General features: G+C 41.7%; 8 protein-coding genes across 22 annotated transcripts; 2 read left to right on the top strand and 6 right to left on the bottom strand.

Annotated features, from left to right (window-relative positions):
• Positions 1-5012: 5012 nt before the first annotated feature.
• On the bottom strand, positions 5013-11759 carry rcc1 (regulator of chromosome condensation 1). The gene is made up of 10 exons (XM_051406991.1): positions 11643-11759; positions 10543-10644; positions 9782-9969; positions 9444-9623; positions 7541-7637; positions 7321-7443; positions 6991-7131; positions 6691-6810; positions 6241-6393; positions 5013-5783 (listed from the first exon to the last, which is right to left on the bottom strand). Exons 2-10 carry the CDS (start codon positions 10622-10624, stop codon positions 5608-5610), a joined length of 1260 nt encoding a protein of 419 aa, XP_051262951.1. The 5' UTR covers positions 10625-10644; positions 11643-11759; the 3' UTR covers positions 5013-5607.
• Positions 11760-12819: 1060 nt separating this feature from the next.
• On the bottom strand, positions 12820-37603 carry phactr4b (phosphatase and actin regulator 4b). Of its 12 annotated transcripts, none has more exons than XM_051406966.1 (17): positions 37533-37603; positions 37013-37113; positions 30852-30971; positions 30358-30402; positions 24206-24370; positions 23787-23867; positions 22356-22874; positions 20562-20909; positions 19095-19226; positions 17450-17981; positions 16711-17009; positions 16408-16606; positions 16159-16214; positions 15719-15780; positions 15492-15629; positions 15277-15353; positions 12820-14373 (listed from the first exon to the last, which is right to left on the bottom strand). In XM_051406966.1, exons 4-17 carry the CDS (start codon positions 30368-30370, stop codon positions 14358-14360), a joined length of 2637 nt encoding a protein of 878 aa, XP_051262926.1. In that variant the 5' UTR covers positions 30371-30402; positions 30852-30971; positions 37013-37113; positions 37533-37603; the 3' UTR covers positions 12820-14357. The 12 variants fall into 12 exon arrangements, with proteins under 12 accessions (XP_051262926.1, XP_051262924.1, XP_051262927.1 ...); XM_051406964.1 differs by having other exon boundaries at positions 37481-37580; XM_051406967.1 differs by lacking the exon at positions 37533-37603 and adding an exon at positions 37421-37437.
• Positions 37604-45617: 8014 nt separating this feature from the next.
• Positions 45618-48798, bottom strand: LOC127367269 (endothelin-2). Its single transcript, XM_051406995.1, has 5 exons — positions 48652-48798; positions 47516-47666; positions 47128-47241; positions 46375-46440; positions 45618-46279 (listed from the first exon to the last, which is right to left on the bottom strand). Exons 1-5 carry the CDS (start codon positions 48707-48709, stop codon positions 46204-46206), a joined length of 465 nt encoding a protein of 154 aa, XP_051262955.1. The 5' UTR covers positions 48710-48798; the 3' UTR covers positions 45618-46203.
• Positions 48799-52349: 3551 nt separating this feature from the next.
• On the bottom strand, positions 52350-92041 carry LOC127367256 (transcription factor HIVEP3). Of its 3 annotated transcripts, none has more exons than XM_051406961.1 (10): positions 91754-92041; positions 74957-75095; positions 63164-65515; positions 62562-62851; positions 60275-62299; positions 59484-59629; positions 55739-55914; positions 55493-55594; positions 54055-54716; positions 52350-53889 (listed from the first exon to the last, which is right to left on the bottom strand). In XM_051406961.1, the coding sequence occupies exons 3-10, from the start codon at positions 65163-65165 to the stop codon at positions 53230-53232; spliced, it is 6063 nt and encodes a 2020-aa protein (XP_051262921.1). In that variant the 5' UTR covers positions 65166-65515; positions 74957-75095; positions 91754-92041; the 3' UTR covers positions 52350-53229. The 3 variants fall into 3 exon arrangements, with proteins under 3 accessions (XP_051262921.1, XP_051262920.1, XP_051262919.1); XM_051406960.1 differs by lacking the exon at positions 74957-75095 and adding an exon at positions 71233-71278; XM_051406959.1 differs by lacking the exon at positions 74957-75095.
• Positions 92042-96775: 4734 nt separating this feature from the next.
• serinc2l (serine incorporator 2, like) lies at positions 96776-102782 on the bottom strand. Its single transcript, XM_051406990.1, has 10 exons — positions 102649-102782; positions 101683-101844; positions 101242-101429; positions 101014-101093; positions 100694-100831; positions 100393-100562; positions 100036-100126; positions 99161-99311; positions 98864-99073; positions 96776-98490 (listed from the first exon to the last, which is right to left on the bottom strand). The coding sequence occupies exons 1-10, from the start codon at positions 102685-102687 to the stop codon at positions 98352-98354; spliced, it is 1368 nt and encodes a 455-aa protein (XP_051262950.1). The 5' UTR covers positions 102688-102782; the 3' UTR covers positions 96776-98351.
• A 4447-nt stretch (positions 102783-107229) lies between these two features.
• Positions 107230-110175, top strand: stmn1b (stathmin 1b). The gene is made up of 5 exons (XM_051406996.1): positions 107230-107329; positions 108465-108507; positions 109146-109318; positions 109448-109639; positions 109737-110175. Exons 2-5 carry the CDS (start codon positions 108492-108494, stop codon positions 109791-109793), a joined length of 438 nt encoding a protein of 145 aa, XP_051262956.1. The 5' UTR covers positions 107230-107329; positions 108465-108491; the 3' UTR covers positions 109794-110175.
• A 3811-nt stretch (positions 110176-113986) lies between these two features.
• Positions 113987-116717, bottom strand: LOC127367262 (tubulin alpha-1C chain-like). Of its 2 annotated transcripts, XM_051406989.1 has the most exons (4): positions 116664-116717; positions 115391-115613; positions 115143-115291; positions 113987-115035 (listed from the first exon to the last, which is right to left on the bottom strand). In XM_051406989.1, the coding sequence occupies exons 1-4, from the start codon at positions 116664-116666 to the stop codon at positions 114052-114054; spliced, it is 1359 nt and encodes a 452-aa protein (XP_051262949.1). In that variant the 5' UTR covers positions 116667-116717; the 3' UTR covers positions 113987-114051. The 2 variants fall into 2 exon arrangements, with proteins under 2 accessions (XP_051262949.1, XP_051262948.1); XM_051406988.1 differs by lacking the exon at positions 116664-116717 and having other exon boundaries at positions 115391-115634.
• Positions 116718-119187: 2470 nt separating this feature from the next.
• On the top strand, positions 119188-126031 carry paqr7b (progestin and adipoQ receptor family member VII, b). Its single transcript, XM_051406994.1, has 2 exons — positions 119188-119341; positions 122546-126031. Exon 2 carries the CDS (start codon positions 122552-122554, stop codon positions 123608-123610), a length of 1059 nt encoding a protein of 352 aa, XP_051262954.1. The 5' UTR covers positions 119188-119341; positions 122546-122551; the 3' UTR covers positions 123611-126031.
• Positions 126032-129017: the final 2986 nt, after the last annotated feature.

Genomic DNA, 129017 nt, shown 5'->3' with positions numbered 1-129017 from the left:
GATTTGGCAATTTGGCCTGCTGCTCTGTGTGACAGACGCCTGCCGTAACACAGATAATCAGACCTCCTGGTTGCCTGAGGTGTTTATGAAATGTCAGAAGTGCAAAAAGCTCTGAAGCTGTTTTACTAGATTTTTCACAAAGCGGCAAATACTCGGGTATTCCCTGCTGAGGAGCAGAGGCAGCGATTCAAACTGGGTGCCATCTGCCAGCTGAGAGTCATAAGGGACTGTAAATTATTGTTGTGGTGAGAAGGGACTGAACCTTATATTTCACAAAAAGTAATATAATATAGCTTGTGTAAATCAGCTTAAATCATAATATCTTGATGGAACTTATAATGTGCATCAACACATAGCATTTTTTTCTCAGCAGCAGCGTCTTTTCTAAATGTTTCCCAATGACAGGAGAGCATGCGGACGTATTTGCCATCCTTATTCAGAGTGCTTCGTATTTTTTGTGCGGCCACTTTAAGCTCTTCTAGTTAAAAATCTCAGAACTTTTCAGAAAGCTGCTGGTGTCCTCCCTGTTGCTCCTTTTCAGGGAACAAATAAGATGAAATGGGGGATTTGTCACCCTGATAACCAAGAAATGGAGGAAAAGCTTGTTCTGGACATCTATCCTGAGGCTTTATGATATGTCTGAGAGAAACTTATAACAGAGACAGAAATGAAACAAATGAAAAGAAAAAAACCTATGATGAGAGTTCTCAACCACTTTTACTGTCATTTATGTTCGTGTTATCTTCTCTGTCTCTGTCCTCTGCCTGAGTTCAGGGCTGAGCTCCTACACACACACACACACACACGCACACACACACACACACACACACACACACACACACACACACACACACACACACACACACACACACACACACACACACACACACACACACACACACACACACACACACACACACACACACACACAGACAGAGTTGACGGGTGGTGAAGGGAGCTGATGAAGTGAAGGGAGTTGAGGACAACTCGAGTAAAACGTAGAAAAGGGACATTCATTCCTCCAGTGGGAAAGCAGATTTGCATCTCAGTTATGCGTGAAGTTCAACATTGGTGAACTTTGACCTGCAAAGTCGCAGCCTCAACCAACTGCAAACGTGTGTGGTTGACCCCTAAAACAAACTACAAGGCCTCAGCACGTGATGGTCACTCGCCTGCATTCGCGGGTATGTGTGACCATACTACACAATTGAATCTCTGAGGAAACTCTCACTGGTCCAGTTGCATTGTGGGTAATGCAGGTGCCAAGTCTCGGTAAGGAAGAAGAATGTGTGGAATAATAAAAAACAATATCTCTGATGAGTTCGACAATGTTATAGGAGTGCACCTTTATGAAACATGGTACTGGTGAAAATGGTCTTTTTGATTATTATTATATAATATTAACTACAATTTCAATAACAATAAACAAACATTAAAGGGATGAGTCATACGCTATGATGCTTCATTACCAGGGTTTGATGCCCGTTGTCATCTGGTCAATATAACGGATAAACATATGTCAGAACAAGAAATCAAGGGCTTCCTACAAGTCACTGCACAGCTGTTGGTCCTCCACTGCAGGGCAGCCCACTGGATGAGGAGTCCAATCTATCAACGTAATCTCCAGTAATCACAAGTATGGTCCACAGGCCATGGAGTACCAGCAGCTTAACAGCAGGAAATTAGCTAATAATACCCTATTTGGTTTCCTGTGCACATGCTCACAGAAATACACGTTTTCTCAGCATAAACCATTCTCCTATTAGAGCTTCCAAAACATTAGAGTATTAGAGTACAAAAGAGTATTTGATACATGTAGTACTCCATACATCATTTCACGCATTAGTAAAAGCCAGGGGCATTTGTTGTTTGTTGTTTTGCTTCAACCACTGGACAGCAGCAACTGCTTTATGTCAAATTTAACACAGGAAGGGTGACAGCATTGATATGAATAATGTGCTGGTTTGAAGATAATGTTTTTCAAATATTGCCAAAGGGTTTGTAATGTTATCTTAAGGTACAGGTATATAACCTGTATATGTATATAGTGAAAAGAAGTGTGGATTCAATGCTTTCTCACACAAATACACAGACAAGCTGTAATTTGAGGGCAGCAATGATAGAAAATTGCAAATAGATGTTAAGTGTTTTGTGGGTAGCATGTTGTGTTTGAAGCTACTTTTCCTTTCAATCGCTGTCATCTTTTTTGTTCTGCATCTTCACTTCCCACATACACTTGTGTGTAACGTATTTCATCCAAAATGTGTGGTTTCTCTGTGTGTTTGTGTGCTAGAACCAGAGTAGGAAGGGAATGATCTGGACAACAGTTTCCTGCTGCGCCATATTCAACAGGTTCCTACAACGATGGATCACTTGATGAAAGCAACCCAGAGTAAAGCCAATCTAAAGCATTCTAATCATCACAAAACGTTGGATTTCTTGATTAAGATGTACTTGAGAAACAGCACTCAGCACAATTTGAAATGACGAGTTAATTAAGAAAGCAGCAGGGTGACTCAAGGGCTGCCACATCCCAATCAAGGCAGAGCTAAAAGATGCAAAATTTGCTCTATTGTAAGGTTTCAGTTTTAGTAGTACGATGTTTATGAATGCATCACGCAGACTGTAAGGAGCCCGTTACAGATGTGCAGTGTAAAGCACGTGCCAAGACAGTGTCACCGAAACAAAAGCTTATGAAAGCCTGTACAGCTATGATTGGTGCAGCCAATTGCTGTGATTAATTTGGCTGCCTCCATTATTAGAGTGAATGTGTGCCGATGCAGGTGCCTGAGACTCCTCGGTCTCTTCTGTGATTAGTTCTACGAGAGGAAGATTAGAACCCACATACACTATGAAAAATCCAGTTACACTTTTTACGAGTGAAAGGAATTAATCACAGGATGCCATTGCCGAGTCCCTCTATGAACATTCCTCTTTGTGCTGGAAATGTAGGAGAAGGTTTCTGGGTTTTAGAGCATTATCAGCCTTTGAATGCGCCCCCATGTTGAAAGCGGTTAACAGAATGTCAAAGACGGATGGTTTTAACAGCCTACCCAAACCTCACAGCTTAAAGTCTTTAAAAGAACTGAGATTTATTGTTTTGGAGGTCTGAAGTTGAGGAACGAAAGCACAGAGATGCAGCAATTACATTTAGAAAAGTGAAAGAAATTCAATGTGGTCTGGAAGTTTCATAAAAATGTCTCCTAAATGAAATGTTAAATTCAGGCACAGTGGGTGATGACTAAAATAATCAGAGCATGTCCAAAGACCACTTAATCAGCGTCGTAATAATATGACTGAATATGTCTGCTTGGTGCTTGACAGTGTAACAACTCATCAATGAACCAAGGCAACATTTCAGCAGAGAAAATTTTGTATCTGAAAAATAGTAAAGGGTTTGACCCATCAGAGAAAGTGTCTAAAATTGCAGTCCCACTTCAGTGGGAAACAGTAGCTGCCAAAACAGACATAATTTTCATCAAAGTACAAACAGAAAATTCTTACGAAATAATAACAGTGTAGACTAACAATTCTTTACATTACTGTCTCTATGGTACCTGTAACCCTTTATGTTCTTTTTGAATATTTGTGAAAAACATTAATACTAGACATGCATTTCTTTTAATGGCCAGAAGCATTTCAAATTATGTTGTCTACTACAAAAACAATCATCACTCTCACAGCGACTGCTGATGAGCAGTGAACGGGCCCTTTCATTCAAATGTATTCCTGACATTTTCTTCTTTGTCAAAGGACAAACAGTGAGGCAAAACAAACAAGGGAAGAGGCAGACTATGATCAATTAACTGCTTATGAAAGATACTTCAGCATTTCAAAGCTTTTTGAGAAGCTCTTTTTGCCACAAGCGATTTTTAATTTCATCATCGGTCCTTTTGGCCAGATGAAAGCAAGATGAGGCGAGCGAGGACCCTGTGAATTTCCCTCCAGATAAAATACAAAAGCATGTAGCTTTGATGTACGTACTTGTACCATAATTAGCATCCTTAAGGGTTTCTGTTTTACATTTATAGCTCAGTGTGTATGGAATGTGTTGTTTGCATATATAATAGACAAAGCAGCTAGGGTGTAACTGCTTTATGTCAGCAACTTTTTTTTCCTCCACACACTTCTTATTAACTTAACTAAGGTTAATATCCAGCACTACTGTGAACATACAGTAGAGTTAAATTTGTTGTATTGGTACAAAACGGATTGGACTGCAACAATGTTATATACATGAACAATATGGGGTGGGGGGATATGACAGTATGTACGATGAGCCACTATAATTTACCATAGTTTACTTTCAGTATTTCCCCCTTTAATATCTCTGGGTGCATTTTACCATAGTTCATGTTGAAAATCAGTGAACATAACGGCAATATTGGATTCTAGTGTTATTTTTACATCAATTTGATGAAGTTTATTAATTTGTCAGATGTTGAATTCACTTTAGACAAAAACAGAAAGTCCTATCTTAAAGCTGCAGTAAGGTTACACACAAAAATAATTTTATATTTACTGAAATTGTAACTATATCGTGACAGTAGTACATGAGACAGGTAATCTATGAAACAAATCAGGTTCCTCTGGCTCCTCCTAGTGTTCCTAATGACATCTGCAAAAATCCACTGGGCCTGAATGAAAGCAACCAGTCAGAGGCAAGAAAGATAGTTGATTGTTGAGTCTCATTCCCAGCGTCAATATTTGACAACCTAATGAGACTCAACTATCTATCAGCCACCAACCCAAATAGTGTCTCTCTCTCTCTCTCATGATTGCTTGTTTCACTATATCCTGCTAGCACAGTGTTAGATTTAGCACCCTGTTTCTGTATATAGCTGGAAGAGCAAACCATTTCTAAAAGATAAATGATTAAATTTTTTTGTCCGTATAATGTTACAAAATAGCTAAAAGCTCAAAGCAAATGTTAAGTATTATAGAATGGAAAACAACTTAAGTATCAAAATAGTTAAATACCAAATACAGTGGATAAGAAAAAGCTTAAAAACTTAAAATGTAATCTTTATTTTCAGACAGGGAAAGCAACAAAATGCAGGATACAGTATGACGTGTTACCAAATGTCCAAATAGCCACAAGAATGTTGTGTGCCCAAGGTAAAACGAACAGTAGTCTCACATATTAAACTCGCTCAGTATAAATGTCCTGTCTGAACCTAGGTGAATGGAATTATTGCTTTAAAAGGAAAGGAAAAAAAAAAAAAAGCTTAAAAGATTGTTTGGGGGAAGTCATTAAAAGGCTTACACTCTCATTTCCTTTACGTACATGCCAATATCACATTCACAAACATCACATATATCATCTTACAGTCATACTAATGACTTTTAATGAAAAGAATTCAAAGTGAACACCAAAAACTAGATTTAAAAAAATAGTCTCTCATTTGTCATGATCTACTGAACATCCATGAACATTTCCCCCCCTCACCAGAGGAGAAGCGTTCCCATAAAAGGGCTTGAATCTCACCTCTACCTCGGCTCAGCACAGGAAGTCGCACATAGATTAACACCATCCCCAGATTTAGGCAACAAGGCCCCACCTTGAAACAGATCAAAAGATCCCCCATGATTCTGCCTGGATGGACATCAGCTCTCCTGCTTGTCTTTGACCAAAAGGACTGTGTGCTGCCCTCCACTGGAGGCCATCAGTACTACGCGGTTCTCAAGCTGCTTGCCCGTCACCTTCACGGGGCTCCACTCATCATCCTCCTCTCCTGTGCCAAGCTGCAGGTTGGTGCCCATGCCCCAGGCATACACAGACCCTGGAGTTAGCACAGCCAACAGTCAGTGGAGTGAGCAATAATTCATATCAACTAATAGTATATATAACTTGTTATAATAGAGATATTTTCTGTACATCAAGCTATTCTTAAAAAAGGACCTATGTTTGTGTCTTCCTGACTAAGACTAGTAAGCAAGTAGAAAAGACAGAAGAATCAAACTGCCGTTTGTCATTAAACCTGTACAGAAGTAGGTCAAGGTGGAACGCTGTGTGTACAAAGAGTGTGATTTTGATACAGACGAACGTTTAGGTCCAATGTTATAGTTTGTTTTGTTTTAACCATAACAGCACTCATAAGCCATATGGGTTGTTTTGGAAGGCAAACAACTGATTCTGTCATTGAGGTATAAGAACCAACAGTATTTAGTAAGTTATTTGACACTCTTATGAAACAGAATCAGAATCACTCAAATCACTGCATTTGCTTTGTTTCTAACCTTCTCTGGTGACAGCGAAGCTGACAGATGCTCCACATGCAACACTGCTGGCCGGCTCAATCCCCATCACAGGCGTGGGCTCACTCTTCTCTTCAGCCCCCTCGCCCAGTCCAAGGCGCCCATACTCTGCTCTGCCCAGGCTATATACCTGCCCTAAAAGATGGAGAGAAGAGGGAATCATTTATTGTTTGTTTGTCAAAGTACTTAAATAAACCCAACCATTTTAGCTAGTGTCTTTTGTGTTTTAATAGATTTGACATTTTAAACAGTTATTAAATTGTATTCCCTTGCAATGCCCTATCTTGTTTTAAACCAGAGTTATACTGTTGAATTACAAACAAAAACAGCAGTACTAACGTATTACCAATTAAAACCTATTTAGTTTTAAACAGCCACACAATAAGAAACTGCATCAGACATGGCTTGAAAGAGCAATTAGTTGGAGCTTACCTTTAGCATCAAGGCAGAGTGTGTGATGTTGTCCTCCAGAGAAGTCCACCCAGGAGGTGGTAGAGTTCTTGAAGCACGTTAGTCTTACTGGGAAAAAGCACATCTTGGTGCTTTTAGTGCCTGAACAGAAGAATAAAAAAAAAACAGTAAGGGTACATAAAATAACCTTGCAATGTCTGACGCAATTAACTTCAAGCAAAGTATGAGCAATTGACTCATAGCTCACTGTAAGTCAACAAAGATACCACTACAGTGAAAATTCACATTATAAAAAAGACTCACCACTGATGCTATACTAACCCAGCTGGTGATAGTTGGTGAGGCCAAATCCATAAATATGTCCCTCTTTTGACACAGCAAATGTGAAGTACGCCCCACAGAAAGCATCTATGAAGTGAACTTTGCCTTTGACTTTAACTATTTGTGGTTCCAGCAACCGGCCTGAAACACAAAACACACAGTCAGCCAGAACACCACAGTAATACACAGTACACACAATACAACAGGTAATAATACATAAAAACATCCATTATTAATGTAATCAAATAGCTAAGATTAATGTACATGTAAAATCTTGTACAACTGTATTCTAAAATTGATGCTTTGGGCTTGGAAAGGCTCGTTACTCACTGAGGCCTTTCCTTCCTCCTCTGTTTGAAAAAAGCTCAGGCACTCTTCCCAGCTGCCCCTGCTCTCCAGTGCCGGATGAGTACAGATTTCCCTGCACCGTAACCAGTATCAGGTGGTCGTTACCTTTAAAAGGAAGGAAAAATTAAACAAAAACATTGTCAGAAGTTGATATGCAGTGTACCAACAAAAACATATGGCGCTGAAGAGGAAGGTTTCTTACCTGATGCGATTTTTACAACAGGTTCTGTCATGGGGACTTTGACTGGAACGGTAGATGTTTTATTGGACTCCAGCAGACCTATAACACCATTGTTATCCTGTGAGAAAAAGGTCCAGCATATTAGGTTAGTGTATGGAGGTCATTTGTTGGGATGTATAATGCACATACAGAGAACATTTAAAATATAGATCAGATCTGGAATAACAAAAACACTGTGGAATTTTTCAAAACACAGGTTACAGAGTAAAACATAGTTTCAGCACTGTCAGAAATCAAGTGGGAATGCAGAAGCTCAGCAGAGGTTATAGAGATGTAATTGCCACTGTGCCGCGGAGTATTAATAATGAAAAACCATGGAGTAATCTAGCAGGAGTGTTAGTAAGTGCAGTGAGATGAAAACTATTCTTACAGGAAACGAACTTGCTGTTGACCTTACAGTAAGAGGAATGAAATTGAAGTGATAGTCATTGACTGTTCACAATAATGGATATATTTCCTATAGTTGTGCCAGATCTCTTGATCTGGGATTCTGTGGAAGAGGGGAGGGTTGACACATTATCAAGCCTTGAAAATAAATGTACCGATGAAGTGAAAACGTGGAGAATGTTTGGGGATTTAAACTCTCAGTGGAGATAAAAGCTTAATGTTAAAGAGTGAAATTGAGTACATAAGAGTGAACTGGAAGGAATGGGAGACTTTTTTCTTCTCCCATCTCCTTTGTATTTTGTGGGATTGTTTGAAATTCTCAGTTTTTGTTCTGCAGGTTGGTGTGGAAGGGTTACAGAAACAACAAATGGCTAACCATTAAGTTAGGCTGCAATGTTAAAGAGTTACACAAAGTACTAACATGATCCATCAGCCTTGCTGGGAATATGGACAGGCTCAAGGTCTAGAGCTTAAGAGCATATAGTGATTTTAATGAATGAATCAAATATATTGATTGGGTTATAGCTAGCGTGCTAGTTGCAGAAAAACAAAAACAGCGTCAAAGAGGAGCTGCGCCTTGTCACAACACGGACCTCTTCGCTTGTATCACAGCACTGCTGCATGTGCTAACTGTAATAGCTGCTGCCTCTAGCCAGTGAGTGGTTGTATTAGGGAGGGGAGCGAGGCAGAATGAGTAACAGAATAGAAGAAAAATGGATGAGTGGACAATAGGCTCATCAGCCTCCCAGTGACCACGGCCAGGACCGGCCAGTACTAGATACAGCAGGTTCAGGAGAGGCACGAGGGGAGAGGAGCAAGTTTGTAGTGAGTTGATTTGCAAGTAATGTTATACATCATCCAAACAGAAGCATTACAACTTTCCGTTATCATTTAATAGGCGGCTGTTAAAATTAAAATAATTAATATAATAAAACTTTAGACAACCAGTCGACAATTGGCTTTAACTAATAACTACTAGTTGACTAGGAAATAAATATCTAGATGAAATAAAATAAAATAAAGTAGGAGGAAAACAGTAGGGCAAAGGCACGATTCTTTGGACATACGTAGAGATGTTACAAAACAATACATTAAAGATTATAAAAAGGTCTTGACTGCATCCAAAGACAGTACTGTGGGGGGTGTATAATACATGAGGGTATGGTGCTTTGTTTACTGAACACTATTTACTACTTTTGTATGGAATATGGGATGATTTAAATACATTATAACAGAAGATTTGTCAAGTAGAGTGGTGAAAGGCTGCCGGTAAGTGACTTGAATCCATTCTGAAAGCAAATGTCTGTGTATGTTTATGAAGTGTTTGTGCAAGGTGAACATCAGTACAGGCAATTTCTATGGTATTCATAAGTTTTGGGGGTACAGAGAAAAAAACAAAAATCTCTAGTGACTAGATGTAGGGACAATCTCTCTCACACACAAACATGCACACTTCCAAGAACAGCAGGTAACTAACCCTGAATGCGCCCCAGATGTACACTGTTCCATCTTCTGTGAGTGCAGCTGTGTGGCTGTCCCCTGCCGACACCTGGACCACCTTCCCCGCAAGAATCACCTTTCCTGGAACCATCTCAGACCCCTCCTCTGATGTGTCCCGACCAAGGGCCCCTTCGTCGTTACAGCCAAAAGTGTAGACCTACAAAAGAAAGAATAATAATAATAAAAATAAAAAAAATCAGTTTATCTAAAGTAAATAAAGTAAACTCAAGATCCTTAGTTGAAATGTCAGCAGGGAGCTATAGCATGAGCCACTGAAGTTTAATTTTAAAAGAAATAATATAGATTGTCCCTTACATGGCCAGTGTCGCTGAGGCAGACAGTGTGCATTCCTCCAGCAATCGCTTGGATAATTTTCTCTGGCAGGGTCACAAGGGCCGGCTTCTTCCTCTGAATGACATCCTCGCCATGACCCAACTGTCCAACATCACCCTGGCCCAGAACAAGAACCTGGCCTCCTTCCTTGCCATGACTCGTGTGGGAAACTGTTAGACACAGACATACAGTTGTGTCGTTCCATCATGTCAGAGGATATTACATTGGCTTACAAACATTTCCTGGAGACCTACCAAAACCTTAAACTAAACCTGTACCCCAACCATAACCCAAGTCTCAGCCCTTAAATTGATTTATGTGACGGAACAGATTTATATCTCCACAACATGAGTAATACATGTCCACTCCACATAGAACATTTCATATCTTTTTTAATATAATCTTAGATGTTATTAGTCTAATAAGACCAAACTTAGCTGTGGTATAAAAAAAAAGTGCCTGGGACACAAGGCAACTAATTAAAACTATGGTGGCTTATTTATTTTACTTGATTTGGTTTGAAATGCATCTACACTGTATGTTTAAATAAAGTTTTACTGTGATTTTTTTTCACACACACACACACAGACACAGAGAGAGAGAGAGAGAGAGAGAGAGAGAGAGAGAGAGAGAGAGAGAGAGAGAAAACAACTACACTGTTTTGCCATCAGTGACTAAAGACATGGGTCTATCCCATTCTAGTTGCCTTTCTCAACCCTTTTCTGAAAAGGTCACCGATTTACCTTTCACTTTCTTAAGGTCTTTCTCATCCTCCACAATAGCACCAGACTTCCTCTTGGTGGTGGTGGTCTTTTTAGCAGGCATGACAGCAACACGTGTAACAACTATGGGGAAAAACAAAAGGAGAGTGATAAACAACCTACCGTGGGTTAAAGTCAGTGCACCGCACTGTTGGTGAAGGAAACACTACATGAGATGTGTGCTTATTGGAAGTAATTGTATCACAATTGCAAATGCAGATAAAAAGCTCACAACATAGAATAAATAAGTGGTTTATGAACACAGGAATGGCATCAAAACGTCCACCATGGTCTCTCTACTGCACATCTGAACACCACTGGACCATTGGGCTTTGAGTGCGAGGTATTTCCATGGTAAGCAACACAGGCATTTTCAGAAACTCACAAGCCTACTAGCAAACGCAGCTGGACGACAGACATTATCCAGAAGCTGTTGGGGTTTAACAGCTGTCAGAAAGTCATTTCAATGGCTGGCACAGTATCCGGTTCTTTCACCCACAGACAGCTGTGCTTCCTCCCCTTCTGTTCCCATGCTGTTATGAATTTAATATCCGCAAAACAAGGACAAGTTATACTGGAGTCAGGCTCAGCTCTCAGTCACACCATCGACTCCACGATAGACATTAACTATTGGTGAGGACACAAGTGCAGATACTGCTGTCAGAGCTTTAACATTTAACATAAGCAAGACAGATGCATACCGAGGTTTAAAATAGGCAGCGTGATCTAATGTTCACGTTGGCAGTGCCCATGTGTCCTTGCTAACACGCAGATAGCTAGGTCACCAAACGAGCTGCACAGGCTTCAGTCTAATTCGCAAATGAACGTGAAACAGTCGGCTCCGTGCTAACGCAGCAAGAATGTAGAATAAAAGTCGTTTTCTTACCATGTAGCAAATGTTAGCTGGCTAGTTACTCTGTATGCCACTAGCTAACAAGCTAGCGGCGTTAGCATGACATCCGGGAATGAAGAAGCTCCAATAACATAATTTATTGAATGAATTGCACACACGTCGCACAAGTGGCGTTTACTACCGCTTGTCTTTTGCAGTCGGACAGTTTAGTCGCTGTTAATTTACCAACCTGTGAAATGTAGAAAGCTGCAGTCAGTTTGCTCAGAAGTGAACGTGCGCTGTCTGTTCCCGGTCTTGAAGCGCGTACCGACGTGCGTCCGACGTCACGTTCTTTGGAGCCCCGCCTCCTTAAAGAGACAGTAGCACTCTCATCTGCAGTAACAGGTCGTCTACTTAATACAGTCATAGACGTGTAAAAAGTTCCCTCTCATGCAAAAAAAAAAAGAACAGAAAAAATGCTTTATAAGTATAATTAGGTGAGTAAGGATTTACAACAATCAATAGTACAAAAGTAAAAGTACTGATTATGCAGCAGAATGTCTCCCGTGGGTGTTAAATCTTATATTAAAGCCTATTATTTGATCATTGCTGATATTTCACATGTAAGTAGCATGTTATTGTTGCAGTTTATTTGAACTGCTATGTACTGTTAGGTAGTGCAATCTGTAACCTATATCTCTATAATGTAGACCTCTATCATAAAATTATACTTAACCATTAAATATGACTACAAATGGTAACAATATGTATTGTATTAATTCATATTCAAATATGTGATCCAGGTGTAAAGTAAAGGGTCTCTGGATTCAGTGTTATTACTCCCGGATTAACAGGTCTTTTGGATGATTTAACCTTCATCCATTTTCTTTTGCATTTGTGACATTTATGAGTTTTGAGGTTTGAAGTAGAGTTTAAAAATATACACATGAACATGACGTTATAAATTGTGGCCGGCATAAATTTGGATGTACTCCACTTTTAATAGAGTTAAAGTGCAAGATAGTATGGATCTAATTCAGTCTTTGTTATAAGACTGCTTATTGTAGTTTAGTTTATATCAATCACTATAAACATAACAATTCTGTTTCTGGTTGGTTCTGTATAATTCTTAGTTAATGTAATGTTGCTTTAATTAATCAACTTTGTACTGTTTACAAAATATACTGCTTTAAACCTTTGACATTTACATTCACAATACCAGATTTTATTAAAAAACAAGGTCTCATAGAAATTTCAGAATGCATCTAAACCACTTCAATAATAGACCTATCCAGCCACCAGGTGTCGGTGCAGCCTCATATTCTTACTTTAGAGGTTCCAATTTAAACTTTCCCTGCAATTCTCCACCTGAACACAATTATTGGGTAAGAGAGGTCTATTGATTAAAGAGCCAGGTGCGCAGAAGGTTCAAGGAATTGTAAGGTTTTTAATTAGATCCAGATGTGACTATTTACAATTAAAAAGAAAACTGTCAGTCCATACAATTCCACATTCAATTAAAAATGAACTTAGTTTTACAGAAAAGGTACACTTTCATATTCCCATTCTTTGTATCATTTAATCATTAACTAATATTCTGTGCTTAAAAAAATAGCAACCTATAATACTTTTATATTTAAAATTTCTTTTCAAATGAAAGGAAGACAAGATATACACAAGCATCAGTTAAACCTATATCAACCTGTACACAGCATAGAGAACCCTGTAAGCTACTGGCCAGACAACAATACAAGATAAAACAACTTCTGCAGTTTCAAAAGGTTCCAGCCAAAATGACTCCCTGTTGACCGTTTATACATTTTCAGATTTTTTTGATAATTCCCTGATCTACACTCACAGCATCTTACATTTAACTCTTAGTATAGACACTACTAGCATGACCTTATTCAAAATGGCTACAGAATGCATTGCATGTTTTATCTTTAAAGGGAAGTACAAAAACTCATAAAAAAGTATAAATGAAGAGAGATTATCCAGGTCCAATGGCATTGGATTCTGTGTTGGCTCATGCGGTGGATTGCAGAAATTATTGATATGAAAACCTGTGTCCTATAGTGCTTTAGGCATTGGGTATGTTGGCACACATAAAAACACCAACAGCCTCCTGACCTGCACCTTTTTCTATATCTAGATTGACACTTAAATGGCCACCTCACATCACAACCATAAATACAGGCAAGCCAAATAAAAAAAATAATAAAAAGGCTCAAATAAAAGCTGTCACTACTTCTGTGATCAAAATTACAATATAAAATATCTTGTGCATTACAGAATATTTTGTAATTAGATCTTTCCAAGTTTCATTCTAAGATATAACAATAGCAGTCTGTACACAATTTATATAAAACATACACAATATCCCAGAGATGTCCAGTCCTATAACAGAATATCCCAGTCTTCATCCTCCAACCCCGCTCTCGCAGCAGCCGCTTGTCTCTGTTTTCTATTATTACTGTGTGGAGTATTATAAGTCATCATCATTATTATTACCATTATTATTGTATGTTATTACATTAACAAGATGAATTAGCTTTTCCATATACAGTAAAGAAGAAAAAAGGCAACACAGAATGAGGCCGCATTAAAGGTTGTAGCTAGATCCAAGTCCCTGAGGGGTACCACATAACAGCAGACTGAGAGTAAGCCCTGTAGGTCCTCTGTCACTTCTCCACTTCATTGGCACGTGGTTCCCCCTGTCGTCCGGGAGAAATACTGCATCTGGTCCTCACCCACCACCACCTCAGTTCAGTGAAAGCAATGTAGTGGGAGGGCGATGGAGGGCAAGCGAGAAGCATTCTTTTTTTTTTTGAGTCAGTTCCAGGTTTTCCCTGATAATCTGTACATTACATTCGGGAAACGTAAAAGGGCGCTCTGTCTGCATAGGGAGCAGCTTCTTGCCACACAGAGAACTTAAGTGCTTCATTATCCATGAAGAGGGGGAAAGCTAAGGCCGATGAAACCTAAACAAAACAAAGAAATCTCATGAGGCAGACATTCACTTTCAGTTATAATCCTTAAGATTTTCTTTGGGCTGTTTATGCCTTTTATTTTTTAGAGACAGCTGAAGACAGAAAAGAGAGGAGAGAGAAGAGATAACATGCAGCAAAGGATCACAGGCTGGAATCAAACCCGGGCCGCTGCAGTAAGGACTGAGCCTCAGTACATGGGGCGCTAGCTCTACCAGGTGGGCTACCAGGGCACCCCAATAACATTTTATGCTATTTATGGCTGCCATTTTTCAGCAATAGCCATTCAAATGCATTTATATTCTGTAATTATGTCTCTATATAGTAGTTTTCATTGTTAGTGGCGGGGTCTGCCATTCCTATACTGCACAAGCGATTCACAGGAAACGACGCATGTATGTAATCCAACATTACTGTTTTTAATGTTATCCACGATTGGTTTGACTCACAGCATCACTAAAATAATATAGCTGATAGCCATGTGCATTGATAAGAGAACTGAAGCAGACATTTAATGCAAAAGTTACTTTCCTTGAAAACTATATACTTTTAGTAATTCAATTACTTTTGAGAGAATTAACTAGTAACTGTAACTAATTAGTAGTAGTACTAGTTTCAGTAACCAAACATTTCAGCTGCTGCTTCACATTAAAAGTGTGGGTGAAACAAGGAGTTTGCGTTTATTGAGAAGCAGTCACAGGAAACACAATGTATTCGTCACAGACTTCAGCACAGACATGACAAAAGTCATTTTCTTCCGTCGTACTTCTGACAAAGCAACTGCACACAGAGCTGGTACCACTTACTGTTACCATGGTTACCACAGGTGTCGCCAAGTCAACCAGGACTAAAATCTGAAAGATTATAATGTCAGGCTCAAGCTGATAAAAGGTATACCTCGTGTAGATTCTGCTCTCTTCATGAACCTCCATTTCAGTGCTTTTATAATCGTTGAGCTCTTTCCGGATGGCCGCCTGGATGAAACAACAAGAAACAGACTGCCAGTTAAACGTGAACTTAAAAAGGAAACACATGCTAAGATTATGTGATATGTTGGTTGCATTTATTGGGCTTGTTAAGAGCTCACTGGAGATGGCAAACTGAATGAGTACCTTGTCAGCAGGAGTCAGCTTGGTCCACGGCTTTTCTGCCCTCCTATCATAGTCTTGGGCATCTGTGACTTCCACGTACTCGTGGAACCGCAGGATTTTTCTTGCCTGTAGTTCTGCAACTGTGGGTCTTTGACTCAGCTACGATAAACAGAGAGTTTTTATGTCAGTTCAGTAGCCAGCAAATACGTGATTTGACACCAATGTCTGTTGTGGATGTGTTGCCTCACCTTCCTGGTCAGTCGCCGCTTGATCTCTCGAACCTCAGCTTGTCTGTCAGCCAGATTTTTGGCTGAAAAAAGACAAGAAAAATCAACAACAACAACAACAGAGCTTTATTTAGATGCTTCATGAAAGCCAGGTCTGATGTGCACCAAAGGTAGAGTTTCCAAAATTAGACATCTTAACGGCCATCCATTTTTCGAACTGTCTTTTCAAGTCAATTCTTGCTATAACTGCAAGTATGAAATGTTATTCTTTTGTTCATTATGAAGAACTGGCTCGGAAAGACTTTATTTACATTGTCAAGAATAATTCATAGACAAATCATCAGTCCAAACTGAGCTGTGATGTTTGTTTTAAAACAGAATCCCTCTTTTTTTAGCGGAGGCATTATAAGGTTCAGTAATGGATAACAAAGGTGAAAAGGAAAGAAAGACTTGATACTAACGCTGAAGGATGTTTCTTTGCTCAAGCTCCTCAGCAGTGGGTCTCTGGCTAAGTCGCCTGAAGTGGAAAAAAAAGAAAAAAGAAAAGAGTATGACTATTTTTACACTTTGTCATTCGGGCAATAAGTAGGACAAAGATCTAAGAAATGATCTCCTGATTTCTTCAGGAACATGTACAGTCGCTGTTGTCAGTGTAAAGGATACAAAAGAAATGCAATATGTACAAAAGGAATGATGCCGTCTGTCTTTACCTTGTGAGTGCGGTGCCGATCTGTGTGCGGATGGCCTCCCACTGCTCCCTGCTCTGCCAGGTGAGGCCGGTTTGTCCTGGAGGCTGGTCGTCTCTGCTGCTCCTCTCCTGGGTAAACCTGTCTCTGTCTGGGGCACAGGGGCGGCTGCTCAGCTTCAGAGCCAATGTGTCCTTCCTCTTGACCCTGCTGGCCAGGGCGCCTGGATACAAGCCAAACACAGATGTGGTCAGGAGCACAAAAACAATGCAAAACACTAAAAACAGTAAATCATTTTAAAATATTTTCATTAAATACGGTTATTACTAGGTGGGGGCTCATCCTCCTCATCTTCATCTGAGTCTTCATCTTTATACAGCACAGGACCGTCTGAGTCGCTGTCCTCCCCACGCATATCATGCTCTCCTTCCTCATCCTCTTCCTCCTCGTCTTCCTCCTCACTGCTGTTTCCCCCTGGGATGACACAAACACCGGCGTCTCCAACGTAGCATCTGCGACTCCGTGGCTCCAGCTCTGGCTGGGGGATCTCCCCATCGTACTCTTCCTCTTCCTCGTCATCTTCCTCCTCTTCTTCTTCTTCCTCCTCTGAGTAGTCATCTTCAGATCTAATCGAAAGGAAAAATAAATACACATTTAAGAATTATGGATACAGAAAGCCTCTGTTTGTGTGATAAACTAATTTAGAAGTAGCTTTTGCACTTAAGATTAAGACCATTTAAACTTTTGAAAAATGTATGTATTCAACCAAATACTTTAGCCTGACCGGGAGACATATTCCACCATCACTCTAGTTATACCTGACTTTGTAATGATCAGGGGAAGACTGTCAGCTCTAATCTAAGTGTACAATGTTAAAAAAAAATTTGTGTGGAGGCTGCTCCTGGCCACATGCAACGCTAAATTTCACATACTGCAGAAAGCCCATTTCTGCAGCTCCCATCTTCGTCATGTAACCGTGTATTCACGTGTGCTAACTTGTGATTCTGTCTTCACAGAACAGCTTTGTTTTTACAAAAGTTCTTCCATTATGTACTGAGAAACTCACAATTTTAGTGGTTGGATGCTGACAGGAAGGGGGCGACCACGATCTCCTTGGTAATCCGAAGGGGTTTCGAAAAGCAGTGTGTGCGCACGCTGTGACCCGTCTGGGTGCGGCTGAGCCGGGCCGGGACTGGACAGGGCCCGCTGGATCATGATATGCAGTGGGACAGGAGCTGGGCGCTGAGGAGACTCATTGGTTGGGCTTGGTGGATCAAACAGCATGGGTATGGGTTGGGGCAGTGGGTGGGGGTAGGAGTGCTGATGGTGCAGGTGGTGGCTGTGAATGTGTTGGCGGGGAGGAGAAGGTGGTATGTGTGTTGGGAGGGGAGGGGAGGGAGGAGGCGGAGGCAGCTGGAAGCCCACAGAGAGGTTGCTGTGGTCCTCCAGAGAAAGCGGTGAGGGGTTCATGGGATGGCTTGAAGCAGAGGAGTCCTCCGTGTTGCGTTTGGTGACGGGGGTGGTCCTCTTGGGAGGCATCGGTGGAGAGGGCTTGGCTGGCACAAGACTGGCACCGCCTGTTGCTTGAGTGAAGTCCCCTGCAAAAGGAAAAACAGTTAATACATCCAATCATAAAGCAAAACAGAGAAAGCTTAGGTTTGTGAGTGAGCTGCTAGCAAGTGCTTTATTTTTCTATCTAGTTTGCCGCTGTGACATGAGTGCACATGCATCAGCTCTATATACATGATGTACCCAACATGACAGAATACACATGAACAAAGATAAATACTGGGTTACATGTCTGACTGAGCATTATTGCGTACATACAGTGTGCCACATCACATGACTGTGTCAACATGAATGCACACGCTGCCTTAACAAACCAGTGTGCAGCATGTGCCCCAAGTCACAGAGACGAAAGAAGATACACACAGCCTACATGCTCTACACAGCCACATTCTAAACCTGTCGTCAAACCTTGTTTATGAGCGTCTTTACAGGGCAAAAAGCTCCTAAACAAAAGGCTCAAATGTAAACCCTCCAATTATTTGCATGCACATTTGTATAATTGCTGTATAAATCTTAAAACTCTGTAGAACAGCTTTCAAGCCACATCAATGTTAAAAGCCATAGCCGTGCTACTGAGGCATAATAAGAGATCAGTGCTGCCAGTCTTGAAACATGCAGTGGACTATACTGAACTGGATTACATCCGCCTCTCTAAATTAAGTCAATCCCTTATGTTAGAACCCTTTCGCCCCTCCATTCATCCATCCATCCATCCATCCATCCATCCATCCATCCATTCACATCCACCCATCCATCCCAGTTGAGTAGAAGCTGAGTGGATTAGTACTATAAAATTCACTTGATGCATTGCAGGCCCCAGCTGGAACCAGCTAAAGGCTCTCCCCTCATCCACATGCCAAATAAGAGAGAACAGCATTAAAAACATTCAACTGCTCACTCACACAGAAGTTGTCTCCCACATACACAAAGCACCCAGCACGCTCATTATCAGCTCATTATGTGCATGCGGCTCTTATATACCACATCCAAAGAGAAGCAATCAAGGCCAGTAAACAAGTTAAAGGCATTGGGAGGAAAATATGTTGGCAGTCAGAAAGGACGCAACACGATGAAGAACGCAGACTCTGAAGGGGGGCATTCCAGACACGGGCCACAGAGATACCAGGGGGCCATCCTTTTACCTGAGCGCAGGCCTCCGGCCCGCCGGCACAGGTAGACTGGCAGGGACAGGTAGACATCGTAGTCGCACTCTCGCTTCCAGCAGGACCAGTAGAGCGGAAGCTGAGCGTTCTCTCCCCCCTGCAGGGCGGAGACTAACAGGGAGGAGACGGAGGCCTTCAGCTGGAGTGTTCACTGAATGCAGGTACATGGTGCTACTGTATATGTTATTGTATAGAGTGCGCAATAAGGGAGGGGTGTGCCTTAAATGCTCGTCATTCGGTCATTCATCAAAAAATTCAGTCTTAATTATTGTTCTCCCTTCTCAAAGGAATACCATTATTTGTTTTCTTGCCAAGAGTTAGATTCTTACAAAATCGATACCACGCTCACATCCGTCTGTTAAATATGAAGCCACAGCCAGGAGCAGGGGAAACAGCTAGCCTGGCTCTGCCAAAGGTAACAAAACCCAACAACCAGGTCTTATTAACATGATTGTCATTTGTTTAATGCATCAAAAACCTGGAGCTAAGCTAACTGTTTCCAGGCTGTAACTTCACATTTAACAGAGAGAGATTCTCATCTAAACTCTCAGCAAGAATATAAATATGCAAGTTTCCCAAAACGTCAAACAATACCTTTAAAATGTAAAAGTTACTTTGACTTGATGGACAGCTTCGGTATACGGTCAACAACGGCATCAACAGAGAACAAAAAGTTCCCTAAAGTTGCTGTTGACCTACTCTTGGTAGTCCAAAGTTGTGTCGTGGTGAGCTGTATTCTATTTCCATTCCACTAACGATAAGCAATACAGCCTCAAGTGACCACCACCAGGCCATTGTAATACCCCCGTCCCATGACTCTCTGATGACATAACATGACCTCACAATATCATTACAAAACCCCCCCCTGCATAATTCAATCAGACAAACACAACTAAAGGCATGACAAAAAGTGCACACAAGGAACCAGAAATCTTCAGATCTGCTGATAAGATAAAAATGAATCAAAGTAGACGGCCTTGCCCGACTGGGAATTAAGGCAAGATCCCAGATGAGACAAACCCACAGTAAACAACAACAACCACTACACTGCATCTGTGCGAGCAGCCTCCCACAGCCACAAGAGTCCCTGTTATCTTCAGAGTGTAAAATGCTGGGGAAAAGTTGCAGCTAAAATAGTCCAGGCGTACTAAGTAATTAGCTGGGGAAAAGCTGCTCAAGCTGTTCAGATAACATCATTAGCAGGGTAATGTGTGTGCAAGTATGTGTTTGTGTGTGTGTGTGTAGCTAGCTGTGTTTGAGACTTCTCTTTGCCATCAGTTGTGCACTGACTCATAAATGTATGTATTGTATCCGCTGGTGGGAAAACTACATTCTAAGTGAGCGGACATGAGCGTTCATAATGCACATTTGTGACCGTTTGTGTGGGCTGCATGTGATCATGCTCAAACTGTTACCTGTTAACACCCACTATTCAATAAAACTTACCCAGCATGGCGGCGTTGCTCCTGTTCACAGGCTTGGGTGGGGGCAGAGGGGGCTGCTTGGTGCCCTGAGAGGTGGAGGTTGGGGCTACAGATGAGGACTGCTGAGTGGACGCACCCGCAGAGGACACAGACCTGACAGGTTTGGACGTTGCAGCCGAGGGGGCGGAGGGAGAGGAGTACTGGGTCGTGGGGTGGTTGGATGGGGTGCGGGGTTGACCCTTGCTGCTGGGTTCAGGGGTGGGGCTCGTCATAAGCCATTTTGGAGGCATGACAGACTGTTTAGGTGGCAGAGGTTCACGCAGGGTGTCCCGCAGGGCTTCTGGGTCAGGGACAAAATGGCTGTCTGACTCTATAAAAAAACAAAGTATGAGGATATGTTATATAATAAAAGTTATTTCCACCAAAATAATAGTAAATGTGAGCAGAAAGTCATCCAGCTGTGGTGCACACATAATATAGTGTACTTTTATCTTTTCTTAATATTGAATTAGTGATATCTCATTATAAAATACCTCTCTACATAGATATTAATGTTTCAGTTCAGGGACTGAGCACTGAGCCATTTTCTGCTGCTTCACCACTCAAAGCGCTCTCTGTGATAACACTTGTTTGAGAATTGCATTATCTAGGGATCAGCTGTGAAGATAAACAGAGTAGGCGGCTGCAATTACCACCGAAAAACCCACCTCCCTCTGCCCACCCCACATCACACACCCCCCAAGCGGCCCCCACACTGCTGCGGCTGCTCCCACGCCATTCCTCAAAGCTGCAGCTCTGAAGTTCAGGGTTATTTATTTACAGACAAGCTTTTATCACTGTGACATCATACAACCAAAGAGGAAATAATCAAAGGAAAGGAGGAAGTGAGCATGAAGAACACAGAGGGGGGGGAGAGAGAGAGAGAGAGAGAGAGAGAGAGAGAGAGAGAGAGAGAGAGAGAGAGAGAGAGAGAGAGAGAGAGAGAGAAAGGAGGACAGAAAGCAGGAGATGTGATAAAGATAGAAAAGAGAGTGGGAGAGGGAGAGAAAAGCCACATCAGAGAGAGAAAGAAAAAAGTAAAATACAAGGTGAGAGAGAGAAACGCAGGGACATATGAAGGAAAGTGAGAGAATATATCTGTTCACATCTGTCAGTAAAAATTTCTAGTTTTTAGTTTTTCTAGTAGTAGTCCTGCAATGGGGGTTTTCAATATGATCTATTCCATCCATCCCATTTTGAAAGTTTCCCAAGTGGATCATGTAGGTTTCCTCTCATCTGACTGACATCATTTGGAACACAGGTACAGAAGTAGTAAAAAAAAAAAGAAAAAAAAGTGTTGGATAAGTGATAACTGGACACATGAGACCTAAAAACAGGCAAAAAACCTATTATTTCTCAAAGTGTAATATTTCAGTAAAATCAATTAGCTGTGGCTCTTATCACTGAGCTGACAGTGTTAGCATTAAAGGCCAATAATGGGTATAGTGATCGTGCCACATTAATTAGGAGAGGAGAAGAGAGGACGAGCTATTCCCTCATGTTCCTGAATAAGAAGCGGAGCTGGAGCAGGGCCCCTGGGAGCCGACAGGAGCCTGTCTATATCTGGGAGGACAGCACATAAGCAGGAAAGTGACAGCAAGAGGAAGTGGGAAAAAAAAATACCTAAGACTAAAGAATCGACTACTATCTTCAAACATGTATGAAGGAGGTCAAGTACTTGTGAGGAAACATGGGATCTCAACGGGGATGACTACAGCTTTTCAAAATGGTGGACAATCTCAGATGGCAGGGGGAAAAAACACCTGAAATCACTCACCTCTGCGGGCCCTTCCCTCTTCAGCAGATGCATGTCGAGGGAGGGTGGGCTTCCAGTCCACTTCTGCAGGCCGACTCCTCCTGCCGTCTTCAGACGGGGCCTTCTGCAGCCCAGGCCTCTTTTGCCCGTCCTCAGGGTGAAGTCGGCCCCCACGTCTACCCTCCTCCATCTGCCCGTGAATCTGGCCCTGCCAGACCACGTTAGGCTTCCACTCACCCTCAACATGTGCACGTGACACTACCCCTCCCCCTCTCCACCCATCCTCATGCAGTCCCGTACCCCTGGAGCCTGGAGCTCCCCGGCGGTCTCCGTTTGAGGGAGAGCGTCCCCTGCGGTCGTCTGGCTGGGGGAGCCAGGCCGGGTTCATCCTAAAATCCGACTCTAAGGGGAGTTTGCCCTGGTTGCACGGGCTCCTGCCACCACTGACGACTCCCCCACCTCCGACACCAGTGCTCACTGGCAGAGTGTGGCCGTTTTTCACGTAGGGCTGCTTCATGTTCTGCGTATCTGGATCTGTTTCTGAAAAGGTTGTACGGAAGAACATGAGTCCTTGATGAACACACAACTATAATGCATTAAAAAACTCCAACACTATCCAACACTACATCAAACAAGTGCACCAGCAGAACACTGAAAACTAAATATTTATTCAATCTAAACTATTCAATGTTTTATGCTGGTGGGTGCAATGTCTGTTTGATATTGTAGAACATTTTGGTCGTTTATTGTCCCCTCCCTCTTGAACTTACTGTTTTATCACTTTTATGCAACAAAAGTGATAAAACAGTTAGTTGATTATCAATTATCAAGCAAAAATGCCAAATATCTGCTGGTTCTGGCTTCTCTGATGTGAGGATTTGCGTCTTTCTCTGGTTTACATTGTTGTATATTGCATACCTGTTTACAGTCTTTGGGCTCTCTATAGTCTGAGAAATAACAGATTGAACAGATTAATCATTAATGAAAATAATCTGTAGTTGCAGCCCTGTTCCATGGTAAAAAAAAGGAAGGTGCCCTTAACCCAAGCCCCGTAGACAGAGTCTGTGTTTGTTGGTGTGATGAAGGAGCAGCTGTAGGTTTAATAAATGGGCTTCTGCAACAGCGGGGCCTGCATTACGCTTGCTCACACCCCTCTCAAAGCTATTTCGCTGCAGGGCACAATTCGTTCTACTTTTCCTCAGCTCTGGAGAGTGGCATGCCATTTTAAACAGATATTGCATTACTTTGAAAAACAGCAAGGTGAAAGTAAATTTGCCTTTTTAAAATATGTCTCAGACACCTGCTGGTTAGGAGGACAGTGTTCCTGCCATAATGTACTGATGACTTAACTGTACTGTCTGTGTGGGTGTGATAGCCTCTGGGCAGCTGCCGTCAGATACAGACACTCTTGTAAAGAGAGATCAGATGAATCACAGAAGCACTCGTTCTTACCGTTGTCCGGGACCTCCTTCAGCACTCCCTGCTCTATAAGCTCCTGCCGCGTACGCCTCGTCGACATCTTTCTCTCCAGTTCTGCCGTCAATAAACAGAATTTACGTTACACACAGGGTTGTCTTTTTTCAAGATCTCCAGGAGGAAAAAAATACTGCAATAAAAACACATTTACCGTGTGACCTCATGCTCTAAAATACAAAGATTGGAGTTTACAGCTCCTCAGTCAACAGGATATTTTGTTAGCAGCCTATTGTCTTATTGTAGGTGCACTGAAAACATTAGGAGAGCCAAATGGGGCCTGTAACATTCAGGCAGGAACACATTCATTGAGGAATTTTGATGAAAACTGAATGTAACTGATATGACCAGTGAGGAAGGAGGGAGGTTCACGAACACAATGACTTCACATCACAAACCTTCTGAAGTTTCCTTGAACTTCTCGCTGCTTTTCTTCTTCCTCCACTTCCACGGCTTGAAAATCTTGCCAAGGGTAGAGAATTTGCCCTTACGCTTTGGGGTGCTGTCCCCTGTGCTGCCCCCCTCTCCCACCATTGTGCTGTGGTGCTGCTCAGCGTCATCATCTAAAATAAAAGCAGTAGTTTAATATAAATCCAACAGTTTTAAATCCATTTGATCCATTAGCAGTCACAATATCCTGACAAAGGGATCTTTCCATTCTAGCTGAGCTCATCTGCTGCGTTTGTAAAGAGGGCCGTGCTCATTATGGGTGTTATTATCTTTAGCTGATAGTTCTCGGGGACTGAGTGTGCTTTGGCAGGGTGATGCTGAGAGCTCATGGACTCCTCCACATATCCACAGTTAACAGGAGAGGTCTGATGCTGGCGTTCAGCCAGGATTTCTCACTGTCAAGTGCTCACATTCCTTGGCTGGATGAAGACTTGTGCCTTATCAGCCTTTCAGCCCTTGCTGCCTCTATAGAGGAAAGAGGCTCACACATGGATGGCAGTCATACTGTTGCAGAAAAAAAAAACTCAGTCACACACATACAGCTTACAACCAAGCAGCAAGATGTCTTAAAGAACGCTGGTACTTATGAGATGCCATTATGGCTTGAAGTACTCAACTAAATGGCATTCTGCAGTCGTGGTTACATATTCTTGACTACGTGATTGACAGGCCAACTGACAGGGTGCTGAGCTCGGAGAGAGTTTCAAACATTAGCTCTTTCAAGGCTGCAGCTGCTGAGTTCGGCAGACATAATATTTACCAGTGGAGAGAGAATAGGGTCCAATTTAAAACATCCAGTCTCATGCACCCACAGGATGTCTCGGCAACAACAACGCCTAGCAGTCTCATTCCCACAACAATATGCTCTCACACAATACCTACAAAACTAACGTGGTGTACTTAGCAGTCCAATAAAGAACATAGGATCACTATAATAACGATAATATCATTCCTGGGTGGAAATTGACTCTTCATTTGACACACACGACAGGATTGTCAGGGTTAGCTACAGACTGGCACCCCTGGAGCTGGCAGGGTTTCAGTATCTTGCTGAGGGACATTTAGCATGGTGGATGGTTGCTGACACAGGATTCAAACCCATTTTTTTGCGGCTGAAGGACAGAGTCTTTAACCGCTACTCCACACAGCTACTTCAATGCTGCTGGCGGGGTAAAATTTGAACTGAGTGCTTACTTAGTGTTTAAAAGCCTGACTGTCGGTAAAACCTCCAAAACAATTCAAACCAGAACTGTTTAAACTCATGCACTACTGCCAATGCTGTTATGTCCCGAAAGGTGAAAAGTCTTTCAATAAACAGACACCAGTCTACCTGGAAAAGGGGTGTTAAGTGTCCAGCTTCCATGGTGGCGGGACTTGAAACAGCATGCCATGGGGAAGCAGGGAGCATTCGGCAACCCCCAAATCGACTCTCTCGTATATATCCCAACAGAAAATGCCAGAAGGACAAGTTGCAGCGAGCCGTTTGAAAACTACAGCAAAATGGGTCCGGGTTCGAGGGACATGTCCGCACCATGGAAATCCAGCTTATCTTGGAGAGGTAGAAATCTGAGGATTCAGACCAGCTGCCATAACATCCAGATTAAGCATTGCTTAAGGCAGCTTCCCTGTGAACCAGAACGGAGGTTCTCACACAGCAGACTGCTCTGTCAGAGAAGCCTCTGACACAGTGGCTCAGCTGAAGCAAGTGAAGCAGGATAAGAGCTGCCTGTGCCAGGCCTGCACACTCCAAAGCACTGCAGAGATGACGATCGCAGAGAGGACTCAGCCCATGCAGCAAGCATCTATTTGAAAAGACGACTGACCATGTTCTTAGGAGACTTGGACATTAACCAGCGACGCCTGATTACAAAATGTATCAATCCAGAGACACAAAAATCCCCCTCCTCCTAAAAAAAGAAAAAAAAAGTATGGTACATCCAACTCAATTATCACATTGAAGAGAGCTGTGGATCCACTCAAAATCTTTCTTCACAGATACAGAGAAAAACTCTCCAACATGTCATTGTTTCAGCGGTAGTGAGAAGAGGTCTGGTGTGTGGTGCCACTTCAGCTGTGTGTGACTGTGGGTCTGGGAATCGGAGTAAAGGGTAAAAAAAAAGAGCTACAATGACAGAAAGTACAGGAGTTATGGGGGGGGGGGTCAGCCTGGAAACACAGGGAGGAAACGGCACTCCACCCTGATTCTGTGACCGAGAACAAAGACAACCTCTTCCCCTCACATTCAATAACAGTCCACTGTACTGCTCATGGAAACACAGCGCTGCAAGGTACGACACAATGACACCAGTGAAACTAATTAATATCTGGCTGTTAAAAACATCTAGATTTTCATTTTCATTCAGAACAAGGACAGGACAAGAATTCTAGTAGTCACTCTCTGTAATCAGGAGCTGTGCCAAGATAACGCATACCAGTCAGGAAACATGGGGGTGGGTGACACTGTGTAAGTGTGTGTGTGTAAGTGTGTGTGTGTGTGTGTTCCTCTGACGTACCCCTATCCTAAAGCCACACCTACCACTCTCAGACATCTCCCAGAGAGGCCATATTTTCCTGTAACCTCATGATTCAATGAGTCATGGTAGGCCTGGTCAGGTGAGCATATGGTTAAAAGGAGATTGTTGTTTTAAAAGGACCCGGCCTTTAGCCTACCTTCTAGCCAAGCCATCCTGATCACTTACATAAGAAACCCCCTTACACGGGCTGCACTGGTTGGGAAATACCACCAACCTCATTATAACCCCAACCCTAGCCAGGCCAGATTATGAATTTTAATCTACTTAACTGACAGCACAAAGAGGTTATAATCATTGTGATTGCTACTTGTGGAATCTTGTGCACCATGAAATCATTCAACCCAACAGCATTGTTGCAGTAAGTGACATAAAAATCAAGCATGCTGTTTAAGGTAGGATATATTTAAATCTGTCCTATGAATTCACTACTTGATACTTTATCAAACTCAAGGTCCATAATTAAAGATTAATTTTCAGGTTTACAATGTATAATATGAAGAACTGCGTTACGGGAACTGATACCAAATAATGTAAAACTTCACTGTCAGACACAATCTCTATTTCCTATAATCCCTAAATAAAAAATGTCTTTTCAGTATCAAATTTCACTGAGCAAATAACTCAAACGAAAGATAATAAGTGAATCAGCAACACATGCATGAGTGTGTAAATACACAGCTGCGATTCATTCACGTGATTCCAATGATTTAACATTCCTTATGGTGGGGGGGGTAGAGACAGAGGAGACTGTGCAAAGCTGAATATACAACCCCCACCCTTATCTCTGCTCTATGCTTTAATCCATTGAATAACTACAGAATAGTAAACCAACTTCATGATGTGTATGTTGCTGTTGAGGAATGCACAACTATGTGAAGTACACCCAGAGTACATGAGTGAGTCCTGAAACTCACCGCCATTGTTGTGTTGTTGTGGATCCTGAGCTAGGGTCTCCACACGAAGGCTCTGTCCCATGATCCAGCCCCTGAGGGGCCTCTACCTGTCCTGCACCCAGAAATGTACGCTCTACACTGGACAGATCAGCAGCTGCACCTGCCTTCCTCCTTCTTCAACAAAGTCCCCTGGTCTTCTCTATCTCAGGTCTTTTCTTCTTCTGTGTTTCTCCCGTCTACCCTTCCTCTACGCCTTTCAGTACAGTCCTTCCCCCGTCCCTCCCTCTTGCAATCTCCTTAAGACCTTCCCTCCCTCCAGGAGTTTGGACTCCCTCCCTCCTTGGCTCATAGCACAGGTCAGAATTCACTGAAAGATGCCTACCATTCCTCAGAGAAGGACGAGTTATGTTTTCAATTTGATGCGTGCTGCGGTATGCGGTCCAATGTGTGCATCAAATAATGTATGTACAAAGTAATGTATGCTATGCGGTGCAGTGGGTCTCGAGAGAACAAGGTCTTGCATGTTCTTAAAACTCTGATCCATACAAAACATAACAATAAAAACAGACTTAAAACCACAGAGCTCAGACCACATTTTATGCCCTGCAAGTATTGCTCTGCCTGACACACTGCTGTTAGTATTTTCTTGCCTTCCTAGCACTGACATGACAAACGAAACAGAAAATAGAGATATGGACAGTGTCTGTAAAAGCCATTCTTGGATTAGCAATGTATCTAACCAGATAAATAAAAATCTTAATTTAGTCTGGATGTGAAAGATTGAGTGGAGAATAAATTGGAGCAATTTTAATCAATGCCCTCAATCAGGAGAAATGTTACACCCGATCAGAGACTTTTTGTGTGAGCTGTGTAAAGGTCAAGTGTGTCTGAGATGCTGCTCCCTCTCAACCAATAGACAAGAATCAGCAGAATTACAGCTGCTACTATGAAAACCGAACTTAAGGGAGGAATGATGGATCACAAGTCAATCTGACAAATAGGAAGATGTGTTGATCAGACGCACGCTGTTTCTACATCCAGCATGCACGCTAATATTAAGCCATTACTACTCAGAACTAGCAGAGGGTGTTTATCATGCCGCTCGCCTTTCTTAATGTCTCCAGACACCATTTTATGCACATCTCCAAGTCTCTTATCACAATTTGAACAGTCTTGTAGGCATTAGCATGACTTTGAATCATGTTTGCCAAGGAGAGCTGCCCTGTTTGGGGCTTGAATATAGAGAGGCAGAGCAGGAAAAAAAAAGGGGGAGTTCTGACTGAACCCCCTGAATTAGTGCTTTGATTCCCTTTGAGGTTTGGATGTCTTCAGAAAGCCTTGTCCTACTGCTCCTCAGAGGAATCCAGAGCATTGAGCTGTGTCATTATGCTTGGATAGATCAGAGTTTGCTGAGCGTTTGGCTGCATCTCGAGCTATTTCTAAAGATGGAGAGCTAGTGTGTTCGGCAGCGTTCCTTTTCTCTCCCTGTGCCCCACATACAGCCTCCACACCGGGCCGGCTTCCAGAGAGAGCTGAGCCAATCCGCATGAGCCCAGAACCTGTTGGCCTGACCTGGATAACAGACTGGGCCAGGCCACTTCAGCAGGCAGGCAGACTGAGGCAGGTACACACACACATACACAGCCCCGTCTAATGTGGGGGGGAGTATGGAACATGCCCTATGGATGCTGCTATAAAGCTGTATAACTGCTGAGAGTCTCATTCATGTCTTAACATATGCTTCATATTTTTGTACAAGGACAGATTTTTAACCGTTTATCTATATGGACGTCGTTGTTTATTGCCCGAAAAGCAAGTTAAAAAGAGAAACTGAACGCCAGCATCGCAGGGACTAAACGAGTAGGCCAGGGGAGAGAACAAGCAGTTATTTTTAAATGTAGGGATGGTTTAGAAACTGCGCATTTGGACATTTTAAACAGCTTTTTTTGGGATGATTTGTTTAGGGCTGCACAATTAATCGAAATGTCGAGATACCCTGGCCTATAAATGTTATTGATGTAAGAAAAAAACACATTTGTTTGCTACAGACCCCAACAAATGTCACCTCATCATAATTATTTTTTTTCAGTGAAAATGAAAAATGGTGATGCAAAAAATTTGGTTCCCACTGATTGTGAATCATATCTCAAGTGCAGTATCTGTCGAAATAATCTAATGATTTTTTTAACCATATCGTGCAGCCCTAGATTTGTTTTGCGAAAGAGAACTGGTTGACTGAAGAGCAGCACACATAATCAAGGTTAACGCCTCCTTTTCCTGCACAGCTGACAGCCTTTACAAGAGAGGAGACAGTTAGTGTCAGAGTATGAACGCTTGAAAGCAGTTATAGTAAGTCATACTTAAACGGTGACACAACCAATATTCACTGAACCATTTCTTCTGCAACACATCACATACACACATATTACACACAGCCCTATGTTGACCAGGGAAAACCCTGAGGCCAAGTTTTGGGAGGGGAAACTGATCCTCGATCAGGCCCTGAGGTTGAGAAGATGTATGGCTGAGTCCTGAGTGGCTCATAAAATGTGACAGAGCCTAGACAGACCCCATAAACACAGTAGATGTACAGCGAGACGAGTGGATCTACAACTTCTCTCCACAGCATTAACACTGCACTTAACGAACCACAATGAGCAACTTGGTACTCACCACGATTTTCCATTACAGAGTTTGAGGCACACCAATCAACGGTTCCTGAAAAACAACAGTTTGAGCATCAACACCAGTTTAAACAGTGAGTAAGCCAAGCTAAACCAGTGTAGTAGAACCGGTAATTCGGTTTTCCCTCAAACATTTTTCGCTAGTGATGCTCAAAAATGAACATCAACACTGTGGTCTTGGATTCATGAGATATTTAGTCTTAAATGTTTTCATTAAAATTCCTTTAAAGCCGTAATTGAATCTTTCCAGTTATAAAGAATCTGAAGCATCCAAGTCAAACTGATCTGGGGAAGAGAAACCCAATAATCACTGACCACTTTCAAGCCAAATTCAAAATCAAACTGTATGTAGTTTCTTCTATCACAAAGGAAATGCAGTATATTTAATAAACATAACCTTTATTATTTTAGGATCATTATAAATGACCTCAGAGAAATTAATTATTTGTGGATTTGTGTAAATGTAAAGAGGTATAAACATACACTATAGAAAGTCATGGGTGGAGTGGGGGTGGTTGAGGTTCTCAGCAGCAGTACAGCAGTTTCTCTTTTTTTCAGGTCTCCAGCATGCTTAAGATGGCAGCTCCACCCATCTTAACCCCTCTGATAAAAGAGAAACAAAGAAGATTAGATCATAATTAGTCATAAACAGAAAAAAAACACAGACATATTTAAACCAGAGAAGGGCCAGAGAAGCCCCCATTCACGCTCGATATGAAGTGCATTTTTCGTATGCAGACAGATCAAAATACAAGGTGGAAATGGGGTTTAAAGGCCCACAGCATGAAGATGACAGACCAAGCTTCATCTAGGATTATTATTATTTTGCATCATGTGCTTAAGGGCCAACACCAGATACATTTTTAGTCCAGTAAGAGTCGAGCTCACATAGCACCTCAGGCTGCAGCACTGTGTATAGGTGTCAAAGGCAGAGGGACAATATAAACCTCAGGAATTAACATGAACACGTTTTCTACTCATTTTTAGTGTCGCCGACTTGAGCAAATCTGCTGTAACCATCCCTTCTTTACAAGGTAAACAAAGGGCAGAGAAAAAGGACGAACGCGAGTGCGAAGGACGAGAAACGAGAGAGAACTTGCGAAGTCGAACACAATTTGCAGCAAGAAAACGTAAGAAAGTTGAATGAGTGTACAGTAGGACAGGGCGTGAAGCAGAGAAACAAAACAAAGGCTCTTACAAAAAAAAAAGACAAAACGTAAAAAGCTCAGTGTGTCAGAGTATCTCACAGTTTAGTAAAACCTGAAGTAGATGGAGTACAGCAGAACACGACTGTGGTCATCTAAAAAAAGACAATGTTACAGTGATCCTCAAAAACTGGACGACTGAAGTGTGAATCGATTTCTGTTACGTGAGGCTGATAGTGCTGTTAAAAACTTGTGGGAGAACAGTTTCCTGGCATACGCTCAGACCTCGGCTTCCAACTGCGCATTGTACAAACTAACTTACGGAAACACTTCAATAATGTAATTAAACACTTGAAGTGCATCACTTCATAACCACAAACAAACCTTTTAAAAAGAGCCTGAAATGGGGAATTTATGACAAAGATATTTGGATTATTTTAGTTACAGGCTGAGTTGGCAAAGCAGATATCTAACAAATGCTCATTTTAGAAATATAAATGAACATTGGCAACGACACTGTAATGCTGAAAGGTGGCTAAACCTATTGATACACCAGAAACAGTCTAAATAAATTGGGAGCAAGGTCATTATTCTCCTGATCCCAGGACTTAAAACTACAGCTGTTTGTACACACCAAGCTAAGCTTTGTGGGATTTCAGTCTTCAAGCTGTTTTTATATGGGATTAGAGAGTTTTAGGCCATTTTGCAGAAACGAAAAACTGATATGTGGTTTGATTTGATCGATCAAACATGCAGGTTAAACAGGATCATGGTATTTTCCGCTGGCAGGGCGGACGGACAGGGCAGAGAGCAGAAGAGCAGATGAAAACAGAGTCAGCTGTGATTTAACTCAGTTCAGAGAGGAAACCGAGTCTGACATCAGCAGACCTAGGCTGCAATACATCTCTTACACTGGAACACAGAAGATTCTCATAAAGCTGCGAAAATGAGCAGGTTTTACTTTCCAGCACTTGTTGTTTATGGCCATTTGTTTATATTGTAAATATAAAGATCTGCTGTTGTCAGCTCAAAAGAGAAAATAGGATGAGCTCTAGGACGGCAATGTAGGGATAGAAAGTAGTGAAGGATCCATTTCTAGTAACGCTCAAACTACAGCCGCAACTACGATAAATTGATTGATGAGGAGAGGAAATTAATCATTTTGATAATCAAATCAAATATTTTAGACCGTTAAGCTCAAGTGTAAGCCAAAATGTTAAACCTTTTTATGGTTCCACCTTCTCAAACATGAAAATTTGATGCTTTTCTTTGTCATACAAACTAAATCTGTATGTGTTGGTTGGACAAAAAAAGACATTTAAAGACCTCACCTTGGACTGTGGGGAAAATAACTGTTCTGTTAATAACTGATCGATTACTCATTTAAGTGGTTTTTAAGTAAGAATCCCAAACATTTGATGGATTCAGATACTCAAATGTAAGGATCGGCTGCCTTCGTGTGTTTTATATCATTGTAAATTTCATATTTAGGCAATTAAGACCTTGTCTTGGGCTCTAGGGAACTGTCATGTGCTTTTACTATTTACAGGGATTTTATAGAAATAGAATAATTGCTTCAATAAAACCAATAAAATAATCAAATTTAAAATGATCATTAATTGCAGTCAAAGACTTAACAGAACCATAACAAACTGGACTGCAAACTGTCCTTTCTAAGCGATAAAATAGCTGCAATACTGTAAAAGCATCATCTTTTGTGGCGATTGAGAAAAACAACATTTGCTATGCATTAAGGGCCAGAAAGGAAATAACATGAGAGAAAAAAAATGCTGGTTACCATCAGTGAAAAAAAGTGCAAATGACCCAAACTCCAAAACCTAAATGAGGCTGCAAAAATTCCTTCAGTTCCTCTCTCAACACAGATGATGAATTTCATTGCAAAGTAATCCTTCTGGTGGTCTACTGGAGCTCCAGATCGGCTTACATTTCACTGAATTACTGGTCTAACCAAATTGAGGCATCAGATAAGAGCAAAGGCCCCTTTAGGCTTTGTCCAGGGCCAACAGAGGCTCTTTGACAGGACTATTTATGTAACCAATGATCAATGTCCAGCCACCAAGTAAAGCTCCGTCTGTCCGAGGGACTTGTGCGGTACGTGTACGGCACAAATCAAACTCCAAAGCGGTTTCCTAGTACCAACAATTATATTCTGTATTTGGCATTCTTCTCTGTTCCTCTTCCAGGCCAATTTACCGGCAGGGGTCAAAGGTGAACTTCCCTATCAAATGAAGAAGCCCGAGTAACGACACTCTGGCATCAAACAGGTCAATAATTCCTGCACATGAAGCTCAAAATATTGTCGTTTTTATAGTGGAGCCACACAAACAGAGGAGAGGAGGCAGATGTATCCGTGGTCTGAGATGAAATTTTTTGCACTCCCTCCCAGTGCCACAGCCTTGGCTGGATGACTCAAAATAATCGAGCTGAGTGGTGAGCGTTTCGCTCTATCCAGGGAAAGAGAAAATATCTTTGGTGTCTGAAAGTACGAGCGGATTTGAGGCAGTGAGGGGGTAGAGCTACAAACACTGAATTTTCCACCACTTCAACCACAGCCTCATATGTTATGTATGCATAACACTTGCACGCATCACTGCATGTCAAGTACAACATAGACGATCCAAGAAAGAGGAGAATAGAAAAAGAACTGGCTTGAGCGGATACATTCCACCATCACATATTGCTGTTTCACTTGCTGTTTCTGTCAAGCTCAACGTCTCAGAATGTGCCCATAAAAAAGGGATGTTGATGGCCTAGTTCCCTTTAGAGTTGTTAACCCTCTCCCTGCTCTGTGCCGTACACGACGGATCAATATGGGCGTGATGAGCCTTTCCACTGCGCAGGACCTCTGTCGCTCACCGCCTTGAGAAGATAGTTTCTTTGAAGCCTTTGACAGCCGCCGCAACTCACTTCACAGTGTTGGGCAAACAAACCGAAGAGGACATGACGCACACAACCAATTAATGACATGTACACCCAACTGGAGCTTACACGTTCTGACAGAGGAGTAAATAAATGAGTCAAACGTTACCTCCTCGCCTCATCACTCACAACTCGTACTATAATTTTGGCTCCAACGCTTCACAATCAGGACCGACTACCTTGTTTGAAAAACCATTACAAACCCACATCCTCTTTCACGGATGACACCGGCTGGGAGTTTCATCCTCTTCCCTCCGCTTCCGTCCCACAGACGCACTCACCAGGAAAAGAAAGCCACCAATCAGGTATATGAAAGTAGATGTTAGAGACCGAGAAGTCGCGACTGTATAATCTTCTGTGGAGCGCACACACCCTCGCTGGCGCACTCTACTAGTGCTGATTCAATTACGATGGGAGCAGAAATGGCAGCAGCTGGCTGAGTTGTGCCATCTTTAAATAGCAGCGCGCTCCTCACTCCAGGGCTCGGGGTTTTTTGGGCACAAAAAAAGCCGCCAAGTCAGTGGAGGAAATCATGAATTCCACACAAAAAAATAGGACTTCTTAACAAGTTACACTCTAACAAAAGAGGGTAAATAGCTGATTTAAAAGCAGCATTGAGGTGGACTGAGCTGATACTCACAGGCTCCAGAGAAGTATCAATGATAGATGTAGATCAGGAATAAAAGTGCCTGCTGGTGGGGGGTAAAAAAAAGTCTTGCAGTCTCCCTGCAAGCACCTTCCTGCAGTGTGTATCCGAGCAGCACAGTTTCCGCACCCCCTTTCCGAAATGGATGGACGAGGGTGTCTGTTCCCAATCCGGGCCGGGTGAACGTCATCACTGAGCCTGCCCCAGAAAAGCATCACTCACCACAGGGACCGGTGGCCCACTTTTACAAGGAGCCCAAAATGCTCCTTGCCTTTGCTAAACTTTTCTCCCTCAGCGTCCCTCCACCTGTGTGAAGACTGCACTGCAGGGGGACGTGCCACCACTAACCCCCACCACCCGCCCGCCGTGCAGCTTTCACTAACGCTGAAGGTAACTTATAACAGCCGACAGGCATTAACACGCGACGTATGTTTGCTCGTGTTATATTCAGCATCTCCAGTTTAAAGCTAGCATGGCCACCTCTGGGGGGGCAGGGAGGGAAGGAGGTGGAGAAGAGACATTTAGCTGAGAGCTGCGGAGGAATCTCAGACACAGAGCAGTCTCATCTGTGGTCTAACCGAATCAATCAGGCCCAGCTGACAGCTTAACCATCTTGGTTGCCTCTTAATGGCCATTAAAGGGGGGAGGGGCAGGGGGGTGCTTCCAATGGGAAGTGGAAATAGCTACAAAACAAGCTATGAGGCAGCATTTTTATTTTTTCCTCGGAAGAGCACATTAACTCCAGAGCCATTACACCACAGGCAGATGCAACCAGAGGAAAATGCATGTTACTGTATAGGAGAAGAGATGCAGGTTCAAAAAGGGGGGAGGAGGGGAGGAGGCATCGGACCAAACTATCAGCCAGGCTTCAAAAGTTCTTCATATGGCAGATTTACTGAGGAATACTCATTAGAAAAGAAAAAAAAACAGACAATAAAAACTACAATTATGTACACACACACACACACACACACACACTTATATGCCTGGGGAGAACACATGAATGACTGTATGCATCCAATGTTGTATGTCCTTGAAGAATCCACTCTCTTTGGTCAATGCAGTGACTACAAAATGAAAACATGTTTAAAATAATAACGTAATAATAATAATAATAATAATAATAATAATAAATGCCAGGCTACCATCTCCCAATTAGCGCCTGATGCACGGTCGACTGTAACACGTCTTCCATCTTTGGCCGAACAATCCCTGTCCTAATTAGATCTAACCGGAGCGCCGGTTTCTAACTGTACCGCCGGAGATTACGCTGACTCTTACTTAAACGCTTTCCCCGAGGCGACGTTCAAATTACCTGAGAGGTTGAACGGCACCGGATTTATACAGCCGCTACTCCCGGTGAGAAGGAGGGGAGCGGATCCGTGTGTGGAGGCTTTATACCCCGACCTGCATCCCTCTCTCTCTCTCTCTCTCCCCTCTCCTGGATCTCGCGCCAGTGGACTCAAGATGCTGAAGAGTGAACGGGTCAAACCAGCCACAGCGGAAACGACAACTTCCGGTTACACGTTTCAAAATAAAAGGCATTGTCGATGAATGCATTTTTTTTTTTGCGACGTTTTGTAGGAAACACAAAGAGATAAAGTGGGATTTTTTTGTATGTGTGTATTTATTGTTGCTGTATTTAAATTTAGCTTTTCACATAAATGCAGACAGGTTTTGAAGCAGATATTAATTTGTCCACCTTTTAAATGAGCTAATTATTACTTTGAAGCAGAGGGTTTGCATTTCTATCTTTTAAGCCTTGTGCAACCTTCAAGACTCCAGCTGCAATTTAAAACTGCTTTGGTTTCGAAATTTTCTGATGGCTGCAGACAAAATAACACAGCGTTTTCTAGAGGCCTATAAATGTTTGTATTTTTTCCACAAGGATAAAAAAAACCCGACATACAGACCTTAAAGGTGCATCCCACTGACAGAGTCATCCGACTACAAACATCGACGCACACCGTCCACATCCCGGAGATCACACGCATCCTTTGTTGTGCATGGACGCCTAGAAGCAGAGATCAGTGGAAAATGGAGTTGGAGGTGGTGAAACAGCAGCAGTGATTTCAGCTAAAGAGGCGCACAAAACCATTCACCCTGTGGCACCCAGGATGTGCACAAAACCAAGATGTTTACGCGCAATCCTGCATCGCAAACGTGCAATTTATTCGCGATACCGGCTTGATTTGCATCGGCTAAGTTAGAGCGCAACTTAGGTTATTGTCTGCGGAGAAATCTTCCCTCAAAACTCAGCCACTGTGGATTATTTGTTCCCACAGGACCTCGGCACTCACATTACCTCTCTCCTGACTCACCCCTCCTCCGCCTCCTCCTTTGAAATTAGTTTAAAAATAGCAGCCCGGTCATTTCCTCACCTCACACTTTCCCCCTCTTCCAGTGCCCGGTCCAAACATTTTACGCACTTACCGGAAACCATCCCAAGCTGGGCATCTCGGTACCGGTAGTTCTCGGTGGAAGCTGCAGCTCCTCTGTGGGCGTTGCGAGCATGGCTCTTCTTTGTGTTGTGAAGACTTCAGTACCCATCAGGCATTGCATTGGATTGATCTGGGGTGGAAAAGGGGGGGGTGGGGTGGAGAAGCATTCCGTTATATTATCCAGCTCCCCACCGTGACAATGAAACTCTACATAACAGAGGGATTCACTTTCCCCTTCCTACACTGTATTCATACAGTGAAAATAGCTCCCACATTTAGGCATGCAATAGAGCCTGCTGTCATAATTCACCAGTAAATGACAACTTATCAACTTCACCCCTTCAGCTGTAATGCAATATGAATGGGGTCAAATTAAAGAAGAATACAGTTGAAATAGATTGTATTTCATTCAATGAATGTTGCCTTTATCTCAGTGTGAAAGGCTTCATACCAGTATTACACATATCCACTTTAACAAACAACCTACGTGAGGTTCAGCAGAAAGTATTATTAGTAAAAGTTAACTCATTTTCCGAATGTCTAAGATAAGTCCAGCATTTAGTACAACCACATTTTTCTTTAACTTTCACGCCAGAAATCTGTTTGGAAGAGTTTTTGTTGTTGTGTCAGTGGTGAAAATCCCAAAACTCACACGTAGTGACTAGTGTTTTAATTTCCACATGCAGTTTATCCATTTTAATTTTTTTTTTATTTTCAAGTCAAATCTTTCAGATATGTTTGTATACCACAGTGATAGCCCCAAGTGGACACCTCACACATCTTCATCCAGTGACTTTCTGCTCATACTTACTCACTACTGCCACACTACTGTAGACACACCAACCTGCACTGTATTTCACATACACATACATGTTTATACAACAGTCTGTAGTACATAGTGTATACACCATACTGATACCTCCACCGCATCGTTCCTACTGCCACACATGTTCATTCTGTACATATCTTAGTGTATTCATATCACACAGTTAACAATGATCATACTTTATATATCATTAACATATTCTGTCAACTGTTTATTACCCCTATATTTGTACATACTCTGAAATTTACTGCTTCTGCTAAGATGCTAAACTGCATTTTGTTGTCTCAGTATTTGCAGTCTGTGCAACAACAATAAATCTGAATCCAACTAATAGGCAAAAGTAAAATATGTAACTACAGACGCTCTGACAGCCATCAGCTATCATCACTGATCAGCTATCGTCTCAGTTTTGAGCCATAATTTATGTTTTTCAAGTGGTACTTTACATGAGTATTTTCCATTTTCTACTTCTATTCTACATTTCAGAGGGAAATGTTGAACTTTTAGTTCCACTTCATTTATTTGATACGTTTAGTTACAAGTTATTTTACAGATTCAGATTAATAACTAAACATACAATCAACAAATAAATTATGATTTATTATTGTTGGTTAAGATAAGACTTCATTTATTGGGGAAATTTAAGCTTATTAGGTAATTAAAATTAGCTCCACCTTTAATTGCTACAACATTAAAGTGATGCTTACACATGAATGTATTTATTTATATATTTATGTATTTAATTATAATTATAATCCAGTAATAATAATCATTATTCTGTAATAGGCTCTTCTGCATAATGAGTGCTCACTTGGTGCTTTGTATGTGTTGATGATGATACTTTAGTGCGTTTACTTAAAGTTTTGAATGCAGGACTTACTTGTAGTGGAGTATTTCTACCTTGTGTAAGTAAAATATGTATTTATATATCTTATGTACTTCTTCTGGTAAAATCATATTAGAGCCCTAAAATGACCCTTTATGTTACACTAGACCAACATCCTGCCTAAAAAGTGTTGTTGTGACACTGAGTGACATCTTTGATGAGTATCATCATGTTTAGTCATATATCTCTAATTATGGTGACTTGAAGAAACCGACAGACAAATGATCTCTTCCTCAGCTTCCTGGACCAACTGACAGTTTTGTGGGAGGTTTCTTCTACTTAGGTAACCACTGTGTAACTGTAGAGGAAAAAGTATAATTTTCTTCCATAAAAATAGAAACACCTTAATGTCAAACCAGTCCCTTAAAAGCCCCTTAAAATTAATTCAGAAATCTAAAGTATTAACTATTATTGGTAAAAAAAAAAGTCATGTTAAAGTATTGATTTGTTGGTGGTAAAGTGTTTGTTATTTTAATGGAAAAATAAAACAAAACAAACATTTTGCCATTTCATTGATTTTTCATTTAGTAAATGTTTATGTACATAAGTTACAGTTTCTTCAAGCTGTAAATCAGAGCAGCAAGATATCATCAGGTGACACTTGTAGTATCAACATCAGCACTATCTAAAGTAGGTGAGACTGTGAGTTTGTGGTAGCCAGAGGCCATCTACTGGCCAACTACAATGACAGCATGCTTCTCCTTTGATTTCAGAGAGTATTTAGCCCCCAGATTTTCATACAAACCCCATTCATAAACACCAATGTGTAAATATCAGTGTAATTAGAAAACCCAGAGCTTATTTATAGGACTAGATCATACATAAGTATAAGTAAGACTGATACCTGGATAACGTAAAGCTTTTGTGGATATCACAGCACAAACACAAGGAAGTCTTTTGATCCACCAGGGAAAAACCCCAATCAATAAACTCCTTTTAAGCGTTTGATATAACAAATTTCAACTGAGGAAGTCGATGATATTTTTACACAGCAGCAGCACCGTATCTGTAATCTTCCTGGTTCAACAGATTATCTGATATACCTAATCCACTATTTCCTTAAAGTTTGAGAAAGGCACTTGTTTTGATACCACGGTATGTAGACTTTTGATATGATGGAAGTCAACATGTATATTTTATATAAATATTATAATATACATACAAAAATCCCTGCCATCAAATAAAATACAGAACATACAATATAGTGCAACAAAGGTTTTGCTAGCTAAATAAGCTGTGATCTGTATGTAAACATATCCTCAGCAAGTATCCGCTGGTCAGATTCAAACTCGGTCCACTGCAGCAACTCCATACATGGGTAGCCAGCTCTACCGACTGAGCTAACCAGGTACCCTTAATGTTACATTTTTAAGGAGAGTAAAGTTTTGCACAGTACAAAATCTTGCTTGAGTTGTTAGTTACCTAATATATCATTATATATATCATCTATATCATTGATAAAGTCACCAAAAAAGAAGAAATGAAGCACAGGAATTGCCGGTGATGACTACAGCAACCTTTTCATGACACTCCATCAAGGGACTGATTAATACAGATAATTCATACTTCACTATCAAAGATCAAGGATAATAGTATCCAAGACAACGTGAACCTTTGCACTTTGCCCTATTATGCTAAGCAAGTCATCTCCGGCCTCTCTCTGCCAAGGTTGCAAAACAGTAAGGTACCACACAGTGTTGCACAGTATGGATTGTTCCTACATGGGTTAAGTTGTTCGGATGTTGACATGAACAGGACAAGCAGCTGTCTCAGCCTACATAAAAAACACAAAACATGATCTTGTGCCCTGGTGGTAAAGAATCATTGCAATGCACAGTAGAGGGTAAAACACACACTTGCTCTGCTGTAAGGGTTAGTTTATGTTTTTGACTGTATAGGATCCACTTCTTAGCATGATACAATACAGCCTTTTTGGAAAACACCCCCCATTGTATATCTCCAGCAACAGTTGTGTGCATGGGTATACAGTTTGTGTGGGTGGGTGGCTGAGACACTGGGCTGTTGCTTCACTGCACATTCTTGGGGAACAGCTGTGGAATATTTGACCACTGGCTGCATCAGGATTGTTTCACAGCAGATCTCAGTCTCTGCTGTGACAAGTTTCTGATGAATGGGTGTTTATGAGGCCTTATGGATGCCTAATAGGTTCCACTCCTTTATGACAACAAAACACTCCTAAATGCAGAGGAAAGAAATGTATGATTCATGATGAACAAGAGGAGGATAAAACCACATTATTTATGATATACATTTATTATTTTTAAGCAAGTATTATTAACTTATGAGCATAATTTTCTTGATTGATTGCTGACCTCTTTCAGACAGTTCACTCAGCTGAAAACATGAATGATACAGAGGGCTGTTCTAAGAGCAGGAACATGTTGTTACCAATCATGATCAATGCCTGTTGGCTGTGACCCAAAAAAGTGCCTTTTGAGTAAATGAAAACACAGGAACCATTTAAGGAATGTTTACTGAGTGTGTTGAATCAGTATGGGTTGTATCTAATGTGATGTGACCATCTGAAGCTAAATATACCACAGGGGTCAGTGCTGGTATGGTATATGAGTCATTCAGAGGATTCAATGCTATTCAACTGTATCACGCTCACAATGTGAATAAATGAGATTATGCATACCAAAACATAAGAGCATTACTCGGCCACACTCCGCTGGGAATCTAGGGAACAGATGCCAATTAGACCATGGAGACTTTCCCCTCAATGAAAAATATACATGCAGACATGAAATAGAAATCTGAATCACCAGCTGATCCTACACCTGCATCTTAGGTCACTGTCTGCCTCTTGTTTTCACTTGCATGAACTTCCAACCACAATGTATACAAATCTATGAGTTACATAACTGATATTTGGCGTGCTGCCAGGTGAAACATATTAGGAACCACATGACTGATACTGGTAGTAGAGCACCTCTAACCAAACTTTAGAGGGTACATACTTTCACCTGGTACAAGTTGTACCTGCAGCAGAAGGCATGCCCTATATGTCCCAGACATGTTATCTATTAAAATTTGAATTGACTTCATATTTCTTCAAATACCGTATGTAAAGATACCAACATCTCATATGATAAGATTAAGGGAGCAGAAAGGAAAAAATCTGTGAAAAATGTGTTTGAATATCAGTTTATGTAACTGCCTAAAGTCAGTGTGCAGAGTTAAACATCAGCTGATTACAGTATTGATTTGTGTTGTTGTGCAGAAAGAAAATTATTATCATTATTATTTGAGATCATTTTTAATGATTTCTTAGTCGAACCCAGCTCTTTTTATTCACTAGATTTATTCAATAAAACTTTAGTCACTGTATTAATTCAGTTTTTCCTTAAACAAATGTGGCTGCCCAGTGTTTTCCATAATGACTTTTCCATTGATTGAAAGTATTTTTATTGAACTAATTTTTGGTCATCCTGAGTAACTATAAAACTTTAAATGATTCAACTGTACTCATATAGCACTTTTGCAGTCTTTAGGCTACGACATGCAGTGGGAGGAGCCCGGAATAGATCTACCAGCCTTCTGATTAGTGGATGACCCGCTTTACCTCCTGAACCACAGCTTCAGATGTGCATTATTTTATGTAGGAAAAAAAGTTATAACAGGTGTATACATCAATATTATGGTGTATAGTCAGTTTCTTCTAACTTGTTTTTATTTTGTTTTTCCTTTTACAACATTTGGAACAATAACCTTTAACCTTCAGCCCCCATATATCAACTCTACAGTCACATAATGTCGATTTAAAGCAATAAAAAAGGCTAAAGGAGCCAGATAGCACAATACTAAACACAACACAACAACCTAAGCCCCAAGAGAGTAATTTGGCGACTAAGTTCGTCACACAATGGCAAAGAGGATAACTTATTAAATGGAAAAGATGAGAGTTTGTTTTTATGGAGGAGAGGAACTTCCTGTTTTGGAGCTCAGAGTTGGCTGAAGTGTGGATACAATGGTTAGAGCTGCCCTGTGAAGCCTGTAAAGTTTACAGAACTGAAGCTACAATATGTCTGCAGCCATAATGCAACAACATCCTCATCAATCTCAGTTTGATTAATTATTATTAATCACCCCTTCATACAAAATGAAGAAACAGCATATTTTACTCTGAACCAAGACCTGTGAACAACCGCAGCCTCTCAGATAATAGAGGCGAGAGAGGAATTGACCAGAATGGCAAATACTTAGTCCTCACTGATATGTACGAGATTTTTTTATTTTGCAATTCAGAAACAAAGATACAAGCTGGAAACCTACATGTCATTTACTTTGTCATTGGAATTATTTCTGAAACCAATCGAACGATTAAATTTTCCTTTGTTCCTGCTTCAGTGCGAATACTTAACTTCCACGAAAGGTAATTGTTACCTTGAACTTACACACTTAGCACTGTAGCACTTTATTCTTTCCAATCCTATAAAACATGAAATTTGCTTAATAGAGTGTACTGTATACTGTGATTTTTTATCTGTATCTGAATTTCCCCCAGTGGGGCAATAAAGAACTCAACCTAACTCAGCTGAACTCAACTGAACTGACTGACAACAAAGTTACACTCAAAGCTTAACAGGACTTTCATGTATGTATGACGGCAACAGTGAAGAGGTTCACTGTAGTTTCTCCTGTTCCAGCACCATGGACAGAGTTCTGCCTCTAGGATGGGTTTCTCAAAGTCCAGTTGACACAGTGCGAGTCATATTTTATCAATACCTCAGTTAATCATTAACATTTGTCTGTTTTTTATACAATCATTATTTCTTTACAGTCTAAAATGACTCATCATATTGTCTCATCATAATCCCCAATGAAAGTTATGTTGCTTCCGGCCTCTCCTCCTCTCTCTTTTTCGAACCGATATAAAAGTTGAAAAGGTTTCCTGAATTGCTGTGTCAGCCACATTTAAAGTCAGACAGTTCAGTAGTAAAGTAAAGAGTAGAGGAGATTGTTGAGACAAGAAGGAAAGTTATGTTGAGCTTATTTTTTGTGAATGTCCTGAAATACGTTTACAGACATTTTAGTAATAATGCCAAAACAGGAATTTACAGAAAAAGTACATTGAAAAGTTAAAAGTTTAAAAAACCCACTGCAAAATGCCCTCTCTGATGCCCCTATGGTAGACAAAACATTATAAATTGCCCTCTAGGGTAACCGCACAGTGGAGAAAATGTGATGAAGTGCCCTCATGGGTGCTAATCCTAACCCTGACTAAGCAGTTTCACCATAAATGCATCACAACTTTCTTTGTACTGGTTGCGTTTTTTTTTTTTTTCCGCCCCTGCCCCTCAAACAGTCCGCCACTGCAGCAGCTGTTAGCTCAGCTTCACGTAAAGACAGGAAACAGGGTGGAAACATGCTGGCTCTGTGCAGGAATGCTGCTTTATGTAAAAAGGTTTCAGATGACATTAAATAAAAGTCTTGTTGAACAATGATCAGTCGAGCATGAGACCCTGATTTCGCATACATTTATCAGTTTAAACAAACACGTGAAGGTGAGATGTCACAGCTGACTGAATATTGTGTAACTGTGCCTGACGGTGTCCACTCTGCTGTGGATGCAGGCAGTTTAGTGATACTGTCTGTAGCTTTGCTCAGACCTGTCTTCAAAAAATGCCTGCAGGGGGTCTCTCCAGAAAAAAAAGTGGAAGGAGAAGTATGACAGGAATTAAAGGAAATGCAATAAAGCAGGAAAACCAACTCTTGAAATTAGACCCACATTAACACTTGAGTCTTATCATCCATCAGTGTTATTTGATCAGACAGCAAAAGCAGGTCAGTTCTCTTCGCTTTATTCATTAGATGACGGATGAATCGTCTCTTGGGATTGTTTTCTTCGGCTCCAGTCCTTGTCTGCCTTGTTGCATATTCAGGTGTGCGTGGACGGTATGTACAGTACAATGAGTTAGAAAGGAACACAAGGTGACAGGGCATTTTGTACCTCTCTCTCACCCCCTCAGCAAAGGCACATTCTTTCCACAGATCCTTATGATAACACCGGCTGTGCTGCCTTTGAATAGCAAGTTAACGTATTATTGATGTGAGCCTTGAATTCTTGCGCCATTCATCCATCTCAGGCCTCCTTTTGAACTCAGCAATGTGTTTGCCTGGCACACAGTTGAAGCACACATGCCACATAAAAAGGATTTTTTTTCCCTCAAATGATTTGCCATGTTTGGTTTCTTTACTTTATTTACACAGAACACTTTCCTAAAGAAAGCAGAGAAGGTCATCAATAGAAAATAAGAGAAAAAAGCAAGATGAGGGTCAACTTTTGTTTGGGTTTTTTAGTCCAAATATTTCTTTATATTCCAAAAATGAGATGATACAGGTTTGATTTAGTTCGGATTTATTTCTATTACACTTTTGCACACAATAAATCTTGATACAGAAACAAAACTTTTAGTATTCTCTAACTTTTTCCTTCCCTTCACTCATAACATAATTTGTTGTAAATAAGTTGTAAAATAATACATCTATTGATCCATAAAAGAAAGAAAATAAACATATTTTACATACAAATGAACTTGCCATGTATGTGAGAAATTCCTGTACATGTATGTACAGTATGCATGTCCCTTTGCCTCACTGTTACATCCGTCTATGTCAGTGCCGACCTGTCTGTACAGTGACACAGAGACAACCACTCAAACTCTCGAACATGACCACAGGCACAGCATTCTCCTGTCCTGTTAGTAGCTCCTCTCAATGCTGATCCTCCTTATCTGTTTTCCATGATGATGATCCACCCTCTATTGCCGGGCACAAACAGACATCTTTGCGGCGCTTCGGGCCATCCTGCGTCGGATCTTTCAGCAGCCCTTTGTTTTTCCCCCTTTTCTCTATCAAAGGAGTGTAATTTGTTCAGGTGCTCGCTGCTCTCTTTCTCTCACTCTCTGCCTCAAGAGCCCGTTGTTTTTAGCGAGCATTCTTCATCTGAGCCTTGTCTGAATCAGGTGCGTCCAGGGCCCTCTTGGATCTGCTGGCCACAGCTCTGAGGGACAGAAAGTCAGTCAGATAATTAATATGATCAAAATGTAAATGAAGTTGTGGGAGTTTTTCGAGGTAATCTGGTCATTCAAAGCTCACCTCAGTATGTTGAGTATGTTGAGTTGGTGTCTCTTTACAGATCTCTTTGAGGATGTGATTTCAGGGCTGCAGACAAAGAAACAGTTTGGTCAAATGACCAGCTTTCAAATACAGACTGACATTGCAGTTTTCCACAAATGTTTTATTGATATGTAGTTAAAGAACACCATGGCTTAAATAAAAGTATTCAACGTTACTTATTTTTTACACTCTCAGTAAACCTGAAAAACCCTTATCTTTACAGTCTTGATAAATGTTTTATGCAACAAGAGAACAGTGCACTGTCACTGTTTAAACACAAGGCCCTGTTGACCTCAAATGATACCTCTTGTCTCCGCTGTTTCTAGGTGGTAACACTATTTGTTTGGCATTTCTAGGATAAGTTAATTCTTGACATAGCTTTTAATTACTTGCAACCTCCTACACATTTCACTCCTTGGCCAGCAGAGCCAATCGAAAACAAGCTTTGTGCACCAGACTGAGATTATTCAACTCCCTCAGGCCAAGCTGTATTATTTAATGATTACACCCTCGGACAGGCAGGATTTGTACACACAATAGCAACACATTTAGGCTAATGATCGCATTGCAGTGAAATGAGTGTTCCCTCACACTGCACCGCTCCTTGTCCTCCAAAAAAAGTAATAATACCTTCCTTTACTGACTAAGCTAATACAAATCCGGGTTAAAACGCTCACACAGGCCTTCAACTGATGCTTGACAGCTGTGCGGGATGCTTAAGCTCACACTCACCTTTGATGGCAGAAGTTGGCACAAGTTTGATCATCAAGCTTGACACAGGTGCAGCGGAAAGTGGACCTTCTGCGCCGGGACAGAACGCTGCCTAGACCATAAAGTGTTGTCTTACTGCAAAGAGAAAGAGAGACTCAGTGCCATGTGTGTGATATAAACATTCTGCAGACTTTGCTCTTTGATACTTCAGCCACCACAGCCCATGTAATTATAGAGTGATAATGATAGCCTATGTTTATTCTGCAGATATTGCGCTCAAAGAGATAATGCACTGACATTTGTGCCTCATTCTTAATCATCCTGGCCAAGATGCTTTGCATAACAAAAGTCACTATACATGTCAGTATGTTGCATGTGTCCAAACTTGTTTATGTCTTTTCAAGCTCACCTGGGCGTATTGACCCAGATGATATCCAGGTGGCAGAAGTAGTGGCACTCAGAGTCCAGCGGGGTGCTGCAGGCACAGCGCTTGGTCCTCTCTCTCTGTGGTGGGACACCGGCCTCCACTTCCAGCTGTTTCACCACCGGAAGACCCAAACCTAGTCGGAAAAACAAAGAGCCACTCAGTAACAGTGATCCAAACACAGCATCAACTCCGACCAAACCAACTGTCAGTGGCCTTGCCTTTACTCTCTGATTTTCAAAACATAAAACAGATGTAAATGATACATCTGTCTATTATGTATAGAATTTGCAAGTGAGGACATGAAAAAACTCAACCATTCTTTACAAATTCCCCGTTCTTTCTACAAAACTCATCACTCTTGATCTTGCTGTGAGCAAACACTCATTCACTGGATGTGAATGCATGAATTCCTTTGCTTTTTCATTGTCACAGACAGTCAAAAAAGGCTAAATCTAAAGGCTCACAAACAAACTATTTACTTCTTCTTCTATTGTGTTAAATAAACAAAACCTGCAGGAAATAAGGAAAACACTATCACGCTCCTACTTCAATCAATTACAAGCTGTAGCAGTAGTAAAAATCTTCTTTAGATAAAATGAGCCGCTATTATGTAATAAATTGACCCTTTGATGTGTTCTGGGCTTCTTGGCTTGCCAAAACATGTATGTGCACCAACATACATTATATTACATACAGTAACAAAAACACACATAACCAGGGAACTACATGGGGGCCAGGGGGAGCTTGGCTCCTCTTAATTTTTTTTTTTTTTTTTTTTTGGGGGGGGGCTCTAAAATATTGACAATATGCTATTTTTTCCATGTATTTCTAGTTTTTTTTTTGTATCTTTATCATCATGGATCATATGTAAAATTATTAAAGCAAGTATGTTATTAATTGCTTATTAAATATCAGATGTGCTGACATAAAGCCAGTAGACTACATGATCACAGCTACAAATGTTTCTTTGCAACTATAGCACACAAAAAAGTGAGCTCCCCTGAAAGCCATGGTATAGTTCACACACTGCTTATAGCAATAGGCTTTTTCTAGTCTAGCTTAACTGCACATCCCACAGAAACAAGAATACAAATATGTAGAATATATATTTAACTCACCATCCTGCATGGAAGCCCAAAGAGCGAGGAGAAGAAGAACACTGGTGTTAGCAGACATAGTTGATGGCAGATGGATGAAGCTCTGCAGAGACACTATTATCCGTTCAGTTGCAGCTGTGTTGTGTGTTCTGCTGCTGCTGTTGTTGCTGTTTGTCTGCAGGTGTCTGAGCTATGCCACTCTCACTTATAACTCTACTCTCCTCTCCCTCATATGATGTCATGGTAAAAGCTCCACCCACAGCTGCTTGCTGTGGAGCCACAGTGTACGACCCCAGGGTGTTTGAACCTGTGACAAATTCCAGGAATATCTGATGCTTTGTAGCCTCTCCATGACACCGCTGTCACCTGCTGAGTGACATTTATGTCTGCAGTTTGCCTTTGAATGAGGAATTGTCTCTTCCCTCTAGCTATACATGAGGTTTGAGGGGGAGGAAGAGAGAGATGGAGGAAGACAGGATATCTGAAGGAGGGTTAAAGGGATTACCTAATGTGCCAGAGCAGATAGAGCAGAGAGGCTGATGGATCCTGATATGCTCTAAAAAGTGATGGAGGAGCACCAAGACAGTGGATCCCAGCAGTGAACACGAGGGGGAAGATAAAGTGATATGCAATGGAGACATTGTTTATTTTTTAGAATTTTTGAGTGACTGGAATATCAAAATCAAAGCAGGGCCACTGCAGTAAGGGCTTAGCCTTAATACACCTGGTAGCTCACCTGGTTGAGCTTGTGCCCCATCAACTAAGATTTTCCAAAGACCACTTTCTCTATTGGAACAAAAGTGGAACAATAACAAGAAATGTGTGACCATTAAATGTAGTTTGATGTAGTCAAATGACTGAAAAAGATCTTATTTTGGTATTTGCTAATAAGTGTGCCATATCAACTTAAAATGTGACATTGTTCTGTTGCCCCCAGTGGCAAAAAAAAAAAAAAAAAAAAAAATCATTATTGCATTTTTCATGTTTTGTTTTTTTGTGACTGACAATGTAACTGTCACAAAGAAATTCCAGTGTTACATTTGACTGCACTGATGCCTCCATGATGGCTGGACTGGTGAAAGCCCACACAGAGATAAGCAGGCTGCTCTTCCCTGCCTACAGGCAGTAGGCTATATGTTCCTTGTCATGTCCCACCCACATGGTGCCCAGTATGCAGGTCAGCCGTGCCAGAATCACGCAGATAGCCAAATGGCACCATTCACTCATGTAAATATAGTAAATACATATTCAGATTTAGTAGAGTACAAATTGTCTTCACTGCCATCATTTCCCTGAAGATTAAAGATCACTTTTCTGATTGGGAAGAGGAGTAATGAATTGGAAAATTTGAAGTAGATCATCTTTTGCATCTTAAGGCTTAGATGACATTTCTCCAATGGAAACATACAAGCATTTGAGGTGTGCAGGCAGTGTTTTTCAGTAGAATAGAATTTGAAAAATGGACGTGTAACCACTTAGCATAGTCAGTTTTGTTTATTCAGTAGATGAGGGCAAACACAAATACATTTTCCCTATTCATTTGCCATAAACCCCTGTATGGATACTGTTTACTTATAATCCACTTTCCATGAAACCTGATACTTGAACATATACAACACAGCAGAGAGCAGAGAGTAATTTTTCTCTATGCAGTGTATAATACCTTCACATGGTGATGAGATTGACATGGTGATGAGATTGCCACACTGCATCATGATAGTGTAAATTTTTCAACATATTTTTGCACCAGAGGTTATAAGTTCAGTTCCCTCAGGAGCACAGATGTGCCTCTCTCCACAGGAATCACATCACATCAAGCAGTCCCGTCTCTGAAATATGAATAGCGAATAAAAGTGATGCAAGTCGGAGAAAAACCAGGGTGTCTTGTTTCATCCAGTGTCGTTGCCAGCTTCTGTCCTAGAAACAGGTGTTTATTTTTAATTAGCAACCGTACCTCCTCAGTTCACTCTTTTGAAAACATTATCTCCCTCGACCTCGGCTCTGTGTTGTATATACAGGGCTTTGAAGGAGGAAGAATGTTCATTCCCTTCAAACTATTTTTGACATAGGTGTCTAAAAATACAAGTGCCTCCCTGTTGCCTGTTTGATAACATTTTCAGTGGAATGTCAAGTCACAGCAGCAAACATCTTTTGGCTTCTTGTCAGGACGCTTGCTGGCTGTGCCAGAATCAGCTTTAAGTAATGCGTGTCTTGCTGCGCTGTTAAACAATGGTGTGTAAAGCACCAGCGACAGTGAGTGGAAACACTGCTGGGATGGGAGTGATACATTTATGTGAATATTATTTTGTGTGTGAATATTGTTTTATTGTTTTAAATTGCTAGGCAAATTGATATGATAAAAACAGTGAATGATGTAGAATCAAAATCTTTCAGCCTTTGAAAGTTATAAATGTGTGTGAACATAATAAAAAATGGGCGTTTCAGGACTGTCTCCAACTCTAAGCTACAAGTTGAATTCACAGCTGACCCATAAAGCCAATCATAGTTTAGAATTTATAGACGTCATTTAAGTTCCTGTTGTCTCAGAGTTGATAAGGTGGATTTCTTATGAAAGGTGTGTGTTCACCCTCTTGACCCCAATCAAAACTAAAACCAAGGGAAACAGTATGCTAAATCACAACAGTGTTTCTTTAGACACAAGCACTTCCTTTTGAAAACAGCTGCATGGAAGATAAAATTATCTTGGTGGATACCTGAGGGTTGGTGATTTAATAAGGACATCTAGTGGTACTACTAAAGGAATACAGCTGCCTGGTTGCTCCCTCAAGAGGGAAAAGCTTAGCGGACTGATTATTGTGGTGCTACTTAATCCTTGTCACATACTGACAGGTGAGTGGAGAAGCATAATAAAAGCAGATGCTTACATACAGGGCACAACGGGTCAAGAGAGTTTGGTGAGTATGATAAGGATGATGATATGCTGTGGGTGCATAAAAACATCAAATCGGGGGAATATATTTTGTATACAATCTCCGGAGCAAAGTTCAATTGGAGAATCTTTGCCAAGATAAAGCTATTCCGGCAACTTGTGGTGGCAGAGCGCCTGGAAGTGGTTTTAGTCATCCACTTCTTGGTTGCATCTCTGTAACAATATTCTTTTTTGTTATCTTTCCACAGCAATTTAACATGCAAGTAATATTCTTTAAAAATGTTGTAAAGGCAAATGGAGATACAGATTTAACATTCTGATACAAAGCTACTTGTTTTTGAGAAGAAAAAAGGGAAACCACACAACTTTCCTAAAGGGAGAAGACACATGGAAAAGGGTTATAGCTACAAATCACATTAACACGTCTCAAAGTACAACCAAACTTATCACAAACTACCATCAAAGTGGAAGCCAAGACTTCAAAATACCACACAGCTCCTGACAAAGTACCACAAACAAAACAAAAGAAAGACACACCTTTTATGTTCTCCTAAAAGGATTCAACCCCTTCTGATCCAATCAGTTGATCCCGGTTGTAGACGTTTATGATGTAGTTTTGATGTTTCCTTGCCCACGTTCCAACTTCACTGGTCTGTTGTGGAAAACCAATACAATGCGGTTGATAACACGAGGAAATCATTAAACATGCATAGAGAAGTTTGTCCTTTAACTGCCACACTGGAATTAAAAAGAATTATGGTACAAACTCTATTGGAGCAAAAGCATGATACTCTACACATGGCGGAAAAAAAGCACAATCTCAAGGGAGTCTGGTGCATTTTTTATTTCTTCAATGACTAGAAATTTTGCTGTGTGAAATCTGCAGGGCACTTAATCCTCCGGTACCAGCCAAACTCGATCCCTCATCTCTGTCACCAATTCAGTTCACAAGTACATCATGAAAAAGACACACAGATATAACAAAAAACATCCTTTTTCCAATAAAAAAAAACAACCTTGAAACAATGATCATTGTCAAATAACAATAAATAAGGAGCGCTCTTCCCTGTACAGAGATATATTCTAATCTAAAATATTTTGTAATAAAAAATAGAACTTCAGTGCAATTCCTTTGACACGTTTCTGCTGCTCCTTCAATATCTCTATGATGCGACTCTCTGTTACCCTGGCATTAAAGCAATGGAACAGAAACAATCAAAACACCAAATATTAACCCTCTTGAACGGCACAAAAAAGCAGATATAAAATTTCACAGCCTTCTCTTTGTCTATCTGTACTGTACATCTCAAAACACAAACCTGGACAGAAAAGGCACAAGTAACTACAATTTGAGTAATACTGGACAAAATTTGGACAAACAAAAATGGAATTATTTTTGATTAAAGATTTTGGTCATTTACAAATTTAATCATACTCCTTTTACATATATTTAAACAGACATTAAGATTACCAGTATCAATAGAGATACGGGAGGGATATATTTATATATATAATTTATATAGATAGACATTATTTTTACAAAGAAAAAAGTGCATTTTTATAACAAACCTGAATATTGCCAACGAACAAACATTTAAGTTAACAATAGTATTGAAAACTGTATAAAAACAAAGCAATAAAAAAACAAGACTAGTGTAGCAACCAATAAAGCAAAATGGGATGCATGATGCATCAAGGTGTACACACTGTTACGTGCTCTGGTCTGTCCCGGCTGAGTCTCCTTTAGCTCCTCCCTCCACCTGATCACCACCAGACAGTGGCTCCTCCCCCTCTGGCTGCTGTCCAATGGCAGGCGAGGCTACGGGGGCTGCTAGACTGAGGGGTGCTCTTGAACGACTGTCTCTGACGCAGCGTTCGGTGGTCTCAGTAGCAGACTTGCGGGTGTGGGAGGAGCTATGTGAGCTGCCATATTGCTTTGAGTCTGTGGTCTCCAACTCCGGTTTGGAACATGTTAGTGCTGTGCTGAAAACGCACTGCCCTGACTGGCTGGTTCCTGCTGCCTGGTACTCTGACCAGTGGTTTCCAGGAGTCCTAAGCCCTTGAGTTCTAGGGGTCCCGCCCCAGTATGATTCAAACCTGGCCAGTGATGGCCCCTCCATGGGGGGAGACGTTGGGGACGAAGGGGTAGTAGGGTGGGACCTTGGTCTGGCCTGTACCATTTGGATCCCTCCAATGGGGATCATCAGACAAGGAACCTTGGCTTGTTGGGAGTGCATGGGAAGATGGCTGAATATGTTGTCTGCTGTTTGGTGGCCAGAATAACTCTCACAGGTGGAAAGACGAAAAGCAGGAGGAAACAAGCTGGTTTCTGGCAATATTGGCCCTTCCGCTGCTGTACCACCTTTCTCCTGTAGGGGGAGCACAGACATCATCATTACATTTCATGGACTTGGTCTATCAGTACACAGGGTACTGTACACTGAGATCTTCCGAGGAGGGAAATGCAGAGGAAATATATTGTGGTTTAAATTTCTAGGCCATAGATCTCTGCAGACTGAGAAAAAAAGACTCACCAGTTTGACATGACCACCCTTTGTACCTGGGCTCTCCCATGGCAAGTATCCATGGATCCTGTGCTGTAGCCCAAGTGGCGAGGGAGGGGTCTGAGCTTGCGATGACCGGTAGCAGCTGGGCGAAATAGGACGAAGAGGAGAAAGGGGTCTGATGGGAGATGGTCCCCTCTCAGGGGAGGGTGAGACATGTCGGCTGGGCGAGGGCAGCTCTGTTCTAGGGGAGAGGTTGTGGATGGGTGAGGACAGCTCCAGACGAGGGGAGAGGCTGCGGCTAGGGGAACAGCTCTCACTGCTGGGGGAGAAGGCCCTTGGTGATGCCTTCCAGCCCCGCCGGGAGAACAGCGCTCTCCTGCTGCCTGGAGAGGCGGCTCGTCTGCTGGGCCAAACTCCCCTTGGGGAGGGCTCCTGACTGGGGCTGGGACCGGGGCCCAGGGGCTCGGGTTCAGGAGTGCCCTGCTGAGAGTGCCTACTGCAGCTGGAATGCCCTGCTGTTGATGGGTGGGTGTCTGACGAACAGGAGGATGGTGGGTCATCATGGGATGCGGACTCCTCTTCCTCATCATCATCGTCATCGTTGTCATCATCGTCCTCAGACTCCTCCACGTCAGAAAACTGATGCTCCTCCTGTTCCTCGGAGCCACACACACGTTCCTCACTTCCTGCTGTTTGTGTGGACACAGAAAAACCATACACATCCTTTAAATTATACCCCATTACATCCATGTTGTACATTTTAAAACTCCTATACCGAATGCACAAAGTCGTGACAAAAATCCTCACCCTAAGAGACATCAAAACACATTAACAGAACAATTTTCAGGAACAAGCACAAAGGGTTAGGACAGCATACTGTATCTTTCTGACAAACCTCACCCACCACCCATCAAACTCATGTTATAAATAGAATGAGGATGAAAAGACCGGAATTTAATTGAATAGCACCATGCCTCTATTCACAAACTATCTCAACAGCCTTGTGAATGGAAAGACGGTTTAAATGGCGCGTCCTTGGCTGCGATGAGTGTAGTCTGTCAGCAAGAAAGAGACGGTGAGGGGAGGGGTAGTAGAGGACATTTAGGGAGGAGATCGTGAGGTGGCTGGCTTTGAGGCTCCTTTGTGACTTTGATGGGGGGCAGACGAAAGTGTTGGAATGCGTATTGTCATACGCCAGCAATGCGTCTTTAAGAAGGAAGGTATGCTTGCCGCAACTACATCAGGAAAACGTCAAATGCGGTGTATTCTTCATTCATTTATTTTACACTTTTTCATATTTCTTATGCAAGGCCAAAGGGAGGAGAATAGAACATGGTGTTGCATAAGCTGTCAGTGCTGAGCAGCTACAATTCTTCACAGGCAGAAGTTCATCCAGCTGTGTACCAATATTTCTCTAAAGTGGATAGGAAATATGTGAGATGCCTCTCCATCCTCTCTTTAGTACCTGTTTCCTCGCTGTCTGGGTCGTCCAGTGATGACTCAGATACTCCCATTGCCTGGCATTTTTTCCCATGAGCCTTTGACTTCATGTGTTTAGTAAGGTTCCCTAGGAAGGAACAAGAAAAGCACATTAAAAATTGTCCTCGATTCACACAGGGAAAAGGAAAATGAGGATATTTCAGAGGTGAAATGTGGCATAAAGTACATGGTTATAACATAATGCAAAGGAGCATGTAAATTGTTCCCTTACCTTTGGTTTTGAAGGCAAAGTTGCAGTGTTTGCAAATGTACGGACGGACATCGGTGTGCGTTCGGATGTGTTTTTTCAGCATGCTGGGCTTCTTACAGCGGATGCCACACTCTCCACATATGTACTTGCCCCTGCCGCGACCTCTCACATAAACATACTCTTCATTGGACTTATACCTAAGCAATAGAGGAGAAAGAAACAGAAAGATAATTAATTTTCATACAGACCACTGATTTCTGTGTGGTAAAATTTAGGAATTGAACGCACAAATTCCTTCTTCATTGCCCATCTGTAGTGACATTTATATTGATTTAAACTGAATTGCATTTAAAAGCTGCATAAATCACTTAAGGGCAACACAACAAGCTGAAAATGCTGTGTGCATGACCATGTTTTCACTTAAAGTGTAAAGTTGTTATAGTAGATGTGTCAGCAAACAGTTGCTTATGTAACAACATCAGGATTCATATGGAGTTGTGTTTTTGGCCACATGGGGAATTTAAGTCCAATATTTAGCTTTATTTTGCTCTCCACCAACTCCTTAGAAAGTATTTCTCTTTATAGCTAGTAAATGCTCCACTCTGTTCACCAGCTACTTTACTATTGTCTGTTGTTTGGTAACATACAATTAGTTTAAAGAGCATTGTCCCTACAAAAACCTGTGTACAGCTGTTGGAAATAAGGTTGATGACAGTGAAAAAAATAAATAAACGATATGCCAAAAGACACTAAAATGCTCTGTGGAGCTGAGGGAAGTTGGGCGAGGTCACTACAAGCGACCCCTTTCACATTACAGTCTTTTCAGCTGTTGTTTACATAAAAATACTGATTAGTGCAGTTTTAATAATGAAAATGGATGTGGATGTGGGTTTGTCTGTGGCACAAATTCATACCAACATCCCAAACACAAACACACACACACACACACACACACACACACACACACACACACACACACACACACACACACACACACACACACACACACACACACACACACACACACACACACACACAGAAACTGGAAAACAAGCCTTTCTTTATGGAGGCGGGTCGGGGAAGCCCCACCAAAACCCCAGCAACACTGAGTCCCTTGGCTGTTCCCTCCACTACACCCTGGGCACACAGAGAATACCAGCTATTCTGCTGCGATCGGGTGGCCCTGCCAACAACAGCAGCAGCTAAAGAGAGGGAAGGGAAGCCTGGCTATGGCCCACAACCTAAAATAGACACTATATATAAAAATCAAGCAACACATTTAGGTCTAGTCTATAAAAACATTGTTTATACACAATCTTGATGTTTACCAAAAGGCTATTTGTGGACACAGTGGACCACAGACATTTTATATCTGAATGAATTGTCCTCTATGAAAAACTCCATCTGCTCTTACTACTCATGAAGAGATGTACAATCCATTCTGAATTGTAAATATCCAATGTGTGGTGACTGTGTTTAATTACAGGATATGCACCACATCTACAAGAAGCCAGGCTGTGAATGCTCCCTGTTGTATAACAGAACCAGCAACAGCAAATCATAACAAATTGTTACACAACTGTAAAATAGTCTCAACAGTGGCATTATGTTGTAGTCATTCAGGAGCTGGCTACTGTTTACTGGCATGTATTTCTTGCCACTGCTAAAAATATCCACTCACATCTCAGGAAAAAACAAGGCAGAAGTTGCACTTCACACGTTGAGCATTAGATCAGCAGCACGTCTCTCTGTAAACTCAACCGACAATCTGCCCCTGCTTGTACTGTAGCTTTACAGCCACCACGGCAGATTGGTGGAGAGAGTACCGCTTTCAACCAGGGTGTGACTGATTGAATTTCAAGGCAGCAACAACCGCAAAAGAGTAAAATACTATCCCACAGGTAGGCTACTGAAACATACTTCGATCAATATTTGACCAGAAAGGAGTTTGACATACGTAATCCTTTTGACACATGCTGTAAACTCCGCTTACGGGAATGGAAATGTCCATTTCACTAGCGTTAAGTGTGCAATGTTGCAACCAATCACACCATGGAAATCAATCTGCATGTTTTAAAAGAATCCAGAAGGAGACAGTTCAGCTCCCTAAGAGGGATTAAAGCTGATGTTGCATGGACTTTTGCTGCCAACAAAAAGGAACAGCTATGCTTAATAGGTCGGACATGTGTTATTGAGGAGAAAGCTGCCTTGATCCAATATCTGTTTCTTTAGCTGACCCCTGCACCCCTCTTTCTTAAAGGGGTCTCTGAAATTGGATCTGGATGAAATCGTGCAAGTCAGTGGAACATAAACAAAGCTGCATGATTCATATTCATTCAAAAAAAGTGTTGCTTGTTCTACAGAATAAAATTAGTGGCAGACAGTCATGATTTCAATGTGTTGACAAAAGGGAGATAGGGATAATGAGTCCTAACAGAGTCAGGGTACAAAACATTCTGCTGTGTTCAAGAGTGAGTAGCTGTGCTTATTTGCATGCATGGAGAAAATACAGCAGGACATCAAGGAGTGCAGGTACAGAGAGGACACAGAAGAGGTTGGGAGGGAATGAAGAGAACATAATACATAGGTAAGTAAAACTGGAAGAGCTGCCAGAGTGGCACAGGCAACATGAACAGAAGGAGGATGGTGGTATGATGGAGACAGAAGATGGGAAGAAGGGAGAAAGCTGTAGGCTGTTTATGGATGAAAATGCACTTCCTGAATGTGTGTAATGTGTGGCTGCAAATGATAAAGACTGGTAATTAGTGCCTTATCTACTGTTAAGCAGACAACTCCTTCACACTCAATCTGTGTGCACATTAACACAAAACACAGACCTTAATGTGCAAGTGTTGACACACACACACACACACACACACACACACACACACACACACACACACACACACACACACACACACACACACACACACACACACACACACACACACACACACACACACACACACACACAAGCAAAAACATTCCTATCCCCTACTCCATGTTTTCACTACTCTCCCTTTTATTCATATCTATTTCTACCATATCTTCAATGTGAACAGATCTACACAGAATCCGCTGCTGGGGAAACTTTCAGCTCTAAACACAACAAACTGGGGAATGAGGAAAGGCTGCAGTGGAAAAAAAAGTCCCTCAGACACTAATGGAAAGCACAAATATGTGAATGAGGTTAAGTGCACAAATGTGGACAGGTTAGAAGACAAACACATGCACACAAACATGACAATCCTGACTATGATACTGGTTGCTTGCAAATTGTTTCATACTATTCCTCTGTGTCTTCTCAGTAACTTATGCAACCATAAAAACAGGTATTAATGAGTCTCACAAAGTGAAGTTGGAGACAACCTTTTCCCCTTTTCTCTCTCACACGCACACGCACACACACACACACACACACACACACACACACACACACACACACACACACACACACACACACAGCTATCTCGCCAAATTAACACTTCTAAAACACAGACACTCATGCCAGCAGTAAAAGGAAAAAGCTTGGCTGCAGGTACAAATGAAGTCCCTGCGGGTTCCACTGCCTCCCATCTGTTACTGTAATTCTATGTGCACTCTCGTCAGCTCTCCATAGATGCTGTTTTGCTGTCATCAGGCGTTGGTTTGTGACAGAAGAACAGATTACTTGTGTAATGAGGCACTACGATTATTCACAAATATTGAATTTTGAATTAAAACTTGCATTTTAACAGTCTCCCTCACTCACACTTGTAGTTCTTACCCGCCTTCAAAGATGCGAACACGAGAAGCGTCGCTCTGTTGGGAGGTGGAGGGTCCTTCCTCTTCTCCCATCTCTTTATTCTCCTCCTTTTCATGCTGCTGCTGATCCTTTACTTTGGTGAGGGTGCTGGGTGGGGTGGCATGTACCTACACTCAAGACACACATAAAAACATTAAAAACAACTTAAAATAAAATGTTAACTGTTTTTTTGTTAAAAGAGTACTCCACCAATTTGGACTCAAGATGAACAGTAAAAACCAAAAAAAAAACACTGATGCAGCAGAACCAGAGATATTGTCTTTTTTATTCCATGAATTCTTCTTCCTTGACAAGACCGGCGCCTACATTATCCACAATGCAAGTCAACCGCAGAAAGCCCTGTCAAAGATTTTGGTGGGTTAAGCCAGTAGTGGCTAATGTAACCCCAAGCTGTTAGCCTCAAATAGAGACAAGGAGCAGGCTACAGAGGTCTGGAAAGCTCTATTCTTTCAAACTCCCCATGTCTATATTTTTTTCATTTTCAAACTTGTAGTCTTCAGCCCCAGCCTCAACTATAGTGACATCACTTGATGCAATTTATGAGATTCTGAAGAAGGCTTCATACAACTTTTTCACATATGCAATAGTACTCGCAAAGATCTGTAAAATGACTTTGATCGTGGAGTACCCCTTTAAGCACATTAATGGGGTCATGTGTAAAACATACAGACTAGTTAAAAAAAGATAACAGTATTATTTCTATAGAAGTTTATGATCTACATACAGTAATTGTATATTGTAGTTATGTTTACCTCTGATACACGTGGAGTCCTGCTAGTGGCAGGGGCCAATTTGCTTTTGACCGGGGTCGGGGCCATGGCCATGGTGTATGTCTCTGAGCTGTGCTTCTGTTTGGAACACAGTAGAGACAACGCCACCTTAGTGCTGAGGCCTGGTAAGTTGGGGTTGTGAGCACTGACACTCCAGGTAGAATAAACTGAGGTGGAAGGGTCCCTCAGGGTTGTTGGGTTGGGTTTGATATAGTTCAGGTAGCACCAGTTGACTGAGGTGGAGGTGTGGAGGCTGGGGTATGAAGGGGTGCTTGGTCTTCCAACTCCTTCTTCCACAGTTGGCACCTCTTCCTTTTTTTTACTTGTCTTCTCAGTTGACTGCTCCTCCTCCTGTTTCCTTGGTACTTGTTCCTGCTCCCCCTTCACTTTCACAGATGTCACCTCAACCCTCTCTGGCTGTTTCTTCTCTCCTTCTTCCAGTTTTCTCCCAGTGGCTTTACTTTCTTTTTCCTGTCTTACCTGCTGTTCTACATCCTCCTCCTCCTTCTCTCCTGCCTTATGTTGCTCCCCCTCCCCTTCCTCTTTTACCCTTTTCTGGTGACGTTGGGCCTCTGTGCTGAGCTCCAGACTGGCTGCAGGAGAAAGCATACGTTTACTTCCTCCAGCCCCCAGTGGACCGTATCCCTCTTCAGATCCTGAGGCAAAGTCAGTGGGCAGAGACAGGGGAAGAAGGCTCTTGATGTCTGGGGAGGGGACCTTCAAGTAAGACCTTTGCAGCTTGTCCCGCTCCACCTGGCCCATGATGACCATTGCTGTGCAAGAAATCGGTTCCTGTGAGCGGGTGGAGGCCAGGATCTGGGACAGGGTGGTATACATGGCACTGGCATAGGTAGGTATATGGGTCTGGAGGCGCACTGGCACCACAAGCGACACTACTGGTGTAAGCTGTGCCAGGCATGTGGCTATGACTGGTCGTGGGTTGTGGCAGGAGATTGTTACAAGGGATTGATGGGCAAGGACAGAAGACATGGAAGAGATGGAGGGTCTGCTCTCTGAAGTGGGAGGGGAAGGAACATGTGCAGTAAGTCTTTGAGGAAAAGGCAAGTACAGAGCCTGACTAGCTCTAGTCCTGGAAGGGAACTGGAGAGGAACTAGAGCAGGAAGCTGATGGAATGGGACACCCAACCTTTCTGCCATGTGGATCTGTGCTGGGTGTATCTGTATAGGTGAAGGTCCTGTCTGTGAATGTAAGAAGGCTCTGTGGATGATTTGGGTGGACAGAACTTCAGGAAATGCTGTGGTGACGGGGAGTAGCTGGGATAGTGATCCTGGGGAAAACGTTCTCTGGCCTCTGGGCTGCAATGGGAGCATATCCTGAGAGGGAGGGAAGATTTGTGGCTGTAACCGCTGCAAGGCTTTTCCTGTGGCTTCCAGGCTGAACCGGGAGCTTGACTCAGTTGAGTAGAGAGAAGGATGGATGGTGTGGGAAGGGCCAGGTTTTGGACTCTCTGACCTGGACAACTGACTCATGCTGGTTCCTTCCTCCTGCTCAGGTTCCCCTAAGGTGGCATGCTTCACAAGAAGACACTTTCTCCTTTCTTTCCAGGAGGATACAGACTGCTGAGGGGACAGCGATCCATAGTCAAAGGACTTACTTCTGGTCTCTGAGATCTGCTCTGTTTGTTGGGGGCTGGCTGGGGCCTGCTCAGAGGCTGAGCGCCTCATCTCCTTGTGGCTTTGGTGGTGTTGGTGCGAAGCGTATGGCACCATCAACATCTGGGAGCTTTGGCTACTGGAGGCCCAGATGGCAGACTCTGATCTAGCTGTGTCCTCAAAAGAAGCAGAAAGGCTTGAAGTGTGGGAGATGTTGCTCTCTTGACTGGGGCTGCGAGGCAGAGACACAGACTCAAAGCTAGACTCCCCAGAGGACTGGGCTGCTTCTGCCAGGCGGAGTCTCTTCTTCTTTGGTGGCAGCTTCTCTGCAGGGAGCTGGGCCAAAGTCTGGCTACGCTGAGGCCACTGGAACTCCTCCACTCTCTCTGCCTCCTAGGACAAATGAAAAGTATAAGATGAAGGGACACTAACTGCTCACCTGCTCAGTTTGTTTCATAGGATGTTGAAGTTAAAGAAAATTTTGAATCAAAAAAGAAAACACCCTGAAGTCATTACGTTTTATATTTATTCAACATGAAACATGCAATGATTTAATATAAATAGGTAAACAAAAGCAAGACACTCTCCAATATACACACACACACATATATATATATATATACACAGCAAAATGCCACTTCAAATAATCATGTACCTTGGATGAGGATGCTGTCACTGGCGGTGACACAGATGGCATGTCAGCATCAGGCTCCACAGTAACAAGGATCTCTGGCACTTGGATGTTTGGCTGGCGAATGAGGCGAGATGTAGAAGGTGATGGTTTTGGCGCGTGTTGTTGTGTTTGCTGACTGTCACTGAGGTCTGGTTCTTGACTTTCCATAGATATACTCTCCTGCTTCTCAAAAGAGCTTGTGTGTTGGATGACAGACACGCCTTTCCTGTCTTGCTGCTGCTGTTGTTTTGGCTCAGTCTGTAAAGAAACACCTAGAAACAAACAAAATAAACTAATTAGCTACCAAAATATTATGTTGGTATACTGCTTTTGAATGACATTTAATTGATTTTTCATTTTATTTTCCTGTATGTAGTAAAGTGTAGTATAATTTCTGTATTTTTTCTTTCTGCTTTCTTTGCTTTACATCAGTGATGAGGATGCAAATATTTACTTGTGTATACCTTTACTTTAGCTATTCTGGTTTCTTAGACAAAAGAGGATAGAAAGGCATGAAATAAAATAAACCTCACACAGGATCATGTTATCATTTTATCTGCTACTGCAGGGATACATAAACAAACCTGAGAGGGCCTGGCTGTGCTCTGGTCGGTTTGGCACAGGAATGAGGCCTGCAGAGCTGCCTGACATGGCTACAGACCCAGGACTGGGAGGATCCTCCTCTAGACTTTCCTCTTTCCTCCTCTTCCTCACAGCCATGGCCAATGCTCGGAACTTATAGTGCATCATCATCTGGGGGCGATCCTCCCTGCATGTTTTACTCGCATCCCTGCTCTCTTGTTCTAGTGTTTGCTGCCCTGCACATATGCCTTTGTGGGCCTCGTAGCCTTCACTGTGTTGGAAGTGGGCCCTACATGCTTCACATTCAAACAGACTCGGACTCCTTTGCTGTTGTTGTTGCTGTGGCTGCCTGGCAAGTTCAGTGCCTCTGGCTGAGGAGGTGGGACTGGACTCCTCCAGTAGTAGCTCAGCTCCCAGTGGGACCTCTATGGCAGGCTGACGCCTCAGCATACGCTGGGCATGGCCAACCCTCATCTCCGCTACCATTGCTTGCTGCTCATCGAATGACTGGCAGAGACGGTAACCTCTGGGAGAGATGGTGCCAGAGGTGGTGGGCTCTCCTTGGCTGGTAGATGATGGCATTGAATGGCTTCTAAGCAGAGGCACTGCTGACTGCTCCTGGGTACCTGGTGGATCTGCCTCAGGATGGTGGACGTGCCTCAAACCACTGGGGCCAGGGGCTTCTCCTTTGGGATCAAATGTGTAGGGATCCTTAGGGGTGGTAAATTTGGGTGACTCCATGCTGCTCTTCCTGGACAGAGAGGAGCGTCTGGGCTTTACACTGTCAATCTCACTGGTGTCTACTACCGCTTCATTGATAGTGATGAGCTTGGTAATGTGTTCTATTACTTGGGTTTTTGGTACAGCAAAGGGAATGTTCTTGTCCTCCGTTCCTGAGGATGAGGAAAGTGAAGAATGAGGCTGCTGCTGATGGGGACTGCGCTGCTGCCCTCCCAGCCTTCCATATTTCCCTAGAATAATTTCTGCGTAGGTTTTGGCACTGGCACTGGGGGGGCTAACTTGGGACAGGTCAGTGCTGCCTGATCCAGAGAAGTAGCCAGACTCTGTGCTGCCCTTACTGCCAGGGCCTAAAGAAGAAGATGAAGTGGAGAGGGAGGAAGGAGGGTCATCTGGAGAAGCCATTGGGCCACGTTTCCTTTCACTAAGCCTCAGTGCCAACCTTTGCTTGACAGCCTGGGAATCCTCAGGCCTCTGGCTCTCCTCTGAGCTTCCCAGCAGCTCCTTACCACCTTTCCTTTGCTGGCCCAACATCTCCTTAGAGGAAGATTTTCTGTGTTGGCCTGTCTCTTCTTCAGACTCAGTACTTTCTCCCTCTGTGTGTTCCTCGGGTTCTTCTCCAATGCCACTACCCTCTGGTCCACTCAAACTGGGCTCATCACGACTGGACGCCAGGCCTGCTTTAATGCGATGGGCATGGGACTTGCGGTGTTTGTAGAGATTGCTCTTGGTCTTAAAAGAAAAGCCACAGGGGGCACAAGGGTAGGGTCTTTCTCCTGTATGGGAGCGAATGTGTTTCTGAAGAACGCTTGGCTTGGCACATGGACGGCCACAGTAAGTGCACACATACTTCCCTGGTTTGGGGGGTTTCTTCTCCCCTCTTCTGGGTGAGCTGACCCTTTCTAAGTTCTCTTGGCTGGACTGAGATGGGACCCCTTGTCCATGCTCACCCTGGGTGGAGGATGTAGAGGGGAGGGATGAGGTTGATGAGGAGGCTGGAGAGAAGAAGCTGCCCCCTGAGGGACCTGGGGTGTCTGAATGCTGCCATGCTACTGCTTGCTGCTGCTGTAACCGCAGCAGAAGGTCAGTGCGTTTGGGTTGGCGATTTTGCAGGCGGCCCAAGGCTCTGTGTACAGGACGAGGATTGGGAGGCTGCTGGGGCTGCTGTGGTGGACAAGATCCTAGTGAGGATTCAGCTGTTACATGCTGCTGCTCTTGCCTTCCAGAGCGCTCCCCATCAGCCGGATGGCTGGGCTCAGCCTCCATAGAGTGGGGAGGAGGCCTCAAAGACACACAAGGAAGGGCTCTCGGAGCCTCATGGGGTTAACCGCATGGCAGCAAAGAGGTCAGAGGCAGGGGAACATCGACAGACTGAGCTGTAAATCACAACGGAGGGCCTTTTTCAGTGTGGGCCAAAAGTTATTCAAGAGGACCAAATGAGGCATCATTAAAAGGTGCCCTGGAGATGCATGGATGCAGGTAAACATGGATCATCTCTCTGTTCCAAGCAGCTCTGCTTCTGTCCAGCCTCAGCCATTCTAACAGCCTTGCCAAGGTCCTCTCTGCATCTCCTTTGTTGGTTGTAAAGAGTGTTGGCGTTCAGCTTCCGAATGGGTCTAAAGAAACACAGAAGGAGACAAGGAAGGACTGAGATACAAAAGTGGAAACATATTCATACATTTATTGGATTCTCTAAAAAAGGTTTTGTCACAAAGAGCTACAGTACAGCAAAGTGCTGTAAAAAATATTTCTCAGTTCTCTTTCTTCCCTCTTCATTTTGCAATAAAAACAAAAATACAAAGTCTAAATAAAAGCAACAAAACAAAGAAAGGGAATCAAGAGGTCCTGCTACACTGAAATTCATCTAACACACACAGGACCTTGTGAAGATGACTTAGGCTTCTTGACATCCTAAGGGTCTCCAAAAAGCCTGCCATGCAGTCTAAAAAAGAGTTATGTCGGTAGAGTAGAAGGACAAAATCATTAGTGTCCTATTATCAAACTCCCTTTTAAAAATTGCCCCCACATATCATACTATGACAAATAGGGTTATATTTCCTGGTGTAGTGTTGAGTGGGGTCAGTGTTGTAATGAGAACATTAGCAAGGTAATTGCATCAGCAACATTATTGCTCTCATCTGTCCTGGCTTCAACTCTTAATAAGCAGATAGTGTGCAGTGATTCAAGAGGCAGAGGCACACCTACAGTAAATATATTAAGAAATGTCAGGTCAAGATGTTCTGTTATTATAACACTTTCAAAAGGCGTCGTGCACACAGGCATTTAGTATGTGCATGTCCACATATTGCACGCTTGTGAATCTCCTTTTAAATTTATATAAGATTAAAAACTACTCAAAACAGACATTTCTGATTAATGTCTGACCCATGACTGGCCTACTCTGCAGGAGTCAGAGCAGCTCAGGGCCAGCCAGGCAACATCCACAGCACAGGCACCAACAGAGGAGACCACAGTGTCAGGGCAAGGAGTCAAAACAAATGTTGGCAATGCAGCCTATGCTTATCTGATCTGGCACTAAAGCTAAAGGGGGTAAATGGAGGGGTGCTATTTTCTAGTGGATTAAGGGACTTGACAGCAACTGGGTTTCAGCCCACACCCCTCACACTCACTGGTGATTATACGGCCACCAGGGTGCAGTGTTTATGAGGGGCCAAGAGTGGTTGCTTGTTATGAAGCCCATTGTGCAAGGGTACTGTAAGAACTTTTATCAAGACATATCTATTGTAATATTTCCCACTCACACACTACTAGAGAGCTGTGTCTATGAGGAGCCAACTATAGCTGATCGTAGAGACTTGAGGACACAATGAAATCTCCTTTATCAAGATGTATCTTCTGTAATATTTCCCACTTACTACAAATCCTGCACTCCGTCTCAACTGGAGACACAGGATTCTTGTATCTCAGCCAATCAAAACAAATTCTGGGAATGGATGGGGCCAATCATAACATTTTCACTGAGCAGCCATGCCCAACTGCTGACAGTCCCAGCACAGGCCCATCCAGAGTATCAATCATCGTCCAAGAAACTGACACTGCTTGCACCCCCCCCCAAACTCTGTCAGACTCTGGTGATCAGAGCTCACTGAAGGAGGACACCGTGTGTGTGTTCACCTCACCGCTGTAGATTTCTGTGATGGTGTAGACAACGTGGACCACCTCTGACAGCCAAGAACAAACCAGGAGAGTAGATAACAAGGGAGGGGGTGGGGCAAATGTAAAAACTGGAAGGCCGAAAATGCATAGATGTTCTATAATATTAGAGATATGCATATGAAGTAGGAGTAAGAAAGAGTGCAAGATGAGGTGAGAAGAGGTGGGGAAGAGAGAAAAGACTGAATCAGTGATCCAGTGGCTGAATAAACAGGCCCAGCAGAAGACTGCAGCTCAAGGTGCCAGTGGTGGCAAGGCAGCACTGACAGTTTTTTTTAATGAGCCACACTTTTGCTCTCTCCATGCGTCTAAAAACACACTCTGCACAGTCAGCCTTCATTAGAGCCAGTTTACAGCGGAAAAAAAGAAAGAGAATCAGTCTTCCTCTTGGAAACAACTTGACAGATTCTCGGCTCAATCTCCGCGTTCCCCCACATCTGCTGAGGGCCGATCATCTGTTTAGTGTGTTTCTCCAAGCAGACCAACGCTTTGATTACAGCAGACTTTTACCATCAACACACAGCAATTAGGCAGCATAACAAACCAAATCAACACCATTAAAATTCACTTCTCTGTTTTCATCTGCCTGTCTTCCACCTTTTCAGCTGTACAGGTATACTTTTGTATGTGGTGGCAGATATATTTTTTTCTGTCTTGAGCTGTTGAGCCAGAGAGACACATTACTCTCTAGAGTTAAATAAGTTAAATCAGGAGGGAATAGAGCTTACAAATGAGTTATACATCAGATCCTGACAGAAGGGTGTTCCTCACACACTTGAACCTAAGTGGGTAAAGATGGGTAAAAAGTGAGTGGGTTTGGATGTGAAGAAGAAGGATGATGTTGTGCAAAGAAAATAAAACGACTGAGCAAGAGGAAAAGCACAAAGACCAAGACAAATTGTCTTCTTCAACCCCTCTGTAATAAATGTCTTTGTTCATGTAGTTGGTTATTGGAGTGTAAGTTTAATGATCTCTGGCATAACAGTCGATGCAGCCCTTAAACAGGGCGATTAGAAGGTTTTAAGGTTGGGGAGAGCATTGCTTACATTATTCATGGCAGTCTAGACTGCCAGCTCTGAGTGGGGAAACACAGTCAGGGCCTTGCCAGGAAGAAGAGAGACAGGAACGCCAGAGTCTAGCCTACATTAAACTGAAACGCACACACGCACGCCCTACAGCGCACATACAGTGTACAGTACTACTCTCCCCAGAGCAATACCCACTAACACACAGCAGCTCTAAATCTACTTGGACACATCTGACCAGCAAATCAGCTGCGGTGCCCTGAGGTGACCTACGCAGGTTCCAGCCAGCCGATCCTCCTACTGTTTGACGAGGGGTTTTCCTTTCTCATCATCCTCATTCCACAGAGATGACTTGCTATCAACGGTGCCTATGACATACACACTTAATACACAATGGGCTTCTACAATATACACACCGGTAGCAATCATTTTCTCATAGGTGAAAACTATATTATAATGATAAGACCTCTGGTAAAACACACAGGTTATGTAAATTTGTTCAACCTTATTGATGAGGGTAGGGCAAGGGCGTTCTTCACTGTGCTCTATTTTTAGGTTGAGGTGCGAGCAGGAAGTTATACAGTGTTATGTTCTGTTTATTGGGGGTGTCAGTTAAAACCCACAATGCTAATATTAGTAGCAGTTTGCAAAACAACAACCTGTGATCACATGAGCATTTTATCCCCCCCTCTCTCCCTGGTTTCCACCCCTAGTCCATCTTGACCCACTGTATGATAATTCACATAACAGTTTCACGGCGTATGTTGTGATTTGTTGTTTGAACTAGTTTCTGGTGTCTGTGCCTAAAATGTGATTAACGACTGGTCCACAGAGAGAAGAGAAGAGAATGAGTGAGGAATGTGTGCAGAGATGTGTGTGTGTGTGCACATGCAAAGGGCCTTTGTCAGCAGAAACAGGCACTGATGCAGGTACCCAAGGGAGGCCTGACACATGGAAGAGCTCATAGTCCATATCTTTCACACACACACACACACACACACACACACACACACACACACACACACACACACACACACACACACACACACACATACTGTCACACACTAACACACACACTTTTAAATCCCATAAAACAAACATTTAGCTCAACTCCTGCTCAATAAGTAGCACAGGAGCTTTGCAGCAGTTTTACAGCTAAAACTTCATTATCATGCACAGGAGAGTACGGCCGGCGGAGTTTGTGTTCATTTTCTCATCAATACCCGGACGTATTCATGCAGCTGGTAATGACGGATAAAAATATGGGCTAAACATTAAATTACCTTGTGCCCTGAGAACAGATAAACCCTCTTAAGTGCTTTTTAAAAAATCTGCTGTCATACCCCCCCCGAAACACACACATCTCTCTCTCTCTTCCCATTCTCTCTTACTGGCGGTAGCCTGGTGCAGGTTCCCATGGAAACCAGCCTACTCTGAGCAACGGCAGATGGAGAGGGAGCTGGAGGTCTAAATTTATCTCCCAGCATCCTTTCTGACTACATACGCACACTGGCAGCAGGAAGTAAGGAGGGGAAATGCTTGGCCTCTGCATGCATTGACAAGCTGGCATGACCTTTGACATCTAACCCCTTTGAGTGTCGACAGGTTGTCAGCAGACAAATACATACAGTACCATCTGCGACAGTTTGAACTGCAACAGTCGTAATCTCAATGAAGCAATACAACATTTGATACTGTACAAAAGGCTCTGCAGCATTCCCGGAGTATAAGGCAAATGGAAAGTTAAAATACAGTCCTTCCCCAGCAACCACCACCAAAAACAGATCTGTCAGTCAAAGTCAGGCCCAAAATCCTAGAAAGTCACACTAACCAATCACACAACCACAGCAAGAAACAGTTTGCTTGGATTGTAAATGACTGGAAAAAAACCAAGAAAGACAGAACCAGACGCCAGATAGAGCACAAAACCTCAGAGGGCAAGACTCGCACTCACCCAGGGATATCACTGCTGTCAGTAGAAGACGTGCGCTAAGGAGGACGCCGTCTGAAAAAACACCACATACCAGAGCTCTCACTCACTCTCTCTCAGCTCTGTGCGGGATGCATCGGGATTGCTGTACCTCTGAGGCAAGAGGGTGTAGACAAGGATTTCACAGGGCTTTGATAAGACTGGCAGTTCACAAGCATCGCAGTGTTCACTTTGATTAAACACAAGCCAGTGAACTGCAGGTCAATACCAGCCTTTAAATCAAACATGAGTGGCATGGCAGAGCAAGGTAATGCACACCTCGGCAGCAGGAGAAGATTGCGCTGAGCTTAAATAATACCGGAAAATCTGGTCCTTTGGTGACATAATCAACTGTAAAAACAAACTGACCACAACTTGGACTAAACTGCAGGTTGCAGTGGTTTTCCATCATTTTATTTGCGGCCAGGACCTTCACAGATGGAAATCATCTTTTTATAGTCACTTAGTTTGTCAGTTTTAATTATATGGTCCAAAATATGTCTCACAGGGATTTACCTCTGACTGAAGAGGAGGTCTATCTCTAAACCCTCGATTTGGATAAGGAACAAATCCCATAAAATTTCCAGAAATTCAGGAAAAAGATTGACAGAGAAGGGATCCCTCTTCCAGAACGGACATTCAGTAGGAATCGTGTACCACAAAAGAGACGCTTTCCAACTTTAATTAAATCTGTGAATTTGAGTCCTTATCATAATATCCATACGATTCAGTGACACCCTTTGACACGCTCAAAGACACACTTTCAGGTCCTTAAAACACAAAAGAGCCTTTAATATTCACATAAGAGACAAACTTAAATCCTTTAGCTTACAAAATACTCCTCTGGTTGCTAAGGTGCTAGATTATAAAGTACAAAATGTATAAACTATCAAATGTATACACACAACAGGAATAGCCGCAATAACTAAAGAACTAATTTGCCATAGCTGACGAGTAAAGTTATTATAAGGAGGGAAAGAGAACGGGGAAAATACTGAGGAGAGGAAAGGAGAGATGGATTCAAAGAAGAGAGGAAGACAAAAGAAAGAGAGAGAGACAGAGATTGGGGGGAGGTGGGCAGAGAGAGAGCGAGAGAGCGAGAGAGGGAGAGAGAGAGAGAGAGCGAGAGAGAGAGAGAGACACACACAGACAGAGTTTAGATTACCTGACAGAGCAGTCTGGTCTTCCCCCTCAGAGACGCTTCACAGGCACTGTGAGACAAGCAGGGAGAGCCAGAGAGTGAGAGCGGATATGACTGTTTGAGTGGGTGTGTTGCCGAGGGAGAGAGAGAGAGACAGAGAGAGAGAGAGAGAGAGAGAGAGAGAGAGAGAGAAAAAGAGAGAGGGACTGGGGGTGAGGCAAAAAAAAGTGATGGAGAGAAAGGGAGAGAGGAAGACACTAAATGAATGTTTCCACTGTAACGTAAGGGGAGGAGGAGGTGGAAGATGCGGTAGCAGATGAAACTAAACATGTAACATGTCAAAAAATTCACAGCATTCTCTCTTAAACCACTGTAAGAGCATCGATTTTCACATTTCTTATTGCTAATGCAACCAACAAGGACAGTGAAACCAAAAACATGCACCTACAGGTTCAAGACAGGAGCGCCTGCTGCTGTTTCTTCATCTCGCACACATTCAGCGGCAGTGGCACGCTGCCGATAGGTAGGATTACAAACAGGTCTTACATGGGGTTTTCCCCTGCAACGCAGAGCCCTGGAGGTGATTCCTTGCAATTATCACATCCTTATCAGCAAAGTTATCTTATTGTAGTAGTGGGTGAAGGGAAAAACAACAGCAGCAGCCTTCTTCCTAAGTGACAAACCCTCTGCCTACAGGAACGTCTCGTTTACGTAAATCTTTCAGCTCTATCCAGAGTGCCACTGTGCTGCATCTGTAAATGAATTCTAGAGTGGCATCCATTCAAGCAAGCCCCCGCATTACGCAGAACTCAGGCTAGGCCTATCAGCAGTGCAACACGAGAGAGAGAGAAGGAGAGAAACAGAAAGAGAAAGAGAGAATTGAGAATGAACGGAGGTCCTGCTGTTCCATAGAGCTTTGCCTCATTGGCAGAGCACAGGAAGTGTGAGTCACACACTCTAAAATAAACACACTCACACAGCGACGAGCCGGCACACAGAACAAGCGGATGGCTGGGCTGCTGATCAGAAGGCAGGCAGAGGGAACATGGATCCTCACAGGCCAGCAACACGTGGTGGCCTGGTGATGGGATGAGTTAAAAGGAAAAGATGTTTCTCTCCTTCTCTAATTGCTCTGATCAATTTATTTTTTGTTTCTCTTTTCAACTTCAACTACCATACACCTGCTCATTTTCGACTCTCATTTCACTATTTCCCTCCCCCTTTCTCCCGTCCTGTTGTCCTGTTGTCCTCCATATTCTTTCTCCTCTGCTCTGTGTTTCTTCTCTTATTTTATTTGGTCCCAGTCAATGAGAGTGTTGTTCAGGACTTGGTGATTACCCCTGGCTCCGTGTGGCTGCTGGCTGACTGCTGTAGGGGACTGTGCTGGCCTGATGCTGGGCTACTCTCGCAGGCTGCTGGGTTAGCTGGACGAGGCACTGTATTGTGTCTGCCTGAATGTGCTCATTGTCACCCTTTACAGCACACACCTTCTATACTGTACTTCCCTGCGAGGGACCTTCACCCATCCGTCATCCTTTTGTCCTCTGTTCCTCAGACTGAGGGGTTCTGACGGGAAGGTGGAGGGGGGGGCAGAGGCCCGGGAACAAAACTGCCACTGTGGCGATGATTGACAGGAAAGTTGCTCTACACAGACGTAACGATTAGCAAGGCCGGGGCCCGGGCTGCAGACGCACAGTCTGGTTAGGAACTAGAGAGAGCTAGGAGGTTCGACGGCCCTGCAAGCAACAACTGAGAAGATAATAATTTTGAAGCCAGGGATCAAAATGGGAAGTGCAACGATCATGACGGTGTAAAAGCAAGCTTTCATGAAGCTATGATAAATGGTAACAGTATGCTACCCACTGGCTCGCATTATGCAAAGTTGTTCTCATTTACAGTAAATGAAAACAAGGCCTCCCCTGTGGTATGGTCACATGAGGCAATTTTACGTATATGACACACACCTACCTATACAATATAATGTAAAGGCAAGCAACACCTAAACTGCAAACATCATGCTTTATAAGAAACTTCATGTTGTTTTGGAGCAGCCACAGACTATAATTTAGACCAAATGAGTGGTTTACAGCATTTACAGACAACCATACAGATGACTTATTTTTGGACTTTCACTCCATAAACTGCAGACACAGGCAGTAAAAGAGGCGAATTTGGGAGTATTCAAAGAGGGTTGTCTCTGTTCTGAGGGCAGATTATTTCAGACGTGTGGTCTTCCGGTGAACTGATCCCACTCTGTCCATATGCCTGCGGTGTTATGATAGAAACAAAATCCATTTAAAGAGGGAGCCCACCTAGTGTATAAAAGCCACTGTGGCTCAGTAGTGCTCTACCTGTTTGCGTTAAAAAATCAATAAAAAAAACTCGGTAAAAGTAGCTGTGGCATCGCTTCACTGTCCCCTTCCACTTCACAAAGTAGTAAAACTTAAATACATCTTATTTGACAGTTTAAACTCGCCACCTGTCTCTCAATGCACAGCTACAACAATTTCAGTTTGATAAAAGTGTTATATTGTTATTAAAAGCATGTTAGCATTCTGACATTAGCATTTAGCTCAAAGCACCACTGTGCCTAAAAGAGTACTCCACAGGTTATGAATTACACTCCAATAACATTGGCCTTGGATAAAATAGAGTTTAAATCAAATCAAATCAAAACTGGTTTGGTTTGAATCAGGAAATATGGGATCAAAGAACAAAACCTGGCAAAAAAATCTAAAATAGTTGGTGCCAACTTTTACACAATACAGCGGTGCCATAAATTCTATGACACAAAAAAGGCTTAAAACTTTGATCAGGCACTCAAATATACATACGCACATCAATTTTTGCACAATTTTCGCACAGAAATACACCCAAAGATACAATACAGCTAGTGGAGAGTTGACATGCAACCAACCAGCCTGCTAATGGAGTCGAGCATGCTAGTCTTTTGTTAATGCCAATCGATATGTATCCTCAGCAGATGTGATATCTGATCCTGTAAAACACTGAAAGACTGACCACCCTCTGGTTCACTCAGCATCTCTCTCATTTGTATCATGAGAGGTTTCTCTGCCTCTCCTTTCTTTTTATTTCTCTGAGATGCACAGAAAAGCACAATTCCCTCCTTGCAGTCACTCTCTCCCCATTTAGTTCTCAATTTCAGCCTTGCAACACTTTATCATCATTATGTTTTCCTTTTCCATGGAACTGAAGCATTAATAAGCCCTACTGTCTTTATATGTGGCAAAGTAAACTTTGTGTATATTATGAGGAAGGCTAACAGGAAATCATGTCTCCAGGGTTGCTGTGGGTAGTGATTATGGAAAGTAACCTGGCCCTGAGTAAAGTCCCTGATTAGCAAGTGATGCCATATTTAGAGCTGATGTATCATTAGCAATTTGTGACAGTAGTGAAAACCCAACTATTATAGTGATACAGCATTAGTGTTTTCTGAGTCTTAAGCATTAGGTTTGATTCACTGCCTCAAAGGCAAAACGGTCTTCTGACATGAAACAAATACATTAGGGACAGCAGCAGTGAACAAACAGACTCTGGGACCTCGTAGGGAGTTACTGTAACAGAAGTGAAACAGATACTGAGTGTCTGTCAAAGAAACTTCAACTGTCTTTGGACAGCTCGACACTAAACATCAAAAAGCAGCATGAGTGGTGTGCAAATGAAATAAAAGAGTGACAAAGCATGGTGGGGGGAGCGGGAGCGGATAAATATAGAAAGAGGAACTGACATTCTCAAAAGCTGTCCTCCCTGCACCCACAAGTTTCACTGATGCGTGGATGTCAAGATCACGGTGCAAATTCTCCCACGCAGCTTACTGTGCCCGTCGTTCACAGTCGGCTGCTTTATATTTGCTCTCTCAGTCAAACCTGTGATGAGATGAATGTCTTTTCAGTTAAGGTGAAGCTAACTGCACAACTATACAATGACACAACTCATTATTTTGAGAAAAATATCCACCTTGGATTTATACCTTTCATTAAGTAACTGTATGCCACGTCCCAAGTTCTTTCTCTTTCTTGGTAGGTTACATTTAGAAAGTTTTGTTTTTATCCAAAAATGAAAACATGATATCTGTATTTTTCTGCAGTGTGCATACAATGAAATGAAAACTGCATTTGAGGAGCCAGTCATTTTTCATTTTGTGACAGCGGCAGTCAGTTTAGTAGAGTTATTTTTGTTTTCACTGAAGTTATCTATTTTTCTATGAAGTCACCCATGTGGATTCCTCCCTAGTGATGGGAAAGCCTGTGCTAGTTCCTCTTTCTGCAGCTGCTGTGCTGCATCCTGTGTGAAGCTGCAGCAGGTAAAAAAAAGCTGCTGTAGCACTGTGCATGACCCGGCGCCATGCCTTATCTGCACATCTCAGTAACCTGTGACTATATTAATTTGAGCTCTTAAGTTGAAGCTGCTGGTGCTTTCAGCGCTGCCTGCACAAACACCGACACGCAGTAAGAGTCAACAGATGGAAGCTCAGCCTGAGTGTGTTCAAACACGAGGACCAGGCCGCAGAATGTATCAACATGGCCTCGGTCCCCGCCCTCCTCTCCTGGCCTGGCAGAGGGGCACCCTCCTGATCAGGGAGTTTACTCAAAGCTAGGCCAGTCCAAGTAATTGCTACCCACAGTGACAAACAACTCCATTCAGCCTAAGTGTCGGTTTACAGTTTACTCTCCCGCCTCCGCTGCGTGCCCCCTGCTGCCCATTCTGCCCGGTGCCACACTGCATTAGCGGCCTGTCAACAGAGACTCTCCTGATGCATCAACGCCTCGTCAGCTACCCTTCAAACCCAGTGGACATATACAAACGCCACGTGCCACAACCCGTCTGTTTATGTGTTTGTCTCTCTGAAAGTGGAGGTGTGTGTGAGCGCATGTGTTGGGGAGAGAGAGGGAAAGAGTGCGAGACGGAGAATAACAAGATTGTGGAGAAAAACAGTGTGTGTGCAAATGCGTAGGAGAGAGACAGAGACATAGAGAGCTCTTGTATATGGTCATTTCGTGTTCTCAGCACACGGCTCCGACCTACAGTGGTGACTATCTGCCAACTGAGACAATCTTATAAAAGGCTATCAAATGTGTACGTGGTGTGCAGCCTCTATATCTTGCGACTGCAGCTCTGGGGCTGAGTGAGACAGCTCATCAATCACACACGACAATCAAGTGCAGATAAAACAGTCTCTTAGTAAATCTGTGTGTTTGTGTTTGTGTGCATGTGTGGAGTTGTGAAAAGCTGAATCTACAGAATACATGTCAGCAATAAATTACACTGAAAGTTGCTTACTGCATGCAGATAATGTAGGTTTTGTGTGTCTCTAAAATAATTACGGACAACAACACTACAGAGGGATCCAGTTCTTGATTTTTGTTGCAGTACTTTCATATCCGACCGCAATCCCCCAACCCTAATGCTCCCAATATTTCCTCTGAATATACCCTTAAGGGGTCGGTTCAATTGCAACAGAACACTCTAGTGGTGTCTGGTCCTGCTGATAGTTTTGGTTTAATTGGTCCAGACTTTGAGATATCCGTCTGAGATTTTTTCCTCCACCACAAAATAGAATTCTCACAGTACGCGCATTAAAAACACCAACATCTCATCCAGAAACGGTGTCCTGGTTACTCTGGATAATCCATAGAATAGTTTCTAGAAAATAGTCTATGAATAGTGCTGACAGTGTGTTGTATGAGTTATAATGAATAATAATGAATACATGGTTTCTGAAAAAGAAAAGTTCCTGCAGATTTTTTTAAATGCAACTTATGAGCACCACAAACTAAATTCTATTTACCTTCATTGTATTGAGGTGGAGGCTGAAATATCTGACACAGAGACTTTGGCAAATACAAGAAAAACTTGTACTTGGACTTATACTAAAAACATTCAGTGTTTTCTTTTAATTATTATTATTATTATTTGGGGTGAACTAACTATAAAAGTAGCTTGAAAGTATTTTTCGACAGTTTGGCAATGTCATATATATTCGTTACCTGCTTGCTTTACCTGCACTTCAGTAAGGACAAGCAGATTTCAGGAAATATTAAAATCTAGGATTCAATGTTTAAATGGACGAACCATTTAATCAAATAGAGAATTGTGTTTTGCAGATGACAATTATCCATTTGTAAAACTTGCTTGGATTTTCAATAAAATTTAAAGAAAGTTCTGTTGGGTTGGGCAATGCTCGTTCATACTGCATGAATCTGTACCGATGGATCCACTGAAGCTCCGATGAGACTGAACATGTTAAATCATCATGCTGCTTTCACTTAGCTAATCTTATCTTTACAGTGACAGTTGTCAACAACAGAGAGCTTAAGAAACAGAGCCTTACTGTACTGTAAACACAAGGTCGAGAAGGATTAAGACGTCAAGATGTGTGTCAATACCTGTACGCTGCTTAGTAACAAAGCGCCAGGGACAAGTAAACATACACTCAACTACCCCTACTCCTATACTTAGAGCAGATTTCTTAACCAAACCTCTTACTACAAAGAAATCAAGTTACTTACCAAAAGCATTTTGTTCAAAGACTAAAATTACGGGACACCTTCATGTTTCTGTGAGTCAAACATGGCCCACTCTACTGCAAACCAACTGGCCCACTTTGCATTAGCAGACACACAGAAATGTGTCACTGGCTGGACCCATTGTTGCTGGGAGGTGCAGCCTAGTCTGGCCACTACAGCCACACACAGCCACGCAGTCTGGTTCCAGGGTACGGTAACAAACCCATATTCCTACAAACAGCTTCTGAATGAAATCAAATCATGGTGTGCACATACAGTACATGACACACACATTATAGATGGACGTTTTTTCTCTCCCCTGACCACCCAGACTGTTCAAATTGCTCTGGGTGGCAAGCGAACCCGAAGGTCATGTGACCCGCGTAAGGGGAATTAACAGTGCATTCCTCCAGCTGCCATCACCTCATAACGATCTGGTTAGAAGAAACCTGACTCCAGAACCCGACTCGCCACCTCTCTTCCCTCCTCTCCCACCAACCCACTCGTCTTCAGAGCTGCCTCCTGCCTGTGAACCTGATCATTTGAATACAAAGCAGAGAAACAAAGACGTCCTTAAAATAGAGATGCTGTGGCTTTCAAAGAAGCACACTGCAGAGACGCAGTGAGAAAAAGAGAGACAGAACAAGAGTGAGAGAGAGCAAGGCTGCGAGATGAACAGGGCTTATGGTGAGAAAGTAAGACACTGTATTGATGTAGGATAGGTGGCTGGATACATTGATTTCCTGTTAGTGCTTGCCCGGTTACATACGTGTGATTTGTTACCCAATACAGGTTGAAGCACTGTCTCTGAACATGGCCTAAGCCAGGCTTCTCTGTATGGATACACACAGATTGGATCATTATGTTACCTCAGAGAACGTTTCCCCACTGGGAATGTTTATCGTAAGAGCCTTCTGTCATGCCAGGTTACCAGATAACACTGCAATCCCAGTGAAACCTCAGGTACACCATTTGCTCACCTCCGGAGTGCAGACTGGATATCTAGCAGTCGCATGATGGAGTGAATTGGCCATTATAGAGAAGATAGCTCCGATTATTGGTTCTGATACTTATAATACCTGTTTGAACTTGCTGTAAAATACCCAATATAACTCAAACCAGAAGTCACATGCCTATAAATTTAATATTACACTAACGTGAAATCACCTCACAACAATCTCATAGAGGCACTTATTGGTTCCTTATCAACTATGCGTTTCAAGAACTAAGTTTATAATTATTATATTATTGTTTCTATATCACAGTTTTCTGGCTGAATGAGCCACCTCAACACAGTATAATGCCCAAAAAGTAGGTATAACATAAAGCCAAGTCACTCACATATAATTGTTTAAATGCAAATAGTTACAGCTAGATATGCAGCAAACAAGTTGAATGCATCAACATGACAGAGTAACAGAGAGGGTAAGGTGTGAGTATTTGTGCACAATTTGAGTTGAACCAATGGCTTGACACCGCTTGGTTTGGTGCTATAATAGAAACAAATTCAATACAGAATATTGTAAATAAATAGATCAATATTTTGAAATACACACATTCACTTTCTGGCAGAGAGTTAGATGAGGGGACTCCCACATCTGTCCAGTTAATATGAGGCTTAAATGTGTTTGTTAATGTTGGACAGAGCGGTTTCCCCCGTTTACAACCTTTGTGCTAAGCTAAGCTAACCTGTGGCTGGTTGCAGCCTTCTACAGCTTTTATAATAGACAGATGAGAAGGTGGTATTAATGTCCTCCTCTCACTCTCCACCAGAGAAAAAAAATCCTTTAAGGTAAGGAAGACTAAGCCTGAAAAGCTGCATGTCCAAAATATCTGTAACATCAATTTGTGCTTTCATGTAATGACAGCAAACTGCCATGTTTTTTATTTCTTTGTGGGTCAGCATTTGTACCATGAAGATATTCTGGACAGCCTTTTATGCTTTGATTTCACTGTCTCTGTGGTCAGCAGGCTTCAATTCACCCTGCTCCAGATGCTTCAGCCGTGCCTGGAGTGGGCAAAACACAATACAAATTCTTCAAATTCAAAAATATGAATTTGTCACAGTTCTGAATTGGAACTGGCTTTGAAATGAATTGTATTGTATCTATTTATGTATATGAGAAAGTATTATGTAATATTACGTTAAGTGTTTAAACATAAAGAGTGATTTCTTGCTTTGCTTTTATACCAACTGAGAGAAACTAAAAACACACTGATGTTTGCCCAAGTAATAATTTTTTGAGATTAAGTAGTTTGTGGTTCTTGATTTCAGGGTTACAATTCCTCTATATTCCCAATCCCTTCACAATAACAGTCTTGTCTGACACATCCACACCGTAAGTCATATAATGAACAAGTCCCTAGAAGTTTATTCATTTCCTAGAGAGCTGACCAACAAGGGAAATCTGGATGATGTGTGTGGTTAACAAGCTTGTCAGCTGTTGTTTTGTGGTCAGCAGCTGTAGATTCAGACAAGTTCAGTTTGTCAGTCTCTCCTGACAGGCACAAAAAGAAGTTTGTTTACATCCAATCAAAGCTTCCCAGGTCTCCGAAGTTAATGAAATGATTGGAAGTAATTTCATTGTTTTCTTTTTCAGTAAATGTTTAATTATTAAGAGTTGATTTGTGCTTTCAAATCAAGCTATTTTAACTTAACTAGACGGCAAAAAAACATTAGAATAATATACAGTATGATTTTACTGTTGAAAACCATGACATTGATGGAATTGAGTTGCTCACCAGTGGAAATGAAACAGCAGGTGCAAGTACTGCAAAAACCTACAACAGACAGACTAACAACATAACTTTCTGGGAGAATAGAAAATGTGTTTATACACCATTTAAATAGCAGACAAGGAAGTCATAAGCTTGAACCCACAAAATTTAAACAAATGGCAAGATGTGCCCTCCAGTGAGCTGCTAAAGCGAGAACGGAAATCTAATCTAAAGACCAAGAAAATCTAATCTGCACTGGCATGGATAACTTTCACTGTTGAAGCAGTCTGACTACAAATGGAAGAAAACTCAAACTGTGCATACCATCAAAGTTATCCAGCATCTGAATAAATGCAACAAAGTGAAGGATGTACAGTAAAGAGCGAACTCCACAGCTGAGGAAGCGTAAATCAAGACTGTTTTTTAGATTCAGTCACAACACTCTTTTATGGTCAATCACGCGTCCATGCTCATGCACACACTGACAACCTACCAAAACCCAAATTGTCACAAACACAAGCGAAATCACATTAGGCAGGTTTGGCAGACTCGGTCTTCTCAGCCCACAGTTTTCACTCTGCTCATTGTGGTCTGGCAAGACTCAACAGGTCTGTGGTTGGAAGAGACGTCATTTCACGTAGGTTGTACAAAGGATGATGGACACGTCCTGCCTTCAGACAGCCATCAACATAAACCTTGTCGCAGTTTAAAGGTTCAAGTGGTGAAAAACAAGAACATAATTCACTTGTCGGGCCACATGTTGGGTTTGATGAATTCAATGGTACCGTTCATATTATACTGATCGTAACTAGAGTAGCTTGGACAAAAAATATCTATCTGTTGTGACAGAGAATGAGTTACTGAAGTAATATTTTCATACTAATATGTAGCAGCTAATATTAGCAGCTCTGGGAGGCTGTATTCAGGCGAAGCTGTTCATTTTAGCTAAACGCTATTTCAGCTTACTAATTTGCTCACAGTGGAAATGCTAACATGCTAATCTTTAGCGGGTATAAGTTTTACAATGTTCCTGATCTTAGTTTATTCTGTTAGCGTGCTAACATTAGCTATTTAGCATTTAACACAAAGTAGCTGAGGCTGATATGAATGTCAGTAGTTTTCCGGGTATTTGGTCGTAAAGGTATTGGAATATTTTATAATTCTAACATGATGATGGTGCTTGAGTAAAAATGTCAGCTGTATTACATTTTAAGGCAATACATCAAAATCTAAAATTTCAACCTTATGGTGGCACTAGATGAAAAGACATGGGATCACTAGAGTTAACAGGAGTCCTCATTTTGGCCTGTGGAAAATTTCTTGGCAATCCACCCAAAATAAATTTTTGTTTTATTTTAGCCTGGCCCAAAGTCGTGGACCGACTGAAACAACCACATTGCCATGCATACAGCCAAATTACTGATATTAGATAGAGGATGAAAATAAACACATCAATAAATATCACCCTCGGATTAAAGGCCTAGTCTGGCTTTAGAGGGATAACATTTTTGAAAATCTTTATACAGGCTTGTTTGATGACACACAGACTAGAGCAGTAAAGACTTGGCAGATGAGAGGCAGAATACAATGAAACACAATGTTCACCATGAAAAACTGCACTGAGGATAATCTGATAACACTGTAGTTACAAAGAAAAGCAATAAACAGTGCATTACATAGACTGATGGGATGAAACACTGATACTCTCTGCAAAGCAAACTGTAGCTTCTGAGTCTTGTGGCTGTGCTTGAGCAACAAAAGAGGAAAATGTTGGAACAATAAGTCCAGGAAAAACATGCCTTCTTTCCATCCTCGCAGCCACTCCAAAGCCTATCGAGCTGCTATCCAACCTATGACTTGTGCATCTGTAACGCAGATAACAATATGACCAATCATGCAAGCCAAAACAAAAAACTATGACCAATGAAAGATAGACTGTTGCTGGCTTAGCAACAGGGACAGCTCGCTCTCACAAGACCGAAGAGACCATCCATCTTGCAGGCTGACCAAGAAACATTATACTTTCACACTGACAAAGAAATCTCCCCTTTGAATTTAGCTAAAGAAGTTAAGTCAAGATTTACAATCTTGATACATTGCTTGTCATAAAGAGAATTCTGAACTCATGTTATGGCACAGAGGGCATCTTTTTTTATTTTACCCCTACAACAATGTATTTGTGTGTGTCTAACCCTCTTTTCGCTCAGAGACAAATTGATTTCTCCACTCGAAACGCTCTACCCCTCCCTCCTCTCTCTCCAAAAACTCTCACTGGGGTTTCTCCTGATCTCCCTCTTCTGTGTAATTTAGGCACTCCCACAGTAATGGACACCCTACTCAGGGGCAGTGAGTGGGAACCCAGCCCCAGTGCTCTCCAGCTACTGTACTCTCAAAGAATCCTAATCAGCTTCTCAGATAGCCACCAACACACAGCTTCTGTAGTGAGACAAAGAAAGAGGGTCCTGGAGAACAAGGAGAAGAGGAGTCGAGGGAGCTGAACCCTCTACCTCCTCAGCTGGTCACATGCTATCAGCCGTGCAGCTCCTGGTCTCCCTATGGGTGCGGGTGTCAGAGTGAAATATGGCATTCACCCTGGAGCCAGATATGCGCCATGTGCCCACCCTACCACAACCTCCTTCTTCTTCCCCCTGGCCTCCACATTGGCCCAGCAACCTGTCAGCTGACACTGGGGGCAAGAGGGGGTCCTCAGAGGACGAGCGCAATGCCATTAAGCATATTAGAGCTGCAGAGTGTTGATGAAATATCAAAGTCTGCAGTGACTAAGCCGGTGTTGCTCCCTAACACTGTGCTGACAGTGCAAAGCAGGAGAAAAGGGAGGAGGTGGGGGACTACCTGGATGCAAACACGGGGACTGCTGACTATTTGAGGTTGTTGAGGACAAGAGGATTACATAATATAAATCACTGTAACACCTCTGACTGAGGAAGAGCTTCCTACAGCTAGTCTCTGCCCTTTTCCCCTAAAACATATGCCACCATGTCTTTCAAAGTGGAAGGTGTTGTCTTGGTTATGGCTGTAAATCCTAGCTCTTATCAAGGTTTATAGTCCAATTCATTTAACTTTACAGTTATGTGCCTCTATAGGCCAGTATGTGCTGGCATCCACTGCAGATCTCATGACCACAGGAGCAGCAGCTACAGTATAGAAAACGGATTGACGGATGGCCCTTATGTGCAGGACTGCCATGTGTCAGCCTCAGCCATTTGCCTTCATTCTGCCTCTTTCCTCAGCTTCACCCACAATCCTGCCCACCTCATCCATCCATGCCCCCCCCCCCGAAAGGTGATGAAAACCTTGCCTTTAGCATCCAGCCGCAGAGGATAAACATTCAGCCCTGTGAATGGCGGCTCGCACCTTTTTTCTCTCTCCAATCACCTGTTTATTTAGTTAATTCTGCTGGGCGAGTCTGTGTCAGCACCTCTGTTTGACACCTACAAAACAAGCTGTTTTCTCTACTTTCCATCCATAACTTTCCTAACGGAGCAACTCATGTTGAGCAGCACCATCACCTGACCGTTCATCTTCAACTGTTAATCCACCATGACTGTGTGACAAATGTGACACGGGATTACTTCACTAAGTGGAGCTTGATCCTGCTTCAGATGATTCACCTACTGTCATTTCTTTTGTCTGACTAAGAGGCTGGTTGATGAACTTAACAGCAGGAGCAGTCTCTCTCACTAGGATTATTAGGGTTTTCAGACGCCTATATGTGGGTCTGTCCTTAAACCCAGAATCAGTAAAACATCATCTTAGACATTTAGATTAGGAGTATAGTAGGAGTGGAACCAGTACGCTGGAGGGGCAACATTGAGGTCCAGTGAGTGAGACAATCAGACATTTTGTGAAAGATTAGCTATCACTTTATTTATGAGTAACACTGAAAGTGATAACACCTGTAATGTTACTAATAGTCCCTCATTGAACAAGACAACTGTGCACAAGCGCCACTACTGGAAGTGTGGGAAGTCTCAGTTGAGCTAGGAAGTTGGTTTGTAAACGGTGTAGGATGTTTGTGAAGGAGAGTTTGGGTAAATATTTCTGGTGTTCACTTTTGTTTTCTCTTTCAAATAAATTTTTCTTCTACCAATCTGACTGCCTGTGTTTGTTGCTTAGCAGGAGTTACGGATCACTGAGGAAATGACCACACCTACAAAATTCTTGAAACTAAGTTGTAACAAGCAAAAATCCTACATACTTCATTTTTGCTGACTGTGTTATGCAATTTTAGATTTGTATCTATAGTTCCATACAGCCATTGACTCACTTCTACCAGTAAGTAAAATGAATTACCAAATAACAAAAAAATGCAGACTTGATATTAACATGATGATAAATTACTGCTACCATCTTATATTATTCAGAAATGAATGGAAATCATGTCTAAAACAGCAGACAAAATATATGCACATCTCTCTCGGGACGGTCATTGCAAATTAGCTAAGGCCAGTGTTTCTCTAATAAAGGTACACATACCCCTAGGAGGATGCAAGATTGTTTTAAAAAGTTAATTAAAAAATATCAGTTGTGCATAATTCCTAAAATAATTATACTATAATAAGTTCAATAAATCACATTATATATTCCTTTTTCACATTTTCAATGCAATCGTAATCTGTCAACTGCTGTTAAACCTCACAGAAGAAGAAGAAAGCAACAAAGGCAATCACATTTACGATGATGTTTGTTAGTGGGAAGCCAGTTTCGATATTGAATGGCTGACGGAAATCAAGAAAATTGTGGATTGTGGTTGAAATGTAGCAGCAAAACAAATGAAAGCACAGATTGAGAGAAGTGAAAAAGAAAGAGAAAAAACAGCCAACAAAATACTGTGAGTACCAGGAAGAATATATCTTCAAGGGATTCTTATATCTCAAAGGGGGTACACTGGCTGGCTTGGGCTATAAATGCTGCGGTTTATGTGGCATTGGTTTATGCTACATACTTGTCCCTATATAAATAAATAAAAGTTCTAAAATACAGCAGCACAGTTTGCAAAATGGTTAGTTGTGATGAAAAGCTTAAGTGATTTGTAGTGAATGATCAAAACAAAAATACAGGTATACATTCCTGTGACTGGGACTTCTTGCATCTGCTGTAACAGAACAGTCTGCTCTGTTCACTTGATGTGACAGTAGGGCTGCAACTGAAGATTATTTTTATGATTGATTGATCTGACAATTATCTTTTTGATTCATCAGACTATGAAATGTCAGAAAATGGAGAAACAATGGCAATCATAACTTCATAGAGCACAGGGTGGCATTTTCAAATGTCAATTTTCTGACCAAAAGTCAAAATCCAAAGGTATTCTGTAATATTACTGTATGCATGTGCAGTATATGCTATGTGACAAAGGCAGACCATTTGGGAAGTTATTATTACTTTAAAAATGATTAATCAATTATCAAAATACTTGCCTTCTTTGACTAGTCTCATTCAAAATATGTGAACCACTGGAATAAATGTCATTGGCTGACTATTGTATTCTGTTTCCTGTCTATATAAGAAATGTATAATCGAATAGGGAAATTCCCACATGTTTGCTGAATTTAATTAGCCATGTGCAAAATGTTTCTCAGAATCATTCCCCAGTGGTATTCAGCGAGAGAGCCGGTGTGCTTTGCAAAGTTTAGGGATACACTTGGTGATTCTGATTGGTTTTTACAAAATCAAACAACCAGGAGAGGTTTTTTTTCCATCTCTTGCAGAATAATAGTGGGCTATATAAGACCTTTCCACTGCTTTGGCAGAGTACAAATGTACCATAGTGTAGACAGATAGGTCTGGCAATGCTACACTAGAATATGACAGGCACTCTGATTTTATTGAAGTACAGTGGCAGCCTGTGTTCTGTCTAGACCAGGCTAGGAAAGTTGTTTGTAGGAATGCTCATGCAAATATTGACCTTCAATTAGGTGAAACAGACGCCCTCGCTTAGGGGCTGCAATATGGAGGCATCAGCAAAAACCTCGTAAACATAAACAGTCACAGAATATATATAAACACGCAGAGACATACCTACACAGTGTACACAAAACACTTGTGTAAATACGCCTTCGACTGCAGTGTGAAATGACATCAAAACGAAGAAACTTTGAAACTTGAACCTGCTTAAAGGTAGCTTTAACCTCAAACAGGATATCAGCACAGCATCAGTAGCATCGCAAAACCACAACAAAAATGAACAGTTCTACCTTGACACAACACACACAGACCAAAATCTGTAGAGTTTTGTGCCCTTTAATGGGGCGAGGACCAAATGACCTTCCCAAGTGATGGCAGTCGACCACACTCCTGCATAATTAACAGCATCTAAAATGAGGTGTTCTTTATATGACCTTACCTGACAATGTCAGGGCATAGCTTGCCTACAGGGACTATGCAGTAAATAACAAATACACATGCATGTGTGCCATCCACAGCACACATACAGACAAACTTCCTTCTTTAAATATCTTGTCTCAGATATTCTGTATGTTAGATTATGAATCACACAACAGAGCACGGCCCAAAAGAAGAAAAAGGACCATGTCTCAGAGCTCGCCGAAAGCCAACACATCTCATAGCATGAAGTCACGGCAGGTAAGAGAACATTCCTCAAGGCTGAACATGGTACACCGCAGACTGACAGCACAATGAGGGAGACAAAACACATCTGGATTCTACTGAAGGCTGTTCCACAAATTTCACAGCGTTTTTAAAGAGTGCAGCTAGCGGAGGGGGTCCAGGGGTTAGTTCAACTGCTGTGCTTCAGTGATGGTGACATGGCTGGGGAGGATTGTGCTGGAGCATCGCCTGCTGCCTTGATTTGCTCGGCAGATCCGCGGCAGGGTTGGAAGGATTTTCCCCCAAAGCCCTCTTACCCTCCCGCAGAGCAGAAATCCCCTCCAATCCTCCCTCGCAGTTACTGCAGGGACGCCTTACACTCTGAGACAAAGGACTCCAGAGAGGACAGGAGAGGAGAGGAAACAAAAGGAGAAGGGAGGAGAGAAGATGAGAGGAAAATAAATAAGAGAAGAAGAAATGAGAACAGGGGGAAGAGAGGAGACGACAGGAGAAAAGGAGAGAAGGGAAGAGAGGAGACAAAAAAGGGAGGCGAGTAAGAGAGGAAACGAGGACACGAAAGGAGAGTTCGAAGCCAATATAAGGACATAAATATCATCAGAAAAGTACTTTACTGTCCTACTCCTTCATCCTCTCACACACATACATATAGTTTTCGACATTGTCATGGGAGCTGGATACGAGAATACAGATGGAGACGAGGAGAGACACAGCAGGAGTGGCTCCAAAGTGAGAGTGAGAGACACATTATGGAGGACGTAAAGCAGAGATAAACCACAAGTTATCTTTGCAGGCGTTGGTTAATCAACACAGATTAGTGTGGTGAACAGACACCTGGACAATCTGTGCACATGCAGTGTGCGCGCTGAGGGGTGTGGTCCAAGGGGTGTCTTGGGACCCAGAGAGAGAACGATGTGAAAGAGGTAGAGATATCTAGTCGTGAAATATAATACCTCGCTTGCATCACCGATCGATACACACACTATGCCATGCATCTGTAGCTAATCTTTCACGACAAAACAGAATCCTAGAGAGCCAAGCGTCCTGAAGGTGAGGTTTGAATCCTTAAATTTAAATCTAGTAATACGTGTGTTATCACTTTTGTTTTTCAGGCATGTAATGAGACTCACCCAAGCATTACACAAACTTCACCAATGAGATCCTGGCCTGGCCCTCCCCAGACATACCTGTGGTAAGCAGCGCAACAGCTTACAATCACTATTACACAACACTGGCCACTGTGGAAAGTGAACACCTGCACAAAAATATTCTCACTGTTGATACAAGAAGATAACATATTGTAACATATACAGAAGAGAAGAATAGAAAATGTAAATCTTGCCCGAATGACACATTATGGCCCGAGTTGAAGTTGATGTGATGTAATAAAACTTGTGGCGTGTTTTGAGGGAGGATTGCCATTACAAACAGCAAACCCCTCGACATTCCACTTGGCTACCAACTGTGCCAAAGTAGCTAATGATTAACTCTTAGGAAGGGAGTGTTTGAATGAGTAAACCCCCTGCTTCTCCCTGTACAACCTCCTGTACATCATTGTCCACATATATCATTACATAACCTGAATCTGGCTGGCACACATGGGAGCAGGCCAGGCAGCCACACCAACACACATACAGGACAGACTCTCGTTCCCTGGCAAACACAAGGAAATTCTATCTCCATTTTGAAAGGGCTGGCCAACACACTGGCCTTGGCGAGAGGTTGAGCCTAGGCCAACCGCACCCCCTGACAAACGCACACACACACTGACCGACTGAGTAACAGAATCTTTATCAAAGATCTATTCACAATACATTAACAATGCAACTGAATGCATGTAGTAAAATTATTAGGCTAGTGGGGCATTTGTGAAGTTGCCAGACTGGCAGTCCTGGCCACCATTTTGCTTTTGTTTGTGTGTGTGTGTGTGTGTGTGTGTGTGTGTGTGTGTGTGTGTGTGTGTGTGTGTGTGTCTGTGTGCCCAAGGTCTTGTTCCTGGTTCACTCCGGTCTCCCAGCACTACAGTGGGTCTATTCTTCTCGGGTGCTTCAGAGAACAGGATTAATGACCAGCGGCAGGGACATACAAAAGTTGTGTCCACCAGCCACCAGGATTTTACAGCCTTGGTGTGTGTCACTGTGTGTGTGTGTGTGTGTGTGTGTGTGTGTGTGTGTGGTGTGTCTTGTAGGAGACTGACAACAATGCCATCCTTCTTACATGCTCCCTAAGAGAAAACAAAACTTAAACATGCTCATACATGCCATCTAATACTCCTGCCAGGCCAACAGTCAGGCGTGATGCAGAGCAGACTGCCAGCATTACAGGCACCAAAACATCCATGCAGCACCTCGCATCAAGGGTTCAGACTAAACTGCCACTCTTACTCTGCAGATCACCCCCCGACCCCCCGCCTTTGCTCCAGTGTGTCCATGGTTATCACACCTCATTATCTGTAGGAGGTGTGCCTGAAGGTCTGTGCAGGAACCCCACACGACCCTCTCGCTGCCGATGGCATTTCATGCATTTAAATCAACACGTTGCCACCTGCAAGGCTGACTCAGTGTGTGGGAGATGGAGAGGGTATGCCAGGTGAGTGTGTATGTATGTGAGAGCGGAGATATATACTGTGCAAGGTGTTGAGTGGTTCTGTGCTAATTGGCAGAAAACTGCCCTTTTTCCATGTGGAGTGTTGCTTGTTCCAGGGAGATACACACACACACACACACACACACACACACACCAACTTGTCTGACTAACTGACTGAGGTCTTCAGTAATCAGTGTTAGTGCTGACAGAGTTACGTTTCACTTTTATTGTACCTGAACAAACCCATTGCGCAAGTCTATGGCTACGATACTGAATGCCAAAGCTTTCTGTCATGGATTGGCGCTGCTAAACTGTTGACTGGTATGAAAACAGGTTCTACAGCTATACTGATAATAGTACATTCACTTCCAGCTTTTAAAACGTAGTAATTATTCTTAACAAGCCACCTTCTAACATTTCAGCCAAGTTACAATGGTATAAAAACATCAAAGAAACTCACAGCTTTTATCCCCATCCATGTTGAAACCATAAATGGCAGTAATCCCTAAAGCCCAGAATTTTTTTTTTCAACGATCAAATACTTCACGATGTCAAACAATCTCGGAAATTTGCAAGGAAATGGGGCTGCGGACTCCTTGGGTGCCTGCTGAGCTAGCGCCTTTCTTCACCCAGCACCACAAGTGGTCTTGATCCAGGCCAGAGCGGAGCACTGTAAGCCTGCCACTTTGTGCTGATTCAATAAGAAATAATTGCATATTGGCCTCTCTCCACTCATCCCCCCCACTCACCACCGTGGTCTGACACTTTACTGTATTTTTGTGCTGTAAGTTACAGTACGAACCCAGTGCTAGGGGAAGGACACTGCAGCATTGTAGCTGCTGCTATTCTTATCATTTTTTTTGAACATCCACATTCCTTCAGCTTGTACGGGGATACTGAACCTCCACTGATATGAGTATTTCTCAGCAACACCTGGCTTTAGGGCAGACAGCTGCCTAACCACTGTGGTCTTCATCTACAGAGATACACATCAAGTTCGATCCTTACCTCACTTCCTGCCAAACTGGCATCAGAGACACAGAAAGTGCACAGCCTCGTGTCAAAACGTCTTCTTTCACTATTTCTTTCCTTTATATTAATATGCACACGTAATGAGTATGCTTAAGGAACTTAAAGGATAGATCAGACAGACAGACAGACAGACAGACAGACAGATAGATAGATAGATAGATAGATAGATAGATAGATAGATAGATAGATAGATAGACAGATAGATAGATAGTGCTGTAAGCAAGGTGCTAATAGACATTTCTTTCTTTTTTTAACTACTGCTAAATACTCAAGGTGACTTCCTGTCACTCTAACAGATGGGGCATACATGGTTTGTGAAACTACTTTGAATAATAAACAGTCACACAGTCATCCATCGTGTCTGTATGCAAACGTCACACTACAATAACACTCATTAAAGGTGAAACCTGTTGTGGGCAGTCTGACAATAAAACAGCTTAAATAACAGAGGGGGCTAAATTACAGACAGAGTTTATTGTCACTGATTGAACAGGCGCCAAAACAAACCTGTCCTGCTCAACTTAACCCGTCTATCATATAACAACGGATCAACTGAGTAACAAAAGCATGATGTCATCCCTTAACAATCCGCCAAGTGTAGGTGCAGCCCCCCCCATCTACAAGTAAGTTCACGGGATCCGATCGTGAATGTTAAACTTGCGCGTGTCGGTCCGCGCTGTTGCCCCCCCGGGTTCGTTATTGAGGACGAACGGGGTGAATGGAGGTATACGTGATGAAGCATTATGCTGTCAGCTGTATGTGTGCAGCGCCCCGCCAGCACTGCTGCACGCGCACTGTAGTTTGGACTCGCGACTGTCTCCATAAAAATCTGTGACCAGACTGCTGCATGCCGTGTGTGTGTGTGTGTGTGTGTGTGTGTGTGTGTGTGTGTGTGTGTTTTTTTTGCCCGTCACCTTTTCATTATAAGACATAAAGAGGCAATCTCAACTTCACGGCACGCTGTCACTGTGAAAACACGGGCGGGATCCTGCGCTCAACTTCCCACCGTATCTCTCCCTCAACGTGACAGCCGCTGCAACGTCACCGAGACCAGAAGTCATACACAGGCAATAACAGTACGGTTTAATATTTACCAGCTCGCTACAGTGCTGGAGCTGCAGCCATTTATCCCGTAGCGAAAGGGCCAGAAGTCTGCATTTCCTGGATTGCGACGCGCTGGATGGAGCTGCTCTCGGTGCCCGCGATCCTGCGGACGGAGAGCCGGAGGGGCTCGGGGTGCTTCCCACTGTTGTGTCAGACCGGACAGCGATGCCACATTCAGCTGATCGCCACAACAAAACAACATCTCGCCCTACGCGAAACGCACTCCGCGGCTCCGCACCACCCCGCACGGCAGGTCCGGGACGTGGGCACCGCCCCCCACCACCCTCCAGCCTCCACCAGTGGGCTGGGGCGCCGAGCCCCGCCTCATGAATAATCATGAGGTGGCAGAGGCGGTCATTGGTGGAGAGGAGCAGTTCCTGGTTAATGCTGTTAATTCTAATTAGCCAGGCAGCCTCATGCAGGAGGGTTTGTTTTTTGGTTTTTTTGGAGGCTGATTGGGGTAATCATGCACCCACTGATCTGGTTTACTTCTGTCTGATTCAGCAGCAATATTTCATCTCCACACACACACACACACACACACACACACACACACACACGGCTATACCACAAGAATGAATTGCCTTCCTCAAGTGATGCTGACATGGCATCACACACACAAGAGGGATATAATGGAGGTCAGGGTCTGAGGCCACAAATCAATTAACTTCTCCTGGATGACTGCGTGAACTGTCCGAGGGTTGCGGCCGGTGTTCAATACTTTGCACACATCTCAGTGAATTTTCCTGCTGATCTGATGACCCCGCCTGTCTGACCTCCTCACACCTGAGGGACCGAGAGTGGCGGGGGTTTGGGGGGGTGGTGATGAGGGTCAGATACAGTAAAAGGTCATGGAAGGAAGCAGCCCTGGTGGCTGTGAGCGCTGCATGCTTTGGTATCCTAGAGATCAATGGTGCTTTAAAATGCCGTTGGACATCAGAGCTCACAGGTGGTGATGGTGACTGACAAATCATCTTTTCAGATCAGTCACATCACTGTCATGGTGCACAGGAGCAGAAAGGATTAATAAACCTGCTTTCAATAAAGACAATGAAACATCCAACAACTGAACTGCATGCATCATGATGTATAGTGGAGGAGAAACTGGTGTAGAATAAGAAACACCTGGTTCTCTCTGCTCTCTGCATGTGAGCGTACAGTTAGTCCCAGTCCTTTGTGTCTCATATTTTCAGAGCTGTCGATGCATCTGCATCCAGCAGAACGCTAAACTCTTTGTTCCTGGTGTTGAGAACAGCTCCGCAGCAAAGAGGAAAGGGAAGGGAAAGTGGGAGGGAAGGTGGGGAGAGGTGTAGTAAAAGAGGAGAGCAGAGAAAGACAGTGGGAGGAAGTGAGAGACAGAGCAGGAGACGGTGGAAGGAGTGCAGGGACACGCTGTGGTGTGAGCGCTCCGTACTGCTACAATATGACTCTGACAGGCTTATGTAACCAGACTGGCCTGGCATTTGGCTCACAGCAGACGCCGGCTGCACTGACTGTTATATAACTGCATTAGCTGCTCCTCTGAGCCGGGGCAGAGCATGCGCACAGGAGATCCCCCCCCCCCCACACACACACACACATACACATAAACACACTCAGACTTTCAGACTTTTAGACTTCCAGCTTAGGAGAGAGTGACTGCATTGCACTGCGGCCAGAGGGAGGGAATGGAAGCGATCGAACTAAATTAGAAAAAAACAAACAAACCCTGAAAGTCCATTGGAGGTTCAGCAATTTATTAGAAACAGATCTATTAGTGGCACCATTTTACTCACTGGAGAGAAACTACGCAATGACAGGGATCAGCATCTTCACTTCCCATCATCCAGCAACAAGTTTCCCATCCTGAAAAGCTTAATTGGGGCTTAATGTTGGGTAAATGTTTCCAGTGCACATGCAGTATGCCAGCAGGGCTTAAACTCAATTAGCTCCTCTGCATGCAGCACATAATTTAATGGGCCTGGATCCCACTCTTAAAACCCAATTACACCTCAGACAGGCATTTCCAGTCATTCTGTCAAAGAGGTGGTCAGGGATGCACAATCCTCTCACAAAACAACGCTCCTCCAAATCAGCACGAGGAACAGTTGTACTCTGCACGGTTCATTTGTTGTAATAACAAAACACTGGAACAAAGCTGGAATAATGGATGATGATCTGCGTGTTTCACTGTAGAGAATGACCTTATTCTTGACAAGTGAATGCAAAACGCAGCTAAACGCTGACATTTCCAAACTAATGTGGGAAAAGGGAAGTGAAGATTAAGGTCAGGGATAACACTGCAAGTGATAACCATTGTTTCAGTCAATCTGCAATTAAAAATCCCAGGATGCCTAACCAAGCATGGCTGCAGAGCTACACTAAGTGGTTCATAATCAGCACATTACAGCCTCTGATCTCTTATTACAGCGACAAATTGCATCTGATGATAACAGAGGAAATGAAGGTGGGATTTATGACACTGGAGCCAATGGCCAAAGACAGGGAGTGTCTTAAATCTATCCTAGGAGAAAAACCGAGTTCACATTTGCTCACCTGATGATAACAGGGGAAATAAAAGTGCGATTTATGACACTTTGCTAATTTGTTCTCAGATGGTGTTGGCTGTGTTCAGAGGCTGTTAAATTTCAGATGGGACTAATGGAAGAGTATAGTGCAAAGAGTTCTGTAGTCTTATGAAACTCAGTCTGGTGCTTTCATACTATAACCGCTTCAACCACTGAAAGAGACGGTTAGAGGTAAGTTTACAAGTGCGGTTCTTTAAAGAGCTAAATGCTAAAACTGGAGCAATAAAAGTGAAACAATTAAGATCAAAACATCAGAGATTTGGAGAAGACGCTGCCAGAGCGGACATCAAATGCTTCAGACTACTGGTGGTGAGTTTATTACAACATTTGACCTTCCTCTGTGCGTCGGACTGATGAAGTGAAGCCATGTGTCAGGTCCAGTGTGCAGTGTACTGCTACACAAAGAGACAAGACAGCACTTCCACTCTGCAGAACACGCACGCAAGGCGCAGTGTTCCAGCTTCCCGACAAGTTCTGTGCAGGAACACCAAGAGTTTATGCAAAAGAGTAGGCTTGCAGCTGTCAGTGCAGTGTTTGTCAAAGGCAGAAAACACCTTTTCGTTGTGTTCTTTGCTCTACATTTTGTACATTTTCCATTTGTGCATTTTTATTTAAATGAAAGCTTGTTGAGGACAGTGCTGGACATTTTCTCAATTACTGTACTTAAGCACTAATTCTTGAGGTATATGTACTCTACCTGAAAATTTCTTTTTCTGCAACTTTTCTACTTCTACTCCATTCATACCCTTCCAATCCAGTGAATGTGTCCATGTATCAGCAAATGTTGAATGTTTGTGCTAAACTGAACTAAAGTGTTAGAGTTGTAACTATTTAAAAACCCTCTTGGATGGTGGGGAAAAAAAGCTGTTTTTCTGTGCTCACGATCACTTTTTAGAGATGTGGTTCTTACAGGATGGCCACTGTACAGACATATAATGATCTTATACAATATGATTGCTGTAGATCAAACAACTCAATAGTATAACAAGTAGTTACTATGAGCTCAACCTTAAACATATACAGCAGTAAAATGCACAATACACATTAATGCAGCAGCAATATAATAGTGAAACACTAAAGGGGTCAGGGCTATTTCACTTTCACTTTTCATACTTTCATAGCACATTTTCCAAATAATACTTACATACTTTTGCTTGAGGAAGTTTTTGAATGCAGGTCTTTTACCTGTAGTGGGATATTTTCAGTCGTATTATTACTTTTACTGAAGTAAACTGGATCTGTTGTCCTTGCTGCAGCAGTTGTTTGATGCTGGTGTGTTTCATGTTTTAGTTTTGTTGTGTGGTCAAAATTTCATCTTTTAACATCTTATATTGAGTTTATATCAATACCCTCTTATATACTGAATATGGAATTGCTTAAACATACTGGCACTGTGACGCCCTGAACATGAATATATATTTGTACTTTATATCCCCTCACTTCTGATACAATCTGAATTTCTGCCCCTGCTATTTGCGCTCTTGTTTTTAAATACTTTCACAATGTTTGATTTTTACATTTACCGTTGTGTGTGTTATTGTTCTCCCTACAGTGCTGGGGGAAGTCTTTGTTTCCTCCACTACATGTAAAGAAAACTAAACTGTGAAACCATCCATCAAGTCAGGATTGTCATGGATAGGCTGAGCGAGGGGTGGTGTTGTGGGAGGGAAGTCGACAGGAGGTAGTGTGTCATGAACAGTTCCAGACAGTGCCAACTGGATTGAGTGACTGTAGCAGCCAAAACCAACAGGCCCCGTCTGCCAGCCAGGCGAGAAGGAAATAACACAGCAGAGGCTGCGAGCACTGGCACACACTGGTCTGTGTCCATACCAGCACGAAGGGACGGGTCAGACACGTTTACTGCTTCAATTTACAGTTAGGCAAAAGGGGCAAGTTATCAAATTATTATTATGAATGTGTCCCTAGTCACAAAACTGCTGCAGAGAAACGGTGTTAAGAGTTTAGGCAGCCAACAGGAACACAGCAGGGTATCAGATATTTAGTGTTTGCTTGTTTTAGAGTGTCATCTTTACATGATGCTTCACTCAAGAGTACAGAACATGCTGTGATGTGTCTGTTAGCCCCTCCTTAGTCCCCCAACTCTGCACCCCATGACCTAAATCTATGGGATGATGTATGGAAACGAAAAATAAAGTATTATCACACTACCTGCACCCTGATGAACCATTAGAGATAGGGAGATGTTATGTACATTCAGTAACATCCATGGGGCACTTACCCCCCCTCCTAAATGTAACATTACCTATACCTTATCAGTAGGTCAGAAGAATCAGGTAAAACATAATCAAATGTAACCAAAAACAGCTCCTATCATGCTTTTATTTGATACCTTGTAGTTTCTTCATATTTTAATATTTATAATTTTACTCATTTACTGCATTTGTATTTTTTGAGACACAACTATAAAGCTATATAGACAAAGAGTGAGTGACAGATTTCAATCTTTATTAAAAACGGTGTTTATACATTAAATACAATATTAATTCCTGTCATAGACCTATGCCTTATGGCATGCAATGAGCACAATGTAAGGCAAGGCAATACAAGCACACACCAGCATTAGTGTTTAATTTGTTTTTAAACGCAAGACTACAAAAAGGCACTTGATAGTGTTATGAAATATTACATGTTAACTTACATGGCAATTCTGCATAAACAATGTCCTTAGTAGGTTGTTAATGGTAATATGTACAATACCTTTGACATGTTTGAGAAACAAAATTAAAAAAAAGATTTCAACTTATCACAACACTTTGAAATACTCCTTTCACAATACTCATATGCAGCCAAATAAACAGAAGATCTGATTGATATGTGCAGGCAGTGAAATGTTGAAAATGAAAAACATAGACAAGGATAACATCTCAGGATTGTACCAAAACATTTCTTCATTAGGTACAAAATCATCGGTCTTAATATAACTCATCCATTCATATTGAAATTGAGGTAACTACTATATAATGCATAAAATTACTGTACCATCATTACAACCATCAACATACTATTGAAGTCAATACCACTTAACAGCAATTTATCAGGACTGAAATGTGTTGTTTTGTACACAGCGACAATTAAAAATCCCTTTCTTCTTGACTCAATAAGTACTCTGCAACATTCTGGAAATAAGGGCATTAGTGAGAGCACAGGTAGAGTGGTGTTCACGCCATCACCCCCCTGAGCCGCATCGCTGCACATTGCATGATGCTGACTGCTATAGATCAATACCTCTCCCTGCTGCAAACAGACTGCTATACAGGTACAGATTGTCGCCCGTGGCTGTACAAGGCCAAACACAGTCAGACATGGAGAGGTATAGCACCGGAGATAAATTACCATAGGATGGAGTAGGCGAGGACGAGCTGAGATTAGACTGGTGGTCTTTTAGGACTCTCTGGCTCAAGGTATAATGATGTGGATTTGCATACAGCCTAGCAGCAAAAGGGAAGCCCTGTTATGATCTGTAGGGTGTGTCGTATTAGTCTTATCTAACTCTCACACTCACCTCACTCTGGGGCTCCGAGGGAGAAATCTCCTCGTTGCCTGGCCCCCTTCAGCACTAAAAAGGTCCAGCTAATCAGGGGGATTCTAGACCCAGCCAATCAGAGAAGTCTGATGTCACAGGCCTTTAAAAGGGAATCTGAAACTGAAATGTCTGAGGTATTAGGAAAGTGCCCTGTTGCAGAGTCTTTGTGATTCTAGTGCAATAATTGAAATACAGCAAAAAGTCACACAGTTGTATTACGAGCACATCAGGTGGAAGGTAAGTTTCCTAATAAGGTGATTCATTGGCAAAATGACCAGCTAAAACATCATCAATCAGGCAAACAAAAAAAAAACCCACTTTACGCAGAAGCAATTAATTAAAAAAGGAATACAAATAGATTGAATGTATTTCCTTCGTAATATCCTTCCTGTTTCCTTTATAGCATCCTTTTACACTGCCTAAGACACTAGGCAAGAAAACAAAACAACAAAAATACAGCTAAGAGACAAGGCGCGTTCAGTTGAAATCCCTGTCGGGGAAGATGAAAGGGGCGATGAGGGTCCAGAGGTACAGCGCGAGGCCCAGCCAGCTAGAGCTCATCTTCACCCACACAGCTGGCATACTGCTCTGCATGGCCTGGGTGGTGGTGTTTGGTCTGGGGGGGGAGACACAGAGGAGAGGTACAATTTAGTAAAAACCACCTCAATATAACACGTACTGAAATTTATATAAGATATTTTCATATATGGCCCATGAATAATTATAAAAAGCTCTATGAGTTTTTTATTCTAAATTGAGGTGGTTTTAGAAAATGACATTCAAGCAGTGTTCAGAGAATGAATAACTTTCAGGTGAAGTAATGTGCCCTCTGGTGGCCACCCCGAAGGCTTACAATGCGTGTGCAACAACTACTGAAAGCTACTCATTGCAAAACATTAAGCCATCTCAGAAGCTACAAACAAAAGTGTGAATTATTCCATGTTTTTGTCTTTCAAATGTTTAACAATCTGTTGGCAAGAGATACTTACTGGTACCAGTTGGTGAGAGTCATCATGATGTACAGAGAGGCCAGACAGAGGTGGAAGTGGAAAAAGGAGTAGCTGTAGGTGACTCCCTCCTCCTCATTGTCCACGGCCCTGCGTATGCCATCCTCTCCCACCACACCCTCTCCACCTGACCCTCCGCCCTCCTCTGTCTGCATCAGCTTGTTAACCTGGGTGTTACTGGACGAACGGATACTAGAGGAGGGACAGAGAGAAATGTGAATATGAGAAATATTATAAAAAAACAACAAAATGTGATGGTTGTGGTGCTGCTAAACCTACCTGGCATAGAGAGTGCAGAAGAGGAAGATAATCAAACCAACAATGCCCTGAGCATCCCACCACTGCACCGTTCCTGGTGTGCCGTCACCAGATGGCGGAGTGGTGGTGACGTTGGACACTAGACTCAACAGGCTGGGGTTGCACTTTCGATCTATGACATCAGAGCACACACACTCAACATTAGGTGTGTTTTCCAGTTCATAAATATATTACTTACACAGAAATACATTTGAAAACTGTTTTCCTCTAAACAGAGCTCCACCCACACTAGTGACTTCTTAAATGTCACTGTCTACAGTGAAACACTAAAAGAATAAAAGTTTTATGTGCTACTGTATGTTCCTGTTTTACTAATTAATGTTTTAATTGCTTGATGATATGAAATAAGCAGATGTTGCCTATGATGTCTAGCCAAGACAAAAGTCGGTGCAGTGCTACAACATCAGTGTTACAACATCAGTGTAACGTGAACGAGATAGTTCACCCGAATGACAAGCAATATTTGTATTATTCAAAAAGAGGTGAAACCCAAATATATGCAGTGGTATAGATACAGTTTTGATCTCAGGTGCCCACATGTAGATCAAACTAACCCTACAGTTTCCACAAGCTCTGTGCTTCCATTCACTTGCAAAAAGGCAAATCACAAGACATGAGACAAGAAAGGCGTGCTATCAGCTATCAGCAAAAAACAGCTCTTTGTTCCTATAGCATGCCATGGAAAACTTACCAGTATGGTCAAAATGCTGCAGCAGATAATCAGCAAATACATATATGAAAAGAAAACAGTGAGTATGATCTATTCATAACTGAGCATGCAACCAAAAGCTACAGAGGAGAGCTGCAACTGTGGATTAAGACAACAGGAGACTCACTTGGATTGTTGGTCATTGCAGACCAAGTGACATACATGGTGTAGAGGGAGATGAGTGAAGCCTGGAGCAAACCGGAGTGTGGCTGGGCTTCCTGTAACAAACAGCACAAGCGTGCACTTACTGAACTAGCAGAAATGTAAACTAATGTTAAGCAGCTTTGAAACAAAAGGTAAAGTAACTCTATTTGGTGTACTAAGTATTACAATCAAAAACTCAACTGAGACTGGAAAAAACAACTCAAGTTCTTAACACCTGTTTCACCTGAAAATGTCGGCTTGATATCAAAGGAAGTATGGGGGGAAAAAATGTGTTTTCTAATGTATCTGAATTATGGACGTAGACTGGTCCACACTGTACCTGTATCTTGGGTAGGATGGAGACAATGGAGATAATGACACAGAAGATAAGGTTCAGGCTGATGAAGACCTTGTGCTCTGTGCAATCGTCAGGCTGTGTGTAGTAAACGTAGAAAAGCACCACAGCAGTGAAAGCCAGGGCATAGTGGAGGAAGGTGAAAGACAGCAGGCCTGGAAGTTACATAAAGATACATCAACATGAATGGCTTAAAACCACATGTATAACAATGCAAGACTGAAATGGACAGCAGAATAGAGCACCTCTGTTAAAATAAATGCTTCTTTTCAAGCAAGTGTTGTACCTGCAAACCAGCATTTGTTGTCACTATTTTCAGCATTTTCTACCCACACCTTGTTCCACGAGTGAGCAAAGTCAATGAGAAGAATAAGTTGGATTAGAATGAAGATGAAGGATCCCACCACTCCGAAGTAAAACCACACTGTGAAGTTAAAAGGAAACACACACACACAGTTGATTCAGTTTCCTAAAACTGCTGATCAGGAATAGATATCTAGATATCTCTCCTTTGGCTGAGTCACTGATAAAACACAAAGTCAGTGTCTGCTCAGGAAAAGGATATAGTATATAACTGCTTATTGTAATTCAACAGTGTGTTAGTACCAGTATGAAATGTTCCATCAGGGATGAAAAAAGCTCCCACTGTAATCCCAATGAGGATCAGAAACTTAAAGAACCAGAACCTGGAAAATAAACAGTTACAAACCCACTGTCAGTACAACAGGAGACGGAAGTAAGAAATGCAAATCTACATCCATCTCATAACACACGTATTCCAAATAATAATAATAATAATAATAATAATAATAATAATAATAATAAAGCACTCACCCATTTTGAACACCTGCACGTGGGTCTTTGCTGCTACGCACACCAATCATGATGGCGGCGAACAGAAAGAAGAAGCAAGTCATCGCGAAGCACATGCGGTACACGGACTTGTAGCCCACAATGACATCGCAATTAACGTGGTTTTCGATACCAGGTATAGAAGTTCCTCCCTGGCAAAATCCTGGGATCTACAAAACAGCAGAAGTTCAGAGATAATTTTGTAACTAAGGTTATCTTCAAAGTATTTACTGGAGAGAATATCAAGGAATCAAGGAAGTTTATTTATCAGGGAAGCTATAGTTTTAGATACAACCACTTCCAATAAGATATAAGTGAAAATCCTACAGGTAGTATAAGAAAAAAGCATTCACAGTAAACACATGACACACTAAGAATACAAGAATACAACACTGTAATTTAATAGCGTTAGGATGACCTTACTTTACGGAGCTGTGCCTCCATTCCAGGAAGGATCATAATGACAGACACCATGGTCCCCAGCAGCAAAAAGAAGGAGAAAACCAGCCGTGTGACGGTGGAGTTATTGGAGGAGGGACAGCAGCAACACAACATGCATGGTGCTGAACCACACAGACAGGAGGCCTATAGGTGATACAGAGGATGATAAAGGAGTTGGGGGGGGTAATTGAGAGTTAAGTTGCTCCATTAGAAACACAGTAAGTTAATTATTTATCGTGACAGTGAATTTCCGAGAACACAGTTTCTGGATCGAAGTCATAACACATAACTGACTGAAATACAACATCAAAATAAAATAAACCACACTATGGTTAACCCAGTTTATCAAGTAGCTCTAGAGTATAACTGACCCCTTATATAGGTTAACCTAACATTACTGACAGTGACTTAGCTTGCCGATTCTGTCTAAGCTAACGCTACTGTCGTATCGGCCCGACCAGGAGCTGTGGTCCTTAAAGCCATAAAGCATAAAACACATCTGTTGTGTCAGTAACTCGGTAGCAGTAACTAACTTGGCTGACGTTAGGTTCAATGTGTCCTAACATTAGTGTAAACAGGATGTTCTGACACTTCCTCAATCACTATCCTGTGACGGACTAGCTTACTTAAACAACTTCCTATATCTAACGTTACGTTTGAAACGTTAGCTAGCTAGCCAACTGTTATATGTCCAGTAACTCACTGCTTGTGTTAGCTTACTTTAATATTTACGTGAGGTATTTTACGTTAAATCACGTTAGTTGGCGTTAACTAACTTAACGTTAGTATGAACGTTCGTATACGTTAAGTTAACTGTCCCGTAACGTTAGCGCTCAACGGAACTCTTCAACGTTAACGTTAGCTAACCTCGGCTAATACAGTCTACCGTTATGAAGGGAGTGAACTAAAGCCGTCCGACAATATTCGTATGAGAGATTAGATACTTACACAGCTGGCTAAAGAGCACAAGGCCAGACAAGCCCCCATGTTGACATTAATGGTAGACTACCGTGGCCTTTGGTTTTCCTGTACAATACTATCACAAGACACGAACCGTGGGAAGTTGCTCGGCCGCTTTTCAAAATAAAGGTCTAAACGAGCATCTCAAATGACAAGCTTTTCAACATAAAATACCTGGAATGTAATATGTAGTCCACACCAAGGGATGTAAGTGCGAGTAGGATGAAAAAGGAAATTGTTTTAACCGAAACAATCTATGTGTATACAATGATACTGCATTTTTAGTAATGATAGCCCATCTCTGTGTGGTTAACGGGTTAAACTCTGTTTGTTTTTGCCAATCAAAAATAGTCTAGTTGTATCTGCAGGGGACTTTGAAAGCTACCATCTGTCCTCTCACTCATTATCCCAGGAGATGAGTGTCTGTTGTTTAAAACTACAAGAGAGAGTCTGTCAGGTGCGGACAGAAGCCTCTTTAAAGTCCCTGCTGTCGGTAGTGCACCTGCACAGCAGGGAGCCGACAGTGATTGGGTTATTAATAGTCCTTTTAATATATAAACTGGAACAGAGAATGGCATATAGGACTAAAACTCATTGACCACAGCAACTATTGCTATTCAAATCAGTGGCAATGTAGAAACCTGTGTTTTATACACAACATTACCGTTAACCAGCTTTCTTGATTCTATAATTTTCTAATCCACATTGGTCATAACTGATATGATAGATAAGTAAAAACTAATGATATCCTAATTAAACTGTCAATCTAACTGCCAAAGGTAATTTACATTCTGCTAAAATATTACCATAAACAGAAAAAAGCATGCTGCTAGAAACTCTTTTAGAATACCACCATATCACCATGATATTGTCTATATATAATAATACCTCTTACATAAAATTAACTTTTAAATAAATTTTAATTGCTACAAATGTGGAATACATACATGTGGTAGTTTTTGTTATTTTGCATGTTCCTGTTGTACTAAATAATGTTTTTAATTGGTCTGCTTTATGATATGAAATAAGCAGCTGTTGCCTATGATGTCTAGCAAAGACAAAAGTCACATATGTGCAGTGTTACGTGAACGAGGTGGTTCACTGGAATGACAAGTAATATTTGCATTATCAAAAAGTTTTATGTGCATTTGAAAATGTTGTCAGGTAGATTCCTCTACCCAACACTAGGTAGCAGCGTTTAACCACAATTTTACATTACTGCCATTCAATTTAATGATCTTCTGTAAACTATATCTCACATTTCAACAGGTTATACCTGAGAGTGATGTTACAGGGAATATTTTGGGACAGTCTCTCTGTGATTTAATGTAGCCTGTCCCAACATGTCACCATGTACCACAGCAGCAGCCGCAGCCATCAGTCTAATCTGTCAGAACATTAGAGAGCTGTTTATGAATTCTATTATCTTACTATAGAGGGTATGTTGATTCAACTGAAGCATCTGGTAAGGTAGAAAATTAAAGTAAGATCCTTTATAATGTCAGCCCATCTGTGCCATTATTAACTATATATTTGTTTAGGATGAATGAAGACAGGTGGGGTGTTTGCAGGGCTGAGATTAATACAGGAGGAATGTCTGTCAATGAAATATATATATTATATATGTATGTATGTATATATATATATATATACATACATACATACATACACACATATACATACACACACACACACACACACACACACACACACACACACACACACACACACACACACACACACACACACACACACACACAGATGAATCCCTGTACTGAGGAAGGTAAGTGTATTCAGGTCTTTGAAAGCTGTTGACATAGTATCTGCACTAAGGTTGGTATGTAGAACAGTAATTCAAACACTCTACATTGAATGTATTTCCCCATAATTAACAGTAGGGACCTTCTGGTAGTGGAGGAAGACCATGCACAATAATTAGACTGATATTAGGTAAACTCTGGGATTTAGGGTTTAATATTAAACTAGGTGTACATTTCTGATTACAGTTAAAGGTCCAGTGTGTAGGAGGATCTATTGGCAGAAATTGAATTTGTTCATAGGTATGTTTTCATTAGTGTATAATCATCTCTGAATCATCATCTGAAAATAAGAATCGTTATCTTCTATGGTTGTTCAACCAGGTTTCTACAGTAGCTCAGAGCTATCTTTAGATAGATAGCTATTCCTTTATTTTATTAATTTATTTTATTTTTTGCGTATTTCGCGAACACCATAGTTTCTTGGAAAGGAAGCAACTGACTTGCAATCTGCAACTACAACAGTAGTGACACTTATTTGTGAAGTTTAGATATTTGAGTAGTTCTGGCGGCAACCAGCTTCATAAGAACCTTTCTGATTTGGGATAAGCTATGGATTAATTACTATAATGTGTACAAATAAAAAGCATAATTGTATTGCATGTCCACTGACAATGGCCACATCATTATATAAGGGATCCTTATGTTAATGTATTGTTGTTTTTACATCACACCTACTGGTTTATGTTTAAAAGATATTCCAGGTTAAAAGTAACTGTAATATACCAAATAAATAATATTTTGTATATATGTCAATGTTGAGATGAATCAACCTTAATATAAATAATGAACATATGCTGCTATTAGCTGCCATCTGGAACCTAATTCTCAGGAATCATATGCTTCCTGTTTTCTTTTTCAGTTTGTGTAAATGCATATACTGGAATACCTGTGCTACCAACCTCTGTTATCCATTGGACGTTTTAGCCACTCACTCCTGTGCGTCTCCTTTAATCACCTCTTTGTTCTGGCACTGATGGGCTCACTTGGCTGGCAGCAGTTGGCAGCTAATGTCTGCCTCTCTGTTTTATTGTTCGTGGGACGCAGCTGCCAGGATTACAACTTCACTCTCGTCCATCACTACTCTTTCATCAGTCACTCCAAGGACCTTCTTGCAGTTTTCACCTTAAGCAAGTGCTGCAACAAAAGAAAAATGTTACAAGTAAGAAAAATTCTTGTTTTAGCTTGTTTTGAAAACTTTTCTGTTGGATAATGGAAAGGTGAAATGCAAATAAAGGCACTAAAACACTTTACACCTCTTGCCTGGAATGACTTAAATTGAGCGATGAATCTACTGTAGCATAGCTTAACTTCACCTCATATAAAGAAGAATATTAAAGAAACAAAGAGAGAACAGTTTGCTGAGCACACAGAGAGGTTGTCTGGTAACAGCTGGCTGCAGATATATTTCATAAATGATTCCATTGCCAGTTTAATGACTCATGAACTTTAATATACTTTTGGTCAATGATGAAAGTCTCAATTTATCTTCAGCTACTGATTGCATGGACTGGAAAAATAGGTGTCAGGGGTAAACATTCAAATGGACCATAACCAGTTATTACATAATGAACTACAATATTTGATTTCACAGTGTTGCATCCCTGAGCAGAGGAACTGACCAGTTTTTGGTTGTGTGCGTGAGTAATGAGAGAGACAAGAGGAACACGGTGATACAGAGTGCTTTACAGAAACATCATATATCATAACGCCCGCTTTAACAGCTAAAAAAAATATAATTAACTTTTTTTATCACCTTGATATTTCATGACTATAAGTCTAATACTGTACCATATGTATAAAAATATTGTGCATGTCTTTGTCTGTGGATGACTTTGGGCAAACAAAATAAATTGTATAGCTCCTATAACACATGTACCATTCCCTTAATTTATGTAATAATAATGCTTAATGGTAATTTCCATGCTTTACCACCTTCATCTTTGCAGGAACTTTAGGAAGCATGTGGACTATAAATAGGGGCCCCCAGTAGCTCACCTGGTAGAGCATGTGCACTATGCATCAAGGCTGAGTCCTTATCACAGTCAGCACAGGTTTGATTCCAACCCCTTTGCTGCATATCATCTCCCTGCCTTTCCTGTCTCTATCCAGCTGTCAGAATCACACATAGAGCAGAAATGCAGCAAAAAAATAAACTTTCTTTAAATAAAAACGAGACTGTAAATAGCCTTCACTGGGTGGTTGAGTTTGAGTGAGAAAGCGGTTTGAATTTTGAAAGATGTGGTCACTGAATACATTTTGTGTCAAAGCAATCTGATCAACAGTTTTGTCCACATTGACTTCTGTTGTGCTGACTGTGTGAACAGTTGTGAAAAAGTGAACTCAGTATCGTGAGATGCGGGTTACCAATTGTAAACAACAACTTTGCAGCTCTGTTAATACATCCAGGTACAGACAGGTGACAAATTAAAGGAAAAACCTGAATGAAGATGTGGAGAAACATTTTTTCCCTTAAACTGTCACCTTACAGGCCTGGTGAAACACAAGAAGGCCACTTTGCTGTACCATTTAAACTAAACTACTTACCAGCCAGGTTCCCTTCAATGGAACATACACTTTGTCACTCACACTTGTTTTGACTTGCTCTCACAGCCACGGGGTTGTGTCAGCTTTGTGTCTGTTATTGTGTCTCTGACTTGGGCCTGCTCGTGGCTGCTCCTGGCGCGCAGTTTGAACACTTGCTGTGATTGGTGGATTTGGACCAATGGGTGGCCGCAGCTCTGGTGACGTTGAGGTTCCGTAGAATAGTGCGCGAAGGTGCAGATGTTGGCGGTCTGAACACACAGAAGAAGAAGAAGCTGGCGGAGGTTTTCAAGCTGAGGCACTTCACGGTGAGAACAATGGGGTTTATGCAAATGTTTAACCAGGCTTTCAGCCCTTTCAAACAAAGTGTTGATAGAGTTGAAGGTCGATTTGGACACTTGTTTTCAGTATTATGAAGTCTGTTCAGCATCACTGAGGTCACTTGTTGTAGCTAGGTAACGGACGTTATTGTTATGGCCGTTGTTCAGTAACTGTTAAACGTTACGTGCACTAACTTTATGTCAAAATGACAAAAATATTTTAAAATTCATTTATAAACCGCATCAAAGGCATCATTTATCCCAATATCTTGCCATATAACGTTACTATATATATTATATTATTTAACTAACAGTAACTTTAGCTTAATGTTTTGTTGTGATTCTTTATTAACGTTATGTAAGTTAATCAGGAGCATGAGAAAGCACCATAGTAATTTAACGTTAGATAATTAGCTAACTAACGTTAACTAATTAACTCTAGCTCTTCATAAATTATCTTTTTTTTTTAAATTTATTTATCTATTTTCATTTTTCAAAATGACCTTGCGTTAGTATTTCAGGTCTGTGTATGTTTAATGTGGTGGTGTACAGTTTTTCTAGTGCCCAGCCCCCGCCATTTTGGTAAAAACACTCAGAAATATATGCGTGCAGACTCCAACAGTGTGCACCCAGAATCATCACATTTTACCCCGTCTGAGTTCACAGATGGGCTTCCACTGTGTGACTATCACACATTGTGGTTAGACCTGAGGCATCAGTGAGGTGTTCAACTTGTTTTGCCTGTCATGACGTGACATGTTGTGACTGGTAAAATAACAGGTTATGTAACGTTCATAACAATATAATGTGTAACTATACTGCAGCTACAACTGCTGTGTATGTCTGAGGCTGAGAAGATCAGTGATTGCATAAAAATATACATATTTAGTTGATGGATGGATAAGATTATTAATTTTTTTTTTTTCAAAGGTATGCTCGCATGCTTGATCCATGATCTATCAAAACAAGAGCTGTCACTGTTAGCTGCTGCTGAGAGGACATGCTGCCAAAGCCGCACTGCTTTCATATGTGGACAACTGACCAAAATAAAATTAAAGCTTACCCACAATTATGCATTACGTATTGCTTGCTAATAATCTATTTTTTTCAAATTTTCTTCTAGTATCAAAAAGACAACACTTTTGCAGAAATGGAAAACTGTGGAGGTAAGCAAATAGTTCTGTGGATGAGTAGTCTTTGTGTGCAATAGTACATTTAAAAAGGTTAAATTAGAAACCTTTAAGAGACCTTAAATGCTCAAACACAAATAAATGGCGGCATATAACTGCTAAACCAGGAAATACCTCTGAATACTGTATGCAAGACTGTAACATGTTTTTAACTCTATACAAGGAATTGGAGTCATTTGATGTGGTTAGTATAGCAAGTTGCAAACGTGAGCTATAATGCAGCACTCCTATAGTACTTAAAAAGCGATCTTTGTTTTGTCACATCTAGTTTTGGTTTCCTCTTCATTGCTTCATTCAAATGCTGCCACACAGCAGGATTATTTTTCTCTTCTGACCTCTCTGAAGAAGCACTGACCCCAAAAAAAGGCAGCAGGAGGCCGGCTCAACCTCTTTTTGTGTAATTATCCTCAGTCAGACAATGAATCTCAATGGAAGCATTATCTATCTAACAGTTCTGATAATCAGTTCATTGTTTTTAATTCATCAAGTAAAAATTATATTAGATTGATATTGCAATCTTGTGATCTTTACCTCTGACCTCATATCATCACCCATCTGCTATAGTTTGACCATCACATGTACCAGCCAGCAACAACAAATATCCTGTTTTACAGACATCCTAGTGAAGGAGTTGGACAAGCGTTCTTCAGGTCAAGCATTTGAGGTTATCCTGAGCCCCTCAACCCCAGATGCCAAGGCCGAATTTCCATTGTCCCCTCGGAAGAAAAAGGAAATGTCACTGGATGAGCTTCAGAGGAAACTAGAAGCTGCAGAAGAAAGACGCAAGGTATTGTCAAGAATTGCTAACAGATGTGAGCAAACTACCACTGAGAAAACCACTAGCTAAGCTGTAAAGCCTGACACATGGGTTCAGGATTCATTTACTGGAAAAAGTTCTCTTTTGTCCTTTTGCCAGAGCCAGGGGGCTGAAATGCTGAAACACTTTGCTGAGAAACGAGAGCACGAGAAGGAGGTCATCCAGAAGGCCATAGAGGAGCAATGCAACTTTAGTAAGATGACAAAAGAGAAAATCAATCAGAAGATGGAGGCCAACAAAGAGAACCGCACTGCACGCATGGCAGCTCTCAATGAGAAATTCAAGGAGAAGGTAAGCTCCTAATGGCATATCAACTTATCTTCATGTTTGATGTTGGAATAATGAAAACTACAGTGTTGTGATTCTCTGTTTCTTAAAACACTAACAGGACAAGAAGCTTGAAGAAGTGAAGAAGAACAAGGAGGCAAAGAATGAAGAGAACTGATTTATGACCTGGAATTTTTTCCCAAAGATAAGCTGTACATTTTAAACTGACACTTCCATGCTATTTTTTGTTGTGTTAGTTCTGATTATGCTGTTGAATGAAAGTTGGTTATAAAAGCGTGTGAGAGTCAGTTACTGGGTGCGGATATAGTCTGATTTTTGTTCACTTGTAGATTTCTAATTGGCAGCTGATTAAACTGTAGTTTTTGTAGTAAGAGCTATATTTTTGCATTAAGAGGCATTCTATTGTAATGAGTTGGTCTTTATACTTCATACTGTTGTAATGCATCATAAAATAGTTCCAAACTGTTGATAATGTTGTAAGTTTGAATTTACTGTGTGATATCAAGGTTCTACCATTAAAGTCGATATCCACAATTTTATCTTCTCTTTCCTGTTGTGTGTTTAACATATTTGTGCCTCATTAATATTGAAGATGAAGATATTTTATTTCTGTACCATGTGAAGAGGATGGACATAACAGTCATGTGGCATATTATAGTGTGCTTTGTAATACTTTGAAACTGCTGACCCCTAGTGGCAGTTAGATCACCATAATGATATTGTAATTATTAAAAGTTACAGTGACTCCCAAGGCCCAAGATAAATCTCAGGGGTCACCAGATTAAAGAGAAGAGAAAATTGATAATTAATTACTTTTATTTTAAGTTTTTCTGTTTTGTGGAATACTGACTTTTACCTCGTCAGGCCGTTAAAAATCCTTCCTATAAATCCTATAAACATTTGAGAAGGAAAAAAATCCCATTGAACCCATGTCCACAGTGAAGCCATCTGTGATAGGGGTGTCACAGATAAGGGCTTCATTTTTAGGGGTCACAGACCAATGGTTTAGGTTTAGATCCAAATCACTAATTTTACACAAACTTCTTGCAGTTATTGAGTTCATTATTTGGGTTAATTGTACAGTTTTTCATCCAATATGAAACGTCCATAAAATATGTATGGTCTCTACTTGTACAGTTATGACTACACTCTACACAGAAACACTAATAAAGTGTATTTTCTATTATATGGATAATAAAATGTTTCCATTATAAAAATTCACAAAACGAGTATCCTGAATATGTCAAATGGCAACAGAGGTTTTTGCTGAGACTATTGTTAGATGAAAGGTGCTGCCTGACTCCATTCCTGTTGTCATGTTTGGTACAGACGGTTGAGCTAAATCAGATCACGAGCCTCAAAAGGCTGGGAACCACTGCCATTATGTAATAATAATGAATACATTCTTGATGGCTCTTTCCTCAGTGTGTATCCATCACTCCATGGTTTATATCTGCTTATTTCCATTTGGCAGTTTCAGACTGACCTGACCAGCATGTGTTCGGACTATAGAGACACAAATATGCTTCTGACTACAAGAAAGTGTTAGTGGACAAAGCAGTGATCTCATCATGCATAAGCAGCTGAACGGGCCCAGTACTGACTGTTACAAGTTGTCAGACTAATGACATTGTCACATATTATTGTAGTGAGCACAGGAGTCTGAAATGTCCAGAAAACCTGTTTTTTCTTTGGGTGTTTATAAGAGATGACTTTTTTGCAAATATTGTGGGTATACATTGTAAAACCAAAAAGACTCAACTACAAGTAAAAGTTCTGCATTCAAAACCTTACTCAGCAGCTACATTTATTAAAGTATCAAACTGTGCAGCAAATATTGAATTTTGTATTATCTGTATATAGCTGACAGACGCAGCTATATACAGATACTTTACCAAAATTCAGCATTCATTTCTACAATAAAGTGCAGTGATGGTTCAAGCGTCTCAGACAAAACTGGAACTTCAGCAGACTGAAAACTCTCGCTGGTGGGAAAAAGACCTCTCTGCCTTTAGCGACAGCACCTACAGCTCCATCAGATTCAACCACTAAGATTTTTAGCTGCTGCTCAAACAGATTCACCCTCCAAGCCGTTTACCTAAGTAAAGGACCTGCACTTACTGCTCCAACCACTCATGTCCACACAGCCTCCAGCAGTCCTCAACCCGCCTGCTTCAACAGTCCTTACTGACCCAGGACACCGGTGTCAGTACAACGCATTCAGGAGCGTCTCTCCCTCCTAGAAGTGGAGATAATAAATTTAAAGAGAACAAACTGTTGGAGTCTGACACAATTCAACAGCTGAAAAATTAAATGAAAATGTTTAAAGAAGAAACCACAACTGCTGCTGGACTGTTGAGAGAAAATATGAATGAGCTACACAAAACAAAGAAACTCTCAGACATGAAACTACGTCAGATGAGAAAAGAGATGGAGCAAAGTGACAGTTCTTGTCGATCTGGAGGAGAAGTTGCTTAGGATGGAAGCAACAGAGCAAAACCCTCAAACCCAGTGGCTGTGGCTCAGACTTGGCATATTATAGTGTACTTTGTAATACTTTGAAACTGCCGACCCCTAGTGGCAGTTAGATCACCTTAATGATATTGTAATTATTAAAAGTTACAGTGACTCGCAAGGCCCAAGATAAATCTCAGGGGTCACCAGATTAAAGAGAAGAGAAAATTGATAATTAGAGATTGTGGCTCAGACAGCACACAGGGAGTTTCCTAGAGCTAACATCACCATCTCCACACGTTCCCTGGGACCTGGTCCAAAATATAAACAGGGTCATCATCTCAGAATGTGCAGCTCTAAACAGGGTCAACATCGAACCCCACTCTGACATATGAGCTTCCTATAAGACCACATCCGACTAGACCAGGAGAACAGCGGCCGACAGAGAGCCTATGGTGCTCTTGTAACACTTTATATACTTAACTAGTGCATGACCGATTTCTGTAGCTCCCCACTAACAAACGATCTGGTCACTGACTTTTTGTGATTAGTTCACGCTTAGATAATCAGTTAAGGATGTTTAATTCAGAGTTACTTTATACAATTTAATTGATTTGATTAATTCATGTATTAAACCGTCTTCAGTCTAGTCTAGCAGTACTTAAGTATGTGATTTGTAACCCTCATAAAGAATTTTAATTACTTATTGGGCCTCACGAATCCTCCTCAGCTCCAGTCCATGACAGGGGTTAGGCCTCGGCTCTTCTCAGGCAGAGCTCATGTAAAGTACCAATCACAGCATTGTTAACTGACATTGGGAAATGGTATACTGAAAACATTTAGAAGTTTAACTACCTGCAACAGTTTAAAATTTAGAGTTGTTTGCCATTTCAGCGCTCTATAAATACAATGTCTTATTATTATCATCGTCATCACGTGTGGAGTTCAAACATCAGTTGGACATCACTGCCCCCAAGTGACTGACGTGAGTGTTAGTAAAAAAACATTTTTGGAAAAAAAAAAGCCTAAATAAAGATGTGGGCTACAATACAACGCTGCACCATCACTGTCTGATTATTAGAATATGGTGCTGTTTAAATAATGTATATTTAAAATGTTTAGAATCACTAAATTCAATTAATTTTTTTGACATCACGATGCAATAAAGATTATATTGTGGCGGTATTTAACCAATTTGAGAAATTGCAATCTGAAACATTGGCTTGTGCTTCACTGTGGAATCTGCAGTGCAAAGGCAACTGCAGTGATAAAAGTCTTTTCTATTGGTTTTACAGCAGTTAGCAGTTGCATTGAAAATTACTAAGTACCACATACCCCCTTTTGACAAATAATGTTGTCTGTCCAGGTTCCATGTTAGACATTTAGCAGCGGCTTAGAGCAGTTCCACCTTTCTGGTGTTCAAGACCCACAGACTGACACTGCAGGCAATGGACGGTTATTTGGTAAGATTTGGATTTAGTTAATCCATAACCGTCTGTACTGTAGATTGGCAGATTAACAGTGTAGAGTGTGGAACCTATGGATAGAATAGTACTTAATCTTTCTCATCATTGGGCCATCTTTTAATCAATGAAATAGTTAAATTAAAACATTGCCCAATTTTCTGGGGGACCCCCTGTAACCCCTTCAATGACCCCTTGGGTCCCAAACCCACATTGAGGACCACTGGCTCACAGTGTGAGCAGACTTAACTGTACAACATATCACTAAAAACAGTACTGTCTACAACTACTTCAAACCAGTTTGATACTACCCAACATAGCAGCATGCTTTTAACATTAGTCAAAACTACAGAAACAGAATAATCTGCACAGCTCTATTAAAATGCTGTTCTAACAGTTATTAAGTTTAAGTGTATAAAGAATAAATCGTGCAGTCAATGAACAAACTTTATTTTTAACATTCAAGGCAGAGATTGGTACAAGAAAATGTGTGCCTGTTTAATACTCCTCTCCTTCATCCTCCTCACCCCCGTCTCCCACACTTTCAGCTCCCACCTCCTCATAGTCCTTCTCCAGAGCTGCCATATCTTCTCTGGCCTCAGAAAACTCTCCCTCCTCCATACCCTCACCCACATACCAGTGAACAAAGGCACGCTTAGCGTACATCAGATCAAACTTGTGGTCAAGCCGAGCCCAGGCCTCTGCAACAGCAGTGGTGTTGCTCAGCATGCACACAGCCCTCTGGACCTTGGCCAGGTCTCCACCCGGAACCACAGTGGGCGGCTGGTAGTTGATGCCAACCTTGAAACCAGTGGGGCACCAGTCCACAAACTGGATAGTGCGCTTGGTCTTGATGGTGGCAATGGCAGCATTCACATCTTTGGGCACCACATCACCACGATACAAAAGACAGCAAGCCATGTACTTGCCATGGCGAGGGTCACATTTCACCAACTGATTGGCTGGCTCGAAGCAGGCGTTTGTGATTTCGGATACCGTTAATTGCTCATGGTAAGCCTTCTCAGCTGAGATGACAGGGGCATAAGTTGCCAGAGGGAAATGGATACGGGGATAAGGCACCAAGTTAGTCTGGAACTCTGTCAGATCAACATTGAGGGCACCATCGAAACGAAGGGAAGCAGTGATGGAGGACACAATCTGACTGATCAACCTGTTCAGGTTGGTGTAAGAAGGACGCTCGATATCCAGGTTTCTGCGGCAGATATCATAGCTGGCCTCATTATCCACCATGAAGGCACAGTCAGAGTGCTCCAGGGTGGTGTGGGTGGTCAGGATGGAGTTGTAGGGCTCCACCACAGCTGTGGACACCTGAGGAGCTGGGTAAACTGCGAACTCCAGCTTGGACTTCTTGCCGTAGTCGACCGACAGACGCTCCATTAGCAAGGAGGTGAAACCAGAGCCGGTGCCACCTCCGAAGCTGTGGAAAACCAGGAAGCCCTGAAGGCCAGTGCACTGGTCAGCCTGCGGATGAAGGGAGAGACAATAATCACATATGAGATACAACAATGTCATTTAATTCAATATTCTAGTGCAAATATAAATCTAACTTCTGCTCTGAATTGACCCACCAGTTTACGGATCCTGTCCAGCACCAGGTCGATAATCTCTTTGCCAATGGTGTAGTGTCCACGGGCGTAGTTGTTGGCAGCATCCTCCTTGCCAGTGATCAGCTGCTCAGGGTGGAACAGTTGGCGGTAGGTCCCAGTGCGCACCTCATCTGAAAAGGGAATTACCATAAAATTATAAAAGGGCTTGAACAACTGTAAAACAAAAAAATCCACATAGCACTTTGATATTTAATCAAATTTCAGTTTACCAATGACAGTGGGCTCCAGGTCCACAAAAACAGCTCTGGGGACGTGCTTTCCAGCTCCAGTCTCACTGAAGAAGGTGTTGAAGGAATCATCTCCTCCTCCAATGGTCTTGTCACTGGGCATTTGTCCATCCGGCTGGATCCCATGTTCCAGGCAGTAAAGCTCCCAACAGGCATTGCCAATCTGGACACCAGCCTGGCCGACATGTACTGAGATACACTCACGCTGGATGACAACAAAAGCCATTTGAAACATTCACTAGAGCTGCAACAATTTCTCATTTGTCATTTATTAATTAAATGCTATTTATTGGGATAATCGATGATTCATTGAGTCATTTAAGAATGAATGTCCAAATTCTCTGATTTAATCTTCTCAAATGTAAAAATGTTCTGCTTTCTTTAGTCATCTATGACAGTTAACTGAATCTTTGGATTGTGTTCAAATAAAAAAGAGAAAATGGCTGACAGATTTTTCAATAATGAAAACCGTTACTTACAGCCCTAACATTTACCATAAAATGCTACGCTTAGAAACATCTGGGTTGAAGTCAGGCCCTTTCAAACAGACGGTAAGGCAAAAGAATAGAGCTTTTCCAACTGAGCCATTTTGATATTAAACTGTAAACACATGTGTTACTGATGATACTAATTAATAATATATTAATAGAGATGGAACAGTCCGAGTAAAAAATCCAAACTGGCCCGTTCGCTAGCCCCGGTTCAGGATGTGCGTGTATTGTTCATATTTAAAATAGGCTATACATTGTGTGTGGTGCCGTTGCTGAACAAAGTCAGACACATACAAGGAGAAACAGAAAAAAAGGCCAAAGAGCCTGTGTGTGAGAACGAGACACAGACGTTACCAGTTGACGTTATAACTGTGTCATTGTGTAAGGTTAACGGTACGTTACGTTACGCAGACAGGAAAGCTGGCAATTAATTATATATCTGCTTTTTCAATTAGAAAGAAAACACCAATAACTTCAACTACACTTGTCACTTAATATTCAAAAGCACAATTAAAAAATAACAATACTTCAAAACATGAAACTTCATTAACTGTTCTAACGTCACACCTCAGACTCTTCTTTTAGGCCAGTTAGCTAACGTTAGCTAACGCTACAAGATCGGCAGTTGGAAAGCTAAAAGTTCGGCAGTTGGCCAACTTAATGTCATTAATAGACTTTTTTTTAAACTGATAATTGGTGTTAACTGATGTGGGTTGTTAGTTTGACTAAATAAAACAAAAATCTTCCCGTTATCCCGTACTCACCATGTTTCCTAAAGGTGGAGATAAAATGTAGATACAACGACAATTCTTGCTAAATATTTCCGAAGTGGTCAAAAAACGGGCAGGTGGGGGTTTTTATACTCGCTTTTTTGCGGAGGGGGGGGCAGCTGTATCCGATTGGTTGACAGTCACACGAGCTCCTTTTCTATTGGTCAAACAACCACACTCCAAGATTTGTCAAGAAAGCGTAACTGTACCTGACAGATAACGTTAGGGGGCGTGGCCTCGACACCAACCGGAGTGATTGACAGACTATCCACAGCGTTGTTGTAGCAGGAACAACAGCTGGTAGTCAGGGCCAACCACTGACAGTAGATAGGGGCTAACCAGCCATGGTCAGCTGCTGTCAGTGTCCGCGATGGACACAAATTGTCCGCTGTAAATTTTAGAGTTAGCCTACTTGAAGCACTATCAATGCTGTTTGTAAATGTTTCTGTGTGGTACCTGTGTTTAGCTAAGCTGAGAGAGGAGAACCCAAACAAGGTTCAGAGTGATTTAAAACAGTAAGCGGCGTGTTGAGCCATTTTTCAACCCACTCAATGCAGATTTTTGGTAATCATGTACATTTTAACACTAGCACTGATGTGTTTCCTCATAGTACAGTCAAATAATTCATTTTACAGCTCAAAAGTCACGTTTAAGGATGGGGCACCTCTTACAGTAGGCCTATACTTTGTTACGTTCCACTGACAGTTTCAGTCTGATATACGGCAAAACCTGCATGATATGCAAAGTTTTGTGTAAGTACACTACCTGCATCCTACAGAGGCTTGCAGTCAGAGTCTAGTGTCCCCCTGTGTAACAAATGTCACTCAGTGCCAAGTGTTGTTTGTTCAATGTCAACCTGTTAAGTTGTTCCAGTGGTAGTTTGTAATAGTGATTACTGTCTCTTTTCTAAATTGGATATCAAGATTTTTTTTTTTTTGAGAAATGATACCTGAAACAAACCCATCCTACATCTCTTCCTCTAATGTTTAGATTAGTTTTTCAAGTTTCTTATGGATTTAATACTTTGTGCTCACAGTTACAAAAGCGAAACATATAGAAATGTACACATAGTTGTTTGTTTTATACACACACATACACACACAGTACTGCACAATCCCGTCTTTGTATGTTGGGTGGAAACTGCTGGATTCATCAGCCCAGAAAGCTGCTAGTCCCATAGTGCTGTGTTCCTCGACTGACAACACAGGACACAATAGCTGGCTCGACGCCAAGATCCCTTTCTTAGCCTGAGCTGGATGTTTGGAATCTTGCTCGTGATCTTGACTTTTCCTGATTTAACAATGTATTATCAGCATCTTCTCTACCCTATGAATCATGTTCTGAGCTTTTTTTTTTTGACACTTTTTCGCTCGTGCTCTCCAAAGTTGGCCTTATTCAGTTTAAGACACAGATCCTCCTGGATAAATACTCTGGAGGCCAAAACATATTCAGTGTTATCATAGACACACCCTGGGTCCACCTCTGTATTCAGACCACTGTAAGATGGCTTGAATCAGGAAACAATGCAAGTCTTTCAGAGGCTAACAAAGGGAACTTTGTAACTGAATGCTAATCAAGAGAAAAGACAGGCTATAAAACGAATTTGACCACACTAGTCAAGCAGGGAAAGTGCTTGTTTTGATAACCCAATGAGATTCAGTTGGGTTATCACAGTAACTTGGAAGCCACAAACTGACAGACAAATGTAAAATGTAACAACGTACATTTCCTCTTTAAAATCTCTTAAGACTCTATTATCCTATGGCTTTTGGTATTTGTTTTAACTACTTAAATTCAAATTATTATTATTATTATTTTATTATTGTTTTATATCTTATGTTTGGGATCTTAATATTATTTATCTTTGTTGTAAAACACTTTGTAAGTTTGCTTTTGAAAAGTGCTAGTAAAAGTTATTATTTAGGAGAGTAGCTTCAACTTAATCAACTGAAAATGATGCAAGTCAAAAGGAATAGCATGCAACCTTTTCCTTTTCATGCAGCCTAACAGACACACCATGATACATGCATGAGCAGGAATATGGAATGTAAAAATGATGAATAACACCTCTAGTAATGCCATTATAACCTGTAAACAATTCAAAGTAAAGCAAAGTGCGGATATTGTAGGAGTAGGAAATGACAATAGGCCTCTATATCATAGTGGACCCTCATGGTAAATCATTAATATCATTAATATAGTTTAGTCTAACTAATAACATTACATATTTCTAAATAATTTTGAATCAGGCCACCACTGGTATGACTGAAAGACACCGGTAAACAGTTTAATAAGCACGAGGTCAACAATAAGACAACAAACGGTCCTTATCAGACAGAAATGCCTCACCGGAGTGCCATACATTCATCTGGCAGTGGAAGAATTTCGGTGGGGGGGGCGATCGGCTAGGCGGCGGCTGTCATTGGTTAACACGATGTGCGCGGCGGCGTCAAAGAAAGGCACCGCGTTTGCTGATTGGCTACAAGAGCCGCCGGTCAAACTGTCCTGTATCCTCCCAGCAGCTGCGCTGTGAGAGCCGCCAGGCGCTGCTCCCGTCACGGTCATCCTTTCTCCGTTCACCCCTTCAAACAATGTTATCTATATTCCGTACGGCTCTAAATCATTCATCGACTGCTAAACGTAAAGCTTTGGACTGATTCTACCATATACAGGTATGTTTATTTTTTTTGTAATTAATTTTATCTCGACAGTTCAGCTATCTCTTTGGTAAAAACGGTATAGAGGCATAGCGTGAAATACGTTCAGAAGCGCCTCGAACGCCAAACCACCTCCCAACCCCACCCCCCCTGACATTTTCCATCAATGTGCAGCGCTATTTTATCCATCCAACAGTAAACCCCGCACAGCAGAGGGTTGGGATGCTCATGAGAAATTGAAACAGGCATCGAGGCTCGGGGGAAGGGTGAATGCAAATTGATTTCGGACACTGGATCTCAAATTTAAACAGGCATGTCGACCAGGTGCAGATTTGCTTATGGGAATTCACTGCAACAGGCCCAACATAGGCCCGTGTTCTATGCATATATAAAAAAAACCTTCATGGTTATAGTCCCGTAAATAATTGAAATGATTGCAACCCTTGCTGGAAATAGAGGGTGTGGACGTCGGATGGGGTTATGTTACGTAATCCCCTCCCATTCATCACTCCACGCCTTTCCTCCTGAACCTCGGCCTGTGTTCATCCCACACAGCCTGATCTCTGTGAGGATGCTTGTCTCTGCTCTCTGCCTTCCTCACATCTCCGGGATGTAGAGTACACTAACCGAGAAAGATGTGATGGGCACATCAAATCAAGGATGTGTTCAACTGATGTTAACCCTGCTATCAGTATATGTAGAGGGCGCTCACATTAGTTGTAGCCAGGAAGACACAATCAGTACAGTGTGCAGAGTTCAGCTTACTAGAGAGACATTTTTAAGTCAAAATGTTTTAGTGTTGCAACCAAAAATAAAAGGAGAGTTTATTGCAAAGCACTGAACTGTGAGTCTGAACTGTGAGTCTCATGTTCTCTTGTTGTTTATTTACTTAAAGGTGAGTCCCAGAACTAGATCTGATGAGGAAGAGCCAATCAGAGTATCATCTTTAGATAGAGATGCACAATACTTACATAATTACAGCAAAGGTCAGGTCTGAGTCATTTTCAAGTCAAGCAAAAGTGAAGCATAATGTGAAACCTATATCTTTAACCTGTCTGGGTGTATAAGGCTGGATTGGCCAAAAACACCTGTATCATTAATAGTTTATTTGTTATTTGGTAGCTTCCACTCTCTTTCGTATTAAAAACTTTTTTCAAACCCTTCCAACCGCCCCTCAAACATAGGCGGTGTGGGAAATATCTATTCTGTGTCGACACACACATCTCAGGAAGTACTTTCGCGATCGCAATCACCGATACTGAGAACTGAGAAAGAGCGCCTCATTGGTAGAATTTATGACTATGAGGACAGCTAAAGTCAGAGCTTTATTGCGCCTGAGGTCTTGTGGTTTGTAACAGTCCTTCAAAGTGATGCATCATGTTGTAGAACAGATTAAAGGCTTGGGAACACACTCAGAGACACCAATCAGATGGTCAGCCAAACAAACAAACAAAACTGCTGCCTCCACAAACAACACTCGCATCCAACAGTTTGAGTCCATGATTATGATTCATTCTGAAATTGCCAGTAATTGACTCTTGCAGAGGAAAACACTTAAAGCTGCACTAATCAATATTTTTGTTATTAACAATGGATCAAATGACCGTTTTGCAATGTGAATCGGATTATGACGCAACACTGCAGTTCCATATGGAGCCTTTTAGTCTCCTTTAGTCTGTGGCTTATTGTTTCGGTCTTCTGGCACATAACTGCAGCAGGCAGCTGTTTTCAACAATAAAGCCACCCTGCTCTACCCGCCCAGCACCAAATGCCAGGCACACATAACGACTAGCGGGTGAACATAGTGGAGCATTTAGCAACTGGGAGCTGGTAAAGACCAAAACCGAGCTGAAAGGAGAGTGCATGGTGGAGTTACATTTGTGAGATGGCCAAAAACATGGCTCCTGATGAATATTAATATTGCTCTGTATCTGCTCAGTGGGTTAACTGTTTGGTAACTTGTACATGTACAATGTAAAAAGGTAATAAGAAGTCAGTATTGTGTTTAAAGCTTAAAGCAACATTATGTAAGAATTGGTATTTTTTGTTACTTGGCGCCCCTACAGTTTAGTTTCAGAGTACCGAGGTGATTTACAGCCGCTCTAACCCCCGTGACATAGTGCTGTAAAGTGTTACACTTGCTTCTAGTACAGTGCAACAACGGGTGTGTACAGTTCAAAGCTCCTGTGCTAGCGGTGAAAAAACCAGGACTCTCAGTCCAGGCAGCTGCACGGCTGACTGAGTTATCTAGTTTACGCCAGCTACAGTTAAAGGTTACTGTAGCAACATGTAAAGCTATTTGTCCATCAGCAGTTATTTTCTACATACAATATTGTATAGTTTCACCAAATAAAGTTGTGTTTTTGTCGGGTTTCCAACCTAATTGTTTCATTTGTAGTCTGATAAACAGTAAATTCATAAAATATAATAGTTTGAGGTTGGAAAAATGATGCATACCGAGAATACCGGGCTAACTTCTTCTTAGCTGAAGACCCGCAGTGGGTGGTGTGTGTGACGTAGCGCTGTAAATGTTACGCACTTCTCGCTGGAGATTGTACCCGCTCAACCCAAGTGTGCAAGAACAGTTGTTCGGGGGGGATTGTGGGAAGAAAAGAGGCTACATTTTCCCTATTCAGTCAGTGAAGTCTCAAAATGATTTTGAAGCTGTTAATAGTAATAATATAAAATAGCTGCATAATGTTTATGAAAATGTATCCTATCTATCATTTATTTATCATGTGACCACAATGTTTTCATTTACCTTAAATTAGTGTTGCAACCAATGATTATGTTTATGATCAGTTAATCTGTTGCTTACTTTTGGATGAAACATTTGGGCTAGAAAATGTAAGAAAACATTGAAAATACTTGTTACAATTTTCCATTATCAAATTGCTTAAATGTACAAAAGATATTCAGTTTATAATCATAAAACTTAAAAAACATGGAAACAGACAATATTTGACATTTTTGATTGATAACTGACATATTGATTTATTGATTTCCCGAACTGTTGTTGATTAATGCACCACTTCTTTGCTTTGTGTTAGTGGTAGCATGGTAGGAGCGCACACATACACACACACACACACACACACACACACACACAGTACAATTTGTACACACACAGACCTGGAGACGACAGTAGCTCAAAGCCAGACAGATATTGACTAACTGACTGTTTGTTTCATTCTCTCCCCCCTCCTCTTTGGCCTCTAGTTTGCCATGGCGACCGTGGTGATGGAGCAGATCGGTCGCCTGTTTATCAACGCGCAGCAGCTGCGTCAGATCCCTCAGCTTCTGGAGTCGGCCTTCCCCACGCTGCCTTGCACTGTGAAGGTGTCTGACGTTCCCTGGGTGTTCCGCGAGCGCCACATCCTCACCGGCTACAGACAGCCGGACCAAAGCTGGCGCTACTACTTCCTCACCCTCTTCCAAAGGCACAATGAGTCCCTCAATGTGTGGACCCATCTGCTGGCCGCCTTCATCATCTTGGTGAAGTGGCAGGAGATCTCAGAGACGGTGGATTTTTTGCGAGACCCTCACGCTCAGCCCCTCTTCATTGTCCTCCTGGCAGCCTTCACCTACCTCTCCTTCAGCGCTCTCGCTCATCTCCTTTCCGCCAAGTCCGAGCTCTCCTACTACACCTTCTACTTCCTCGATTACGTGGGGGTCGCCGTCTACCAGTACGGCAGCGCCCTGGCGCACTACTACTACGCCATAGAGAAAGAGTGGCACACTCTAGTGCAAGGGCTCTTTTTACCCGCCGCAGCATTCTTGGCCTGGCTCACTTGCTTCGGCTGCTGCTATGGCAAATATGCGAGCCCTGAGCTGCCCAAGGTAGCCATCAAGCTCTTCCAAGTGGTGCCCTCAGCTTTGGCTTACTGTTTAGACATAAGCCCTGTGGTTCACCGCATCTACAGCTGCTACCAGGAGGGCTGCTCCGACCCAGTCGTGGCCTACCATTTTTACCACGTGGTCTTTTTCTTAATCGGCGCCTATTTCTTCTGCTGCCCTCACCCAGAGAGTTTGTTCCCTGGTAAGTGTGACTTCATTGGGCAGGGCCACCAGCTCTTTCACGTGTTCGTGGTGGTGTGCACCCTGACGCAGGTTGAAGCGCTGCGAACAGACTTCACAGAGCGCCGTTCCTTCTATGAGCGTCTTCACGGCGATCTTGCACACGATGCCGTTGCACTCTTTATCTTCACTGCCTGCTGCAGCGCTCTCACTGCTTTTTATATGCGCCAGCGTGTACGTGCCTCTCTACACGAGAAGGAGGAGTAAGATTTGAAATGAGTGAAAAAAAGAAGTCGAGTCTAATTTATTTTATTCCATAGTGACTAGTAATTAGAATAATTTAAATGTTTCCTTTTGTCATTGAACGTTATCAGTTTGTGACAGTGACATTATTTTTTCTTTATGTGATCTGCCAAACTACAGTAAGCTCAAAAAAAAAGTGAGGAATGAGGATAAGGGAAAGTTATAATTGGTCTGTAGCAATACAGGTAGTATTTAAAAACTGCAACCAGTCCTTGCATCTTTACTCAGCTCTTTTATTACTCTGCAAGGTTGTTTTTAGTCATAGTCTAAAGAAATTTGGTTTTACTTCACCATAAAAAAATACACTTTATGTCAAGTTAAACAGAAAGATTAAGAGACAGGTTTCTTAAGATGCCTTTTAGCCATTTGTATTTAGAATAATTGGACTGTTTTAATCAAATTGTAGCATTTCAATTCATGCAAGCATTTTTTTTTACAATTTACAGTCCCATACCACTTTGGATTCTGCAGTCGGATACAAATTCCAATCCAATTTAAATTGGTGGTCTTGATATGCCTTTCTGACGCTTATTGTTTTTTTTGTTTTTTTCCTTTTGATTCTGCCCCTCTCCATTAGGGATCAAAGCAGGGATTTTCTTTTTAATTTATCAAGGCGCTAACACTGTGCCACACAAATGTTTGAACATATTCTACGAAAGTTGAAAACCCAATTTGAAAACCAAATATTAGACCTCCTTTTTGACAAAAGGATTTTTTTTTTCTTTGGGTGATAACATTCTGTTGAATTATGTTTAAAATGAGGCTGGCACTCACTATCGGTTAAGAGATGGATGGAAGATTACTGATGTCTCTTTGTTGTTGTGACAATGTTAATATTTTTTATTCAAAGGGCTGGAACTTCAGCTTTTGCCTTTTCACATCCCATGATGTCAGTGCTTTAGCACGCATTGTTTTCATTGTCGGTTGATCAGTTTTGAGTCACAAGCCTTGTCTGACTGGTGTTCTGCTTTTGGTATGTTTTTGTTTTTGTATGATGAATATGTATGTGCCTCTACGCATGTCTTTTGGTATATACTGTGGATATTAAGTGTGTGAATGTCTATGAAAGCTTAGCCTTGCACCCCTTTCTTACCCTGTAAATAAGCTGTATTTCTCTAGAAAGTCATTTGCATCCCATTTTCTCTCCACCCAATAGCGCTCAGACCTGAATGCATCTTTTTTTCTGATGGAATACAGCACATCCCTATTTTGCTGCATCCGTTCAGAGTGTGTATTGTGTTCAGTGTCCTCCTGCCTATCAGACTTTAATGGCCATGAATACATCATTTCACACTGCTGCACTGTTACACTGAAGATCCCCTTTGTTTTTTTCTCTTTTGTCTGATGACTTTTGTTATAAAAAATATCACAGAGACATGGCTCACTGATAATGTTGCTTAGATTTTTATCTCACAAAATCCTAAATGTCAGAAATGATCTATATTCATTATAGCACTCTCTGTTCATGATGGTGTTTAATGTGCCAATGAATCTGTTATTGCTTCAGTGATGGTACTACTGAAAGATAAATTCAGAGACAGATTGTCAGAAGTGACAAGTTGATTTTAAATGATGTCTTGACCTGACTGCAAACATGTAACTGGTGGGATTTAACTCCTAAATATGAACCTTGTAACTGTTGACTTTGGCATTACTGACCTGGTCCCATCGTGCACTGCCTGAATCAACACTGTATATACTGTAGCTGACAACACTGGCTATGTTTACATGCATGGGGGTATCTGATGATAATGCGGTTATTCTGGATTTGTGATGTCATAATTCAGAATAACTTGGGTAAGCTTGTTCTCCATTTCAGAGAAAGACACCTCCCTTGTTGTGCATGGTTGGAAATTGGTTGGCAACAAGATTGAGGCTCTTATGTACAAGACTAATTTTGTACATGTAGCTTAAAAAAGGCTTCATTATGGGCTAATGATATCCATTTGGCAAATGAAGCCTATACTTCTCTCACCAGCCCTGCCTATATAACATGAGGTTATTGTCTTGACCATCTAAAGAACGATACTGGGATTATAATTTCTTTCCCACGTGATAGAGACAACCTAGCTTTGTTCGAACAGGGAGGGAGCAGCTGGAACGTAACCAGTATTTTTTGCTAAATGGACTGTTGCAACCTGGATACTCTGTCACAGATTATCTGAATTGCATGCCAATTAAATCTTAACTGGATTATGGCCAGCACTCTGTACTGTATAAGTGAAGTTGTGTGTAAACGTAGCCTCTGATGCCACCCAAGGTTTCCCTTTATCCCTTTATGAGAGTGGGGTGAGAGGGACCAGAATGTCGTCTGCCTCTAGAAAATATGTGTGACTGACTGTACTAATATTCTGTGGTATTTAAGAAAATAAAGTATTAGAGTAACTTCAACGTCTCCATGTTTATTTTTCACAGGATAGGGATCATAGAGAAACACAGATCAGCCATAATAATGAAAACCTAGTTGTGAAGTGTAACCACAGTTTGAACTGAAGTTTACACATTGATTTATAAAATATTTCACTCTGGAAACCATCTCTAGGAATTTTTGGACAGTCATTTAAATCAAGTATTTTTTAAAGTTTCGTAAATTTATTTAGTTTATTTTTCAATAACAAAAAACTTAAATTCAACAGACACTAAAATTCAAGATGTAAACTTAGTAAACTGAGCCTGAGAGGAATCGATCAGATCTGTACTGTGAGGTTATGTTGACCCAAGAAAAAGAAATTGAGATGAATGACTGGAAATTCTGGACGTTAAAACTGTGAATATCAGAAGAAAATGTTTTTAATTAACACTTGTTTTAAATTCCAAAGAGGGGAATTCTAGCCACATACATTTGGATAGGTGGTTTACAATGTAAAATTAGATGGTATTTAACATCAACACTACGTATTCTGGTAATAATTATGTTTCAGTTAGGTTTTTCAGCTTCTTCAAAGATTACTTTGCTTCCATAGTTTACAACACAATATAATTCAAATGAATGGAGCTTCACTGTGATTGTATTTCACATTTGTTCATCCAGGTCCATGCAACATTACAAATTAATTACAATTTTTTATTAAATTCTTGGTGAGACTGAAGCCTCATTCTAAGTGCATGCCACTGTAGGTCTTACATTTTAAGTTTTATGTTAAGACACAACATAAGGAGTATGTCAAGATACAAGATTGTTTAATGTCTAAATGGAGACTGCAGCTCTTTTTGACCCATCTGTTCACCTTGTAGACAATAAAACTGTTGCAGATATATATGTTTTAACCCATATCCCCATCAGTAATGTTACATGGTCGCCAAAATGTACGACAGGTAGTTAATTTTATTCTAAGACCTGACTACTTGTAGAGTAAAGGCCCTGGACGACAGGTAATGAGGTGGTAAATGCAAAAACAGACAAAAAAAACAACAAGTCTACTCTAAAATCTAGCTGTTCCTTAGACATGCCTCAGTTATATTATGAGTCATTGTTCCACTGCCACCAGAGGGCAGCCTTGTTATTTGGTAGGACAGTTAACAGTTTGACAGCAAAGGTAAAGCTACAGCATATTGAGAAGATTGACTTTGATAAAACCGACTCTGACAAGGTATTTTGAGATAAAATGGTATTCTCTGAGGGATGTATATATACTATATAGTCTTACAGTCTTTTTTCTGAATGGTTTTGCAACAGTAACTTATCATAATAGTGATGTTAATCACAAGAATATTTAATAATGAAGAAGCAATTAATCACAGAAAGATATTATAGAGACAGATGTGGCCTATGAATGTTGATTGTTGAGCAGAAAATAACTATAACTTATAAATCTGTAAATAAAATGGATTTAAATTGCTAATTAGTTCAACAAGAACTTATGCATAGCAATGAACATAAATCAGTCATTGAATAACAGTGGATAAGCAACTAATGCTAAATTAGATGGCTCATATGTTTAAGTTTTATCAAAATTGTGATTATTAACCATTAATTATTAACCATTATTACAAAGTTTGTCTATTTACTGCTGCAAGTTTAATGGACCATTGTGTTGGTCCCACTTGGGTTACAAAGGCAAAAATGAAAAACCTCACTCCTCTGTACAGCATACGTGTGTCAAATATACATATGCACATAATTATTGTCTTCTTGAACAAAGAGCTCTAAATGGTCCAGGACAAAAGTTGCATCATTTGGAGTCCTTGTGGACAGACAAGCTCAATAACTCTGGCAGGATTTATTTCATCCCACAAAACTGATGTTAAGAAGAATTAATCTTTCCATTAGGGGGCACAAACGATCTGCATAGCATCCCAAATATATATTATTGATGTATTACGGCACTTTAAATGAATTTGCAGGTCAAGCAAGACAGTTTTCTTTTTTTTAATAAATGCATTTTATTGATGGTGATGCCCTGCTGTTATAACTTATGAGAATATTCATTATAAACCATCTGCAGCCCGGATTACTAAACAACATACTGTATGCCATTTCCTTTGTTGAATTAGACCATCAGTGAAAATGAACAAAAGTTAATTATTGCTGTAAACATTTGCTTAATAGAGTAAGAATGATATTACATGATTAAATCTAATGTTATTCATGCAGATGATCCTGTGGGAACAATAGTTGCAGTGGCATTTTGCTCACTCTGCAAACCTTCTGGGTGGCACATAAGGTTTATGTATGCTAGTTCTGTATGTGTAGATGGGGTGGCTCGGGTGTTAAGACTTGTTTTTTGTTTACACATGTTTTTTTTTTTTTTTACTTCCAACATTAGTCTAAATATGTAAAAGTTTGTGTGGGTTTGCATAGCATCGTGCCTTTGTTGATATTTGTCAGGAGCTTTGCTTATGATGATTAAGCTGGCTCGTACACTGTGCATTCATATAAGTCTGTCTCATCAAGCTAAGGCTTCTGTCTCTCTCCTACCTACACACACACACACACACACACACACATAAACACATACATAACATTTATACCCTGAGTGAGTGGAAATTCATATGCTGCGCTAATTAGTACATCTCTAAAGTACATTTTCCAGTGATGGAGAGGAATAATTGAAATTTAAGGCAGAAATGGGCTCCTGATGTATCTACCTTGGATGTGATTAATTCACGGTATTACACACTCAGACGGTCTTAAATCAAATGGCAGAGATAGTGATAATTGCCTTACAGCCTGCTTCCTGTCCTCTAACTATCAATTGCTTCCCCAGACTCCATCAATTTTCATACGTCTGTTTCTAGAGCGGCTCACCGTCCCTCTCCACCCAGCTTCACTCCTCTCCCTCTGTCTTGGTTCCCCTCTCTGCGAGTTATGCTGCAGTGCTATTGCTCCTCTCTCCATTCCCCTTTAAACGCTTCATTTGCTGTATATGAT

The sequence above is a fragment of the Dicentrarchus labrax genome, unplaced genomic scaffold (genome assembly GCF_905237075.1).
Source record: "Dicentrarchus labrax unplaced genomic scaffold, dlabrax2021, whole genome shotgun sequence".
NCBI lineage: Eukaryota > Metazoa > Chordata > Actinopteri > Moronidae > Dicentrarchus > Dicentrarchus labrax.
The sequence above is the reverse complement of the archived record's forward strand: the minus strand, read 5'-3'. Positions and strand labels throughout refer to the sequence as shown.

Excerpts from the sequence above, each read along its gene's own strand:
- rcc1 (XM_051406991.1), bottom strand. The coding sequence starts at position 10,624 with ATGCCTGCTAAAAAGACCACCACCACCAAGAGGAAGTCTGGTGCTATT. Across the intron at positions 7,132-7,320 it reads AGGAGGAAGGAAAGGCCTCA|GCCGGTTGCTGGAACCACAA; the intron begins GTGAGTAACGAG and ends TTTGTGTTTCAG. Across the intron at positions 6,394-6,690 it reads ACTCTGCCTTGATGCTAAAG|GGCAGGTATATAGCCTGGGC; the intron begins GTAAGCTCCAAC and ends TCCATCTTTTAG.
- phactr4b (XM_051406962.1), bottom strand. The coding sequence starts at position 27,766 with ATGGGACAGAGCCTTCGTGTGGAGACCCTAGCTCAGGATCCACAACAA. Across the intron at positions 17,010-17,449 it reads AGCATCCAACCACTAAAATT|ATCTGAAGATGACTACTCAG; the intron begins GTGAGTTTCTCA and ends CCTTTCGATTAG. Across the intron at positions 15,354-15,491 it reads AGCTGACTCCTGCTGACAAG|GCGGCCATCCGGAAAGAGCT; the intron begins GTACTCATTCAG and ends TGTTTCATCCAG.
- LOC127367269 (XM_051406995.1), bottom strand. The coding sequence starts at position 48,709 with ATGTCTGCTAACACCAGTGTTCTTCTTCTCCTCGCTCTTTGGGCTTCC. Across the intron at positions 47,667-48,651 it reads TTGGGCTTCCATGCAGGATG|GTTTGGGTCTTCCGGTGGTG; the intron begins GTGAGTTAAATA and ends TTTTCCGACTAG. Across the intron at positions 47,242-47,515 it reads ATCTGGGTCAATACGCCCAG|TAAGACAACACTTTATGGTC; the intron begins GTGAGCTTGAAA and ends TTCTCTTTGCAG.
- LOC127367256 (XM_051406961.1), bottom strand. The coding sequence starts at position 65,165 with ATGGAGGCTGAGCCCAGCCATCCGGCTGATGGGGAGCGCTCTGGAAGG. Across the intron at positions 62,852-63,163 it reads GCACAGCCAGGCCCTCTCAG|GTGTTTCTTTACAGACTGAG; the intron begins GTTTGTTTATGT and ends GTTTGTTTCTAG. Across the intron at positions 54,717-55,492 it reads CCCAGACAGCGAGGAAACAG|CAGGAAGTGAGGAACGTGTG; the intron begins GTACTAAAGAGA and ends CCACACAAACAG.
- serinc2l (XM_051406990.1), bottom strand. The coding sequence starts at position 102,687 with ATGGGGGCTTGTCTGGCCTTGTGCTCTTTAGCCAGCTGT. Across the intron at positions 101,094-101,241 it reads CGTGCAGGTGTTCAAAATGG|GTTCTGGTTCTTTAAGTTTC; the intron begins GTGAGTGCTTTA and ends TTTATTTTCCAG. Across the intron at positions 99,074-99,160 it reads TTCTGCACTCTCTATGCCAG|TATCCGTTCGTCCAGTAACA; the intron begins GTAGGTTTAGCA and ends TCCCTCCTCTAG.
- stmn1b (XM_051406996.1), top strand. Across the intron at positions 109,319-109,447 it reads CTGCAGAAGAAAGACGCAAG|AGCCAGGGGGCTGAAATGCT; the intron begins GTATTGTCAAGA and ends TCCTTTTGCCAG. Across the intron at positions 109,640-109,736 it reads ATGAGAAATTCAAGGAGAAG|GACAAGAAGCTTGAAGAAGT; the intron begins GTAAGCTCCTAA and ends AAACACTAACAG.
- LOC127367262 (XM_051406988.1), bottom strand. The coding sequence starts at position 115,634 with ATGGCTTTTGTTGTCATCCAGCGTGAGTGTATCTCAGTACATGTCGGC. Across the intron at positions 115,292-115,390 it reads CCTGGAGCCCACTGTCATTG|ATGAGGTGCGCACTGGGACC; the intron begins GTAAACTGAAAT and ends TTCCCTTTTCAG. Across the intron at positions 115,036-115,142 it reads TGGACAGGATCCGTAAACTG|GCTGACCAGTGCACTGGCCT; the intron begins GTGGGTCAATTC and ends CTTCATCCGCAG.
- paqr7b (XM_051406994.1), top strand. The coding sequence starts at position 122,552 with ATGGCGACCGTGGTGATGGAGCAGATCGGTCGCCTGTTTATCAACGCG.